Source organism: Cyanistes caeruleus, chromosome 6, assembly GCF_971803275.1.
Source record: "Cyanistes caeruleus chromosome 6, bCyaCae1.hap1.1, whole genome shotgun sequence".
NCBI lineage: Eukaryota > Metazoa > Chordata > Aves > Passeriformes > Paridae > Cyanistes > Cyanistes caeruleus.
Genome location: NC_141706.1, coordinates 61,013,022 through 61,157,200, shown reverse-complemented (window position 1 = coordinate 61,157,200; position 144,179 = coordinate 61,013,022). Strand labels below are relative to the sequence as shown.

At 42.1% G+C, this 144,179-nt stretch overlaps 1 protein-coding gene and 2 long non-coding RNA genes across 5 annotated transcripts; 1 reads left to right on the top strand and 2 right to left on the bottom strand.

Moving 5' to 3' along the window:
* Positions 1–44,614: 44,614 nt before the first annotated feature.
* LOC111929746 (uncharacterized) lies at positions 44,615–46,640 on the bottom strand. 2 transcript variants are annotated; one of them, XR_015288680.1, is made up of 3 exons: positions 46,552–46,640; positions 45,695–46,007; positions 44,615–45,591 (listed from the first exon to the last, which is right to left on the bottom strand). It is a non-coding gene; the product is annotated as an uncharacterized LOC111929746 (long non-coding RNA). The 2 variants fall into 2 exon arrangements; XR_015288679.1 differs by lacking the exon at positions 46,552–46,640 and adding an exon at positions 46,246–46,331.
* NUDT14 (nudix hydrolase 14) lies at positions 46,391–105,908 on the top strand. 2 transcript variants are annotated; one of them, XM_086895615.1, is made up of 6 exons: positions 46,391–46,557; positions 74,281–74,324; positions 76,455–76,556; positions 88,169–88,233; positions 93,165–93,402; positions 103,867–105,908. In XM_086895615.1, the coding sequence occupies exons 3-6, from the start codon at positions 76,486–76,488 to the stop codon at positions 104,105–104,107; spliced, it is 615 nt and encodes a 204-aa protein (XP_086751741.1). In that variant the 5' UTR covers positions 46,391–46,557; positions 74,281–74,324; positions 76,455–76,485; the 3' UTR covers positions 104,108–105,908. The 2 variants fall into 2 exon arrangements, with proteins under 2 accessions (XP_086751741.1, XP_086751740.1); XM_086895614.1 differs by lacking the exon at positions 76,455–76,556.
* Positions 105,909–121,439: 15,531 nt separating this feature from the next.
* On the bottom strand, positions 121,440–124,956 carry LOC147652740 (uncharacterized). The gene is made up of 2 exons (XR_015288678.1): positions 124,544–124,956; positions 121,440–121,569 (listed from the first exon to the last, which is right to left on the bottom strand). It is a non-coding gene; the product is annotated as an uncharacterized LOC147652740 (long non-coding RNA).
* Between the last annotated feature and the right edge of the window lie 19,223 nt (positions 124,957–144,179).

Sequence of the window (144,179 nt, the reverse complement as noted above, 5' to 3'; positions counted from 1 at the left end):
AGACATCAGACCCCAAACCTCAGTAGGACAGAATATCTGAGAGCATCACTGATCTAGTGAAGAGCAACCTCCCATGGCAGTCAGGTTGGGACTAGATGGTTTTCCAACTCAAACCATTCCATGACTGTGACAGGAGGAACACTGCGGGAGACAGGCACTAAATAAGAGAGGGTTGTGTTGGTCTAAGAGATGAGCTGGGAGCTCATCAAAGCTGGGAGCTCATCAAAGATGACACTTTGGGGGCCAGTGACAACAAGGAATTGGCAAGGGTGAACTGACTGTGAGAGCAAGCAAGATGAAAGAGAAGGTTCTGGTATTCCTGCTTGAGAGAAAACTCTGGGTTTTACCCGAAACACCAAATTAAATAAGCCGAGCTACGATATTTGCTTTCATAATGGATGGCTACAAATTTCCAGAAGGAGGGGCACACCAGAGGTGGGTCCAGTGGGCCCATACTGAGAGGGCTGAGAAACCTCTCTCTGCTTCCAGGATCCTTCCCCCTGCAGGCCTCCAGGCCTCCTTCTTCCCTCTCTCCACATCTCCACACACACAAAGGTCAGAAAGCGCAGCCACACACGGAGCGCCCTGAGTTCCTGACTCTGCCGTGGCAGCGCCTCCAACAAACATTCCCACGCTGCACCTCCGGCTGTGGATGCGAGGTGATGAAGGCATGTCTCTGTGCGCTCCCAAAAGCGCTCCCAAAGATACTGGGTGCTCCTTTTGCCATTCATTGCCCTATAGAGCAGCCTTTAGGCCGCTCTGAATGGTAACAGGTGCTTCTGGCCCCATTGTGCCGTCCCAGCTGTCAGGGATTTCTGGGGACCAGTGAGATTGTGTAGGAGTTGCTTTAGTGGCTCTTTGCCATTCAGGAATTCTTTTGCGCCAAGGGAATCCTCCAACAGCTGTTTGGGCTGGCTTGGTGACAGCTTTGTGCTGCCGGAGCTGGGCAAAGCGGCCCCAGCTGGGCCAAGTATCTGGCTCCCTGCGTGTAACTTGCTTATTTAGGCCTGTCGCCCTGTTTTGTAGGTAATCACTGCTACTGGTGCTGAATGCAGCAAGCTGCTGAAGCCGGTGGCCTTTGCCAAGGAGCAAAATACCGACTGATGTAATTGGAATGTGAGATCTGCAACGCTTGAAAATTCTGCCAGAAAGTAGTTAAATGGAGATGGCATCTCATTAAAGGGAAGAATGGGCTCTCTGTGCATGTGTTCTGTCCTTAGACTGGGCAATGGATCCCCAGCAAGTTTCCTCTGCAGAAGATAAGCATTTGAAAGAGAGGATGGGGAAGAGCTGGATCTGTGGGTGCAATGGGTAGGTGCAGAGTTGCTTTATTCAAGGATGTGACATCCAGGTGCAGCAAATGAAGGCCTGCATGAAGGCTTTGCAAACAAAGATGAGCTTTGCCATGCCATGGTTTTGGTTGTGCATGTGACCTGAATGTCTGCCCTCATCCCTTTGTGCTATTGCCTATTCAGGAGCCACGAGGGGCAAATCATAAGGCCAGCTAGAGACTGTCTCCATATCTACTGAGTCACGATTGGCAACGCACGCCCCGAGGATCAGCTGTTTGATTATCCAGAGAGCATGTGGCTTTACTCAGCTGCTCCAGGCAAAAAAAGCCAAGAAGGACAACTGACTGATTGTCGGGAAGTGTGGACAATGAGGCAGGAGCGGGAATCCATGTGACTGGTTTCTGAGTGCAGTCCTTCAGCACCCAGTCAAAACAGAATGGGCCTGAGCTGGCTGATGACCTGCATATGTAAAAATATTTGTCCTTATTCAAAAGGGAGTGGGACAACATATACTGTGAAAGGAACAATGCATGCAAGCATTTGGAAATCCAAGATGTGCCTTGCAGCTAAATCATATGAAATGACATTATCTCCCCCAGTGTATTGTTGGTTGGGTAATCAGGTTCCAACAAAGCTGCTAAGAAAATAAAAGTGGCACAAAACAAACTCTTGCTAATGAGCAAGCCCATTATTTGTCTGCTGCTAAATATGTAAATACTGAAGCAGATTAAGCAACAGTAGCTTAAAGATAGGTATTTTTCTGTTCATTTATCTGTATTTTGTAGCCTAATGGATTAAAGTGTAAAGCTGACAGGCTGCTTTCAAGAGATGTTCCTTGGGGGACGTTAAAAAGTCTTTATGCATGACACTAGACAAAACACCCACAGCTCTGTCTTTGCTCTGAGTGAAAAATCAGCTTTTTTTTTGGTCTGCTTTTTATAACCAGCTACTAAAGAATACTCTTTATTTTGCTAACTACACAAAGGAAGAATGTGCAGTAGAGTTAGACATCACCTAGAAATTACAGTATTTGCCAGTATTTGAAATACATTTCCCTCAGGACCGTTCACTTCCTTCACCTCTGCTGCAAACACAGTTATGGAATTATTTGGCCTGGGTTGATCCAAAACAATGTCTTGAAGGGACCTTCCCAAGGGAGGAGCAGTAAATGTGATCCCATGCTGCTCAGCTCTTTCCTTCTGGACCTTGGTGAAGGCACTGCCTGCAGCTGGTGCTCCTGAGGGATTTCAGGCTGGATGGGACGAATGGGTCTGACCCCAGACAGCCTTCCAAAGCTTATCTAGGGAAGTCTGGAGCCCCAGCACATCTCCATGCCTGCTGGGGAGCAGAAGGAGGCGTGTGGTGTCCAGCCTGTGTGGACTGCTCTGTCCAGCTTCCCACAGGAGGGGAGAGAGGCTGGCTGGGTTTGGAGTCAGGGTTTGCAGCTATTCCAACACAAGGGTAAACTTCATTTGCACCCAGAGCCAGCATGTGGGGGGGTTGGAAGGAGGGAGGATGGGCTTTCCCTGAGGTGATATCCTTCCTGCAAGGGACTCTCCAGGCTTTTTAAGCGTAGGCTGCATAAATCTTTTTGATTCGTAGATACATGTTGCTCTTCCTTAAAAGAAAACAATTGCCTTTTTTTTTTTTTTTTCCTCCCTTTCTGGGCTGCTTTAAAACCTTCTTCTCCCATGAAGACTTTATCTAAAGATAAAAGATTCCTCATTTGATTAAAAAGAGCCCTTCTGGGTAAGAGCCATTGCACCAAATTAAAAATAAACCTGGAAAATATTGGCAATAATAATAATAATAATAATAATAATAAGCCTGTATGGTGTGAGAAAACATTCTGTGAGCATATTAAAATAAGAAAGCAAGAGAGAGCTTTCCTGAAGTGCATCCACAAGAATCTCTTAGGCCAAAGCCTGAGCATTGCTGGCCCAGCTCCTGCCCCTCCACTCCTACTCCCATGCTGTAGAGTCCTCCCACATCTCCTGGCTCTTCCCCATCATGCAGGGACTCCTTTGCCACATGAACTGGTGTGCCAGATCTGTCCCATTGCCCTCACACCAGGAAATGTGGTGGTTCTGTGCATAAATCTTCTTGTGGATTTGCCCTACTCCAAAGTTAGAGCATAGCATGGATCAGGAAGAACAGCTCCACACTCCTCTGAAAGACTGTGTCATCACAAGCTGCTACTGAAGGGAGAGGGCCAGCAATTTATTAACTTTTTTGCAATGCTTTTTGTCAGCTTTAACATAAGTAATGTCACTGATATTTCTCATGCTTTAATAAAATGCATCCAACATTTTGGGAACAGCGTGCATCTACATTTTTTCCCTGCAGTCTCAACCACCCTAAAAAGCAGCAGTACCAAATGCTAGGCAGTTACCACGACCGACCTACAGTCACTGGTGATGATGGACCAGATAGGATAGAGAGAATGCTGTTTTCTCAACACCACTTTTATCTCACACTTTAAACCCCCATCAAAGAATTTCATACATATTTCTCTACGTATTGCAACTTGTTGTAGGGGCTGGACTTGGATTGCCTTTTTAGTTAATTGCTACTTCACTTTATATTTCATTTAAAATACACCAGTTCTAAGAAGTTCTAATAGGAGGTGATTGTCTCAGGTACTGCATAAATGTCAGCTATGTTTTCATTCATATGCTCCTTTATTTCCTTCTTTTTTTTTTTTATTTAAGTTAGGATTTTCCTCCAGGCCATGCCTTCTTGAGGTTCAGAGTCCTCAAACCTCTGTTCCAGTGTCTTTACTTTCCAGCTCAGGATCCTACTATCATTCATGGTGTAGTTCCAAAATGCACACATTCCTCACAGCTGAGATAAGGATCGCTGGGGTTTTTTCTTTGAGGAGCTGGTCTACCTTTGGCCTCACATGAAAATGTTGCCCTTCACAGGAAATAAATTTGCACTGCTTTGATTCACAAATTCATCTCTCCTGTCCTTGTGGATCTAATCCTGTAATTGGATCCAGACACAGAACCTACGTGTACAGTGGTAAATTAAACATGGGCAGCAGCGCTCCCGGGCACTGCAGCCAGTTGGAAAAGGCAGTGCCTGTGCTAGTGAGCTGCCTGGTTAAAGCTGTTCACATGGCAACCACTTACTGCAAATGGACCCTGGACTGGTCTAGTGCTGTGCCTGAGAACACAGTTAGAATGGGCAAATGCCCTGAGAAGCTGGGGATGCCCCATCCCTGGGAGTGTTCAAGGCCAGGCTGGATGGAGTTTTGAGCAACCTGATCTGGTGGAAAGTGCTCCTGCTCATGGCAAGGGGGTTGGAATGAGAAGATCTTTAAGGTCCCTTCCAACCCAACCCACTCTAGGGTTCTAGGATTCCATGAAATTCATGCCAGGATGAATTTCTAGCACAGCACCTGGGGATGGTACTGCCATACCTAAATTTACAAGTGCTGCTGCCTGAGTCTCTTGCTACCAAGCCCATGCCGTGGGAGCAGCCCATGAGGACCAGCTCACTTTGTCTGAGTATTGTGGTGCAAAGCACATCTGCTGGGTCTTACAGCACACCACTGGTGTCTCAACTTCATGTGAAGGTGTATTTGTCTCAGGTGCTGTAAGATACACCAGGAAGCTTAAGCCACTGCTAAGTGATCATGACACATGATCTGGGTGCATAGGTAGGTGTGTATGTAGATAGCTAGATAGATTGATAGATTAGGATTCCTCATCCTCTGGCTCTTCTCCTAAATCCAGTTAGAGAAGATGATGTGGAAGGGACTTCAAAGGGATCTCAGTCCTCACTGCAGAGCACTGACATAAAACACCCAAGGCCATCCCTGAGTCCAGGTGCCCCAGGACCTTCTCTCTGACAATGACCTGCAGCAGGTCTGTAGAGCCCAAAGCAGGGCACGATGCAGCAATCCTCCTGTGGGCATGCCCTCCTCACAACTTCTGGCAATCAACAGCTCCCTCTGCTTCTGCATTAGTACACTCTAAAGGAATTTTTCATCATGAATGTTTCTGTTCCTTTTCTGAAACCAGTTATAGTCTTGGCCTCCGTAACACCCTGGGCAAGGAGTTCCACCAACCCATTAGATGTGGTATGAAGCAGTATTTCTTCTTATTTGAGTTTGCTGCTTGATCATTTCTTTGCATGTGTCTCAGTTCTTCTATTGTAAGAACAGCTGTCTTTATTTACTTTTTCTGTGCCACTTGGGATGGAAAACATTTTTTTCTCAGATGTTGCCTTTCATCATCACTTCCCATAAGGTAGATTCCTTTCTACTTGTTCAGTCTTTGCATCGAAGTTATTTCTCCATAAATATCACACCATATTCTGTCACAGTTACAGATGTAATATAGTTCTGTTCTGTGCTTTTGAAATGGGGGGACCAGACAATTTGAATGTACCTGGATTGTAGTAATGGCTTAATAATATATTTTATTTTTCTTCCTGTATTCTCTTTCCTGCGAATACCAACATTCCATTTGCCTTACTGAGCACTCAGTGGTGGTCTGATAATCTCATAGGACTGTCCCCAGTGACCTCAGTTTCCCTTTCCTGATTGGCAATTAGTATATTAGAAGCCCTCATTACCTATGTAATATTCAGATGGTTTTTCTCTGCAGTGCATTACTTTGCACTTTCCAACACTGAATTCCATTTCTGTTTTATCATCCAGCTACTCAGTAAAGCCAAACTCTTCTGCAATTCTTTGCTGTCAGCAGTAGTTTTGATAGGCAGGACCTACCATATTTGGTAGAAACAATCAAAGTTGACTCTTTATGACACCTTTAATTGTTCTTTTTTTAAAAAAAAATCAGTTCACAGAGGAGCCCACCCATTCCTTTGCAGACTCTCTCCTACCTACATGCTACTGCTGCTGTCCAAACAGAAGTCTTGACGTGGACTTGCCATTCTTCTCCAGCTGAGGTTGAATGAATGAATTAAATCTCTTAGCAGGTTGCTGGGAATGGGACTGGACTTCTCCTACTCCATAAGTGACACACTGTGCTGCATCTGCCCCCTGCAGCAGTTTTCCTCTCCACACATCAAAGTACTTGCAAAGATGGGGGAGTATCAATGTCTCCAGGTGACAGCCAGGGAAACTGATACCCCTTTTAGCAGTAACAGTATGCAGTGTTCTAGAGTGGCCTGAATGCTATTTGTTGAATAAATTAGTTAATGAGTAACAGCAATAGTTGCTAATTAACATACTCAATGAATATTTATGCTGGCACCTTGCCAGTTGCACATCTTACACAATGTGTCTTTCACTCTCACTTTCCCCTTATTTATTTCATACCGTGAGCTCCCATCGGAAACGACCTATCCTGGCTGTGCCTCCCCAGCATCTGTCACAAGGACAGCCAGCTTCTTCCCACCCTGCAACAGCCAATTAGGATCAAATGTAAGCCTCAAAAATCATCCCCAGCCTCACTCTTTCCCAAGGCAGCAGTCGCTCAATGTCCCCAGCTCCCCTAGGATTTACAGAGCCAAATTCTATAGAGGAAAGAAAACCCCAGCTCATGGAATGGACAGAGCCAACAAGTGACCTGAGGGATTCAAGCCACACATTTTTTGCCAGTGTCAAAGACCAGATTCAGAAGAGTCATGCCTTTGAAACGTAAGTGTCCTGGGATATTTAAAGCTTCGTAAAGACAATCAATAACTTAATTTCAAAGTGGAATCTAATCTGCTGCCTGCATAGCTCTGGGAACATCACTGTACCCCACAGCCTGGATTAACTCCAGTGCCTGGAATAGCCCCAAAGCATCTGCATTACACCCAGCTCACTAATCAGGCATTTCAACTCTGTATTCCCTGGAGCAGGGTGAGGCAAGAACTGGTGTCTGTAATTCAAGAAATAAGGTGTTGGTGTCATCTCTACTTCTGAGATGTCCAACACATCTTTGGTCCTGTGTAGAGCATCCTACAGGCACAAACCCCAAAGCCTGGTGGTTTTATCCAGTACTTCCCTTAAGGATGAGACCCTAATTATTACCCCTGCATTAATCTTGCCCAGTTGCTAAAAAGTGAAGGCTGACTTTGAACAGTCAAACAGCTAATGCTGGTTGTGAAGAGTCACAGAAAATCCCCCTCCACCAGTGACTGTGATCTGACATTAGCAAAAGATGAAATAGCAAATAAAAATTTCATGATAATAAATGCAAACTGACTCTTAAAGGGCAAAAAACACACTCTAATAATGTCAATACAGTAATGGACATTATATTAGTTACTTCCTCTCAGGAAAGACTCTGCAATCAGTGTGGATAGTGCTTGTAAGTACATAATTCAGAGTCTAGCAGCAGTCAGAAAGGAAAACTGAGCATCAGAAACTATTAGGAAAGAAACAGGGGAAAAAAAAAGATACCTGTTCTCATCCCTGTGTTGCTGTGTACATTGATGGTGTGTACCCCTGCAGGCAGGGCTGCTCTCTGTGCCCAGGAAAAACAGCAGGGCCAGAAATGTTCACAGGAGATCAACAGGGATGATCAAAGCCATGGAAAGTCTTCAAAATAAAGAAGCATCATCTGGGTTGGGACTGCTCAGCTGGAGAAGAGACCACTGGGGCAGAAGATGAGAGAGGTGTGTGAAATCAGGAATGGCCTGGAGAATGTGATAAAAATGTGTTTTCCATAGTGTGAGGACTGGGGAGACTTTACATGATTAGGTGCCAGCTTTAAAGCAAACACACCCAACACATAAGCATTTTGTGACACCCAGTGCCACAGGATGGAGGCCAAAGAGTATAAAGGAGTCATGGAGGCCAAAGATATAGATGGGTTCCAAACACAATTAGAAAGTTCTTGAAAGAAAAATCCATCAAAGGCCCCTAGACTGCAGAGATGAAGACACAGCTCTGGATCAGGAAGTCCCTAAACTCCAGACTGCCAGAAGCTGGAAGGATGAAGTGGAGGAAATATCTCTGTACTTGTCCTGCTCCTGTGCTCTTTTGCTGAGCATTCACTACAGGCTGGTCAGAGACAGGATGCAGTCTAGGTGACCCCTCAGCCTGACTCAGCACTGCCCTTCCTGCAGCCTGGCTCCTTTCCAGCTGGGCTAATTCACATGATGGCTGCTCAGAGGCTGCATTTCTTCGTGTCCTTCTGTCTTGTGTGATTCAGGTTATCCAGAACACAGGATTTTCTCTTCCACCCTCACTGGGATCAAGGCAAAGGGACACAGGTTTTCAGACACAACAATCAGAGCTGAGAAATTTGGTGCTATGAGGTCAAGGGTCCTGATGGAGCTGCAAAAGAAAAGCAGTGACAAAGAGCTAAAACAGGCCTGCCATTGCCTGACCAGCACTCTGGCATGACCCATCAGGGTGTAGGGGAAACCACACTCAGACTCATTTCTTCTGAGACAGTCCCCATCACAAACCAGTGCCATATGGAGTGGGAATATGGACGTGTAAGGAATTTTGGATCCATGCCATGCCCAGCACTTAAACAGTTTCTGCTGACTTTGTGTTCCATCAGGGTATAACAGCTCTGGGTTTTGCGCTGGAGTTCCTCACTAAACAAAAGAGGGGGCGAGCTTTGCTCCAGGCTCACACCAGGCTCTCCGAGACTTCCCAGCCTTCCCATAGCAGATGCACAGAGCTGCAGGAGGTTCAGATAAGGCCTCACTCCAAAATTTAAAAAAAAAAAAAAAAAAAGCCAAAAAATCAAAACACAAAAACCCACCAAAAAACCAAACCACTTGAGCACCCAGGTAATGAGCAGCACCTGTGCACCTCAAGGCACACGGCGCTTCCCAGCTGAGCTCACAGAGCTGCTCCACGTGCTGGAGATGGAGGTGATGCTGCACTTCAGCATTTTGCACTATTGGGGTGTAAAATAGTGCAGAAAATCCCTCCTTTGCCTCACTTTGCAAAGCTACAGCGTTTGTGAACACCATGCTGCAGATAAGTAGTTTAAGTGCATTGTAGCAGGACGCCTGTTTTTGAATTACTAAAAATCTCAGCACACAAGCTTTGTCTGTGATAAGCCTAATCTTCTCATCATTATCATGCTAGAAATCATGCTGGAGGCCTCTATAATCTGACTTCATTTTGCATTAACCATAATTGTGAGAACTCACTTTCTGCATGCGTGTTTGGGCAAAGATTGTTTGCCAGTGACTATCTACAATTATTTTACTCCCAGAAGTATGCCAGAATTATTTTTTTTCCCTTGATTTAAAAAAATAAAAGAAAGAGAGGAAAAAAAAAAAAAAAGAAAGAATTATCCCAGAGGAAAAAAATAAAATGAGAAGAGAATGAAGTCCTTGTTATACAGCACCACCTTGAAGCGTACTGCAGTGGCACAAATTTCAAAGTTAGAGATACTGAATAACCAGGCTTCACCAGTCAGCTTGGTGTGCACTGCTTCAGTGCACATTGCTGTGACAGGTGAGGTCCCCACACACCAGCTCTCAGCAGGGGACATATGCAGTGACTTAATCTTTGTTACTCTCTAATCAATACCGATACAATGCTGGGTTTGGACATCCTTTTCATTTTATTCCACTTCTACCAAAATCCACACTTTTCACTCATAACCTTTTCCTCTGTGGACTGTCAGGAGTTTACCTTACCTCTAGGGACTGATCCTATTCTTTTCAAGCCAGCACGAGACCTTGCAGGAGGGGTGGGCCAGGGCCAGGGGCTGGGCTGGGAGCTGCAGGGAAGCTCTGTGGAGTCAGTCAGAAGATAGAGGGATCAAAGAGCAGAGCCAGTATTTGCAGCTGCAAAGCAGACCTGATGCTGATCCCAACCCTTTTAGATCCCAGCCTGATATGAGAAAAGAAATTTTCATAGTCTTTCCATTAAACACCTTATCAACAATGTTAAAGCATCTGGGCTGACAGGGAGCTAAGGAGGAGACACTCATCAGGAGGGGTTTATAAAGAGGAACACCTAAGAACATGAAACCAAAGGTAATATTATGGCTAATGAAACAAAGGCATTTGATTAATTACTGACATCGCAGAAGTACATTTTTTAAAGTGATTACTATAACTAGAGATGTCGAATGTGATAAGATGCACTAAACAACATACAATAGGGCAGGAGGAGATTTATGAGATTCCCCTGCACCTTGGCTGAAAAAAAGTTCATCAAATCCTAGAAGTTCACAGCAAGAGACCTGAAGAGGTGTGAGTCTTCTGCAAGCTCCTGAAGAGCCACATTGACTAGCCAGGACTGTCAGTGATCCAGATAAAACTCTGGGAGTCAGCTAGGAGGGGTAGAAGGCAGCAGTGCTGCTGGGCTGGTGGTGTGTTCCCAGTACAGGGGGTGTGGTGGTTTGGCCCTGACCAGAATGTTCAGGGAATTGTCTAACAGGGGGCACATGAAGAAATTGTGGTGCTCAGGCACTACTTCTTCCTGGCAGCCCTCAAGGAGCAGTTTGGAGGTGGCAGGGTGTGCTGCCATGGAGGGGTAAAAGTGAGTTTTCCTGAAGGGCTTCACCATGAGAAGAATTTCAGCGGACATGAACTTAGTTGTCTGCTGGTGCTTACAACCATTCTGGCCATGCTGGAGTCATAAAGCTTCCCTCTCCTTTTACTCTGCCTTCCAGCACTTGTCCCTGGGCAGTTTCCTCAGGGAACACAATTATTCACGAGCCTCTCTCTCTGCACAGGAGGGAATATGTCCTTCCATTTGCCACTGCATCCCCAAGGAGATGGGGACAAACTGGCCCAGGGAGGAGAAGTCCTCTGAAGACAGACTCTTGTAGCCTCCTGCCTCTAGATCAGGATGTCTCCAAGAGCTGGAGCTACTTGCATTATAGAGACAGATGATGGGAAATGGGTAATTTTTCATCAACACCTTATACATTACCAGTTGCAGCACCTGGCTCAGATTAGTCACTGGTGGCTGGTGGAGCAGGCTGGGGACTATCTGCTCTGTGCTGCCCTGCTGTTATCCTCTTCCTCAGCCACCCGCCCCTGGCTGCTCTCTGAGAGCCCCAGCACACAGCCAAAACTCAGGTTACACATTGCATGTTAATTTGTAAGCTGATTTTGCTCTCTTGGCTGTGTTCGTGCTCTGGCTCCCAGCACTGCTCACAGTCAGAAGTAGCCGTGCATATTTAGACAGTGACGGTCAGGAGGGCAGAGCTCGGGACAGGCAGCCGGGACTTGAGCATTTCCACCAGCACTGAGTGGAGAATATCACCTAGAAACACTGCCCCTCTCTGCATTCTGCATGGAAATATGACTTTATTCATCACAGGGGTGCAAACACAGTGTGCCTGAACTGGCAAACAAATGGTGTTCACAGAAAGAAAAATAAGTTACATAAAAAAGAAAAAAAAAAAGGGAAAAGAAAAAAGTCAGCCATTAGAAGGCAAGTTGCAACAGTGAACACTGGGGACTTGTTCAGGGGCCAAGAACTAACCCAGTGTTCATAGGTGCTCTTGGATAGCTGTAATGTAAAGATTTGGAGCCAGATTCTCTGTCAGGGTAAGAAAGCAAGGAAGTAAATTGCACTAATGTGATTTACAGCAACAGAGACTCTGCCACTAAAAGCACAGATCCCTCCAGAAGAGCAAGGGGCATCCTTGATGAGTCGCTGCATGACAGCAACTCCTTACACACTGGAAAAGTATCTCAGTGATTTCACTGGCAGACACATGCCCGAAGGGAAGTTTCAAAAGGTGAAAAAAATAACAATATCCTTAAGCTACCTATAACAATTGCTAATTTCCAGCTACTTTCTCTTTTAATCATCGAGACTGGTGTATGTTGACACTCCTCTATCATTGCTGTTAATCAGATTTGACTATCTCTGTTTAACTACCACCTTCATACGCCCCATGGCATTTTTTTGCCTTTGTATGACAGCTCCATCACCTCAGCCGTGTTGGCCCGCACTGACACGGAGGGTAATTGAACACCTCCAGATGAAGGTGCTAATAAAAAATCCCGTTTGCAGAGTGGGAGGGAGAGCCCGGCTCCTGCCCTTGCCAGCAGAGGTCACTGCAGAATGGGAGTGTGAACACTCACCCGGGACCCATTTCAAGACAAATGCCTAAAAATGAGTTTCTCTATCCCCAGGCATGCACGTGATAACCCACAAGCATTAGGTATTTTTAAAAAAATAAAATTTAGTCTTGTGGAGATCTGAATCCAAACACTGCCAAAGCCTCCAGGTAGCTCAGTGGATCTCCCCAAGCTCAAGTGACCAGACACAACATTTTTCCAACACTCACTTCTCCTAGTTCCTCTCCTAGCTGGCCAGATCACTGGTTTTAGGTGAGGTTTAGGTTTTAGGTTTTGAGACACTGCACTCAAAAACGGTACATTTTCTGAACACAGCAATGCATTTCAATATCATTGCTAGCAGATTGGTTACTGTTGATAGCAGATCTATTGTGTGAAAGAAAAGGGGCCTGGTTTTTTTTTCACTTGTTCTTTATCTCAGTTTTGGAGACGCTGACATTGAATGCTGTAATCTCAGTGAGATTTAATCCTGATTATCCAGAATGGAAACATTTCTCCCATTCATCTTTCTGGGGTATATAAACACACTGTGACTATGAACCCTATGGATTTCCCAGTGCACCCAAGGTCACACAAGAGTTGTGGGAGTAAGGACTAAACACACTTGGCATGGAAGGTCAACTCTGCTGTACAATCAGTTTTGCCATGGGAGCTTTCATGGTGGTCATCTGAACTGCTGTATAACCCTGACAAAATCATCTCCCATGAGCTCTTCTCCATCTTCAGATGTTGCAGAAGAGATTTCAGGAAGTCATCCAGTCTAGATTTAAAAGAGAAACTGAGAGTCCAACTTTACTCTAGTAAGTAGTGGCTAATTACCTTCAATTTTTAACTTGCCTTCTGTTCTGGATGTATCTAGCATCAACAACCAACCACTAGATTTTATTATGGGTTTATTTTCTGCTTGGAACATCTGTTGCATTTTCCCCATGCTCATACTTGTAGACAACAAGCAAGTCACCCATCAGCCTTCCTTCAAACAGAAGAATTCCACTGAGTTCTCAGTCTCCTACCATAAAGTTTTCCAGACCTCAGGCTGCTCATGTACCTTTCCCTGATGCCTTTCCAACCTGTCAACATCTCTTTTGAAGTGTGGACTTGAAAATGGGACAGAGCATTCCCATGGTTGCCCCATGCTGTTGTGCACAGAAATAAATCCAGGTCGTGGCTCCTCCTGTGAATGTTCAGGACATTCTGCACAGCAGCATCACATGAGGAGATGACATTCACCTGGTTGCTCACTGTCACCCCTACATCTCTCCAGCTCCCCTGTGGTGCAAGGGATGGAGTCTCTTCCCAAAGGATCTTTGACCTCTCAGCACTGTAATGAAAGGCCAGAACTGAGCTCAGGGAAGAAAATGGCTCCCCTGATCCTTGGACCATTTGGCTTAGGACCAAGCCCAGGTTTAAGTTAGAGCCTCAAGGGAGACTCCCCAGCTGCAGCAGCACAAAAAGGATGGAGCTGGGAGCAAGGGTGGAGCCTGCATTCCTCAGTCTAAAAGGAGACTTTTAGTCTATTCCTCATCTCCCTTTCTTTGAAATGTCTCTCAAGAGATGGTTAGAGAACAAAGGCAAAGAATGAATAAAACACACATTATCAGTACTTTGCATGAGTCCTTCAGGGAAAGGTGGCAAGCTCCCTCCCCTTCTCCTCCCTTTCTTGTTCCTCCCTTGCCACAGTGACTCTCCCAGCTCTGGCTTGGAGTGACTATCTGGCTTGGCATCCTCCTTGCCATTCCTTGCAGATCTCTCCTTGGAGACACCCGAGGTGCTGGCTCCCTCCTCAAAGGGCCTCAGTGCTTTGCTGCTGCTTATTGACATCCCATTTTAAAATTGCCTCCATTGGAATGACACAAATGGCAGTGGCAGAGGAAAGAAAACATACAAGAATGGGGACAAAATACTGAACAATGATAAATGAAAAGCCATAACTGTTGTTAAGGGGAGGTGCACACCACTGACTCACTGGGGAGCAAAGCAGAGCCCTATCACTCACTGCCATCAGGAAAACCTGGAAGGACTAACTTTATACCTTTGAACAATGACATTTTTAAAATTAATATATTCTTTTTTTTCTGTCTCTTGCAGCATATTTTTGAGAACTACATTGTCCAGTGCTGCACCATAATCCTTTTATTTCTTCATGAGATTTTAATGGAAATTACTTCCTTTCCAACCCATAGAGCTTTATGCACAGTTTCTCCAAGTATTATACCATTACTGCCATGGGATGGAAAACCAAGCCCTACAGATTGTACAAACTGTTCTGTTGTTTGTATAGGCCACAAAATCTTTTGAAAGCATTCTTTTATTAGCTATTAGGGGGTTTGTGCCTTTTCCAAGCAAGCTCTGCAGAAGATGAACATTTGCTAGTCTGCAATACGTCAGCACAACTTCACGTATGATGTAAAGCCAAATCTTAATAATGCCATTGCTGTTAATTTGCATGGCTGCTTAACATCATCACAGAAAAGTTGGATAGAGATGGACTGTCAATTGTTTTTTGCTGTGCATGAACTGGCTTCCAAACAAGAAGCGTGTTCCAAACAAGAAGTTGTAGTTTTGCATTCAATAGATTGCTTGCTGAAGGATGTTGTGGATGATAAAAGTTTGTGAGGGTCCAACCAGTGACTGGACAAGTTCACAGCAGAGAAATGCACTGAGGTTACTAAGCAGACAAACTATACCCTGCTCAGGGAGTCCCTGACCTGAGAACAGCTGATGCTGGAAAGGGAATGTATCTTACAGGTTTTCTACTGTCTTCCTCTTCCCAAGACATCTGTTCATGATTTCAGTCCAAAGCTGGATGCCAGTCAAGATGGACCTGGACGTGACCTGGTCCAGCTGCTCTCCTGGTTTTATGTTTGTGGTGATTATCACAGACACTGGTGATAAGGAAGCTGTAGCTCATGAAATCAGAGAATGGTCTTGGGCTGGAAAGGACCTTAAGGATCATCTTGTTCCAACCACCCTGCCATGTGCAGGGACACCTCCCACTAGACCAGGTTGCTCAAACACATTTACTGAGGTGTTTAGTTTTTAAGAGAAAAATTACTTGGATATTTGTATTTACTTCTACCATTACAGTATGCTTTGGGTTATGCATGGCTTTCAAGAATTAATGTTGGTTAATGGCACTATTACTTGTATTTTCTGTGGGTAAGTTTTGTCTTCTTTATTCACATTCTCACAAGAAAATCAGGACAGTTAAAAAAAAAAAAAAGACAAATTAAAAACAAAGAAATCAAGTACACGTGTTATTTTGACCCAAAACAAGTCCATGACAGCTTAGTACACACAGACATTTCAACAGGCATGTTGGCTTTATAATCCCTTTTTTTTGGCGTCAGCATAAGTGATGAAAGGTAGCCATGTGTCCAGATAACTCCATATGAGTGATTAGAAAACCTGGTCATTTTTCCCATGGCACAGGCCCCTACCTGCCTTTTTAAAGACTGCTTTCATCCCAGATGCTTGATGAATGCCAGCTTGGTGCAGTATTAGCAGTAATGTCATATACCTGGGAATGTGCAGCCCAGCCCTGCAAGAAGCAAGTGCCAGGGAAGAGGATGAAAAGCAGACCCTAAAAGCCTGAATACTCCAGATGGGCAGGCTGTCCCCAGGGAATAGCTCTCCTCTTGTTTCTATCAGCAAGCAGAGGGAAACAGTTAAAAGAAACAGGCCTTGTTTGCATTAATATTTAGCGTGTTTTGCCCAAAATGTAGCTAAATAATGAATTTGAAGGTACTAAACACTGTTGTGTGAAGCTGCAGCTCAGACGAAACAGAGGAAGAGAGGTGGAGGGAAGGCAACTTGGCGAAGCAGACACTTTGCTCGGCCCTGTGTGCCATCAAGATCTTTCTGGAAGATTCTGCAGAGATCAGACTGTGAGACCATGACAAACCTGACAGCAAGCTCAGGTGGAAACACTGATGCCAAATTAATGGCCATTGGAGAGCTTCCAGTGGAGCAGGTAAGGGCTGCAGCTCAGCTGACAAAATCCAGCAAGGACTTGTCTATCCAGAATCATTTGCTGAACCAACCACTGAAAGCAGGAAAGGCATCACTTCCCTGAAGAGATGGACATCACCTGTGCTTCCCTAATGCTGGTGAACAGAACAGTGGAGGAATGGGCTCTAAATTAAAACCACTCTATGGGATGTTCAAACTGCAGGTGGAGAACTGAGCTCCAGAACTACTGACAAGATGCTTCTGGGGGTGGGAAGCAGCAAATCTCACTTAGCAGCCACAGATTAGATCTAGATGCAGACACAGATATTGTTGGTTTATTAATACGCCTGCTCTCAAACTGGGTGGCAAGTCCCCCGAGGGGCTGGAGTGCAGAGGGTTGAATAGTTTACTCTGAGAGGGAAAAAGCAAATCTGAGGCAAATCCTCCACACTGCATCGCTGTGTGTTACTGCTTGGATCATCCAGAGTGGCTCTCCCAGGACACCAAGCCCCACAGGCCGCATCCAATGGCCACGTGCAGGCCCTGGCCCTGCACTGCCTGTCCTTCCCCAGCCAGGGGCCTGCTCCCGCCATGGACATGGAACTGGCCTTGCTACATTCCCAACCCTGCTCCAAACAATCCACAGCTATTCCTCCTGCTCTCCCAAATTAGGATATTTTCCCTGTCTGCTGTCTGACTGTCAGTTTTTCCAAGCTGAGGCTATGCCAGCTCTGCATTTCCTCTTCTTTCCTCATACACTAGCTCAAGCTTTGTCTGTGGGAAGCTTTCTCTCCTAAAAGGCCCTGGTGAATATCCAAGTTTTCCAGGCCTCAGGCTTGTGGTAGCCCTTATACCTGATGAAATCACTGGGCATGCCAGTGTCAGCCAACACGGGTTGCAATATCAGGGTATACAATAACAATTTGTAAAAATGAATAATGTATAAAGACTGACAAAAGATTGAAGCCCCTTGTCCAATGCAGAGGTGTTCCCACTGCAGAGAAAGGTGATCTGCACCCATCAGCAGTCCTGATGCTCCCAGTTCTCTGTCACCTGTTTAATTTCTGTTCATACATGTATTTGAAAGAGGGTGGCTTTGGCTCTCGCTCAGGAGGATGTGCTGCCACAGCAGTGTCCTTGTCTGTGCCCCAGGCAGGGGCAGAGAGCCATTCTCCTTGCCACCTGGACACTTCTGGATGAGGAGCATGGACACCCATTTGTCAGTGGTGTCCCAATCCTCCTTCAGTGTCTGGGTCATCTGGGAGAGTATCAGTGCAGAAGAGGTGTGAGAGGGGGTCAAAATAAAGGGTTTTTTTTTTGGTTTTCAGTGACTGGATGATGGCTGAGGTCCTGCCAGAGCCCATGGGTCTTCTATCACAGCCAAATCGTTGGGCAGGAGGTTCCATTGGGATGATCTGATGGGAAACTGAGGCTGGAGGTGGGTTCAGTGACCAACAAACAGACCAATTCACCAGGAGCACAGCACTGGAAGTGCATAAGTCTCATTACAAGAATGATCACCCAATCATGGGGTGAAAGGAGGAAGATATTCTGCTTTAGCCTCTCCTGAAGATCACCACAAGTTTGAATCCTGAGTGTAGGTTGGAAGAGGGCTCTTAATTTTGCAATGAGAAATGCAGAGATTGGATTTGATGCTGGAGAACTCACCACTGGAGAGCTGGTGACTTTCCATAAACAACCCCAATCAGCAGAGCCTGACAGCTTCACAAAGAACTGAATCTCATTCTAAGCAGATATATTTGTTTTGGAAAGGTGTCTGTAAAGCTGAATGTGGTGTAAGTATGCTGCTGGCGGTGAATTTTCTGGCACAGTCCCTCTTGGCATGCAGCAAAGTTACCAGTCCAGCCCTGCCATTCATGTTGGGCCTGAATCACCAGCGTGTTGCTGCAGCTTTGTGCTGGTACCATTCCAGAAAAATGAGTGAGAGGCTCCAGAGAGTTCCTGAGCCATGCCATGTCCTGCCTGCATGGCAAAGTCTGTGACAAAGCTGCCTGCCACCGGCTGGCTCTTTGCAGGAATGTTGATCCAGCCATGTCAGCATCCTCTCAGTGTCATTTGCCATCTGCCTGCCTGTGCCTTGTTTCCTATCCTGGTCCAACACCAGGCTGGGTGGGCAGGGAGGAGACAGTGAAAGGGATTAGTGGCTGCTGTGCCTCCTCCAAAAAGCAAGAACTGTGTCCCAGATGTGCTGCAGAGTGGTGATGATGGGGAGGCCACAGTGGAAATTGAGGAGAGCCACAGAACCCTGGTAAGGCTGGCATCTGACCGTGCTCTAGGTTAGCAGAGTCCTGCCTTGCTGGAGGAAAGAGTCAGGAGGCTTCAAGTCAAAGGTGTGCCTTGTACATACAGGCAAAAAATCATTTTGAAGCTCAAACCCTTAGCAAAGGCTTGTAATAATGGGATTTAGTTCTCACCCCTGTCACAACTCCCACATGTCACCCAACAAGGTTATTTCTCCGTGTTTCAGTTCCTTCCCCATGGAATGGGGAAATCTGTCTCCAGCCCTTTGCTGCTCCTGCCTATTTAACCTGCAAGTTGTTCAGGCCAAGGCTCATTTCTCACAAGGTGTACACACAACAACATATTCCAGTGCATATTCCATACATCTAGGAATAAAAAGGAAAACTTAGGATTCCTGTGAAACTGACAAGTTGGATAAGGGACATGCTCACCCTGCAGGCTGTGTCTACCAAGTGGCTGCATATGTGGCCAGCGCTTTGAGAGACATTAATGTGATGTTTCCTTATGCCCTCAGTCTCTTGGACTCCATGTGCTGCCAGACATCCATGGCTACAGCAAATCTCCCTAATCACTGGCTGCTGGCAAATACACAATCAGTCACCAGCCACTTTTGAAGTGTGCCAGACACATCGTGGAATATGTGCTCCTCTCAACCCATCTGCACAACAGGCTACAGATGCCAGCTGCTTTTCTTGGAGTGGCATGGATGGGAGAGAAAGAAGGGAAAAGGAGAATTCTCCACAATTCTTTTAACCCATTTCCCTCTTGCCTGCATACTGCTTGAAAATTGTTGCCCCAATTTTTCTCTCCTTTTCATTTTTCCATTAATTAGGCTGTCATTGAGTCAACGAGGTTTTAATCATACAACAATAAAATAGAAGATGTTCCTAAAGTGACACTGAAGGGTTTTTTTTGAATATTCCAAATTTAAAAATGGGTAAGATAGAAAAGAGCACTGGGGATAACAAACTAAACCTTCTTGTCCCTTACACTTTCCCAACACTGCTCTGGCTTCAGGGACCATGATGACACTACTATGGTGCTGCAACACTATTAACAGGGTGATGATTTCACCAGGATCTCTGTGCATCATACATATTCTGTGCCAAAGTTTTAGGAAGGAAATCTGTAGAAAATTTTTATCCCCCTGGTGCAAGTCTACGTGCAAATCCTCTTTTAAAAGAAACGTAGCTGGGTATGATTCTGCACATGAAGGCACATGAGCATGGCTGAATGAATCTCACTTCAATGGGATTGAACTAAAAATGCTACACAAAGTGCATTGGAACGCTTGAATATAGGAAAAAAGAGGAAAGAGATCTCACTGTGTGCAACTTTTCTTATTGAGAACAAAATGAATGAAAGCAAGCAAAGGTTAATTATTCCGTGTGCCTTCAGATGAAAGGTGCTTCATGAGCACAAGAAGTCATCCTGGGAATTCTGTATTTTTTAGAGCATAACTTCTTGTGAAATTCTCAATCAATTCTCATCTCCCACATCAAGCTCCCCAGCTTATCTGGGGGCCCTGCAGACCCTCCCCTCACGTGTAATGAATAAATCAGGATTGTGAACAGCAGAAGCCACGTTTCTTCTGAGTAAGGTCTGTCTGCACAGACACACCATATGAATGGAACCATTTTCAATTCACAACTCTTAATAATTTGGTGACAGAGGGGCAGAACACAAGACTGCTGGGTACAATGAGCTAATTGGATAAAAGGCATGTGAAAACACCATACCTATAATGTACCTTGTTAGCATATGCAAATGACATAATTATACTGGCTGATAGCAGTTAGGCACAGTAATACATCGTCCATGTGAACTGTCCACAAATACTTTTGAGATCAAGAAATAAAAGTAAATTCTTTAAACATCCTAATTGGTTGCCAAAAGGAAATTCATTCCAACCAGAACTTAATTCAGTGTAAAGTAACGTAATTCATTTGATCTCAATGAAGATCAAAAAAACACAACCATATCCAGACAATCTTGGATTACAACACATTGTTTGTATATATTTACTGCATAAAGTTATTATGCAAAAAACAATCTTAGTGAGATGAAGGCTCTGTGAAATCACTCAGTGCTATTTCTTATGTGTTATTTGTGAGTCAAACATTGTCCTGTTCGTGCAAGAAGACACCAGGTCTTCCTATAGTCTGGGTTTGCATGCAGGATTTCTGCAAGCCAAATGGATAGTCAGATGTTTCTCATTCCCTCAATTGCACTCAGTGATTTTGCACTTCAAATTTAGGCCAGCCTCTCACCTCTCAAACTATTAATGTACCTCAGAGACATTTTCTAGGGAATTATTCAGGTCGACACCATTTTTTCTACTTGATTTGCTATGAAATGACAAGCACTGTTAAACCAAAGGTTAATCATTGATTGAGTTTAATGACACTAAAAGAAACAGGTCATGTGAGAAAGCAATTGCACTTTCATTTTTGCTGTCACAGGTCATTTATAGCTTTTGATTCAAATTCCACCCCACGCAAAGAGTTGCTAACAACATCCTACTTCAAATTCTAATGTACTACAACTGCAGAGCAAGCATGTGAGCTGGCAGTAATCAGGTCATTTGTAAAGCATACACAGATTCTTTCATTCATCCTGGCCATTAAACTGTTTGAAAAGATTATTTTATTGTTCTGCATTAAGAGGCAGTGCTTTTGACAACTTGTTTTACACAGAAGTTCCCCTTTTTATTTGTGTTCAAGGCTGTTCTGCCATTTTCGTGCATTTAAGAACCTCACACTCATCATCACCTGCAGTTCTTCCCAGTTTGGTATGGACAGAAAACAAAACAAAACAAAGCAACAACAAAAAACAAACCAACAACAAAAAGGGAAAATAGCTTGAAAATAGATAATTTATTTTCTCTGTGACCAACAGCTCTTGTGCCCCAAAATACACAAGGACCTGAAAAGTCAAGTGTAAGAGTTTATTATTCTTTCAAGGATGGCTACATCGGTAGGGAGCTGCCCAGACAGTAATAGAAATTCCTTCTGATCTCATCCTCCTTTGTACCCTTCCATATCCATTTGGTTCCAGGTCATGACTCTTCCTTTACACCACCACCAAGTAGATCACTTCCACCTGCTGAGGAAGAGTTAGTGGGCATTGTTAATCCAATATTCATCTAGGCTTTGGCTCACTAGACAAAATAATTAGCCCTCTAATGAAGAAAGGATCCTTTAAAAACTTAGATATGGGCAGAAAATAAGCAATAGAAGTAGATCATGAGGCCTTATAAATCCGCTGTGACCTTTCTTTTCTTCCTTTTCATCCATGTAATAACACAAAGAAGGGCCTAGTCCTCTAAACTTTTGGTCACTTACATCAGAACCCACATAATTGGTGCACATATGTACAAGAATTTTCAAAACTAACCTTGTTTGAAAGACAAAAAACACAAAGACAGTGATATAAGCTTGACTTAAAAAGCCAGGATTTTTGTTACAAAAAGCACTTATAGGCAAAGGGGAACTGTACTATTAAAAAACTAATGGCGGGACAAAAGACACGAGATTGCCTTTATTTGTAGATGGTACATGAATTCAGGGGTGAGGCTGGCTCTTTGGATCTAGGCTGTTGCCAGGTGCAAAGCTGCAGAGCACAGTTTGTCTCTCAGGCGTAGCACTGATTCTTCCTGCAATGGGCAGGTGTGACTTGATGAAAATGGGCTGTTGGTAGAGATCAACTCCAGAGTATCACCAGAGCTCATATCAAAAAATTGGCTTTAAAATGGTAGTAGAAGTGATACAACAAAAGGAATGCCTTGAAGCATTGAAGTATTTTTCTTTTCAAAGAATGCAGTGAGGATTGTTCAAATCTATAAAACAGGAGGAAAGTGCTTGTTCTGCAATAGTGACATGATTTTTTTCCCTTTAAATCTGGTTCAGGAATGACCATAAAAAGTCTGCATTAAAACTTCTCATTTTCAGTGTGGCAGAGCTGGATCATTGCCATGGACTTTTTGAAGAGTCACTTCACATCCACCTCTACTTTCACCCTTTCAACCCAATTCTACATTGTTGGAGTGGTGGAACTGCCTTTGAAAACATACAAAGCAGGTGATTTTCAATTGTGTAAAACCATGTTTGACTTTAGGCATTTGAATTCATGGGAATAGCCTTTCAAAGTGCCTAGTCCAAAGCATAGTGAAGTCAGTGGAAAATCTCCAGGTGACTTAACTGGACCTTGGATCTGGTCCAAACTGTGGAGCCTCAAAGTCTGGAAGTCTCAGCTGGGCTTGATGTTAACCCTGATTGTTCAAAAAGGGAATAAGAATTTTGCTAGGGTCAACCTCCTCCACACATGCTGTGCCCTATTTTGCAATGGCTTGAGAGTCCTCTTGAAGGCTGCAGGCATTCAGCACCTTACAAAATGATTCCCCATCTTAGGATAAACCACACAGAAGCCACTGCAGTGGATATGCAGTGGTTTCATTACGTTGTCTTAATCCATCTCTGCCAAAATTCATCCAGCTGGGCAGCCTAGTCACCTTTAGCCTCAAGTTGTGGTTGCAACTCATCTGCTAAATTTAGCAAGCCGCATGGAATTTCACTTCTAGGAGACTATTCCCTCCAGGCATTGGTTATGAAAAATAAAGGAATAAACACAGAAATATAAAAATTTAAATTAAAAATGTGATCTGATTTCCAAAAAAATTCTTTATCCATAAAGTTCCCACCCAAGGAACCAGTTACATGTTTCAAGGGACTATATTGTTTAAAGAAACTGTAAATGCCACACAGTTAAAAGAGAGAGATGCAGCTAGATTTAGTTAAACAATTGACTAATAACTCAGTCAACATTATTCTTACCCTAGGTAGTAGTTATCAGCTTAGACAGCTGTTACAGTCTTTCACTGTAATACTTAAAAGGCAAACCACCAAATTCAATACCATATTGTTTGTGTAGTAGTGTTTGTTTAAAGGTAAATCACTCATAAAAGTGTAATTTCCTGCTGATACATAATGGTGGATAGTGGCAGGAAGCCGGTCAGAGCAGACAGACCCTGAGATATGCAGTGCTAAATGGCCAGCAGTAGCTACCCCAGCTCTGAAATGACTGTGTTTTTACATCCAGTCACACTTAAATCAGCGTCAGCATATTAGGCCTTCTTGCAGACGCCTCTTTTCTCTTTGTGCAACAGCACATGATAAGAAAAATTGCTACAATCGACACAATAAAGTCATGTTTCTCCAAATAAAGGTTCCCTTCCTGCTGGGGAGACCCCGCTGGGCAAAATTCCCACCCCATTCTGTTTTACTTACTGATTTTCTACATAATCATGCTTACATTTTGGGAATCCTTCTGCTTGCCTTCAGCTGATGCACTACCTCATAGGATTCCATCGTTTCTGGAACTGCTGATTGAAGCTCCCAAATTCACAGCATTTTGCTCTCTGGTTTCCAAGTGTCAGTGGGACAGAGAGCAGCTGCTGTTGGCTTTGGGAGAGCTGCTCTAGATTCATGCCAAAGATCCATGCCAGTATAACCAAAACCCCAATTAACTTGCCAGCTTGTGCTGGTCCTTCACCCACTGGCCCCTCAGCCTGCATAGGGCCTGGCAGTAAGAAAGCCATGGGGATGCTCCCAGGGATTAAGCCTGACACACTGACACGTTTATCAATCATGGGGTGAAACATGCCCTGAGAGAAATAACTTTTTGTTTCCATCTTGGTCCATGGAGCTGAATGCTTTTTGTTCAGTTTCATCTGCCTAAATCTCAGGTTGCTGAGTCCAAGCCAGCTCACTGCATGATTGAATTATAATCAATGAAAAGAAAGGCAGAAAGCAATTCATGCTGGGCATTCCATCTACTTTTTTTTGGGTTTTTTTTTGGCAGAATGAATCAGCATCCGTCTCTCAGATAGTCCCTAGTGCCCAGGGTGGGTGGATATGCATTTTACTCTCCTCCATTTCTCTAAAGAGATTTCCTGGGATGCCATCAGTATGCCTTGATGGCCTGCTGCCAGAGCACTCCCCAAGTGCCATAGGAATGCACTAGATAAAATTGTACAGCCTGCAGCTCAAGCCCACGCAGGGTGGGGAGGAAAGGACTCTCACTGCATCTCTCACCTCTTCTCTGCCAAAGCCTAATTGCTCAGAGAGATTAAGAGAATAGAAACAATGTGTGTCCTCTGCTCACTCTTACCCATCTACACCTGAGAAGCTGGACCCAGACAAACCTGGACCAAAGCCACAGTGTGCAGAGGAAGTTTTGACAGAATGAGGATGCTGAGCCTCATATGGTAGAGAGGGCAGTTGCTGTGGAATTTGTACTGAGACTCTCCTGTTCCTCCTTTGGACAGGAGAGGCTTCTGATATGTGTATACACAGATATTTTTACAGGATTCATTTTAACAGTCCATAGAAAGGAAATAGGAGTCCTGCAAAGATTACAGAAGAGTGAATTACTATGCTAAATTTAAATTCATAAAACATTAATAGAAGGCTAAATTGGAAATCAGTTCCATCTTCCTCCATCTGCCAAGCTCTACTTTCTCAGCAGCAAAGCACGTAGCTCAGGGAAATTCTCCCGTCTCCCTCCATTAGTGTTTGATGTTATCAGCATTTTCCTGTCATATACAAAAAAATTATCTTTAATTAGCTCAGCTTACAGCTACCCAGACTTGGAAACTTGTTTTGGGATATGAGGAACTAGTTGTCTTCTCAAGTGTCTTATGAATCATCATCAGCAGCAATAAATACATCAAAGTCCTGTAACTCAGGACTGCTGTCTGGCATAACCAAGGCCAATGCTTATCGCTGGAGCTCCAATGCCCTGCCATGCCCACAGTTCCTCACCCAATCCACTTCAGACATCCCTTCCCCTAGGCTATCAGCATTGAGAGGAACAAGAAAAAAAGTTACCTTGCCTTCCAGTGCCAGCAAGTGTATCCCAAATTATGACCAGGACAGAGGAATTGCTTGCCTAAAAATGCTGCTTTTGCCACCTACTTTTGATTTGGATTTATCTTTGCTTTGTTTTAAAACTCAAATGCATTTAGGAACATGAGTTTCCAGTGTAGTGTGAGCTGCACACATTCTCTGAAGTTCAAGCTGTTAGAAATGAGGGGGATTCATTTCCTGGTAAATTGGATAAAATCCTTTTGCAGGTTGCATTAGTTCACAACTAAATATAGCACTTGTCAATGGCTTCCTCACCCAAAAGAAGAGAAGATTGCCTATTGGTTTCCTCTTCGTTAAACAGAGGCTAAAATAAAATGTCTTTGTTTAATTGAATGCCTCTGCAGACCTACTCAGGCTCAACCCTTGTTTCTTCAAACAAAAAGATAACAAAGGAAATGGATCTGCCATATAACCTCTACATTTACTTGGAGGGGAGGGAGAGCTACATGCCAGTCACAGCTTTCCCTCAGTGCTTCAAGGACAGAAGGAGCAGCTGCCATTCTGGGGGCAGCACACACTCTAGAAAAGCAGAATAGCATTTGAAGAGAAACTGCAATCGCCAGAGGAATGGATTGGAAAAGGGTGTGAGTGGCACAATTTTGTCATGTCAGTTCTCTTTGCTGGACCATCAGGCTTCTGCTGTGATAGGTGCTTCATCACCCAAAAAAGTAACCTTGAAGCCAAGAGAGATTTTACAATGAGCCTGGTGTTTGCAAAGACACTGTAATTTGGCATCACTTGTGCAAAATGCACCTATTTGGGATAAGGATTGAGCTACTGACCTGAGCAAGTATTGGGCAAATGTTTGTCCTTTCAAAAATAAAAATTATTTCTTATAATAATGTTTATAATAATATTGCAGGTTTGTACTGCAACCCTGAGTGAGAACAAGACCTCTTCATACTTACAGAGGCAGACTCTGCCCCTCAGCACTTGCATTTGAAATCAGTGAGAGAGATGTTGTATGGCAAATAGAGCAGAAATGGAAAGGGAAGGATTAGGTTGTCATAAATCATACAAGAGGACAGTGTCCGTGTGTGAATGCTGATTTTAGGATGTTAATGATAGAAGGTAGGAGTATGGGAAAACAGTTACAGAAATCCCCCAGGAATTCATAGTTGATGATGAAATTCAGGGTTTCTGAATAATACTCTGTGTTATTCATAATAGCAGAATTCAGAATTACACACTGAACAATAAAATACATAGAGTCATGGTTTTGCAGTCTGTGCTCCAAAAAGCACAGGAATCTCAGACTTTTATTTTTTTAATTGATCATGAATTTGTTCTCCTTCAGTTATATTTGGGTTTACTTTGTGGGAAGCCACTGAGTTAAACCAGAATGGAACTCAGAAGAGAGCAGATCAACAGCAAGTCTCCTGCCATGCAACTGCAGTGAGACTGCCTGCTTTGCTGCTCTAAGATATTTGCCAGCCTGTAAACTATGGAAGCCTGAATCTCCTTGTCCCTTTCTCCCCACCTTGAATGGGACAGCACAGGCAAAGCCCCACGCTGATCTCGGGCTGTGGCAGCCCATGCACTCACAACTCATGATCTCATGATCATTCAGGCTGACCTTTGGAGTAACCCAAGGTGAAGAAATACTTGCAGAAGCTCCTGCTCAACCCTGTGGTCTCAATTTGTGGTTGCTGGTGGTTTAAAAAAAATATGGCTTGCTCCAGTCTCCTGATGATGGAGAATCACCACATCCCTGGTCAGGTATTACTGTGGTTTGCTACACTCAGTGAGTCAATTTAACACAAATCCTCTCAAGCCTCACAGGATTCCAGCCCACTTGCAAACCTGGAAATCAAGACAATTTGCAGATTCTGTTTCAGTACAGGACAAATTAAAATCTCATGTTGGGTCTGCTATTCAGCCTAAAGCATCCACCAGAATATGTGGATATTCTCTAAAAAGTGTTACTGAAGACAGGAAAACCTACTTTCTACCTCCATCACAAACTTACAATTTGATGTATTAGCCAACCCAGATTTGTTGTTTAAGCCAGTCTTGGCCTCAGAGAGACAGTCTAACTTTTCTAAGAGGCTCTTAAGGACATTGAAACTGAATTTCTTTTCCTATTTGAAAATTTCTCTTACTGAAACACTCTTTGAGGGAAATCACAAATGCAGGAAACAGCAGCTACAGTGCCGCATGTTTGTCTGTATAGAAGGAATGTGATGATATCATTTTGGAATGTGCTTTCTTTCTCAGGTTTTTGTTTTGGTGGTAGGAATGTCACTTTCTTAAAAAGTAAAGCACATTCTTGGCTGTTGTTTCCCTCCCCCTCCCTCCAAATTTTGCCTACAAATCAATATTCCCATCTTCTGCCATGTGTTTTTCCCAACCTGTCAGATACCGTTCTCATGTTAGTAGTACAACCATCTGATGTCAGGCATCCCAACAGCAATTATAAATAGTCGTTTACTATTAGTTTGGAAGGTTTATTTCCACAGATATAAGCTTCAAGATGTTCTTTGCTATTTTAACATGAAAGCGTTATTTATTTGCATTTTGCATAGAGGATGGGACCGTTTAAAATATGTCCATTTCCACCATGCTGTAGTCAAACCCCAAGACAAACCTTTGTTGTCTGGAATTATCTGTAAACACCTCATTCTTTCAATTTTCAGAGGAGCCCAAAGGTACATGATGTCCTGTTCCCTGCAAGTCTCACTGGGTGCTTCTCTTTGACAGCTCTGCCTAAGAGAGCCCATTTCCCAGTGGACATTTCCTTATAGCCAGAGTCAGTGCAGATGAAGTTGGCCCAACATGGAGATCCACTTTGCTATGATTTACTTATTTTTCCCATTTATACCTAATCTATGTGCTATGTACTGCTACAACATCCCCTATTACATCATGATTTTAAAATTCTGCTTCCAATTGTTGTTAAGACTAACCTAAGGATAAGCAAGATACTAAACCAGTTCCTCAATGCCCTCAAGGGACTGAGATTCTGGAGAACACACCTGCACTTCCAAGAGGCAAACCCTGCCTCATCATGCCAGGTTGTTGTCCTTCCATCTCACGGGGCAATGAAAATTCAAAATTAACCAGGAAACAAACCTTCAGACAGAAGAATCTGAGAGTTTAACACTATTTTTCTCACCTGAAGAGATATCTTGTTGTGGATTTCATTGTGCTTTGTGGATGATCAGGAAAGGAATGATCCTTTCAGCAAACAACACAGGAATTTCTACCTGGTTGGAAGGTTGCCTTGTCCACACAGGCATGATGAGAATGGCTTTCTGAAAAGACAATTCTTGTGCCTCAGGATTTTGTCCTGCAGGAGTCATGGACCTCTTCAAGTGGCAACTGGATTCTTGTTGCTTGGAAGAACAAAATTAACTTCTTGTCCACCCCAGCAGCCAGACACACAGTATTTAAATTTTGATATTGAGAAGGGCAATGCATATCAAACCAGTGAGATGAAAGAATCTTACTGATCCCAAAAACCAACATGTTTTCTGAAGTGTGTCCTTCAGCAATGAACATCTGGTAAAGAATACAGTAGAAGAACAGCAGGGCATTGCCAACACGGCACACAATTCAAAAGCAAAAATATTGCATCCTGTGTGAATGAAGCTGATTCCAGAAAGCTGTCTTGGAATCTTCTTGTCCTAGCATATCTCATATCTCAGAAATGACATGGTGTGATTTCTGGGTCGTTCTTCTCAGAGAACAGCAACATTAACCTCAGCCACACTCCAATTTCTGATCAGGATCATCATGTTAATAGGAATGAAGCAGTTTTAGTGAAACTCAACTCACTGATCTAATGTTCTGTCTGATCTCCAGGGTCATTTGCAATGAGTGCTATAGTGGTTTTTTATCACAGAAGTCCTTTTACTGAAGAATGTTTGACCAAATGCTAAGGGTCTGTAATTTGCCAGAGAATCAAAAGTATCTGTATAATCAAGGCCACTGCAAGATCAAATATTGGCTTTGCATAAGCAAAGCTATTGCTACAAAAGACTTAAGAAACCTGGCTGGGGAGATGTAATCATGAAAGCATCAGCCAATACATTTTTGTAAGTCTCTATACTGGCTACAAAATGCTTATGCAAAACCAGAGGCTTCCTACTGACTTAAATCAGGATTGTGTGTGGGTGTAAGGGTGTGCCTTTGCTGGAGCAGTTTAGATGTCAGAGGCCAGAAACCAAATTCTGTATTCTTTAACAATTAGCTAAACCAGTAATAAGTTCATAATTGCAATTCCACAAGGTAATTTCGTGTGCCTGGGAGATGACAGTATGCATACAATTAAAAGAAGAAGGCTTTTCATCCCTGCAAACTGTATTTCTGAATTCTGCAATCTTTTCTATTTGCAGCATGCAGGAGAAGGGGGGGCAGAGGTCACTCTGCACAGGGTGGAGGTACCAGGAGAGGAAAAGGGAATCCCCAAGGCTGTAAATTCATTGAGTTCAGTTCAACAGAAACTATAGAAATATAGGTCTCTCCTATGCTACCTCTTCTTAGCAATTTTCATCTTTTTGGTTGTACGCAAGAGGAAATGTCCTGGGATGAGGTTCTTAGATCTAGTATAACAAATAGGGTATGAAAAATCCCCTTTGCTCTGACCATCTTTGAAATAACAAAGCAGCTCAATTTCTGAATTATTATATTTAAGCTGTCTTTCAACTTTCCTTTTTCCCCCGACAGTTTTAAATCTCTCTGTGGGTGGAGGTCTAATGTCAGCACATGCAATTCTATACTTTAATCATTTTTTAACTACAAGATCAAAGCAAGTAGGTTTTTATTACTCCAGTGTCCGATACTTCAACTTAAGTATCGAATATCAGGCAACAGTTCTTCTCAATGCACCACATTAAAATAAATCTTTCCAGCTACACTTCCACCAATAAATGTATTAAACAAAAAAAAAAATTACCTTATTAATCATGTGAAAACAACAAACTTGTTTCTACATTTACTCTGGGGGTGTGCAGGCAGCATACTGCCTAAGAAGACACCCCATTGCAAACATTGTTAATATTCTCATTTTCATTTCTAACACTTTTCTTCACTTTCCCTGCTTCCACACAGGAACCCAGAGAAATTAATACCTGGCCCGTGGCCAGAGTGTCTGGGAGAGCCGTCCCTTGGGGTATTATCCCTCTGGCCATGGCAGTGCAGAGACAACCACACGAGAAGAATGAAGGCATCTTTCACTCCCCGGTGTCAACCCCTCCCTAACTCTGCCCAAATCCCATCTATGGTCTCTCCCCACTATCCTGTCTATGGGAATTATTCCCATCCATTTGCTGCTGTCTCACTGTCATGGCTGGGTTTCACAGGAATAGTTTTCTGAACTGACTGCACAATTGTTTGCCCTTTTGTTGACACCATTGGTTTTGTATTTGGGACAGTAACTTCAAGACAGGGCACAAGGTTGGTAATCCCTTCATACTTCTGGAAAAAAGGTGTCACAGTCACACATGACTTGTTAAAGTACTCCCTACTGCTCACAGGGAGTGACACACTCCTGCTTAGCCCAGAGGAATCTTAACAGTGTCTTACTGTGCTTACAGCATAAGCTCTGAGCCAACCTTTCTGCACATGAAGCACTCTGGGCACATGGGCAGTCTCACTGACCCTCACCATTCATCTCCTCTGCATGGACACGGATGTGCTGGGCAGCATTTCCATCAGAGCCGCGCACACACAACGTCTGCGCTTTGTTATCCTCACAAATACTTCTCTGTCACAAACTGTTCCAATTAAGAAGGCATGCAATAATATCCCTAATTATATTTTACTTTGATGAGAGATCTAGGCAAATTTTTTTTTTTTTTTTTGAAAATGCATGTTGTATGGGGTTAGGAGAATCTTCATTTCAATTCTTTGCATATTTTGGCACGAGCTGTGTCTCCGCCCTCGGCGGGCTCCAGGCCCTGCAGGGCACGTGCATCCCTTCTGCTCCTGCAGCCCAGGCTCTGGATGCCAGACACCAGCAGAGCAACATGGGGCTGGTTTTTGCTGACTAACCCCAACACTACATCTGTGAACTCTGACAGCTCCAACACAAGAATTAAAAAAGACCCTGAGCAGTGCAGGGGTCTGGAGGGAAGGGTCCTGCTGTAAAATGCTCCCTTGGAGCTGTCAGGCAAAAGCAGGCGCTTGCAAGGAGATTTATATTTTGTTGATTACAATGGTAATAAGCCACAAACACAAATTCAAAGAGTAAGAGTGAACCAAACCCATGTTCCCTTTGAGTGAGATAACATCTCTACCTTTTACACGCCTATCTATTGATGTGTTCCTGGATAAAATGTGTAATTTTAATTAACTGAAAGTACCTGCCTTTTATATTGGACTTGGTGCTAAAAACAAAGAAAATCACACAGCAAAAATGCCATGCTGGTTTGAGTGCATTTTTCCTTTGTGCTGAGGAATTGATGTGCTCACTGCCTGCCTCTCAATCAATACACATTAGTGTGTAATTGGTAACTATAAAAATATCCCCCCTCAAGGTGTTCAGTGTCAATTAGCATCCCTTGCTAATTCTCTTGCCAAACAGGTACAAGCATTTATGTGTTAAGCTTCTCTGATGCAGGCTCCATAGGTAAATTTCTTTCTATTAGTGAAGCAGCTACAGGGAATGTAATTACCCCTAAAATTAGGAAGGAAAAGAAGAAAACCTAAAGGCAAATGTGTCGATATAGAAGTAAAGTTAAGCACAAGGAAATTACAATTTTTACTGTAATTGTTTAATACTATTCTAGTATGAAATATTTCTCTCTATTATTTCAACTATTATTATAAAACCATGTCTATATAATTATTATTATAAAACCATGTCTATATAATTATTATTATAAAACCATGTCCATTTAACACACATATTTTTAAGTATGGATGGAGCTATATATATTATATTTATTTAAGAATACTTCAAGAGTACTGTGTTTTTGTTGGATCTCAGAACTATTTGGTCAGCTCAGATCCCTTGATCATACTAAAGAAGAATTTTAGGTCAAGAATTTATATTTACAGTGAACCAAGTATCTGAGCAAATGGGTGTTTCATTAGAGCTAACTTTTAATCTCCATCCAGGCCCAAGTTTCAAACACTCCTTCCTGGATATCCTCTCTCTGCCCAAGGGTTTTGCCATCTCACTCTCTCAACACCACCCTGTTGTTTGGCTAGTGAGACATGTTGTTTCTCTAACTTGACCAAGGATTTTGCCAAGTCCTGTTGCTTCCACTTCTGTAGCATATTTAGAATTCCTCCAGCCCTCTCTATCTCAAAATTCTTGGCCCTGCACAACAGTTTTATTTTGGCTGCTAGAAGCCCAAACTAACCTCACCAGATTTTGGCTGGCAACACAGATCTTTTTAACCATATCTGTTTTTCCCTGGGCACATCCTTGTTTACTGAGTCTGCTGGTGGTGGAACCAGTAGAGTAAAACTCCGCACACAAAAACACCAAGGAAAATCCATGCTGAATCTTTAAAACAAATAGAAGTGCCACAAAACATAGCTGAGGACATGGCTCAGCCTAAGTCTCAAATTTTCTTTGTTGGGGTTTTTATTTTTGAGGATAGGTATATATTTCTACTGACTACAGCTTCTTTATAATGTTTCCAAAATGTAAGCAGACAATGCACAGTTTTCATTTTTTCTGCCCAGTTTGCACACAGGTGAATGCCCATGAGCAACTCTGGATAAGGGCAAACATGATGGAGAGACTCTGTGATTCTCTCACTACATCTGACTGAACTGGGCTATTACAGCTAATAATGTCTGTTAATGTATTAGTGGACTGCTGGTTAATGTACACTGGTAGATAAATGCAGATGTTGGTATTGGTGATGGCAGTGATAAAAATATAACAGTACACAAACACAGTCTTCTGCTGCAAATCACTTTTGCCTTTATTACCTTTCCCAAGTAAAAATCAGCTTTGATTCTAGTAGCAAACTTTTAAGCAAAGCTCAGATAACATTTATCCCAGACCATTTTTATTACTGTTACCCTCCTTCTCTGGTAGGTTAGATAGAGCACCAATTTCAACAGTTTTCCTACATACAAAGTGCACAAGGTTGCCTTCGTTGAAGAGTTGCTTCAGTGGTTTACTAAAAGAACGAGTCCATCTTTCTTTTTTTTTTATTTTTTTTTTTTATTTTTTAGAGCTTTTTATAAAACCCATTTTCACTGCACTTGGAAAATGTGACTGTACAATGGGAAAGGGCAGGCCCTCCTTTTTTTTTTTCTTGTCTGAACACAATGGCAGGATAAGGGAGGCACCGCTCATTACAAGGAATATACTTTAATCAAGTTGCCCAGCACCAAGTGTTTGTCTTCCACCACTTTAGATGCCAATGTTTGTTTTCCCTCTGGGAGAAGAAACAGACAACACTTTTAATTTTAATAAAAATCTTTCAGAATGAAGCAAACAGATGACCTAATTTGGAGGATCTACTTCTTTGCTTGAGCTGCAAATAAAGGCAAAGATGACTGGCAGGCTCCCATACAGCATTGCTGGAGAAAATTTAACACTTTCCTGCTCAGTTTGCTGGCTCAGAAGTGTGAGCTGTTCGATTCCACTTTCTCTGCTCCAGCAACAGTGCCCTTACTATCACACACTGCTGGGCTTGAGTGGGAACTGCAAAATATGCTGCTGTGACTAAAGCTCCAGTTGGAAAGGTGGAAATCTGATTTTATTAGACACATGTGGATGCCTGTTAAAATTATTTCTGCAGCTAAAGCCAAGACTTCATCTTCAGTTTCACAACAGTCTCATTCTCTGGTATGAATCCATTGTTTCCAGGTTTAAGGATATCAAAGCAAATCTGAAGTGTTTCTTTAACCTACAGTACCGGGTGTCTAAACAGACAAAGACAAGAAATCATAATCATAAGAAAGAGCCATCTTTCACCTAAATAATTAATTTCAAGCCTCCACATTTGTGAAGAAAAACACAAAATCATTAAAGATTCCTAGTGCAAGGAAATGTAAATGCTTATTTATTGTGCATCCTCATGGCCAATTCTCAGGATTTAGAACTCGAGTGCTATATTTTTTATGCTGTTGGCTGACAGCAGATAACAATTGAGGGCTTCAAGCATCTTGTCCTGTCTGGACATACCATCCAGTAACAGCAGAAACTTATTCTCTGTGACCAGGTAGAAATAACTGGAGCCTGAAAACTCCTGTTCTGTTCTAAGATTCATCTCCTTCAAAGCCAGATCTCTCACCCTTTTCTCCCAGCAGCACTGAACTCCCTAATTCAAAGGAGGGAAGGACAAAAGGAAGGGTGAAGATGCAGAAACATGAAACCTAAGTCCACTTTCACTTACATCACCTTGAATACCAAGGGAGCAGCCCTGTTGTCACAGAGCTGCAGGCACAAAGGTGCCAGCCCTGCAGTTTGTCCCCTTGAGGCTTGCTGCTGGGAAGACAGGAGGGACACCAGGTGAGAAGAGACAGGAGATGGTGGAGGACAGGAACCAATGCATTTTCTGCCATGCACTTCTCACCAAACAAATCCCTATGTGCCTTGCTCACAGTCTGTAGCAGATGAAACTTGCTGTTATCTGTCAACTTGTCTATAAATTACCAAAAAACACCATACTAATTATCAGTCATGGGGTGGTTTCTTTTGGCATTTGTGCTCACCTAGTGAGTGATGCCCACTGTTGGAAACACACTTCTTAATTTTCATTTAAACTTGCCTTACTGCAGCTTCTTACTGTAAATGCTCGCTATTACAATGGCATAGAGCATTTCCCTGAAAGGGTGAATTGGGCAAAACTGAGGTACACCATTATACTGGTTTCTTTGTTTTTTTTAATTTTGTGAACAGATTCTGGGACCTGCTCTTCTGCCTGTCTGAACTAGAGCATATAGCAGGCATTACTAACAGCAAAGAGCTGCTTTGGAGCCCCAGGGTACTGTGCAATGCAGTAGATGTACAAAAATAAATGATCTGTTGTATGGATATTGCAGTGATATCTGGCTGAACAATTAACACCTCAAGAGGCACATTGACTGAGAACAAGCATGGGATTCAATCTTTGTCCCAGATCTATCCATGAATGGATCAGTCCTCATTTTCATAAAATCACTGTTTATTCTACTGGTCCACTAATTGCTACTATTAAAGCAAATGGTACCATGTATGGTCTTGCAGAGTATCAACAACCTCAAGTTGCCCAGCACTTAGGTGTATAGCAAGGTGCTGCATACAAACACCTCCACCCAGAGGATGGGCATTTCTTTGATTATTGCTCTGCTTTACCTTTGCCATCTCTTAGGGCAGTTTCCCCCATGGGCACTATCCATAGACACCAGCTGCCTTCCTGTTTTAGCCAGCAGCTGCTACCAGCTCTGTGCTATTCATTTGGCAGAGCTCTCACTCCTGAGTAGGTTGTTATGATTTATAGGCATTTTCTGTGTTGGAAGGACCAGGAATGAAGGTGCTTTCATGTGCTTTTGGCCCATATCACCTCTGTGTCACATGGAATATCCAGCTCCCTGAAATCACATCCCCTGTTCACGGCTGATATTGGGGAACCACTTGGATTCCAGGGCACAAGACGTGATTTGCTATGCACTTTTCCTCCCAGACACTGTAAACCACCTTGGGATTTATCATTTATTTTAGCCTTACCAGGAGGATGTTGGATTAGTATTTTCTCTACCAAAACCAGCAACACTGTCAACAGAGAGTTTTTCCCATTAACTGGATGGGAGCTGGATATGCAGGACTCCTTCACGAACATGGATTGTTCTGGAGAATAATCTGTAGAAATCCTGCTATATCTCACCCACAGAGAGGTGTCAGAGATCCCAAGCTAGGGCTAAGGAATAACTGCTGGCACCCAGGACAGATTCCTAAAGACTTTATTACACACAAAGCAGCCACTAGGCTAATCAACTCCAGCATTTGGATCAAAACAGTTCAAACCTAACATCTCACCATTTATCAGTTATGCTATTTTCTCTTTTTTTTGTGTGTTGTGAGAAAATGGGCAGAAAACAAGTGGAGAAATATAAATTTATTGTTCATAGATTGGAATTTATTTTTTTTCTGGTCAGCTCCATTCCTGAGTCAGCTATCTGTGTACAGTGCTAACAGAAGTAATGGAAGTTGTCAATACAAAAGAAAGGGACCACAAATCAACAGGAGAGAAAATTGGGTTTATCTTGAGCCACTGGCAAAAACAAAGCTATCAACCATGTGAAACAAGACAGGGCTCACTGCAGAACTGCAGAGCCCCTGTACTGTATTGATGATATCTAAATTGTGCGACTGCTTTGCAGCTCTTTTGCCTTTAATCCAAATAGTGTCAGCCTTCAGATTGCTTCTCAGCCTATGTCTGCCTGCAGACACCACCACATTGATTTCCATCTGGTGCATGTTTTAAAAGTTTTCTTCACAACCTTAAGGATTAACTGCCCTTTTTATTTTTTATTTTTTTTTTTTCTTTTACAGAACTTCAGATTCTGAAGCATGCTGAGGAAAACAATCCCAGCAAAGAAGCACCAAATCTCCTGCGAGGTCTCCCCTGATCAGTGGGCATACAAAGATCTACCAGCAGCTGTTAATGTTGCGTTATGGATGATTAGCAGGACTTCCTGTATCTAATGAACATGGCTCTTTCAGTGAGGAGACACAGTACAGTGCTGTCTGTCCCAGGAACATAAAAACGATGTAACATCCAGTCAGGAATGCATTTACTACACGGCCTGGAATGGTGAATTGATCTCATGCTTCTGTAACAAAGCTCTCATCTGTAGTCCCCATGCACTGCTGGCACTGGCACAGCTTCAGAATGAGCCCGCCGATCCTGCTCCTAAAAGGAACTGATTAGGAGGGATGTTCTAGGAGCTATTTGATACAGGCAGCACAATCCAGAATGTCATTTAAAGAGCAAAAATAAAATAATACAGCAATCTTTAAGTATTTTTATGTCTATGTATGCCAATGGCATCTTCTAACTGACAGTGAAAATAAGCTTTAAACACCCCTGTAACCATGGTGCTCCTGGATTTGAAGCAGGTAGAGTGGATGGGCAGATGTTTTGGTGTGAGCATGGTACATAAGAGAAAAAGATTCAGTTTGGGGTTTGCAGATTTCCTCTTGATTTTAACTGGAAATATAAAGGTAGGTCCATTTAAAATCCCTTTGCTCATATCTCTACATCTTCTTTCACACACCAAGGATCAAGGATATCCAGGGATATGTGAAATAAAATGTAAAATTGTGAGATGACATATATGGTGAAGGGAACAAGGATGATGTAAATAACACAGGCAGTTTGTAAGAAAGGCTTTCAGAATCTTTTGCCAAATATCCAACTTGTGGCAACACTGCAAGCAAGGGGGTGAAAATGTACTTGGAGTTTTGCTTTGTCAATATTATAAAATAAACCCAAGTTAAAATGGGTGTTCCCCAACCCAATTGTCAAACATCACTGCTGCAATACAAAGACAAATGTTTATTGGCTTAACTTTGAAACTGCAGTAAATGCTCTTCTATTCAATTAGATAAACAAATATAGGACAGAGTATATAATAGGGTCCTTTAAAGTAAATTATGCTTTCTAAGTCACGTGTAAAAGAAAAATGACTTTAATGTTTATATTTCTGTAAAATAAAAAACCATCAAGGCTCTCCTTCTGCTATATTCTAAATATATAAAAATAATAATGTTTAAATGATGTCCATTTTATGACAAAGACAGCAAAGCAAAGAAGCATAGCCAGGCTGACAATCCAGCTTTTCTTCTCACCATTACAAGACAGAAAAGGAAAAAAATTCTTTATTCTGTTCTCATTTACAGTAGCACAAATCCCCAGGAACTGCACTGACTTCAGTGTGTTATTTTGGATTTACAGCACACTAAAAGAGATTAGAATTCAGTCACACATGAATGGAGAACAGAACATCCACATTCATTCTAAACATATTTTCCTTTCTTGTGTACACAGAGCAGCAATGCTGTCCTTAGCAGTGACAGATTATGTGCTGCTGCTTTACCTGCTTGCCTAGAGGTATTTACACAGGTACCAGGGAGGATGCCTCGGTGAAGGAAGCACTTTGTTACTCTCCCCAGCAAATGCATCTTGAGTTATGTCCAGAGAGAACTGCCTCCTCTACAGCATCAGGACATCAGGCAAGGGGCTAAAACATACTCACAGCATTATGCATCCAGTGATGAAAACCACCTGTTTGTGAGCCTGTTCTATGGTCTCTGCCAAAGACTGGCTCTAAGTCCTGACAATTTCTCATGCAGATATATTAGCATACATTGACTGCATATCTTTAGAATATGAGCAGAAACCTGTAGTATTTGTTGGGGAGCACTTTGGTTAAAACAATACATAATTCCTCATCTTGATGGAGGAGGGCAGTTTCTTCCTACAGGTTGCTTTGTTATGAGAATCTCAAATCTAGTCTCAGCAGAAAGGCAACGTGGTGAGTAGATCCCCACCAGATGATGATATCCCCTGCACAGCACAAGCCAACTTCATACCCTAACACCCCATGCCTTGTCCATTGTGTTCAGCTGAGGTGCAAACTCCTCACACACGAGCAGGGAGCCAAACAAACAGTGCCTTTCCTTTGGTCTTGACACCTGTCAACAACATTAAACACATCTGTCTCTCCTGCTCCCCAGGCTTTCTAATGAAGTGGCTGCAGGCAAGGAAAAGGCATTAAGAGAGGGAGCACTGCAAAAGTAAAATGAAAATAGGCTGCTCTGGGAGATCAACAGAGATTAGGACTGGATATCCCTGGGCTCAGTTTTACTGTGAGCATACTAATGCCCACATCTCCAATTGAAATACTCTGGAAACCTCCTCTGCAGCCTCCAAGAACAAAATGTAAAATAATAATTCCATCAAGATAGATCACAAATAGGAAAGAGGAGTGAGGGTTGATTTTTGTGGTTATTATTATTTTTCTGAACTATAACTAAAGAATGGAAAAGTATGCAGAAAACTAAAAAAAAAAATTGTCAAGGTTTCAAAGTCAGGCACTTTCATAAGTTAGGAAATGTCAGTGCCAACAGTTTTGAGTGTTCCATATAAAATGCCTACGATTTTGTTTTTCAGAACCTGATTTTTATGGAGATCCAATCCCTTCCAGACCCAATCTTTTAAAGACCCAAATTCTGACTTTCCAGCTACCCCTCAACAACAAATCAGCTCAACTACCTGCAGGTTACTTGCTAAATCATTTCAACTCACTCAGTCCAACCCTTATATTGCTTCCTGACTTCAAGTCTCTGATAATGAAATCCTGCTGCTCCATGTCTCCAGCACACATCCCACGCTGCCACAGCACTCCCAGAATCACTGCCTGTGCTGTCCTTCAACCACGTGTTTTTCACAACTCCTTGAACTAAGTTGTGGGGCACTTACCCTGTCCTTCCTCTGAGCTCTTCTCCAGCTTGCTTCCAACCACAAGAATCTCACTAGAGATTCAGGCTGTTTTGTTCCGTGATTTGACACCGATGAGCACAATAAAGCTCTGGGCTCCTGAGCACTGGCAAAATAGAAATAAACAGGAAAATAATATAATATGCCTAATGAAGAGGAGGCAGGAAAATGGCCAGCTGTGTCTCTCTACCTTTCTATCACATAAAACACATATACATATATTTATATTTACATATGTTGAAATAGAAACCATGTACCTGCTCCCTACATCTGGCGAAAAAACTCTCTCTGACTATATTTTTATTTTGGAATGTCTCAATTTACCAAACAGAAACATTTCATCCAGACAAGTATTCAATTAAATTCCTTTGAAAAACAGGCAAGCTTCCACTGGAGCTATGCCAGCCCCAGCTCCTGAGCAGCCCAGCTGGTAGTCTCCTGAGGACCAGGGCTTCCAGCTCCCACAGTTTCAACAAATCTTGCTAGATAAATTGCCTGAAGATTAAGGGCCCTTGGGCTTATAAGGTCCCCAGTCCAGAGCAGAGTACCAGGCACAGCACAGCCATGGTGACTGGGGAGCTCAGAGATACCAGGGTCATGGCTACAGCCATGGCCAGAGCTCCAGTATCCAACAACTCCAGCTCCAGTCCTTTTTTACAGGCAATTTCAAACTCTTGGAACATCAAGGTTCCCTGAGAAAGCGAAATACTTTTCTCCTTCCAGCTCTATTGCATACATATGTGGCAAACAAAAGAAGATTCTTTGTGATCTTTTGCTCTCCTTCAGCTGTTCCTTATTACTGTACATTCATCTTTGTTCTTTTGTGCAAATTATTTTGCTGCTTTTTTGTGAAAGACACCATTTTTCTACCTGCATTTGAACATTTCCCAGCATAATGAGATCCAGATATTAGTTGTATGTTGTTCTGTAATACAAACAACACAGTGTTATCATTTTCTTTTTTCCCTCCTTAGAGAGAAGTTTATTGAAAAATCAAAGCCTTCCATCTAATCATTTTCACTCTGTTAGCTGTAGGCAACATTTGTTGGATAGTAATTAATATAATATAAAAGTATATAAATTTTGCATGCATATTGTTTCTTATTTTTTCACAGACTGTGTTCTTCCCCCAGCTGAAAAGCTAAAAATGAGAATTTACTTCCCATGTTCTCACCTCCCCTCCTCTACTTTATACCATATTGCAACTTGTCATATTATATTGTGAATAACTTAAGAACTATTTGACATATTAGTTACACATTTATGTTGCTGAGCCTTTTTCCTTCACTATTTTTAGAGACCAATTTTACATGTCATGATATTCGTATCTATATTTATACTGAATATGTTTAATTTTTTTTTCTTACCATATTTAGTTCAAGGCTTTTACTGATGATAGGCAGAAAACAAAGAGCTATTTATCAGACCTTCATTTTACAAGGCAGATGGATAAATTTTAGATCTTCTGGGAAATGATACTATTCTAACTAGACACAGGTGAGTTATTTAATTTTATATTTTATACCTCTAATTTTATATTTTGTAATTGAAAGTAAATAATTTATTAAAAGTAAAAGTCATCTCTCAGAAAAGTTACTACTAAAATCAAAACAAATTTCTCTGGGGCTCTATTTACAATGCCAAAAGAATTGCATAAGCATGATTCCTGACTTTCATGAATGTAACCAGGGTGGTTATGCCCCAGAACTGAATAATAATTAAAAGTTAGATATTGGCAGCTTCAGGCTTGTTTTTCCCCAGGAGCCCAAGGGGTAAGCTTTAGAAGGCAAACTTCACAACAGCCACTTCATTACAGAAAGAACATGCATCTGATCCCCAGAAAGGCACTCAAAACTAACATCTCTGTGGCGATGCAAGCATGGCCCACATGAAGAGAGGATACGGTTTCACGCTGCCAACCATAAGGATTCCCAACATGAGTTTACAAAATAGATTTCATTTGGGACACTTTCATCCATCTTTCTCGCTGTGCCTGTACAGCAAAGGTGTTCAACTCTCCAAATACCCCTATATGACCTTAACAAAAACTGCACTCGGCCCAGGGAGCTGAAGCAGAGGAGGAGGAAGTTCTGGGAGCAGTTTCTAGGCAGAAGACAAAAACTTTGATGGTATCCCAGCTAGATGGGGCTGATGTGGGCACACAGCTGGATCCAGTGCCTCTTGGCTTCAGCATCCTCTGCTGACATTCTTCTGCCCAGAGCTGGGGATTCGGGTTATCTGTCACCCCAACAGCAAAGCATTTCTATCAAACATGTGGCATCACCTCAGCTTAGCAGCTCACAAACCATTATGTTTGCCATCATTTACATTTCCATCATTTACATTTCCAGTCTTTTTCCCCTGCAACCATGAGGGTTAGAAATATTTTTTAAAAATGGAATGTGAGAACTACAAATCAATATGCCTCTAGTTGTTGAGGCTTTCATACTTGTATCTTAGTAGCTACTGTACTCACCAAGCATCAAAAGTAATGATACTCTGCAATGTATTAAGGAGTTCTCTGGAGATGAAAGGCTCAGGACCTGATGATTTTTGTTCATAAGCCATGGCATGTCAAAGAACAAAGTGAGCCTGGTAGGGATTTACAGAGATTAAAAGTACACGCAGACATGTACACACAAAAATCACTATGGAAAATGTGCTGCCTAACTCTGCATGAGTGAACCCAACAGCTCAGGCACCTTGCAAAGCTCCATTGGGAAGAGGGAAGTACTGCAAGGGACATTCCTGGGTGTCCACTCACTGTAAGCCTGGGCCGAGGTGAGAGGCTGTGCTTGGCTCCCGGAGCCACGGCGAGAAGAAGGGCAGCAGCACCGGGCTTGGCCGGAAACATTCCCGGTTTTGTCCCACAGCAAACAGCAATAAAACAAACTGCTAATGAGGATGCAACCTGACCCTCTGCAGAGTGCGTGCCCAAGGACTGCAGGGCTGTAGGGGAAGGGAAGGACTGTGTCCAGAGAAATTCCAAGCTCAAGGGGATTTTTTTAAAAGAGCAACCAAAAAAAAAAAAATGTCTGGGTACTTTGCTGGTAATAAAAGTTACTCATGAAGTAACAAAGAGCAAACAGTGCTTTGAAGGAAGAAGTCTGTTAAACAAAGAACTTAACTCTGCAGAAAGATCTCCTTTTTAACACTAATGTTAACATTTCATTTTTTGTAAGAAATCCCAGTGAATCTTCCCTTAAGTTCTTCACTCCAGACAGGACGCTTCTCTTCTTTTTCCTTCTCTGCCTGCCGATGTACTCTCCCTTCCAGGAAAGAAACACATTTTTATTCACACTTTCTGCTTTTCTTCATTAGGCTGCTTATCACACTGTTACACAAACCATTCTCAGAGCTATTACAGCCTAGGGACAAACATCTAGATTTTACTATTTTACAGCAGGAGATCAGCAGCTCCAGGAGACTGAAGAACCCATGAGCAAACACCTATGACAGCATTCACAGCCTTGTATCTGGTTTCATTTTGTTTTGTTTTTGTTTTAAATAACAAGGAAACAATCCAGAAGCCTCTGCTAAGGGAGAAAAAGGAAGGTATTCAATGTAGTGAAAGGCAACCTGTCATTCTGACACATTCTTGGTTTTCTGAAAGTCAAGTTAACAGTCATACTTGGCAAGGAAGATTTGATGGCATAAGGCACTTGGTTTGTGGAAGGATATCAGAGGTAGCTATTTTGATTAGAAGTGCAATGATAAACTTGGATAGCGCCCTGTAAAGAAACTGTGACAGCCAAGAGTAATCCAGGATTTCAAGAAGTTTGGGAACTGATGAACAAGGGAGAGGATCATAGAAATGTAAATGATCCTGGAATAATGCTAATCAAACCCAAAAGATTCTGCAAGCAGTTAAGCATGGGCTTAAATTTAAGTATTGGAAATATCTCATTGAAGGTAATAGGCATGAGCACAGTCCTTTAGCACCTTGGAATTCTGGATGTCTGTTTTCCCAAGTTTCTGGACACATACCACCACTAGTATTTCTGCTTTAAAAAGGAGCAAACACACAGGGATATCAAGGAACACACAATGGAGTAGTTGGGGAAGTTTACTGAGCAAACACGCCATGTCCTTTGGAACCGAGATGGGAACAGAGATCTTCTGACCTCTGAGCTGATGGACTGAGCAGCATCTCTGCATGGTATCATCTCCTAATCCTTGCTGTGTATTCAGTGCACTTAGAGCCTGGCTGGTGTGACTGTGCCACAAAAGCAGTGAAAGGGAACAGGAAAACAGGAGTGTGTCTCACCCGTACAAAAGTAAGTTGCTCCCCTTTGTTATTGTCCCTCTGAATAAAAGGTAGCTGAGAGAAATTTCCTTCTTGGGATTGTTCCTGGACTAGTATATGCAAAGCCACTGGCTGCAGTGGGTATTTAAGCCTTAATAAAGAACTGTAATGAAATTCAGGTCCAGGTGCTCAATGATAGTTCCACTATGCAGAACATATTTTTCCTATTTATTTTCTTGCTCAGATTTCACCTGTAAAACAGGAACACTAAGGCAGCTCCTCAGTCTCAGCCTGTTAAATCCTCAATTCAGCTCCATACTCACAAAGATTTTCCAACAAAGGAATCGACAGCTTTCCATTGCAATTGCAACACCAGAGCATCCCAAAATGCAATTTTCTGTGATGTTGTCCTCAACAGTTCCAGGTACATTAACGAGATGAGGTCTGTGACACATCACAACCCCAAAAGTTTCCCACCTAAGCCTAGGAATGGAATAAGCAATCCATCACACAGTGTGACACGTTCCCCAAAACACACACACACTCAAAACCTGAAAGTGGTGTCAGAATGTTTATTGAAGAGGGCAATCTGACTGGCTGAACCGACCTGGGTAGCCGGTAACTTTTAACATAAGCAAACAGAGATACTGTAAACCTGCTGTGCATGGAAACTGTGTTTATACTTAAATTGGACTTGGACGACTGAAATAACTTACTAGAAAAATATAGCTTAAGTTCCCAGGAGCTCTGACTGACCTTGAGATCATTCTGAAAAAAACAGAAATATGTAGACATATACAGTGATGCAAACGGAGTTACACAAATATTTTCGAAGTCAGCTAATAAAATACATATCCTTGCCTACTTTTTTATGATAGCTTTGCAAACATACTTTTAAAACCACACTTTTCAGCCCCACCAAGCATTTTTTTTGCCACTTGCGTTATCAGAACCGATCATAAGCATTCTGCAATGGAAGTGCTGCCTCATTTACTTCTTAGTGAGTTTTGTAATTGCTGGGTCTATTCCTTTTAGATAGACTGCTGAAATTCTTACTACCACATGACAAGACAATAAACTTTCTTAGTGATGCAGTGGAAGACAAAAAAATGAAAAGATACAAGAAACTTCAGATTTTTCTCAGTGTGGCCAAATACACTGACAAAATATTTTGATTTATGTGGCACCTAAATTGCTGTACACAGGCACATCTGCATGGAAAATGATCACAAATCAGAGAGATAACAACCACTGTAAGTTGTGAGCTCTGTTGCTCATGAACCTAATTATTAATAATTAATTATTAGGAATATTAGAGCACTCAGAGTAATGTAACCTAATGTTGCATGCATGTGATCAAACTTCTACAAAAACCAGGAAATTGCTAAATCTAATAGTGTTTTGCTTAAAAAATAATGACACAAAAGGAGAAGGGATAACTATTTCATAACTTGAAAACAGCCAGGGGATTTTAACTGATCTGCATTTATTCTTCTTATGTGGACTGGGTGCATGGCCAGTACTGGAAGCTGACCCTGAAAAGGAAAGTTGGAGATGCATCAAAGGAGGGATTGCAGGTTATCCATGAATCGGTATTTGCACCTGATTTTCCACACCACTCATCCAGTCTCCCCTTACCATGAAAGCACCATACATGCAGGCAGAAGGGACTGTGCTTTCCACAGCAAGGTGCTCATTCTGCAGCGCCTGATGATGCCCAGGAATGGGATAACCTGGGAGCTCGTACATCTCATCAAGGCTTTGGAGGAGGGGGGTGGGCTTCAGTTCAGTGCTGGCATACCCCACAAGTTTTGGTGTAAAGTGTGGGAATAACTGACCCTCTGACAAAGTCCGCCAAGCTCCTGAGAAAACAGGATTGCAAATAGGTGTTTCTGGAGAATTATTCTACTCCATGACGGAGGTGGGTGGGGGCCAGTCTCCTCTTCCCTTCCTGCAGGGAGAGGAAAAGAACAAATGGCCTTAAGATGAGAGAGGAGATTCAGAATAGATAGTAGAGACATTTTTTTCACTGTTATAATGGTCAGACATTGCAACGGGCTGCCATGGAGATGGAGATGGTGGAGTCACCAGGTCAAGAGCTGCCTGGATCTGGCACTGGGCGATGTGCTTTACCGGTTTAAGGGTTACAGGGACAGTGCTAGGTGGACGCCTGAACCGGATGATCTTACAGGTCTCTTCCAACGTTGGTGATTCTGTGGAAAAAGGCGGCGAGGCTCCTGTGTCCCGGTTTCGGGGGTGAAAGTCAGCTTTCGGTGAGAGGAAGGAGGGCAGAGGCCGGAGAGCGCCGCAGCCGCGTCCCGTCAGCTCCGGTGCCGCTCCCGGCCCGTCCGCCAGCGGCTGCGCGCGCCTCTCCCCTTCCTCCTCCTCCTCCTGCCGCGGCCGCTGCCCCCCCGGCAGGGATGGAGGCCATCGAGGAGCTGGCGGTCCAGCCCTGCACCTCCTCCCTCTACCTGCGGCCTTTCCGCCTCTCTTACCGGCAGGTGAGTGGCGCCGCCGGCCCGCCCGCCGTGCCCGTCCCCGCGGGGCCCCTCAGCCCCCGCCTGCGCCATTTTGGAGCAGCGCCGCTCCCACCTCATGGCGCCGCCCGCCCCGCTCCGCCCGCAGCACCCCGGGCCGGCCGCGCTGCCCCCCGCGCCCCCTCGGCCCGCCCTGAGGAGGGGCTCGGGGACGGCAGCACAGGTGGCCCGACAGACCGTGGGGTCGCTGCTTGGAGCTGCTGCCTGTCGCCATGGGTGTCCCCTGTGCCTGCCCCCGCTGGCGGGCCGGGGCTGTCACTTTCACTCCGTGCTGGTGTTTGGGTTCACCTCTCGATGCGGGCCTTGCTTTGGTGTGGATTGTTCACATCTCGAGCCCTTTGTTGACCAGACCTCGGCAGGCCGTCACTTTCACTCACGAATGTTTAGGGGTCTGGGACATCTCTCTCAGAGCAGGCCCTGGGAGCTGTACTGCTCAGTCTAGGGAAGATGAGACTGAGAGGAGCTCTCAGTAATGCATATAAACATCTCAAAGGTGGGTGCCAATAGGATGGTCCCAGACCCTTTTCAGTGATGCCTAGTGACAGGATGAGGAGCAGTGGCCATAAACAAAAGTTTCACTTTAACATAAGGAAGAACTTTACATTGAGAAGCAGGCTGCCCAGGGAGGTCATGGAGTCTCCCTCTCTGGAGACATTCCAGATCCATCTGGACTGATTGCTGTGTTACCTGCTCCAGGTGACCCTGCATTGAGAGGGGGTTTGGACTGGGTGATCTCCAGAGGTCGCTTCCCACCCTGACTATTCTGTGATTCTGTGAATAGCATCAATGCCTGCAGGTGGAAAGCAGGGAAGGAAATCCTGTCCTTTATCATGTTTATATCAACATGAGTCCCCTTAGACAAGATCACAGAGAACTGGTACCTCCAACACTGGAAGGAAGCTTGAAAGGAAAGTCACTTTTTCTCACAGCGCAAAGCCTTGCATGTTCCTTGGAAGCTTTCCGTGGTCCTGGTTGTTGGCTGGTCCAGGGTGAGCTTTTACCCAGGCAGAGTGGTGCAAGGGGAAATGGAGAGTCTGGACAGCCCCAGAAATGCATGGTTGAAAACACATCTCTCATTCCTTCTTTGCTTTGCTTCTAAACACATCAGTTGGAAAGGCAGAAGAGGAATGTATTAAGTCCAACAGTGAGATAAAGTACAGAAAATGAAAAGCAAGGGTTCAAATGGGTTTCATCAAAGCAGATGAGCTGATTTTTTAAGATTTTAACACATACATTTTATACATGATTTTCCTAAAAAAAGCTCTCTGCTCATTGGTTGGGATAAATAAACCATTTTGATTCATGAACAGCTGACAGCTTTACACTGAATTATGTCTTTTAGGTATCAGAGGTAAACCTGAAAAACATTCTTTCATGTTCTGAATTTTTGCTGGCTTCACTTACAAGTGATAGGTCTTACTACTTAATTTCATTTTCATTTCTGAGTCATGCTCTATTTACATGAAAAACGGGATTTAATTAAAATGTTTGAAACAGTATTGCAAAATTACATTTAATTGAATAGACGTGCCTTAGATGTGATGAGTATTGTAAAGAAGAAATAAGGATATGTTTGGTCATGTGCTGTGAATTGACAGAGACCAGCATTGCCACTAAATGAAGTAGACTTGCCCTTGCTACTTCCACTCCTTGCACAAGTGTCTGTGCAGCAACTGAGTGAGCTGGACCAGGGTCAAACCTAATCTAGCCAAAAAAAGAAGACAATTTTAAGCTAAACAAGATCAGTGATTGAGTTCATTATGCTCGCAGAGGGGAGGTGGTAATGTGGTAGTTAGGGATGAGTGTTTGGGGCCTGCTGAGGGCAGAGATTGTTTCTCTTGGCCGCAGCACTGTCTTAAAATGAACTTGAAAATGTAGTTTCTATGACATCTGTACAGAGGCTGGCTTAGGTCCAACCTACTGAGAGCATGAGCTGAGTGTGAGCACAACTGTGTACCTGATCTGAGAAACAGGCCCTATGTTTATTGAAACATATTTTTCATTTAAAAATTACTTACTAACCAGAGGAAATACTAAATGTTTTCAGTCATTTGACTAATTGTTTCAAAAGCATTTAGGTCTGCTGAAAACCCCATTAAACAGTCAAGTGTCTAAAATCCAAGAGAGTTACATGCCTATTCTGCTTAAGAATTTTTGAAAATTCACCACTCCTCTAAAACTGACAATTGTTTCCAAAATCCAGCCCTTGATCTTAATGCTTTTATGCTGAGTAGGTCTTCCCCTGTCCAACTATTTTAATTCACTAGCTGGAAAAAGAAAAGAAACTTTTATTTTTCCCAGTTCCTAGTTGCTGTGTCTTGCAGTAATATTCATTTCCCCCTTCCATGAATTCCCTGCACTTGCTTGCTGAACTTGACCCAAATCTAACAAAAAAGTCTTTCTGGATAACAGAATAATCTAATGGCAAAAACTTGAATAATGGCATTTGTTGCACGGTGGAAACCGAAATTAGTATGGATACTTAAATTATGCAATATGTGGCATTATGCTGTAGTTGGGAGGCTTGGGGTGGTCTTACAAGTGCATTTTATGAAGTTATGACACATCCCCTATAATTCATTGTAGTCTGAAGAAGATTTATTGATGCATTTTTTGGTGTTTATATAATATTAATGAAGGATAATTGGGGCCTTGAAGATTGAGAATTTGAAACCTATTTTCAAAGAGGTATATTCCTAAAATAGGCATTGATGTTTAACATATATCTTCTGTCAAAGGGCATTCAGAGAGTGAGAGGTTTTTTTATTAATTTGTTTTCTTTCACAACTACTGCTTTTCTGTACAAATAGGAAATTGAAAGAATTTTTACATACAGTGTAGGATTTTGATTATTTCTAAGCATTCATGAATGCTTAAGCAACAGCATTGATTTCTAGACATTTCATATCAAAATTATGCTACTTGTGTGGAGATAATTTGAATCCTACTACAATATCCAATACAGCAATTTATCTTAAACATAAACTTGATTATTTTAAAGATAAATTTCAATAGATGATTTACATTTTAGTGTACCCTGCTAGTCTGATTTTATCCATTCAACCTACATTCCACTGAGTTGTAAACTACTGTTGTTCTAGCAGCTGTCAGGCCACTCAAAATCTGTAAGACATCAGAAGAGGATGCATTTGGGGGCTGAAATCTAAACAAAATGCAGAGTAAATTAGCTCAGTTGGTCAAAGCAAGGTGCTAATAACACCAAGGTCACAGGCTCAGTCCCTGCATGGGCCATTCACTCGAGCTGGATCAGTGATCCTTGTGGGTCCCTTCCAACTCAGAATATTCTGTGATTCTGGAAATACTTTTGTAAACCCACACAGGTTACACATCTGAAGGAGGCTGCGGTCACACCTGATGAAGAGTAGAGCCACAGGCTGAGATCACTGTCCACCTGCTCTCAGAGGCATTTTACATATTTACAATTGCAGGCCCAAGGATTGCATTAATGTTTTGGCCAGCTGAGTATTTTCCTTGGACATACAGATGCTCAGATTGGGAGCTGTGGACAAACTCAAGGACAGAGTTGTGTGTACATAGAATCCAGTCAGGCAATTACTGTCACGTTAGAGAGAACCTCAGCAGTGTCTTTGTAGGTTTGTGCTTGAGTCCCAAGTTCCCCTGTGTTTTAAGAGCCTGAGTTATCCTTTAGACTGTATTTGGTTACATATAGAAATACTCTTCTGAAAGACCGTGAGAAAAATGTCTGTTTCTGGCTCTTTCACTGAAGTGAGGATTGTAAGAAATCATGGCAGTTCCTGAAGTTACAGCAATTTATGCCCGTGGTGGATTCTGTTCTTCCCATAGAGGGTCCTGAGAACTTTTCATATGAAGTGTTTCATCATCCTCTCCTTCTGCCCATCTGTATTGTAAATGAAAGCAATGAGCTCTGATTTTTTCCTGTAGAGCATAAAAGTAGATTTTCTTCTTCTGAAAGATTTCCAGGTTTCAAACCTTGCAGATTCAGGCACCTTGCAGCTTTGTGTTGGGCATCCAAGTTGTGGAAAATAGCCTGGCTTGCTGGACAGATCACTGTACTAGTCACTCATTTAAATGATTAGTTCTGTCTTTGTGTAGTGTAAAAGTAGAAATGGAAGGGCAGCCAAGGAGTTGTGGAATTCAGCAAACTGAGTCAGATTTTGGTGAGGGCCAGTATAGAGGGGTAAAGTACAGATTAAGATTATATTCTTCAAAATAGGTGTTTGACAGAACTTCAAAAGGGACCTCAGCTTCTCTTTGGGATTTTCAGCTGTCAGCCCTGCTCCAGTTGGGGCCCTTAGTCAAATCAACCATGTTTGAAGTGAGTTAGCCTGGGGTTGAGAGATGGACAAGGTATCTCACTCAGCCTGAGGAACATTCTCTTCATTTTTTCAGTAGGAACCTTGTGTTCCTGTATATTTTGGTTCTGCTTGGTACTGAGTGAAGAAAATTAATTTTTCTCACATAGAGGATAGCATCTGTCTAGCTTTAATGTGTACTTGCCCCCAAAAAGTGCAAATTGACTTGTTATCTAAATTGGCTTTTTTTAAAAACATACATCACCTCCTGAAGAATTGGCTTCTTTACCAGGAACTCCATGGTAAATCTCTTTTCACTTTTTCCTATTGAAGTTCTTCTGCTTTTCATAAATAATTTATTCAAGAGACCAGAGGGATGGCTAATGAGAGATTAACTCAATGCCCAAGGGCTAGGGCATTTCCCTGGGATGTGGTAGAGTCAGGCTGCAAGATCTCACTTCAATTAATATTGCTTCCCACATCACAGGAGAGTGTGCTCACTGCTGGGAAACACATTTGTGTGTAAATCTTCAGCTCTCTTTTGTGTATGCTAGGCAGGCACTAGCCTATATATTGGGAAAAAAAAAAAAAAAGCCAAGTTTAAGAACTCTGCTGAGACTCCAAGTCATGAAGTCGACTCTTGAGTAGCAGCAGTTAAGGAGAGTCGTTAGGATTTTGAGGAGCATTAAGTATCCAAATAGGATTTTGATATAATGAAGTCTTCTTAATCAGCACCTGAGCATGGAGGGATTTCAGTGGTTCTGCATGCTGGATTTGGACCCTTACACAGGCTTTTAACAGAGCTATGGTGGATCTTACACTAGCAATTTAAGAAGTTACTGCACACTTTTCCCGGTGCTAATGGTTCTTAACCCCTGGGAATCAGCAGAAGGTGGCTTTGCTCCAGCTCTTGCTCTGTTGTTCCAATTCAAACCCACTGTCATCAGCCCTTTAAGCCAAATCACTGAGATCTACACAGAAATAAGTGAATTGCCTTTGCATATTATTTTTGGTGACCTCTTGCTAGGGACAGCACCCTTCAAAGGGGAGGCAGAGCATCTATCAGCTGGGGGGAATCATCGAGCTGGGGGAATAATACCTTGAGCTGTTACAGAAACTTTTGTCCAGAGCTCACACATCAAAGCCTTTGTGGATCTCACCCAGACTCCTATACCTTTGTTTTTGAAAGTTGTTTTGGCAGGGGAGCTCTTGCCACTGTTTCCTTGCATTGTATAAGCATATACGTGCGTTCTGCCCAGGAACTTTTAGAAGTTTGCCACCAGACTAGAACCAACTGTCAGTAATTTTCCCAGAGTGTTTGTATGTGAGAGAGTTTGTGTTTTGAATCTGTGGAATGGTGAATGGGCATCTGTTTCAATGATGTGGGTGGGATAAACCTCAAAAACTGTATATCGACTGAACCATGCAGTCAGTAGTGGTAAATTGGAACTATTTGCTCTTTTCTGAGCTTCACATTCCTTCCACACTTCAGAATAGGTCAGTGCCTTAGCATCACATTTCCTCTATTGATTTAATACTTAGAATAATTCATTTCAAAGTTAAACATGAAAAATGCTCCCTTCAAGTTCATTTTAATGTATGATGTTTCTCATTCACTGTTAAGAGAATTAAATGATTATATCTTTGAGTTTTGCAGTTATTCTAAAGCAATTTTCAAGATTTTAACCCCTCATGAACTTTGTAGTGGGTAGAAAACGTGCTTCATGAGCAGGGCGCAGTTCATCAGTGAAGAAAGAATTTCTTCTGATCTGAGTTTGGTACTGCTTTCTTTTGTGGCCATGAGCAACCATTGTGCCTTACAATTTTAACATCAATTAACAATTTGACATCTTGGAGATGTCATCAAGATTAAAATATGTGTATACATGGAGAAAGAAGTGAGGCCTGTATCATTAATGCCATGAAAACTTTGAAGATTAAAAAGCAAATAGGGCAGTGTAACAATAATATTAACAATCTTATTTTGCATTTAGGAATTTTTGTATATGGTAATAGCAACATGAATGTGCCCAGCTGCCTGAAATATTCTCTGGAACTTCCGTCTGCTTTTTTATAAACATGAAACATTCTTTTCTGTTTTGACAGTTAAAAATTATGCTGTTGAGGGAGTAAACAGATTTTTAAGTTACCTGTTCAAACAAGTAAGTCTTCTGTTGAATCTTCAAAAGGTTCCAGTAGTAGGAAATATGTTACCAAGTAACACATGTATTTGCAGTTCATTTTTTTTAAAGCAGTAGTGCAGTGAAAGGAGATGCCATTTTTTCCCTGTGAAGTTTGTCTCATTTTCTTCAGCTTGTCAAGTCTGTTATGTCAGTGTTGAGTATTAATCTTAAATGGAAACATACTGCTTCCAGCTCGGGGAGTCCCTGAGCTGCAAATTGCAGGAGTCTGAGAGTGTTTTAACAATAGAGTCTTCCTTGGGCATCTTGGCTGCTGTCAGAGGTAGATCTGGATGAGATGGATTTTTGATCTGACTGCTGCTGTGTTAACAGTGAATGCAGTTGAGGTGCAGTATAATTCTTTCATATGGGTTAAAGAAAAGAAAGAAAAGTTTTTGCAAAGACAGCATTAGGGAGTTAAGTACTGAGGGAACATAATTTCCTTTGAGAGAAATGGTGTTCTCAGCAATTAGAACCCAGATTTAAGAAAAGGAGCTAAGGAATCTAGGCATCTCTCTTCTGGCTCTGCCATATGCTTTGAATTCAACTCTGAAAATTTGTACAAGTTATTTTTGTTTAAGACATTTATGAATTACTGAAGGGGGAAATGAGAAGCATTAGTTAATAAGAGCAGTATTTGAACACTAGTACTTGTTTTTGTTTCAGTGAAATTATCTCTTGTTAGTCTTAATTTTTTTATCCAGCATGCTTTGACAAGTGAATGTAAGCTTTGAAGTAAATGCATGAAAAGTAGTTGACAGTGACAAAACTTTGTATTTTTAGGTCAGTCATACTACGATTTAACACACTTGTGACAGAAAGTGTCACATAATGGAAAGAATAAGGCCTTGTTGAGCACCTTTGTAGCTGAAATGTGTCTGCACTTACATAAACGATCAGTAAAATCTCATTTAATGCCATCAGACTACTTGGGTTAGTGCGCAGTAACTGTGAAGTTGAGACCGAGTGTAGGAGGAGGTACAAAAGTTGTAGTGAGCTTAAACTGTGCTTCTCAAGTTCTGATACGCAGCTCGCTGAGGGCCCTTGGAATACTTGTAGGTCATCCATATGAGGCAACTAAGAAAAGCAGATCAATTATCAGCAGGCTAAATGTGCTACCTAGGCCTGCAGCTTCCCTGGAAGATGTTTCCAGGTCTGCAGATGAAGAAGTTGAAAACCATCAGCTCTGGCAATACCACTCCAGTAGCCTCATCTGCAAGGACTTGTCTGCACAGGACTTTCCTGAGTAACTCCATGTCTCATTCTACAACAAAGAGTCTGGTTCTGTTTACGTTAAACCATTTTCAAAGTACAATTGCACTTTGAATTCATACCCTACCTTAATCCATGTTAACTTTCCAGTGTGTGCCCTAAGGGAGTAGTAAACTAAACTGGATGACTGTGTCCACACAAGGGTTTAATGGAGTTTAAGTAGCAGAATTCAAGTTTATCAAGGTACTTATTTCAGATTCATTTTCTTGATGTCCTGGTATAGACAAGCCCTAAGAATAAAAGTGGTTTAGTTTTAAGTGAATGAACAATGTTATAGAAATCATCACTGAAGTTTTATTATACTTTTGTGTGTGAAATACAACTACTGTAGGGTATAAAGTAGGCTTTTTTTTTTCTTGTTTGGTACTATCTCTTTTGTAGGAATTGCAGTTAGATCTGAGAAACAAAATAGTGCTCATGTTCTTCCAACAACTAAATGCTGTATTTGTTTTTCAGTTTGGATCAAAATTCACATGTTTGTTTAAATAGCAGAAACTTTTCCTCATACAAAAAAATCTGTCATCTGAATCACAGTCTCAGCTATGACATTATGTGTATTTGATATGTTTTAAAGCAGATGAACACTGTACAATTTTAAGTGTTTATAGCAAATCTGAATATCATGGAAATTAGACATTTTCTGTAAATGGCACTATTCTTTCAAATGGCACAGTCTGATGTTTTATAGGGAATTAAACTATCCTACTCTATTCCTGAAAATAAGTGTATTTTAAATAATTTTATCTCAACTGCTGACATATTTAAAATACATTTGTATTTTCAGCTGTAACTCATAAAAGGTCAACTCCCATGCTTTGAAAACCCTATACAAGTTGAAACTGCATAAATGAGCATGTTTTACACAGCAGGCACAGAATGTTATCTGCCCCGCTGACTTGCACTCAGATTAATTATTCTTCATAATTTTTAACTAAAGTTAAAGAACTTAGCTTTTTGGTACTGTCCTTCAGACATTGATCAAAATCTTGTTAATACAGTAACACTAAAGTTTACTGAAGTTTAAACAAAGTAAAGCTCAGTTTTTCTTAGTGGTCAACTCATGTCACACTAAAGCCCTGATCACTGATCAAAACAGCATTAATTATTTGTTTCACGTTGAGGTTGCTGTGTCAAAATCCTTTAAATACCTCTTGGAGCAGAGAGGGAATCTTTTGGCCTGTGACAGAGCAGCTGGTGTGGACATGGGCTGATGCCCCAGTTGACAGGTTGTTGGATTAGAAAGAATATCAAAGGCAGTGAGTAAGATTAGGGATAAGTGAACATCTGACAGCAGTTTGCAGCAGGGGAGAACAGATGATAAACAATGGGAGCGGGGTGCGTGGGGGGGGTGAGAGGTGAGAAGGCCATGGGAAAAGTGTGGCGGCAATCACTAAAGCTCCAGGTTGCTGAGCCTCATGAATAGAACAGGAAATGGGATTTGCTGGGACAGATGTGCTGAGTGGTGATGAATACATTATAGGGAAATGAGGCTAAACTCCTGAGGGTGAGAGATGTTCTTTCTCTGAAAATAGAAAATATGGGAAAATAAATGTTTATGCCTCTGGAGAAGTAAACATTCTTGAAAATAAATATAGAAAGAAGTAATTCTAATGATAATTTTAATTAAAATATTATTCCAAAGGAACATTCATGATAAACTCTTAAGTCATGTATTTCCAGCTTAACAGTCTTAGAGTGCTGTTGCAAATATGGGCTTGAAAGTGTTTATTTTAGCCATAAGACTGCACAAATGGTGGAATAGTTTGAATGATGGAACAGCCTGGAATGGAGGCTCTGACTGGATAATGCTTAGAAGCATATTCTGTATCTGGCATGTATTACATAGCACTCACAGAACATATGTTTGATCCTGCCACTGTTAAGAGACTTGTACTGAGTGATCTTGTGAGGTCCTTCCAGCCCTAACATTTTTTCAATTCTGTAAAGTGATCGAATGCTTGTAGAAAATCACACATAACTGCTCCTGTTCCTTAGGGTATTGTTTTTTTACTTCTTGGACTTCTCAGTTTATATTCTTGAAGGATCCTTTTGCAATATTTATGGTATAGTTATGTCAGAAAGCCAACAGAAACTTTTTGCATGTTTGCTTATAGGGCTGTATGTCAGTTTCCTGACTTAGAATTTCTTATTAAATTATTTTTTCCAAATTTCCTTGAAGAAAAACTGGTTAAAAAGCATCTCACACTAACATTTTAATAATGTATTACTTTAGCTGAAGGGAGACAAGGAGAAAGTATAATTGTTAATGTCTTGAGAAAGTACCAATAAGATTCGTTCACAAGACATGTAGAAATTTATTCCACAATGTGTTCTCACAGTTGGAGTTACAAATACAAGCTTGGTAAAATAATGTAGAAACACAAACTTGTGAGAGTCACCAACTGGAAAATATAAAGCTCAATGTTTTAGGGACAAGAGGTGACTTAGCTGTAATGGGAATGCCCACCATCTGTCCTTCCTGACCTCAAATCCCTCATATGTGCTGCTCCTGTACTCAAATTGAGGAGACATGAGGCTGGCCTTCTTTACTCCCTGTTTGCTCCTAGCCATGTGTACTGTAACTGTAGCTTTCATTTGTAAAAGAACAAGGGATTGTAAATAGAATCTGGGATTAATATGTTCCTTAGCCCTGCTTCATGGAACTAGCTGTTCATGTTTGAGACATTCCATGTTCGGTATCTTGACCACAGGGACATTACTTGAATACAGCAACTGAAGAGTCGGTACAGCTTGGGAGTTACAGATGTTCCACAAAGTTAGTGATCAATGAAATTTGTCCTTCAGTCAGCCATAATCAAAGAAATAATACTGTGGTGAGCACAGCAAAACAGAGACAAAATATCCACTCTACTGATTCTAATTAGCATGAATACTGTCCAAATAGGTGTGTTTTCCAGAAAACTGTGATTTCTGCATTTGCATGAAACTATAACCAAGGAATTTACCATTTCTTATAGGCAATTCCCATTTTAAAGATAATTTACAGTTGGCTTACATAGTTCTTTATATCCCAGTATTGAAACTGTTACAAGGTCACTGTCACACAAGTTTCAGAAATACCACAGTAACACATAGAACTGTATATAAATCACTAATCAATTAATCACCAATTAATTCAATTTACTGAATGCCAATAGTATATGGTATTTAAGGAACAGGTACATTTCTCACTAGGAGTGCTCTCTATTAGAATGGATGACAGATTAGGAGGCGTTCACAAGTTACTTGAATATTTCTGTGTACTACTTTTTCCCATTGGGAAGATAATGACTGCCTCTGTGGAAATCAGATTTCAGTTGAGTCTATCAAAATTGAGAAGTAAAAGTAATTAAGAAAAGAATATAAGAATATAAGAAAAGAAATTAAGAGAAGAGCAGAATCTGGAGCTAGTTGCATCTGTCACTTTGAACTGATTTTTGGGAGGGGGTGGGGAGAAAGGAGAGGATGAAAAGCCCTGAGGATCTTTGTGAGAAGGGTTTGTGAGAAAGTCTTAGGAGAAAAATCTAAAGACTGTTCCTAAGCCTTGGCTTCTGTTAGCCCCCTGCTGCTGTTCTTCATCAAGTTGTTTTAATGGCTTTCAAAGCAAGTGAGTGGAAAATGGTTTCTCTGGAACTTTAAGAAGCCTGAACTGAAAACTGTCATTGCTTTATAAGTAAAACACATCAAAGATGGATGGAAGAATTGCTTGTTAAACACATTGTAGATTTAATTTAAAAAATGGACAATATCATAAAAGAGATATCAGATCATCATAACTACCTAAAGGTGAAAGTTTAATGGTTTGTCATCTGCTCTCTTTCATAGCTTTTGTGACCCTCTATATATCTGCAAAATGGTTTTTTTTCATAAGTGTTGCAGTTTTTTTCATAATGTATAGATGGAAAAGTACCAAAGCATAAAAATATGTAGGTGGTCGTTAGTGTGCTTCTTAATTTTCTGTCTGTCTTGAGGGATGCCTTTTTCTGGTATTTTTAATTAACTAGTGCTTCAAATTCTTATCTGTTTCTGAAATACTGTTTTTCTTTGTGTTGCAATGCATAATATTTGTTCTGTGTGTTCAGTGTGTGCAAAGTGCATTCGTGTATCATCTAGTAATTGCATGTTTCTTCGTGGAAAAAGAACATGCCCTCTCATTTTCCTCTCCTCTCCCCACTGTCAATTCCCTCCACAGTCCTCCCAATCAGTAAGTAGTGTTTTTTACTGATGTGTTGTAGATCTCATGCAAAAAAAGTGAATGAAAAAGTGTGCACTGAAAAAAGCATTTCCACTGAAACGATGAGCCTCATTTTTTACAACCAAATACTTTTTCTGATCACATGCTGCATATGATCAAGGTGCACATTTAGTAAGCAAATACAAGCAATTCTTTTTAAAGATTAGAAGAATTCCTCAGCAAGCTGAGAAAGCACAATATCCATCTTCAGATTTCAAAAATATTCAGTGTTGTAGTTCCAATTTTAATTCACCAGTTCTTTCTGGAGTAAAACAGCTACATCTATGCATGATTCTGACTGTAGATCTGATTCTATGAAATGTAGGCTCCCAAAAGCCTAATATGTGATGACTGCAATTACTGGATTTTCTGCAAATGATGAGGTTTTGAAATGTAAGTTTCATCAAAAAGCATGACATTGTTTGAGTGAAATCTCTAAATTTTCATGATATATGAGATCATTTAAATAGGGAGTAAGAATACTAACTATGCAAACAACTGCATAGAAATTGGTCACTTGATGTTATTGTTTTAAGGATTCTTTTCAATGATATTTGTCATTTTAGATGATGTTTTAATTAGCTGTAATGGTTATTTGTGAACTTAGAATGGATATAGCATTTTGTTGCTGCATAGAAAGATTCTAGACAGTTAGTGGGTCTGGCCAGATACTAAGATCCCTGGCATGAATTTTTATAACTTTGTGAAATTCCAACCTTGCTGAATAAAATTATATTTTAGCTCCTGTCATTGATGAGGCCAAGTCATCCATTACATTGTTTCTATTCAGTCTTAGTCTGAGCAAATTCAAAAGCAATTTGAAGAACTTTTTTTTTTCACACAGTAGGTAAGCTGATTGGAGTTCAGCCCTTTTTAACCAGAAATTATATATTCTGACAAACTGAGCTGGAAGTCAAGATGGGGAAAAAAATAGGGGAAAACAGTAAATTTGTATATTAATGATAACATTATAAATATTTTTTTTAACAAATTTAGGCTATGATGCTGTATAGGTCTTGTATATATTCTTATGCGGAACTACTGACGTAAACTATCACTGTTGATTTTGTTTGGTTTCATTTTGGCTTCAAGACCTGCCTTTTTATCATTATGCCACTTAAACTTGTTGAGCTTTTGAAGCAGCAGGATTGGAAGAAAAATTTGCTTTTTAAAATCAAACCTTTTGGCAAATGTGCCTTAGAATTTCATATGTGTGTCTGCACTTAGCACTCTGCTTTCAGCATTGTAACATTTCTGGCACCTGAAAATACTGGACACAGGCAATTTCTGGCTTTCTTTCAAAACTATGTTGCTCTTCAGAGTGACATTTCCATAGCACTGCAGTTTGTACAGCCTAAAATTTTATCTGTATGTAACTCATCTGATTTGTACTGTTCAGATAAATTAAAAAACAATATGAGATTATTTCATGTATTGATAGGACAAGGGAGAACAGCATTAAGCTGAAAGAAGATAGATTTACATTAGATGTTAACTCTTGGCTGTGAGAGTGGTGAGGCAATCTGAGCACAGATTGCCCAGGGAAATTGTGGGTGGATGTCCCATCCCTGGAAATGTTCAAGGCCAGTTTGGATGGTGCTTTTAGCAACCTGGTCTGGTGGAAGGTGTCCCGGCCTGTGCCAGAGGGTCTGGAAATTGATGATCTTGAAGGTGTCTTCCAGCCCAAATCATTCTGTTGAGTATTGGCCTCCTATTCAGTGAAACCAATCACGAATCATTAGTACAGAAATTAGTGCTATAGTATTTTGCAGGGTGGTTCCACCAAAATCTGAAACACAAATGTTTCCCTGATTGTTTCTGTAAACCTTCCTTATTTCTTGTCAAGGAGAGGTGGTTGACCTGTCAGTCTGGGGAATGCTGTTTCTTTTCATCTCATCACTTTGTCTTTGATCTGTCTAGGAGTTCAAACCTCTTGGCAGAAATCTGACAGGACTCACAGGAACATAGGAGCCTCCCTTGAGCATTATGGGACACTCTATTGAGAAAGATTAATTTGTTAAAATAATAATATAAATGTCAAGACTTAAGTGTAAGAATTACATTGGGGGGTGAGAGATTTAATCACACTCAGGGGCTAAAGAAAGTCAGGGAAACTATTTCACTACACAGAAGAATTGTCAGGATGTTTGGTTTTGAAGTATTTCTGAAAGAAACAAGATGAATGCCAGTTGGCATTGTATTTTCCCTCCTTTCTCTTTCTGCAGCCCATAGCATAGAGCAGTGTCAGGCCTTCCAGTCTTCCACTAAGTGGGATGATAAACCACACCCAACAGTTGTGCCTTGGGGAGAGGATGAAAGGGAGAAGAAACAACTTTCTGCAGTGCTATGTTATGTATACCATTTAGTGGGAAAGTGTGTCTTGCTCTTGCAAGGGAAGGTGTGTAATTGCCTGTAGTAGTTGTGAATGTTAAATTTTCATTCTCAGACCAGGCCTGCTGACCCTGTGGAGTGAACCTGTGACCTTCATTCTTTGTCTAAGATTTAGGCTCTTCTGTATATGCTGGGTTCATGCCATTGCATGCTCAGAATGAAGTCTTAGAGCTTAAAGTGTCTTGGTGTTCTACTGGAGGAGCCAACAGAAGCGGCCAAGAAATAGTTTTAACATGTTCACAGTATTCAGAAGTGCTGAGGAGATGTGCTCAAAATCCTGGGACCCTGTCTATGAACATACTTGGAGGAAGTGGTAGCCTTGAGTTCCTGTGAGATTTGATGTATAGGATGTGTCCTCCCCTGCTCCTGCTTCACCATGGAGATGTGGCAATGCTGCACCTGGCTTTGTTCCCAACTTTGTTGTGACTCAGGATGTCCCAAGTGCTGCTAACCTTGGTCAAGCTTGTTAATGCTGGATCTTTGTTGCCAGGTACCAGCCTGGTGTGTGAGGCAAGGTGTACAGTTCATTGAGATGTGTTTTCTGCATTTAATTTGAATGCTGCATCAGAAGAATTTTGTCCTTTGTAAATTATATATATATATATAAATGAATAGTTTTCTTAAATATATTTAAAAAAATATTTTAAAATCCTACTCGTGATTTGTGATATTGATTATCAGGTGCATTAGGAAAACCAGTAAAAAAAAGCAACTTAGCAGTTATTCATGATGGATTGTTTTCTGTCATGTTTGGGGTTTTTTAATTCAATTTTAATGATACAGCAGTCTATGGACAGAGTTTTTCTTATCAGCATTTTGCTTCAGGTGACACAGTCAGTAGTTGTTTTTTTTTTAATTAGAGCAACATTCATCAACTGCATAGTTTTCTGAATGCAGATTTATTATCTGTTTAAATGTAGAGTGGCCCAGTATTGTGGTAGAAGAGGGATAGTTTTATTTTCCCACTGGCTCGTTGTCAGCCAGAAAAGATTTTAATCAGATCCCATGTAAGTTGGAGTGGATTGTTAGAATGACTAAAGAGGTTATGAGAAATATTAGACAATTGATGGTGGTGATTAGCTTTTGGCTGAAGCACCAGTGGCAGCTTAAACTGTGGTTTTATGGTGTTGTCAGTGTTGTTTTCTTGAATGACATAGCAAAATTAATGATGAAAGGACAGTTTCTTTCCTTCCTCTCTTGGATGAGGGTCATGACCTAGGGTAGCAAAGAAGAAGAAATTATGCTTGTAGGCGTAGTGGTTGCCTTGGGACTGATGATTTTAAGATTCATTTACTCCTTCTACCTACTAGTGTTTGTTTCTCTCCCTGCTGTGCCTGCAGAAATGAGGTGAGAGCCCTAAATCCCAGCAAAGTCAGGGGGTGAATCTCTCTCTGAGTCAGAGATCCTACAGGAGGCTTTGCTGTACCACTAACTGGCCAGGGAATCAAGAGTTGTGGGAATGTGATGTGGACCACAGCAGTGTTTGTCCTGTGTGTAGTGTTTGGAGAATCCTCTTCCTAAGGGGTTGAAAGGTTATTTTGACTGATGAGTGCACAGGATGAGTACAAGAAGGAGCTCAAGAATATTCAGTGAGAATTCTCATCAACCATGGGGTCTCGAACTTGCAATGGGTACTTTATATTGAATTTCACTCTGTCTTGAAACAGCTACTACAGACAGACATAATTGATTTAGGTATGTTATGATGAGTGCAGAATTATTGCCCCTGCCTGTCATTAAATATCACTAGTCTGAAATTTCAGTCAGGCCCTTTATCTTGGTAACTCGTCAAAAGAAGCAGCTGCCAGTGGAGAAAAGAAGAAAACAAGTTTTCTGGAGATGTTTTAAATTCTTTTGGTCTCTCCAAAAAAAATTAAACAAAATTTAATTTTCTCATAGTTATGTGTGTCTCAGTAAAATTTAGAAGTTTGGAAAATGTTGTCTTTAGTAATTTAGAATTTAAGTGCCATATTCCAAAGGAATTTTCAGTGCTCATTTAATTTCACTAACGCACCATGAGGTAGTAGAGCAGAAATAATTTTGTAGTCCTAGAGAAATACTACTGTTTAAGTCCCACAACAGAAATTACATTATTCAATAAAGATGTTTAGATGCAACTGGAGGGTTCTGGCGTTTGGCTGAAATTGCAGTGGTCCAGAGTATAAAGTCTGAATTCAATTCTTCCATCTTTCTAGTGAAAGTCTTAAAGGTGAAGGTTATTAAATGCTAAAAAGTGCTTTTGTAAATCTCATCTTTTGGAGTTATTAATGAATTATTATAAATTGGGAGTGGGGCTGTGAACCCATGTCTGTGTTCCCCAGATTAATTTATTACTGAACTACAAAGGCCATGCTTGTTTGTTTGTTTCCAACTGCAACAATGTGCAACAATTTATACAAATAAGGAAAACTCCAGAAAAATTACCGAAGCACAGAACACCCAGGAGCTCTCAGCAGCCGTTGGTTGAGGTATTTCCCTGGCTTTTATTCTGAGCTGGAGCCAGCAGATCTGCCTCCTGGATCTGTGTTTTCTCAGCCTAAATTGTGTGGGATATTTTTCTTCAACAATAACAGAAAAATATTGGTTAAAGATTAGAGAAAAGGCCTTTGCTGGGGAGGTTTTCAGTAAGTATGGGTACAAGTGTGAGATGTGCAATACATCTGTTTGAATGTACAGCACTTATTTACAGTATTTTGCTGTCATATCAGCTGTATGCAGTTTCCAAATTATATTATCTCTGTTAAAACTTCTTTTGTTATTAGGAATATATAAAAAATATATTTTTTACCTGCATCCAGTGAAAGTTTCATGTTTTCCTATAGTGTTCTGGGAAAAATAGTGTAAGCAATTTTGTAAACATGGAAGGTGTATATTCCTTTTATCCCTGAAAAATAAGAAAATATTACAAACTTCAAAGGGAAAACACAGTTTAGTGAAAATGGTGAAATACATGCAGCAAAATTCAGTAATTTAAGAGGAATTTATGTAAAAGAATGGTTGAATATTCACTTTAAATTTTATCATTTCTGTACAATGACTAAGAAGTCTAAAGACTCTACCTGTTAGCAGTTGGATCCTTTGTACAGAATTGGATTTAACTTAATACTAGGAAATCCCCATCTGTATCTCATCTTAGAACCTTAAATTGTATGCTGACTTGGCAGTAGAATGATATGACAAAAGTCATAAATTTGACCTTTGTGCATATTGTGTTTCTTAATGTCCTTATTCTTTGTAGTATAGATTTCAGTGCACTGCTGTGAATTTGCTTTGGAATCAAGCTGTTTGATCTGTACATGCAATTGTTCCTGATAATTATGTATATTAAAAACAGAAAAACAAGGTGAGAAAGGAGATTTGATTTAATTTAATGTACTTATAGATGCTTAATTCTTGTGTTTTATAAATTTCATTCAAAGGTAAGCGATCTTAATGATAGCTGAATGCCAAGGTAAACTGAAACAACTCCATTGTTGAAAAGTACACACAAAAAACCAAACTGTGTCTTGAAAAGTAAACTTCCAGAGGATTATAGGAGAAAGTTTACTTACACATCAGTATCTTAGTTGTAATTGTTCTGGCAGTTGATGTACATAAAATGAACAAAGTGGCTTGGCCCAGTATTGCATTAACAGTTGAATAAATTAATGCATTCTCCATTGTTTATTTTACCTCCCAAAGTGTGAAAAAATTGCACCTTTGAATAGTAAACTCTATTGCTATAACCATCTGTTTGCAGTTTCATTACACACTCCTACCAGAATAACCTTCTCTTTGAAGAGAAAATTGATATGGGTTGTAAAAATTACGGTCTCTGACCTTAGGTTTTATGTCCCTTGAGGTATCCTTGGTGTGGTCTCCACTGGTGGATGTTAAGGTTTCTTCAAGAAGTATCTTTATGTCTCCCAGCTAATTTCAGATAAGAAGCCTGTGCATCAGAGTTGACTGTCACACAGAGCTGAGCACTCCAGTCTCTTGTTCAAGCCTTAAAATGAGCTGAATGAGACCCCAGCAACATCATCCTGCCCTGTCCAGAACTGCTGTGTCAGCTGGGGCTGGCATGGTGTTCTTTAATGTAAAGGTTGTTTTGTCTTCATGGACTTCACTAGCCCAGTCTTACTTCTGAAACTTTTAATATTGTCAATTAAAGCTAATTAGCAGCACTAGTATTTTGCATCAAGTAGAATGTTCACTTTTAATTCTGTTAAAATGTCATCAGTTTGTGCATTTTTGCATGCATACTCCACAAAGGCACTAAACTCAGTCGTTTCCAACTTAAATACTTGAATAGGGAAGTTAAAAACTGAAAAATGCCATTATTTGTAATCATAATGCTTTTAAAATAAACACTCTGGATAGTTTAGTAATGAAATACTACAAGCTTTGTTTAAAAAGCAAACACTCCCCCCCTTCCTCTTGAGCTTAAACAGTGGCTTGTTTAAAAAACCCAGTAAAATTCCATAACACTTCAACTCTTTTGAAGTAGTTTTTCAACATCAGCAAGTAATTCTGCAAATTGCTTTTGAAGATGAGGCTTCATTTACTCCAGCGTGTGCAGTCTGATGGAGTGGATTAGTGGGTGTGGACTGAAATGGTAATTTAGGCTTTTCTGTGTGCATGTGTCTCTCTGTAGAACACTCCCTGTCAGACACATCTCTGTCCTCCTGGGGTAGTTGTGAGTGGACCAAGGCTGTTCTGTTTAATAGTCATTGCTGAAGACTTGCAATCTGTATTGCATTCATGTTGATTAATAATTTTTCATTATTAATTTTTCATTTTCATTCTACTAAATATTTTTTATCAGTTTTTTTTTCCTAGAGAAAAAATATTTTTTATTAATTAAGTGAGTTCCCACTCACCAGCCCACACAAATATCAGTGGTGGGATAAGGTGCAGGTGGAATAGGGAAAGGAGCAGCCTGGTTTTTGTTTGACTTTACACTGTTTTGGGACTGCACCCAGGACAGAGTGACTTCAACTTTGCATTTGAATTAGTAATTATGTAGTAAGATAGCTCAGCATAACACAGTTCCCTAATACTGATGTGTACATTCACAAGGAAAAAAAAAAGGTCACTCAACTTATGCAAATTGAAATTATTTCATTGATTTTAATATTTTTAAACTGAGTTGCATGGTTTTATGCTAGCTGAAAGTACTTCCTTTCATTTTGAAAGATAATGTAGAACTTTCTATGAAGTCTGTAATTACATAAAAAGAAGACAGCATAGCTGCTTGCTACAAATCAAACCTTTCAAGTAGACAAAAAAATTATGATAAGTCATTATTTCAAACAGATTTCAGATGCAAAGTAGTCTATTCAAGACAGGGTTTTTCTTTTAGATGAAAAAGTTGAATATTAAATGTCCTTGAATTTTTGACTGTTCATTTGCACTGTTTTGTTGGGTTTTTTTTGTGGATGAAGATTTTTAGATACAGCATGGCAGTTCTTTAGCTTCTGTAAACAAAAATCCACCCCACTGACTCATTAATCCAATAAAAATATACATAAGGATTCTTTTAAAGTGTATTGAATAGGTATTGAATGGGTATTTTATTGTCATTTGGAAAACTTGAGGAGTCCAAGCTTGCTTTAGCTGTCTCAGTTTGATTTATGTTCTTCATACAGGTTTCACTGCATTGTGATGACTATCAATGCTTTATTTATTTAAAAAAAAATCAAACTTTGTATTTTGAGGGTGGGGTTTTTTTGTTGTTGTTTTTTGTTTTGTTTTTTATTCACATTAATTTTTGCATGTGGCATATGCTGAAAATACTATGAAAAATATTCAGACCATGCAAGGTAATTTGGTTACTAATTGTCTCTGGTAGTGAAATGAAAAGAATAAAGTGCTGGGTTTGTCCTGGAAGTGCAGTTTCTGTGGGCACATCACTGTGGGCACTGAAAATATTTTGTATTGATTCTATAGAACAGAGAGTTCAAGCATTAATAATTTAGCTGACAAGAAATGGTTTACATTAGGTTATCAATGCTCATATGTTGCCACTGAAAACCACTACAGATGTGACATCAGGTTCCATTAGGCCAAAAAAGGGAATATAACAAGGAAGCCTCAACTGATAGCAGCACTTCTTCAGCAGTGAATGGAGAAAGGAAGGGAAAGGTTCGTTTACAGAGGGATGAGGACATAACTTTTATGGCTTTACTGTAGGGGAAGTCCACTCTGTTTAACCCAGGATCTGGGACTCAAGAAGCAGCAGCTAACACACATCTTTCCTGTTGTAGGACCATATGTTTTATAAACCAAAAAGTTCTGAATTACTGAGTTGCTTTCATTGCAGATTTATCTCTTGGCAGCTTTTACTGGTCATAAAAAGGAGAATATAGCTGAAAAGCATTAAACTGAGACCACTTAAGGAAATAAAGGTAGCAGGAGCAGGCTGCCTTGGTGCAGATTTTTGTCTTCCTGAGTCAGTTACTTGACTCCCCAGGCGCACTGCTCATGTGGATTGACCTGACAAAAACCCATCTAATAAAATGACAAGTTCAGTGTTCTCTTGCTATGAAGGTCTGGGCAACAAGTAGACACCTCCACAGGAGAATGCACAGTGAATTTCCAGATAGAGGCATTGCTCTGCACATTGGTACTAAACTGTGTGAATACATTTGTGTAAGATTGGATGTGCAACAGAAAAACAAGTTTTACACTTTTTGAAAGAAAAGCATGACCCTCAAACCTTTAAAATAATTTTTTGAGAGCGGAAATTAAAGCAAAAAATTTATTATTCCTCTAGAGAGTTTTACTGCTTTGGTCCATGTAAATCATTAAACAGGGACCTCACTCTTGCTTGGCTTAGCTGACTCTGGTTTAAGCTGTTATTTGCCAATTAATTCTCTTATCTGTTTTTCTGTACTTATAGTATAATTATTTTATTACATAAAGAATGCTCATTATCCCTTTGCATTAATGACATTAACTGCTTTTGTGTCTTAGGAGTGTGGAAACAGGCTAAATGGAGCAATGAAGACTGAGTTATTTTTATGTTATAATTGCTTCAACTTCTCTAATTGGATTTTTTCACAAATATGGAACATTTACTTCTTGGGTGACTGCTTTAAACCCAATCCAGATGGTAGAGACTGGGGGATCATGACTGTTGTTTGTCATTTTAACCCTCATCACTAGTGCATGTAGCTTATCTAAATCATAATGTATTTGTAATTTTTCTTAACTGCCTCTGTTTGTTTACATCAACTTTTGTCTGGGCTCTAACTGAATTGTAAGATCATTGAACAGGAACTGTTCCCACTCTATGTGTTCAGTGCCTTTCACAATGGGTCGCCAAACCTCATGTTGTCTCTCCTGTAATGTAAACAGAAAGAAGTTAATCATTGTCATGGACAGATTTATTTTCTTTCTCTTTTAGTGCTATGTGTAATGTTAATTTGCTTATTTTGGACATATGTCTCCTGCATTGTAAGTGATCTACCTGCATGGCCTGTTACATTTCCCTTCAAAACTATGTAATACAAGGTCCAAAACCTTTTTGCTGAGGTCGTTTTGGTATAACTTTACAGTTCTTAGCCACTTAGACTTTCTCTGCCCAAGCAGAAGATTTCTGTGGGTGGACGTGGGAGATGACATAAGTGCCTTTAATTGGTCACTTTTTAAATTATTAAATACCTGTATAAGGCAGATAATATAGGAGAATTAAATAGATTTTGGATAAAGATCATTTCTCTTTCACTTGTGTGTTGTCTGTCCAGAGCCCATTTCAAGGAGGCATTAAATAAGTGACAATCCAATGTTAATTTTGTTTTGTTGAATAAAACTCCCAAGAGAGTAACTACAGGAAATCTGTTACTGTAAACCTGTGTGTGGAGGATTTATTTTATACACCCTCGTGTGATGTTGTGAAAAAATTATGACACGAAGTTAAAGGAAGCATTTAGAGTGGTTTTGTGAGTGTTCTTTCACTTGTTACACCAACATGTTTTCAGTTTCCTCTTCAAAATAAAACTTTTAATAAAATCTAAGAATAATAAGCCTTTAATTGCATGTGTTTAAAACATATATGTAATGTAGTTTGTCTGTAGCTGTTTAAGAAGCTGTCAGTTAATTCTTTTATACATAAGAGCAAGGCAAACCTCTCTGTGCAGCTGCAGGACTTGAGAGCTGGTTCATTGAGATGAGGCAGATCAGTGCCCAGAAACCTCAGCCTTTTTCCCAGGTATCCAGATATGACATAGCACTTCTAGATTATAAGAAATAGTGAATATTTTTTTTCACATTCACCATCTCTGTGTGATTCATGGTTTTACAGACTTTTGCAGTGTCTGCCCTTAGAGTAGCAGTGTACCAAGGTTACCATAAGCTGCGTGGCATGGACTACAGCATCCCTGTCCTTTCTCTTCCTCACCTTGAAACTCAGTAGCATCTTATAACTGGAGTACCACAGCTCTAATTCAATTAAATTATTTATCAAAAGGATGTCATTCTTTGGGGAGATTCTTGGAATGATCCTTGAGGAAAGGCCTCTCTAAAATTGTGTTTAAGAATTATTTCTTCTAGCTTTAAAAAGCTGCATCTGCAGAGAAGTTGTGAGTTTCAGGAGGGCTGTACACAGAGCCAGACTGAGGGGCTTGGTTTGTTTGGGTTGGGGTTTTTTTTTTTTAAAGGATGGTATCAATCTAACAGTGATGATTGGTACCTGTGCAGACACATTTCCTCATGTAAGAGCTGGTTCAAGAGCTTCTCATATGGCAGACTGAGAAGACTGGCATGGGCACTGCCCTCAGGGAAAAGGAGGTGGAAAGCATTGAAGCTGCCCCAAGTGAAGAGTGAAAACTCCCAGTGACCTGTGTCAGAGCATGTCCAGGGTCTGTCAGATATGGAGCATACCCAGTATGGCCCTACAGTCAGTGCCAGTGAATGTTTCTTTCTACATCATTAGCACAGAAAGTCCTTTTTCTCTTCTTTATCAGCCTGCCTGGGATAAGTCTTAGGTAAGTTCCTCTAGCAAGCAAGAGTTGTTCTTTAGACATTCTGGCAGTGATTTGACCTTGTTGTTCAGATATTTTATTGCCTCAAGTGGTAGAGGAAAGCAAAGGACAGCCATATCCCTGGCATAGGGATTCTTAAGGCATTTTAGCCAGAGGGCATGTGTCAAAAAGAATGATATTTTGATAGGCTGCAGGCAGGTCCAACTTGTCCTTTACAGACAATGTGAAGAGACTCCTGCCTGTAATTATGGCACTGAGCTGGTGCAGGAAGAGTCTTTGGAAAATTATTTCAAGGATGGTAGCAGGATAGAGAATGTGAAGATCAAGTATGGATATAAACAGATCTGTGCACGTAGGAGTCACATCTACTGAACTTAAAGCCACTGTCAACACCTGTCTAGCAGAGAGCACTTGGCAGTGCCTGGTTGTCCTGGAATCACTTGAACCAAAAGGCATTGAGTCTCCTTGTGCAGACTGTCAAGCTGGGAGTGAGCTGCTGTTAATTCTGATTAAGTTATCAATGCCATTACCGAGTCACTCTTACAGACAGTATGGTCTTGTGGCACACTTTGCACATTCAGGTAGTACAGAAATGGCTATCTGTGCTTTCTTTTTAGAGTTAGGACTGTGCTTGATTTGGGTGCCTTTTTGTCTTTTGCCACCCTTCAGTGCCTTTTGCCAGACTTGGAAGAGTGTTCTGGGGAAGCATTGCTGTGTGCTTTCTCTGTTCTTAAATTTTAGACAGGTTGCCAGGCAAGATGGACATCTCGTCTGACCTGGAATGGCTTTCTTATGCAACTAGTACTTATGTAAGTGATCCATCTTCTGTGTAATGTGAAACGAAATTGTCTCACATGCTGCCTCTCCTGGAATACAGCTTCATTAATTTACACATACTATATGCACTAGTTGAGTGTTGCAACATCACAGAACTTGATCACTGAGCACAGAACTAGAGTGTGATTACTTTGTGATTAAAGATTTACCAAATCGATTATGTGTTACACAAGATTTCCTGCAGTATCAGAACTGCTATTCTGAACTGATTAAAACTGGTGTAAAATAGTTCTGACATATTTGTCTTTATAAACATCACAGGACACATTTCCTGTTTGATGAATAAATTTTTAAATTTTTCTCAAATGTCATAAAATAATCCCTTCTCCTTCCTGTCATCAATGTTTAGATCTCCTAGCAATGTTATACTCAGTTCTCACTGCATTGAGAGATACTGTGATTGTTCTTTACTAGGCATTGGAGAATGGACTACTGCTAATAATGCAATTATTACACATGCTTATTAAAATGAAAAAATGTTAGGGGTTTGGAGAGCCTTCGTGTTTCACAAAGATACTTTTTTTTTTTCAGGAATGATGTTGACCACTGATACCTTTAATATTGCAGCTATCTGTAACTGTGGTGATGGCAGAGCTTTGTCAAAGACCGGGATATATAGAATGGAACAGTTTAACAAGTAATCATAGCCACTTGGCTTTTAAAAGCATGAATCTTGATCAGTTCAGCAAGTAATACTTTTGTCTCAAAGATAAGATAGAGATACTACATGCAGCTTGATATAGTTGGTTAGAAGCTGTCTGGAATTAATGTTCTGTAAAGTATGTAAAGCAGCATAAGAACCATTGGTAACTGTTTACATGCTATTAATAATTAGCAACCTTCCTACCAGTCTGTTAGGAAAGAACCATGCATTGACTACAATAGAAACTCAGCTCCATTCGGTTGAGTTCAAATTACATTTGACTTCAACAATAGAGTATGAATGAGGCTCATTTGAGTTTCTGCCACTGTAAACAAAAAGATGTTGGAATGTTTCATTTGTTTATTGATTTATTTATTTGGACAGGTGCAACTTGATCATATGAAATAACTTTTTAATTCAAATATAGGCAGAAAATATCTTAGTAAGCATTGTCCAGTCAGAGTATATGATACTAACCAATGTCTTGACTCAAATTAATCTAGCCCGTGGCTGGTTTTGAGTTTGAGTCTTAGACTAATCAAATCATGTCTAGAAAAAGTGCTTCATCTGGGCTTAGAAAATAGAAAACACAGATTTTATTTTCTGATTAATTTCTTTTTAGGTACTAAGTTGCTTCTTTTACTTTCTGCTAAAAATTATGTGCGTGTCTGCGAGGTAGGCTCTGTTAATGGTAATAGAGCTCATCCTTGCAAAGAGGTCATTCAGTTCTGATGGATCCCATCTGTATGAGGATGATTCTCTAGGGTGTAATTTTCCTCAGCTATTTGAAACCCTCTCATAAGTGCTCCAAAGCAATCAGGTTCTATAATTTGCTAAATGATGGCAAGAGGAAAGAGCCAGGAAGATTTTTGGTGGGATCATATGTTAGATTGCAGTATCACAGGAGTAGCAGCCTGAATTAATGCAAGAAGAAACTTGATTCAGGCTTTTTTTGACATCTCCAGTAGCTGGACACCCACACTTCTCCAAAGTGAACACTGCAAAGGGAGAATGGATGATGGTAACACCAACTTACAATTTGAGGGCAGGGGAAGGTTGAGACTAGAGAAACAGTGTGAAGTTACATGCAGAAGACATTACCCTTGGTACAAAGTTTTCCAATTCTTTCGTGTTAAATGGAAAATTGCTCAGCAATCTGCTAACAAATCCCACAAATACCTTGTTTACAGGTAGAAATAAACCTACAGAAAGATTGAGCTGACCTTACACATTTAATACCTTAAATTATCTTACCATACAACACAGCCCCTGTTGCAGCTGTATGTTATATCACAGTCCTATCAAAGTTGTTGCTCTATCTCTCACCAGGTGGAATGAATTGGATATACATTCAGATTTGGAAGCAATGGCTTTAATATTTCAGTTCCCACTGAGAATTTTCTGTCTTTATTTCCCTTTCAACATTATATTGCATCTGAACAATGACAGGGCTCCTCCTGTAATGCACACGTCCGATTCCTGTCAGTGCTAACAGAAGGTATGTGCAGACACCAATGGAAGCGCGGATTAGAGTTTCTCTTGAGGTGAACAACTGTTTATAATTAGAGTTGTGGGAATGAAGAAAAACCCAGCTAGCAAGCAAACAGTCCCTCTTCCAAAAAGCTTGGTAAACTCATAAAGCTCAGGGGCTTAATCTCTGAACCGGAGTGCTTGTTATCTAATCCCCACCAGCTGTTGTGTACTTGGTAGCCATGACATCTGTAATGGAGCTGAAGGGCCTGTCTATATCGGTTGGCACCTTTACCCACCAACTGAATTTGATTCTTCTCTCATTGCTCACATTTACCTGCTTTAAATCATTAACCAGTTGCTCAGGGTTTGATCATCCATTTAACCATACTTTATAATAGAAGTCAAGTGCTGCTTTTCACATTAAGCATATTTCAGGTAGGTAGGTCTTCAGCAGGTCTCGTTTTTGCATTGGTAATAAGAAAAAGGTATCAACCACGGGAATTTCCTCTGTTATCATACTGATTCCTAACACAGACTTAAAACTGACCTGGGAGTAGAATCTCTGGAGTTGTATTTGAGCTGAAAAACACCATCACACTTCCAGTAAACAGAGTAAAGAGTTACATGCATCTCCATTAACTGATGTGTATGAATTGCTATAGGTAACTATAGACGGTATAATATAAATATAGGCAAGGTATATGCACTCATTGTAACTGTGAAAGAACTCTTGTTTTCAGAGGTTACTGTCAGCTATGCTGTAGTGGATATTGTTCTTCTTAAGCTGGCAGAGGACAGGAATTGGCCCATCTTGAGAAAATCAGCCATTTTCCGTCTCGCAGTACTTGAGTGATTGCTGTGTTTTCAAGCCTGCTGTGAGACAGTGCCCTCAGCACCACCAGTAGCGCAGAGGAAGAGCTGCTGTGTGGAGTGGAGTGTGACCCCTTCATGTTAGGTGTGGATAAAACTCCTGTTTGGGTCCTCATAAGGGGTTAGGTGGAAGATGTCTTGTTCTTGGATTCCACATGGGTTTAGTTAGGAGGTAAGTGCTGAGCTGTTCTCAAGGTAAGAACATTTCTTTTTTTATTGTTTATAGCTTCCTGGTACTGTGAATGGTTAGACTGGGCAGCTGAAGTTGATGCTGTGGCCAAAACTGGGCCTGAAGGCTGCAATAAACGTATGCTAGCTGTCATCATAGTATTGTGGGTCTAAGATTTTGAGCTGTTCTAAGACAATTTTCAGTGTCTGTAATATTAACTGTCAAAATTCAGAATACTGGCCTCATAAATAAAACCAACTAAGTTTTCAAAGAAATGCCTCCTAAGTTTTGTTAAATTTCATTGCAGTAATTTTTCAGTTGGAGTTAATTTGACTGATTTTAATTTTTTTTTTCCCCCAGAATGGCACTAAGAAGTTCTGGGATTTTATGAGGACACATGACAGGTAACAATAACATCATGTTATTTCCCATTGTCTTCATGTTACATTTCATATGTATTCTCTTTTATTGGTCAAGTGTTGCTGATGTTCTCTTTCCTCCAATTTCCTATTCAATTCTCACTTTTTGTGTAATACTTGCAGGTGGTTCTCTACTGTTTAAGGTAGAATTAATAGAAAGTTAAAAATCTCCTTGTGGTTTATTATGTTTTCAGTAAGTTTTGTCTGTGCTTGACTATTCCAATATTGGAGTTTTACCACATAATTTATTGTACATTTTAATGACTACATAGAAGATGGAACTGAAAGTTTGGATTGTATGAAATCCTCTTTTTTGAGTGGGAATTTATTACCTGAAGGAAGGAGTTTCTTCTGTCTTTCCAAACTTATTTCTCTGATTGTGGAAGAAAAGCAATTAACTCCTGACTTTGTCAGTGTTATTAAATTCTCAGTGTTATTAAAAACTAATAAATTTATATGTCTTAAAAAAGGTATTAATATTTAATCTGTTCACTGAAAATTCAGTTACTAGAAGATAAAAATAAAAAGCAAGGTAACAACTTTTTCCAAGAAAAAGCTTTTCTAAATCTATGAAATGTAAAAAATGTAGCAAGACACTAATTTTAGTGTCATAATTGTGACATAACCAGAACCATGTCAAGAGATATGTTTTTCATGTGCATTAAATAACTAAAATTAGTTGAATTTTGGAAATTCTTCTCTGTTGGAAGCATCTAAGTCAGTCCTTACATGAGTCTTTTTATGACATGAGCTTTTACATGAGTGTGGGTGCCTGGGAGGGATATAAAATTCTAGCAACACTTTTTATCTATATAAAGATTATGAAGGTAAAATTTTCAGGAAGACTGGGAAAGTATTAGCTAGATTAAAAATGCCTGTACTGCTTGAGAATGAAGACAGAAAAGGGAGTGATATTTCAATACTGAACTTCACACTTGCTCTTGGAATTTGCCTGGAAGACAGTTCTGTCTTTGCACTTTGTCTGTCCATATGGGCATGTGCCTGAATTTATGATGGCAGATACAAAGGCTGAAATGATAATTGATTGCTGGAAATTTAATATATGCCCATTCAAGCAAGTGAATCCAGCCTCAAGTCACAGTGCTGAGAACATGACTTCCAGATGAATTTGTATGACTGTTTTATTTTTGTTTAAACTTTAGTTTATCACTGTGTGATAATGTGTGAATATATGCAACTAACTGAGTGGGGTAAGTATTAAAGGATCAGTTTTCCATGAACTTCTTGGGAACAGTATTTCTGAAGGACTTTTGTGGACATTTTTAAAATAGTTGAGAACATAACTTTATAAAAAGGCTACAGCCACATGTCATGCCAGTCATCTCTGGTCACATAACATTTGTTAGCTTCAGATGTACAACAGCTGCCACCCGAACTTATTAGTGACTACTGTTGAACTGCAGAGTGTCTAACACTCTTTTACAAGGAAATTCATTGCAGCTTCTGACACCAAAGGTAGTAATGTGAACTTTCTGCATAGGAAATCCATGGGTTTACATAATTATTTTTTTTTTTGTGAATAGGAAGGCAGTTATTATCCAATACATTAGTCAGATTCAAAATCCCTCATAATACTTTAAAGCCCTACATTTTGCTGTATTTTAATAGCTGTAATGCTTTTTATATGGAAAAGTTATGTTAACTAGTTCCTGAAGATTAGAGAACTTCATACTGAGAGCTCTTACAGGTTCATTACTGTTAATGAAGGATAAATATTGAAGAAGGGAGGTTTCTGGGACACATGTTCTGTTGGTCAGGATTTCCTAGTGTGTATGTCTGATTGAAAAAGATTGTAGATGTTTTCCAGAATTAAGATCCCTTTTCCTAATACTTTTTCATAAGTATTCATAGCTTACTACTTACAGAAGTGCTGTAGGACTGTTAAATCCTCCAAGTGCCTGTAATAGGGCTGTTTACCTGAACTGAGCATGTTGGAATGCCAGATGTGTAAAGAACACATGTATATATTATATATTTACAAAGAATTGATATGTATTATGAATTTAGTGATGATGAATTAAAAAAACAACTGTGTAATTATATAAAAGCAGACCTTATGCCTAACCCATGTCTTTATTTGTCATCCTCTTTCAGCAGCACAAGTAAAGACTGACTTCCTTGCTGCATGGTAGTGAACCAAAAGATTGTATGCTGGGTTCCTTTGGGACCCCAGTGTTCTGTCTCATTTCAAATTAGGTCAGTATAAGCCAATATTTAATAGATTTGTATCAAAAGATGCAGGAAAATATTTACCAGGAGAGATTAAGTTATTGTGGTATAAATGTATCCTTTCCAACTGTTCAGATGAACAGCTGATTAAATTATAGACAAAAACACAAGGACTGCAGTAGTCACTTCATTTGCCTTAGATGTGAGTCATCTTTTAAAATCTCACTATATGCTGCAGTAGGGCCAGATCATTTAACCATGTGCAGTCTGGTGGTGTGACTCTAGCACAAGTTAAAATAGCAGAATTGGTATGAGTTTTCCTTTTTTTCCTTTTATTTTTCTTTCTTTAGTTATTGCAGATCTGGGAATGAGTCTACAGTATGTGGTTCATGAGCTTTCCTAAGATCAAGATCATTCAGAACTAAACATCAGTCCCGAAGGCACTGCTGTAATTTACATTGAACAAATAATTGTTTATTCCCAGCCCCTCCCTGCCACTTAAAGACAGAAATAGTTCTGTACAATTTCTTGCCCATTACACAATAAACTGTGTTAAGGCAAACCTTCAGAACCTCTGCTGTCAAAAATCACCTGTGTGTCAGCACAGACAAAAGAAGCAGCATTTCTCATCATATTTAGGTTTAAATTCTAACAGAAGGAAGATCCATGACACACAGACACACCCATGGACAATAATTTTGTCCTGGAATGCTTTGCCCAGAGAAACTGAGGAATCTCCATTCTTAGAGAAATCCAAACCTTGACTGGACAAGGCTCTGTGAAATCAGGCCTAACTTAGAGTGACTTTTAACAGGAGATTGGATCAGATGATTTCTAAAAGCCACTTACATCCTGAAGGTTTCTACGACTTTGCAAGCATGTTAAATGGGTAATGAGTATTACAGTTCCCATCTGAAAACTGTCAAAAATTTGCAAACTTGTGAAGAAATCTGTCAATTTCCAAGCCATTTTTCTATTGGAAAATAATGAGCTGACTATTGTTCTTGTCCTGCGGAGTTAGATTTAAGTTAATCTTGCTTTGAAACATGCAGATGAACATTATCAGAGCTCCTTGGAAGGTTTAATTATGTCATTAGAAACAGCAGTGAAGTTTACTAAAAATGAATGAAGTAAAAATCCTTGATTACCTCTTCTCCACTGTAATTATTGAACAAGTTTATTGAAGTGTTGCTTGTAAAAGTTACATAATTTTGGCCTGTTGTGTTAGGCGCACAGCAAAAGATGCTTTCTGCAGTTATGCACTGCTTACTTTTCTAATTAAGTGTAATTTTCCCTTTAATACTCAAGATTATGTGTTTGGTCGTTATTAAACATATCCTGATGAAAATCAAGCAGAGTGCAAGCAATGAAAATTGAGATGCAAGGTGTATTTCAAGATTTTTTTTAGACTTGTATCTGTCTGAACTGGTTAGCAATTTGTGGGGGTGTGATTTGAGGGCAGAAGAGCTGTTAATTTTTTTAAGGACTTGGCTTTTAAAAATAAAAATCTTTATCAGGAGAACATTTTCCTTCTGCAAATTTGTGGTGATTTTCTGTTAGAAATGGAAACATCCTAAATGTAACAGAGTAATCATCAATACCTGTAACAAAAAATGATCCTCTAAAACCAGACTCAGGTTACAGTTATATTCTCCCTCATCCTAATTTTGCTATATTTAGTACAGAGCCTGAAATGTAATACTTAAGTTCTACATTCATCTACTTTATAAAGCAATAGACCACGTTAGTTTCAGGTTTCAGCAGCTCCCCTTAAACAGATTCAAGGCTTTTAAAAGGCATAATTTGGGAACAGATGAAGGTCAGTGTACAGTCATGTGCTCCCTTCTGTGCTTTGAGTAATAACGCTTGAGAACAGGGACACAACTGTACCTTTTCCTAGTTGACAAAACAAAATTATGTCTACCTCTCTATTTGAAAGTATGAAAAATTCACTGTAGAGTTCATTGCATTTAAAAGAGAACAAATTTGAGGAGACTGAATTGTGTGCAAAATAGTTGTGTGAGTTCCTCTCAACTCTGAAAATACCATGTGAAGAATAAAAGGAATTTGGACTAAAAGACTTGAAACTACATGTGCACTGTACCCCTTCAAAAACATGTGATAGTGACTCAGCAGCAGTTCCTGACTTAAAAAATTCTTAATGAATAAAACTGCAAGTTTATTCTTATATTCCTGCTTTATAAGATTTGCCTTTTTTTTTTTTCAGGTAAAGAGATTAATCTGTCTCACATTTTAAACAAATTAATTCCTAATCTAATTTGCTTCCTCAGAAGAAACAACTTTACACTTTTATCTATTACAGAGGCAACTGAAAAGTGTAGTTTTCCATCAGGAGTGAATTTACAGGGTGAAGGAAACCAAAGCAATCCCCACTTCGGCTTGTTCTTTGCTGCAGGTCCCAGTCCTGGGGGCAAGCAGGGTTCTCGAGGCAGGTTAAAAATGAGCAAACTCAGAAGGAGGAAGATGCCCAGGCTGTGTGCTGTGCAGTTACCTGGCCGAGTGGCTGCCCAGGGCAGTGAGGAATGGGGCCCAACAGCTGCACCAGGAGGCGGCTGCATCCCAGCTCTGGCCACGGGAGCCGGCCGGGGATGGGTCACCAGAGCCGGCCAGTGGCCTGCAGGAGCCACGGTTGCTATTCTGGCTCGGTGGCTGGAGCAGGCAGCTATGGAGACAGGGTGGAAGTCATGTGCCCTGACCACATTATAGGAGTGGATTAAATTCCTTCTCCTATTTCATATGCCAGATCATTTGGGCTTTATGGAAACTTAATCCTGTATGTATTTTTCTGGTTTATGTCTTAGTGTATTATAAGACACCATGAAATTTAACTCAGATGCTTTCTTCGTGCAAGAATTATCACAGTAGCTTTAAAATACAGCTTTTTAACATCCTTACAGGTAAAAAAAAAGTTTGTCTTGGGTGGTATATGCTTTTTACTTTAAATTATGTGCTCTTGTTCTGTAAACCTTGTTTGTCTTTGTAATGTCTCCTCCAGGGTGTCAATGATGTGGAATTTTCTTGATTATCTTCAAAGATACTGTGGAAGATAATGCACTCTTTAAAATCAACTGGAGGTAGTTCAACAAACAAAAGTGATGAAAAGTTTAGGGAAATAATAGCTGAGAGAAGGGAATGAGGGCTGGGCATGTTCATGCAAAGGATAGCACAACTGAGGAGAGAAATCACCACTTATCACAAAACGTAAAGGAACATTACAGAACAGGCCAGAATAATTTAATTATTAAAAAAATAGTGATCAATGACAGAATGAGAAATGAAGCATGGTGGGGAAAATATTTTTAAAGTTAAACACTAAGAAACTATTTTTATCAATAAGCAATAAGATAATCCGGGAAGGCATGTTTTATAATCACTGTCATTGAAAACACTCAGGTCTAGGCTTGATATCTGTCTATCAAGGATGTTATTAAGATAATGATAATTTTCCTGGTATTAGAAGGAAAAAATGCAGTAGCCTATTAGTTTTCTTCAACCCAGGTAATTACACGATTTGTTTGCATGTGATATTTGCAAATAAAATGCACTTAATGCTGTGTTTTTTGTTGTTCTTTTTTGGGGTTTTCTACAGTGAAGACTTGACAGATACTCTGCTTTTGTGCCAGGAATTCTGCAAGCATATTTACTGTCCTTTAAAATGAGTTACTATGTTGTTACCTTGGGATCCAGTCTAAATAAAAGCATAGGAATGAGAGAAACATGAAATGAGATGCTGTGAAGTTACCAGAGAGAAACATGAAATCATAAATTTTCAGATTCTCATTTCATCTTATTAGGCATGTGATATGAAAGCACCCTAGAGCTGTATGAATGAAACAGAGTAAAATGGCAAGAAAATCTTTATTGAAGGCATTGCTTCAATGGGAAGTTTAATATTTGCCTAATTTTAAGAATCAAATCCATGAAAATTCTTATAACTAAGCAGGTACACAAGAATTTTGGCTGGTTGGTCATAAATTTCTGCATACAGGCTTCTGGTATCCAGATGAGAAGCATCTTGGTTTTTTTACAAATTTAGGGATTTTTTCTAGTGTTTACTAGTGTCTAGGGAATTTTTTAGTGTTTCCAATAATATGCAAAATAAATCAATATGTTTATTCTCTTACAATGACTGAAATCAGAAAGAGTCTTCCCTCTGCTTTCAGGTGATTTTGAAATAAACCTGTTCTGTGTGAAGAGTGCCAAGAGTTTGTAGTTGGTCTAGAGACAGTAGCATGATCATGGCCTGCATTTGGGATTGGTAAAAAAAATCTTAAGAAAGCTAGGAAATGTTCTGTAATTGGAGTGCCTGTATTTTAGAATTGTAGCTGAAAATATCTCTTGGAAAAGAGGAAATTATTTAAATCTTATTCTAGAAATTAGAAAATTGAGGAAGACGTGAACAACTACCAGTTTGTCACTGATGGTACTGAGACTGTGCAGTTTTACCTGGGAAAAGGTATAACTAAAAGGTTGTGTTATGCACATCATACTTGGATTTTGGTAGGTAATAAACAGAGTCACTGGTTTCCCTTACCTCAGTGCAGAACACTTGAATTTTTTTGTTTTGTGAGCTGTCCTTGAAACCTGATGGTGTTTTAAATCTTTCACTTTTACCATTTCAGAATGGATTTGAGCCATACTTAGGCTTTTTAGGTGGATTATTTATTTGTCTTACTCTGTGATAGCATTTATAAATGGAAGTTTCACAAATAATTAGGAATTGGAAGAAAAGCCCATCAGGCTCTGACATCTGTTGCACATACTTCCCATAAAGCTGTATTTAATCAAATAAGTTAGCATAAAACCTGAATTTATTTATGAAAATATTTTGTTGAAAGAATCCCATTGAGATGTAATGTGTCATTTCTAAGGGTATCCTGGGATACTGGCCAAGATATGACACTTGAGGAATGTTATTGAGAGCAGCATGCTTTGATGTCTCATTTATTTTGCAGTTGAATTTTCTTTTTATTTTTTTTTGTTTGTTTGTATGAAAATAAGTTACTGATAGAATTGTTTATTCCAATGAAGTTGTCCTAATCATATTCTCTGGCTGGCAATAAGTAGATAAAACAAGGAGATAAAATTGTGTTTTAAAAGTGCATTTATATGGGTTTGTTACCGCTTCTTAGTTCATTTTTACGCTGGTCTGATGATTAACCAAACATATGCTTCCTGCTTTATGGTGTCATGAACAACTTCCCGCTGCAGTTCAGTTTACTGAAACCAATCTTGCTTTTGATTTTCTCCAAAGTAACGTTTATTTTCTTAAGCATACATGGCTCACCACTTTATTCTGGGCTTATTTAGTGTTAAATATTTATGTTGTGTCAGAGAAAGCATTCAAATTTCATCAGAATACAGAAGTCTTTTAGATGTCTCTAATTATCTATTGCCAAATCCACTTTATCTGTGATTAGTATGAAAGGATGAATTTTTTTGTCAAGAGCTTATAGCTTGACAAAATAGGCCACATTTTAAGCAGCCAATTGGATTTGTGTTGGCCTTTGAAAGATGCAAAATGCTTTGAAGGAAGACTTAAATGAACCAGTAAGGATTGTGCAAGCACACACATTCAATCTCAGGACTATCTGCATTATAGTGAAAGCTCTGGGAAGCTAAAGGAATTGCACTGGAGAGTAATCAAAGGCTACAGCTTTATTACATCTCTGTTCTGAAAACGAAGGGGCTGTTTCCTCTGGCTTAAGGTACTGGGTGCTGTGCTGATAAAAGGAAGAAGACAGTGCTTTAGACACCGTATTAGAGGTTTTCAGGATGTGTCCAGTTGTGAAATGGATGGTTAAGTTGCATACAGAAGTGGCACAGGGGCTACATACAATTTTTTCTTGTGGACATCAAAAATGATGTTGAAATAAGATGAAGCAGGCTGTGCTGAAAGTTGACTTCGCCCAAAGAATTGCTTTTGAGTGTTGGCTCTCCAACAAAGTCTAGGTGGTTTTTGATTATCACTTTCAAATTGAAAGCACAATCATTTTAGATTCAAACAAGGAGAGGACACGCTCACAAACGTGAATGTGGTTGTGTGGAGACCTCACAGCTCCTTGCAGGATTTGAAGGGGGCCCACAGAGAAGCCAGAGGGAGATTTTCCATCAGGAGCTGTAGTGACAGGACAAGGAGTAGTAGGTACAGATTCAAAGAGGGGAAATTTAGGTTACATATTAGGAAGAAATTTTTTACTGTGAGGGTAATGAGCCACTGGAACAGGTTTCCCCAGCCCTGGAAGTGTTTAAAGCCAGGTTGGACACCTTGAACAATCTGGTCTGGTGGGAGGGGTCCATGCCCATGGCAAAGAGGGTTGGGAGTAGAGGATCTTTAAGGTCCATTCAACCTCCTCAGCATTTTATGAACCTACTTTTTTTGTGATCTGGGATGTTTCTCAAACACAGTATATTAAAAAGACTAGATGGAATGATAGGCTTAACATGGAAAACTATGAATAATCAATTTGTCATCCTTCTATGACCAAAGAAAGCCAAATTCATAGAAGTTCAAGAAGAAAAACAAATTTATACTTTAAAGCTAAAACAATTATGGGACTTCTAAATTATTTATTTATTTCTTACTAACTTTTCATCTAGTATGATTTGTAAATCTTGACATTTTCTCCTTTATGAGCTATGTGGGCAAAAATATGAAATGTATGTTTTATATTCACATGCTCTCCAACAGAGATGAATGCATCTCTAAATACTTCTGTGGTTGCACACTACATTTGATTACTTTCTTCTGATTGTATCAAAGAGGATTTTAAAACCAAATATCTGTTGAGAGTCAAGGGGGCTGATTAAATCACTTACTTGCTTTTATTCCTGCATGTTGTTTTTGTGTCTCCTTTTGGAATCTGCCATTCCTTTTTCTTTGTCTTCTTTGAGAATGGTAACTGAAATACTGCAGGCACTGTATTAATAGTATTGGAAGGGTTTTGGTAGTTTGGTTTGGTTGGTTTGTTGTGGCTTTTGAGAAATCATACATCATTAGTTCGTAAAGTCTCCCCCATGGAGCTGAGATTGTTGTTTGTAGGCAGCACTTACAGGCTTTAAACTAATTTTGAGATACTTTTTAACCTTTAAAAGTAGGTGAAAGTGGCTGAGGTTAATAGCAGAGAAGTCCTGGCTTCCAATGTTAATGTCAGGGGTTTTTTAGGTGCTTTATCTTCCACTATTCATTTCTGATCACAATTTGTGTGTCTCATACACATACCCACACTTGACACACGCAGCTCCTGAGTTGCTCTTACAAAGGATTTAAGAAAGGTCAATTTCTTTGCCTGTGTTACCTCAACATTTACCTAATATATTAGTATTTTAGTTTTTAGTAGAAGATTGTCATTAAAAGTTCTCATCTCCAGCCTTGAGGGTCTTAGCTCACTGACAGAAGTACAGGAGTCTTGTCCTTGTCTTTGCTATTGCTATACTGTGGAGATTTTCTAAAATTATTTTTAATTTGTACAACTTTACAAATACACATTTGTAAAGTCAGCATTAAGGCCACATCTAAGAATAAAGAATGACTGCATCAATCTTTATTTATTAAAGGATTTTGAAAGGTTGTCTCATGAAAAGCAATTAGTAAGTGTCAGCAGTTGCATGAGGATTAATTATAGCCCTAGAAATACACGTTTAAGTGGTAAAGTTCATTTGCTGATCTCAACTGCTGGGATGTATTTCAAAAGAATTAGCTTTGCATGGTCCATATGTGTGTGTGCACATTTTAACAGGATGTCAGTTTTCATCTGTCCCCTACCTCAGAGCTGCTGTGGTCAAGTGCTGTGTCTTGCATTGCTCCATGAAACACCACCTTCCTTTCTCAGGTTTGAGAGTGTGAAGCTGTAGTATTTCTAGCTAAATGTCTGCTGAGCTGGAATATCACAAAGATCAGTTACTGTGATTTCAATAAGTACAGAGCTGTACTATGTTGGGGGAAGGAAAGATGTGGAAGTAGTTTTCTATGGCACACAATGGAGTAATTTTCTAAACTATTCTCAGAGGTGTTTTCAGCTGTAAAGGTTGTATTCAGGTGGGTGTTTCCTCTTTTCATAAAAGTCTTAAAGGTGGAGGAGGAATTAAGGTTCTGCACTCTTATGTTACAGTGTCCTTGGGTCAGCTGTCTGATTTCTGCACATTGACTTAGTTTAGGGAAATCAAATATCCTTCAGAGAATCCTAATACCTATTTCACTCAGGGTATTTTTTAAGTTTTAATGGTTAAATGCTTCATGAGAGCCTTATCTGAATAGCTGGAATCTCTTTCAGAAAACATCATGATAGGTGCCAAGACACTTTAACTGCAAACTTGAGTATAGTAACAGCTCAAATACAGGTTAAATGCTCTTTGTATGTGATATTTTAGGTACATATCCTTCTTAAAATATTTTAAAGCTACTCTAATTGCTCCCATATTTATAGAAAGATCAATGTCGTTCACAGTAAGCTGTTTACATGCATGCTTTCTTTGGGGAAAACTACTGTAATTAGAGTAGTGATTTATTTTATGTCTAAAGTGAGTGGGAGCTACTGCAGTGGGAAGTTGAGGACGAGGTTGGGCTGAGGGCTAAATAGGTCTGTGGTCTTCACCTGCCCTGGAAGACACTATATACACCCTGTAATGTCTTAGTAAGTTCTTTTTCTTGTTTGGTTGTAGCCCCTGATGCAGCCACTGACAGATGTGGTGTGGAGGAGCCAAGTCTCCTTCGCTGGTCAGTGGTGTTTGCATTCCTGACCTCTCCTTTTACACCACTGATTTCCCTCTGAGTCAGCTGCTGGAGGAACAGCCAGCACAGATCCACACCTCTGGAATATGATAAAAGTAATCTGCCACACAAAGTGTAAAGATTAGCAGGTCTAAGCTGAGACAGTGTTTCCTTAGTGCAAAGGTGTTACAGTTTATTTTAAGGCATGGATGGAAGCTTGGGATTTATTGTTATGCTTTTATATCTGGGTATTGTTTGCTTTTGTAAAATAAAATTGAAAAGTGGTCTTGTGCTCCTCTTAGACATCAAGCCTGTTGCTACATTAGAACCTTTGATATCCATTGTAGATTAAATTCTTGTATAGTTTTACTGCCTTCATGTAGGGAATATGGCTGGGCATTTATTCTTCTATTTATTTATTTATTTATTTATTACTCCTCACTTAAAAACTGTATATAATACCCTAAAATAGGTCTGGCTGTAATATTTTGAAGGGAATTTAATTGCCTTTATATATCAAACACCTCTGTAATACCCCACAGTATGAAAGATTTTGGGACCTACTAATGGATTTGTAGTAGTTCTTTTTGGTAGCCTGTATCATCTGTAAAAATAGCAATCTCAAATTAATTTTGTAGTGAATTCTTTGTATGATGGTTTAAAATTGCAGAATATAAATATTTTCCTTATAGGCCAGACCAATCATCTGAACCCATATTTTGGGTCTTTATATGGAAACCCGTTGAAAATGGAAGTGATGCTCCACCACTTAGCTCAGTTGAACTGTCTTCCTCTAACTTTGTATAATAATCAAATAACTGTCCTACATGCAGCCTTCAGTGGGTTTTCAGAAGTTACAGACCTAGTGACATTTGGAAATATTTCATGTTATGTTCTTTCTTATGAACAAAGAAACAGCAAATGGCATTCCCAGTGTTACCCCCCTCCTAAGAAGGTATCATTCAGAACTTTTCTTCCATGACTCTCCAACTCTGACAGGAAATATTAGAACTCATGTGTTGTGGTTTGTTAAAAAATGTAAATTTCTGTTCAAAATTGTTTGTCAGTCTCTCAGAAAATTAGAAGTAATTAAATAGAAAGTTCTACAGATTTGTGCCATTTCTGTACCCTCTCATCTCAAGATGGTGTGAGAAGCAGACAATTGTAATAACTTGCTGCTACTCCTTTCCAGCTAATTTGATCTTGTTCCTTAATTCTGACAGATTGTTTTTAATTTTCCCATCTGTTCCATAAAAATCTCAAGTGATTGACTCCTAGGAAAAAATAATGTCTAATAGCTGAGCCATTTTTAATGAGTTGGTATGAGTTATTTAATGAGACGTGCTGAAGAAGGCAAGCCAAAGGGAAGATTGGGCCTGGGGTGGTGGATGTAAAGAAAGGTAAAGGGCAACCATCTGCTTCAGGAAACTTCCACTCTTCATCAGCAGCTTTAGGCTGCTGCTCTCTCCAGTTTCAGGCAGTGCCCGTGGACAAAACAACAAAGGTTCAGTAGCAGTAATTCTCTTTCCCCTTTTATTTAGAGCAGTGTCTGCCCTCAGACAGTACTGCTTTGGGGAGAGGAACAGTCATGAAAAGAAAGAAAAATCAAAGAATAAAAGAATAATATTTAAGTAACCTTAAAAGTATTATGGTCTGTGGTTTAACTTCATTTCTTCCAGCAATTTACACAAACTCCCAGATATTCCAGAAAGAACCCTAGTGCCTGTAAACAGAGTGAATGTTCTCCTCTGGCCTCTCTGAAGGCTAAAACCTTTGCTTTAAAATTGCCTGGAAATGGCATCTCCCGGGGCAGGAAGCCATCAATATGCAAGTCTTTGAGAATAGCAAGCATGAATATAAATACTAACATCTGGACTTCTCCCTTCTGTTTTGGTTTTTATATATTATTATAATAAACATTAACATTATTTTTAATAATCATCAGATAGCATTTTCTTTGGCAGCTGAAGACTTCATTATTAAATCAAATAGTGAATATAAATATACAGCTCTTTTAAAAGGAAAATTGAAAATTTGACTCAACCCTGCAAATATGCCATTGTGAGTCTAATCTATTGTAGAATTCAGAGAATAATGAATTAACGTCTCGATTGCATACAGTGAGGCAGAACAAATGAGAGAATGCTGCCATGGTAATGAGCAAAATATACACTTGTTTTTTCAGGTGGCAATCAGCTACCAACTAAGGAGAAAAACTTTTGTCTGCATTTTCTTAAACTAGTAAAACCTGAGAGTGCACTAGGCAAGCAGAGAGCATCAGTACTCTACAGATCCAGAGCATGTCCAAATACTCAGCCTGTCAGGTGTGCCCATGACACGTATTGCAAGCAGCCAAAGAACCACTGAATGCAGCAGTTGAAACTACTGGTTTAAATTAGTACAAAATTGCACTTGGATGGTGTCTGTTTTGAAACCTGAGCTCAGCAGGTAGCTACAGATAGGAGATGCTCTGTTCTTACACAGAAGTCACTGGCTCTGAATGAGACTAGACTGTGCCTGCAGTTTAGACTATCCTAATTTGAGACTGATATAAGGGGGAAAAATATTTTTATTTGTAAGGATTTTTTGCTTTCTAGTGCCAGTGTTCTTAGACTGGAAGAGAGAGTGGTGGTGGTGTTCCTGTTGGGAAGAAGGAATGGGTTGGTGCTTATTTTGCATGCTAGGAGACAAAATGGACCTAATTTTGAGGAAAAAAGGCTTTGGGAACGTGACCTATTATCTATCCCTCTAGATGGATTTTGGACAAAGACCTTGTGTTGCAGCTTTAGTAATAAATCTTACTTGTATTTATGTAGTTGAAATTAAATTCACAAGATGTAAGTTTAATAGTTCTGCATTAATTCTTCATAAAGCATTGATCTTTTGGTTTTTTTATCTTCCTCCTCAGTGTGTCAATCCTGATCTTTAATACTTCTCGGCAGTGCTTTGTTGTGGTGAAGCAGTTCCGCCCAGGTAATCCTCTTTTTTAGATTTACTTTTGCTCTCTAGTGAAGCAAGCTTTTAAGGGTTTAGCAGTTAAAAGTTGGTGCATCTGTGGTGATAAAATCTTTGTTCTATATTCTGTTTCTTTGTATGATAGCCCATCCTTTTCAGTCAGTCAGAATTTCTAACCAGGGAAATTTCCATTACAGATGAAATGAATTATCACGGTAGTCTTAGATTCTGCTTTTGGGCTGGTTATTGTCCTCCTTTGGGTGAAATTACAAACAGCTCTACAGTGATAGTGCAAGAAATTGCTTTAATTGGAAGTTCCTTCTTGACCTACTTGTACAGAAGCACAGTATTTTCCTTTTTATTTTGTCTTAAATATTCTTTCTATTTGTACTGTCTTATTGTGCATTGTATAGTTGGAATTTAAAATGAGGGAGATTCAGAACTGTATGCTTTTTTATCAGTATGTGGACAGCTTAATTTTACCAGTTATTATGAATTTAGGTTAATATACATTTTTTTTCTGAGTTCTTTTATCAGTTATTTTAACTCAAAGCAATATTTACTTTCTGGAAGTTAAAAACAAAATGTGTATTTGCTGCATGTTAATTGAAAGAAATGATAAGGTATTTCACTGACTGTTGCTAAGAGACCGTTTCAAGACTGCTCATGGTAGACTTTATAGAAAACTTTCTAGGTTAGTGTCACACTGCCCTTTCTTCCTGATAGTGATCACAGCCTCTCCAGTGCTGTGCAGCAGTGTTACACTGACAGTGCATCCTTCTCAACAAGTGCTAATTGACTTGTATAAAGTGTTTGATTATTTGTTCATCACTAATCCACTGTGTTTTATTTGCCAGTGAATAAATGGCTCCTATAGCTTTTGCTCTCTTTGAAGCAATCTTAGGGAGAAGCCTTCATATGTGTGCATGCATATATATATATATATATATATATATGTGTATGTGTATGTGTATGTGTATATGTATATGTATATGTATGTGTATATGTATATGTATATGTATATGTATATGTATATGTATATGTATATGTATATGTATATGTATATATATATGTGCTGAGAAGCAACACATTCATTGCATTATCTCCATGAAAGTGTCAAATCAGCCTCAAATGACTGGAGTTAAACCATTCCAGAGGCTGGAGCTGCTCAGACACCTGGCTCTAGGCACAGTAGTCAGTCAGTCAGACACCCCAGAGCAGTTCAGTGATCACAACCATGCCCTGCCATTATTCACATCCCTATATTTGTAATTATATCTCTATTCCATGATTATTGTCTGCCCTGGTGCCTGTTCAAAGCAAAGACAAAGGCTGAGGCTTTTCTCATTGCCAGATCCTTCCAGGGTCCCACCAGGAAGGCGATCACTTGTTGCTGTGAGTGAACAGCTGCCGCTCGCTCTGCAGGCACGTCCCCTGTGCTGGTGCCACGTGTGCTCGCCTTTCCTTGGGCTGTGCTGGCAGGAGCAGCCTTTCCCAGTGATGTCTGTGCTGCTTGTAAAGGCACTCATCCCTCCCTGCCCTACATTCCCACCCCATTCTGTTTGGCAGCAGCAGCCCTTATGCAGCCACAGCAGAATGGCTGCAGCCAGGAGGTTTTGAGGATCAGGGAGCTGAAGAGTTCATGGTGACTTGAGAGTGGCAGAAGCACACAACCAGTGATGCAAACAGTGTGCTCTGGGCTTAGGTCATCTTGAATGGTCATGAAATCACACGTTTGGGAGGAGCAGAGAGCAGAAAGATAAACACGTATCTCCGCATATGTTCCTCACCCATGACTAATTTGCAAAGGTATTGGTCAATGCTTATTTTGGTAGGCAATTGACCACACATTTTCAAATATAATAAAATTATAGGTTGCTAGGGTTGGGACCTATGAACATGTACTCTAGTTTATTCACTCCAGGTATAATGACCTTTCAGTGGATTGTGATGTTTGTTTTTCTACTGACTTAAAATAAACATTATCAACTATTTGAATCATAAGCCATGTTCCGTTTCAGGAAGTACAAAACACAAGTGCAGTCAGAAGTTTAGAGAGGAGCCAGCACCTTCCCAGACAGCCAAACCCCACTGGCTCCTTAGTCCCTACTGTTGTTTTCTTCTGTTTTGGGATAGCAAACAAGTCCCTATGTGTGTCACCTACAAAGGCTGCTTTTAATAACAGCAGTGATCTTATTTGATCCATTTGATAGAACAATCTATCCTTTGTTCCATGTTACAGAAAGGAAGGTGAGAACATCAATTCTACTGGAGTTTCCACTCTGAGTGAAAACTTTCTTACAGCTGAGTGGCTCCAGGGTAATTAGTCCAGATGTGGATTCCATCACTTCCTTGGGAAGCCTTTTTCAAAGCCTGACAGCCCTTTTGTTGTCATTCTTCCTGATGTGCAACCAGAAGCTCCCCTGGCACAGGTTGATTCTCACTGTGCTGCTGCTCATGGCCGTGTCCATCTGGTGATGGAGGAGGCTGCCCAGCAATGATGCAGTGGCAGTTCCTGGCCAAGGAAGCATCAGAAGCCAAGGGAACAATGGGCATGGGACAAGTGGGTGGGTGACTGTGGGTGACTGTGCTGAGGCTTCTGGTTTCTGCTTTCCAAACTCTTTGTGGATTTGCAATAAGATGACAACCTGTGGTGAGGAAGAGGAGGGACATGTTTCCCTCTGAATCAGAGTGTGCCTGATGGGTATATAAAAGCAGTGTGTCACCTGTGATAGGTGACACACTGCTTTTCCATCCAGTCCTTTATCACCCAGTGCATCACTCTTGTGCAGTCAGTTTTGCACCTTCAAGAGAGTTATGAAAGATTCTCTTTTCCTTGATATTAGCAGGCAGCTTGGCTTTCTAGGCTTTGCATATCTGTGAGAGATAAATTTAGTTTGAACCTTTGCAATCCAGGTGATATTCATAATCAGACTCCTTGGTGAATGCTTTAATATTTGGGTTCTTACAGAAGTGGCTGGTATTCCTTCCTTATCTACAGAGAAAAACTTTTTCCTGGGCTTGAAGTGTGGGCATATCACAGGACTCTGTTCTGAAGAGGACTGCTGGATTAGGTCCTTCTGGGAATGTAGGTTTTGATCTACATGGAGCCCAGTTGTGCTGAGGAAGAAGGAGAATGGCAGGTGCCTGATGGAATGACAGGATAGGTTTCAGGGACAGAAGACTTTTAACACTCTTAAGTCACAGTTTCATATTTCTGTACCCCACACTCTTACCTGCATCCTGTTTTAGTGCCCAAAGCCTTTAATGGGATGCATATGTTGTTCCTTTTTAAATTATCTGATATGGGTATGTTAGTACTAAAAACGAAATAAAACTTTCAGAGGATTTGGCTTGTCTCAGAGAAATCTTGGATGTGGTTGTCATTTATGATAATTTCCCTAGCTTTTAGAAGTTTTTGGAATAATGACAATAGACACCCTTCAAGGAGCTGTCCCTTAGAGCTGGCAGGGAATATTTTTTTTTCTGGCTTCATGCTGTGCTTTAAAAAGAAAACTGAGCTCTAAGTCATGTCTCTCAAGTAAGAAATGGAAACTCTGATCCGTATCTGTTTGAATCTCAAAGACCTGGATATACCTAAAACTAGCAGCTTTGAAAGTTTTAACTTCCGGAGAAAGATTAGATTTTGGATGTTGGACTGATCTGGACATCTCCCTTTCAAGTGCAGATCTTGCTACTCTACACTTCTGAGGTGTAAAAATGAGCATTGCAGAAAGAGCTCAGGCACAAATTTCTGGGGTGTAGACTCTGCCTCAGAGACCAAGTGCTTAAGAAGCCACTGTGGTATTTCACTGTAAAGCAACAACATTTCTCTAGAGACATTTTTTTAAGAAATACCAAGCTACAGTACCTGGAAGGACAAAAAGCTGTCTATTAAACCTGAATTTTTATGTATCAATTCTGCAAGATTTAGAATGGGAAATAAAAGAGAAACTAATTTGAAAACTGTGTTATGTGTATGTGAAATATGCATGTAAAATATTTTAATGGAATAAAAAATTGGTTCGAAGTTTAAAATATTTTTATTCATGGTGGTTTATAACACTCTTTTGGAAACCTTTCATGAAAAGCAAAGGGATAGACATAAGGAAATTTCTAGGAAAAAACAAGTGGAATTGTGCCTGTGTATTAAAGTTACAGTGATCTGGAGTTGGCTGTCAGTAGGGATTCTTTGTGTGTTGACATCCAGTCCTGCAAAATTTGCCTGAGTCCTTCTCACTCAGGCAAAATTTCTGTTGACATCAGTGAGAGAGTTTGCTTAAATAAGGACTAAAATCTGACATTTGCACTTTCTTTAGGAGCACATTACAGTGGCAGCTGTTTGTAGACTAGTTCAAGAAGTCTTTTTCAGACTCCACACAGGAATCTGTGCAAGGAACTGTATGTTCAAAAGAGGATTTTTTTTTTTTTTCAAACAAACATACATGCTTTTCATACCCTTTCTAAATAACAGCTGAGTTGACAGGCTGAAAGACTCATCATTGTGCACATGGTACTTTATGTGCAACCCAACTTTCCTGCAAGATAACTGCATAGTTTAAATTAAATCCCAATATCCACATTGCCCAACAAATGGAAGCTGTATGGTACTTCTGGCACTTAGATTTCTTGATGAACTAGCTTTCTTTTCCAATTTTTATTTATTTTAAGGTGCACAAGAATTCATTTCAGATGATGTAAGTACAAATAAGGGTTTAAAGAATAATTTCATGGACATGGCAAGAGAACCTTTGTTCTTTAAAATTCCAGTTTTGAGTGTGATTATTATAACAGATAACACAGCTGAATTCCTTGTTGCTCCCAAGTACTCTCATGGTTGTTAATTTCCAGGCAAAATTTGTCTACTACCCTTTTTTATATTTAATATGAGGAGACTAACATACTCTCCCTTGTTTCTTTTGCTTTTGTCGTTTGGGGTTTTTTTTAAGCTGTTTACATGTGTGAAGTAGAAAGGCATCATCCTGAAGTCTTCCAGAATCAGAACAAGGAGAGCTTCCCTTCCCTGGAGAATCCCTTACCTGCTGTGGTTGGAGTGACCTATGAGCTCTGTGCTGGCATTGTGGACAAGCCAGGCCTTTCTTTAGAAGAAATTGCTTGTGAGGAAATCTTGGAAGAGTGTGGCTATCGTGTTTCCACTGCAGACCTCAGGAGGATCACTTCTTACAGGTAAATAGCACTGAGCTACAGCACTTTGCATTTCATTGTTTCACAGATTGCTGAAGTGGCCTGGTTGTTCCCTCTTGCCTTGTTTCAGCAGTGTGTTGGAGGAACGTGGGCATCTGAAGGTACAAGAAAGGTGTAATTTTTAGCAAGTGAGAGGAGTATTTACAGAAATGTAAGGAATTAGAAATATGTAATCAATATGATAATTATGGGATTGAATTCCCAGGAAGAGTCATAGTATTGTGACTTATTCCAAAGACTATTAGAACAGAGAAAAGTTGCATTGGGCTCTTCAGAGCAGCTTGTAACAGCACTAGAAAACAGCCCATCTTTACTATACTGAGTGTTTTGCATCTCTGATTCTTATTATTCAGATTAACAATAGAAACTGCCCAGGATGCTCTGTGATTAACCTTTAACATGATTATGCCGAAGCATGAGAACTTGTGGCATTAGATCTCTTCATAATATTTGGTCTGTAATTAAAGCTTCTTTAAATTGGACAATAATGAATGTTATATACAAAGATTTTTCTGATTTGACTGTGAAAATTATTACATTGTATTTTTGCAGGGTTTCAAATAGTTATTGAGATAGTTTTTAGCATGTTTGAAAACATTTATTAGAAGTAAAGGGAAAAATTAATATGTAAGTGGAAAAATACAAAATGTGAGTTGTTGGTGAAAAGAAACCATCAAGAGAAACTTTGCATACAGCTTTAATCCTATTATATCTCCTTCCCAGCTTTTAGTATTGTTATCCAAAATGTATGTATGTTTGTATTTTACAGAGAAAGCAGCAGGTTTTTTACTTTCTTTATTTTACTTGACATCTCCATTGAACTAGGCACTATCATTGGTTTTTAATTTGGGAATTGAATACAAATCCACAGCTGTCAATCCTGGCAAATGTTATTTCCTGCTGGATTAACAGGCAGTGTTTCTGTTGAGGGGAGGGGGTGAATCACAGGAGCTGTCTTTTACAACTCATTGAAACCAGATTAAGGGTTTGTTCTACTGAAAGAAAAAGTGTCTTCCAGATTTATGAGCAAGAGCTGTCTATAGAATTTCATAGGTTGGGTGACACTGACAGGCTGCTGCATGCAGATATATACATATGTATATGTATGGATGTATGTCCATACAAATGCAAAAGAGGAAAAGTAGAATACAATTCCAGTAGAAGGCTGTAGATTTAGTGTAGTAGTTTGACTCAGTATTAATGGTTTATATCTGCCTAAAACTCTCTGTGTTTTGGTGTTGATAAATGTCTTTGTATGTTACAGGTGGTTGTTCATTCAGTTGCTTTTTAATTTTTTTAATTACACTGACTTGTGAAGAGTTTATACAATTGGGGTTTTCTTTGTTGAGACCCTTGCAAAGAGCTCATAATCCTCCGTTGTCCATGTGGACACAGCTCTCTGCCCGTGGAGATCCATGCTGAAGTCAGAAGGGCCTGTATAATTTTCACATTTTTAAATTAATGTGAAAGGTTGAAGCCTGAAAGATGATATTTTACAGGGTTTTTTTGTTTGATGTCCCTTGATCTATTGTTAGGATTTTATTTTAAATGTTTTGGTATTCCTATTAGGAGTGTCCTGTTTTCCTCCAGCCAAGGATTGTCATATCTTTCTGATCCTTGACGATTTGATGCAAAGACAGGAAGTAATCAGTTCGTTTATGGTCTCTTGTAAGACAGAGCATTTTTCTGTAATGCCTGTACTACATATAAGAATTCCTGGGCTTTTTCCAAGTGTAGCAGGTTTTTCCAAGTGGTTTATGCTGCTGGTTCACGCTGAGACTGTCAATACAAAGCACAGGCATAAAGCATTGCATTAATGCATATGCATGCCATTACAATTGTAATGCATCCTACACTTGTACTCTTACCTCCCATTCCAGCAATCTGTGTAATAGTTGTTATGCATCATTTATTGATCCAGTGCCTCAGATCAGAGTTTTGGGGGGCTCTCTCTAGATGGCTCCTCCTCAAAGATCAGCCTCAGCTGGACTGGCAGTAGTTGTGATAGATGCATGTCTGTACTTTCTCTTAAACCTGATCATTCCATGGCCTCTCCTGGAGGGTTTTGGTATTCTGTGTGAAGTATCTTATCTGTCTCTACCACAAGCAACTTTTCCCTCATGTCTTGCCTAAATTTCCCTTTGTTTACTTCAAGACTGACACTTACTGCTCTGTCCCCAGTGGATATGAAGTATTTCTGCACCTTCCAGCTATTTGTTAAAACATGTTCTCTTTATTTTATTTTTGCCTGTGAAAAACTATTTTAGTTGATTTAGTCTTTCTCTTCAGATCATGTTTTCTAGATATCTGATCATTCCTTCTGCTGTCCTCTGCCTTCTCTCCATCTGGTCTGCATATTTCTTATGCATTTAGTGTCCAAAGTGAAGCACAGTACTTTAGTGGGGGCTTTCCTGGACAGAGTGGAAGCATTATCTCCCCTAATCTCACAGATCATTCTTTATACACTGAAGCTCATTGTTTGCCTTTTTGGCAGAGGCATTACATTATTGATATAATTTATCTTCCACAATGCCTCTCCTATCTCAAAACCAAGAGCTGAACCTGATGATACTTGTGGGTCCCTTCCAAGTCAGAATATTCCATGATTCTGCATTCTCATTCACCTCCTGTCTGTATTCTGTGCCATCACAGCCTTTGATCTGAAAGCAGGGGGTTGTATTCCTAATGACACCCCTTTCTGGAAGCATGGTCATGAGAAGGAAATTGCATGCCTGGAATAAAAGCAGGAGTTGAGTTAGACCTGACAGAAGGGTGTGAAAAGCCAAAGACACATCAAATGTAAAGGGAGAAATGGTTTTGGCTAGGGAGGTCAACACAGTTCTATGCCTAATGGATTAAGAAAGATGGAGCATGGACAATCCATAGGGAGAAATTAGACTGTAGAGAAAAATTGAATATGAAAACCTTGAGTGAAAAAAAGAGGAAGAAGAGATGAAGGAACAATGCAGAGAAAAATCATATGCTGAGAACTGAATGGACCTGGGGAAAGTACATTCATTGTGGTGAAGAATTCTCTGTAAGGAAATGAGGAAAGTACTTAGACTGTATTCAACTTTGCTCTGTTATCAAGCATTGGGAACTGCATAGGTTGGAGGTAATCTGAAGATAGCAGGGATTTTCCTAATTTGTTATCACGCCTGTAGCAGTGGTTTTGGGGGATTTTTTTTTTTTTTTTTTTAGTGCTTCTTAGCTAACCTGGAAAGTGTGACCCCAGTACTGCCACAGGTACTTCATACACATACAGGTAACCCACTAGGCCCCCTTATGAAGCTCTGTCAAAGCTCCAGTGACTTAATACTCAGCACATAGAAGTCAGAATTAGGCAGATCTCAGGCATTAATTACCTTGAATGATCCACAGAGGAGCTGTGGAGTCAATGAGGAATCAGGAAAGAAGCCAGGAGTTGGGGAATTTACACCATTTGAGTAAGAGTCTTGAACAAATTGTTCCAGCAGCAGGAGGACAGTATGGTGTGGGTGAGTGAAGGAGGCTGGGTTGGGGGCAGATAATGAGAAACACAAACATATTTAGAGGAACTTGACTGGAGGAGGACAGAGGAATCACACTTCAAAAATCAGAAATATCTGTTCCTATTATAGAAAAATGCCAGACAGGAGGTGAACTGAAATGCAGATGGTTCATGTTGCTGTGTAGACAGAGGAGGAATCATTCTGAAAAGAATCTGTATTGTTTGCAGCCTGTGTGGTGAGTTTAGTATCATCGCTGCACAAATTTCTGCTTTTGTGCTTGGCTGAACTTTACTGAACTTTTGTTCAGTAACTTCATTTTGGTCTTGCAGAAAGGTTGGTTTAAATTATGGCAGCAGCTAATTCATTTTCAGAGACTTTCAGGAAGTTTTGGCGGCTGCTGGTGTCTTGAGTTCTTGTCAGTTGCATGTTTGACACCAGTCAAAAATCACATCGGTGGTTGATGTGAAGGGTGTAAAGGAATTACCTGGTTCAATAATAAAATAACAAAATTAAGCTAATCTTGTGGTCATATAATTATAAACTGAAGATTAATGAAGGTTGAAGGTTGCAGTTAAATTTAATTTTTAAAAGCTCTAAAAGAAATCTATGAGCTTCCCTTAATGTTTGGGGTTTTTTTTCACAAATGCAGAAGTTTGTAAGTGAACGTCTTACCATGGACTTACTCGTAAACCACATATAACAATTTTTCTATCTGTCATGGTATCCCAGCAGTTTTCTGATTGAACCCCATGTGCTGAAATTCAGCTGTGAGTCAGTTTCCTAGGTTGAAGTACTTCCAGCTATCTGCCTTGAGACTTGTTTCCTTACAAGACAGGGGCAGGGAAATAAGTTGTTGTAGTTTTGTTTTGTCACCGATGTTATTGTTGCTATTGCAAAGTATTCTGGTTCTTGAAAATGTTGGTTGTCTCGAAGAATATTTATAAAATTAATTGGACTTCAATAACACCTCAGAACATCAGGGTAGAGTTGAATCAGAGCTTCTGGTTCAACTTCCTTTTCCCTTCATTACATGTTTATTTTCTCCCAGAGGCTGTGAAAAACTCCTGGCTCTGACCTGAGTACAATAGGAGCTGTAGGTTCTCAGCCCCACTGCAAAGAAATCAGATGGATTAGTTTAAAGGACTGACTATATTAAAATAGGTACTTACTTTAATCTTCCTACATTTGATTTTTTTCCCAAAGCATACAAGAAGAGCATTCAGAGAATTAATATTGGATGTTCTAATTACTGTGCCATGGCTTTTAGCCTCTGTGCAATGAGGTAAAAATGGTTTGTATTCACAGGTTTTTATGTAGAAGGAATAATAGCCCTGAAAATGTTGGAGTGCATTATAATTAGAAAGATCACCTGCTAGTACACCTGTTGGGTGATGGCATAATGTAATATAATTTTATGTTAATTACTTCTGTGCTTTTTTCCCTGCACCTGCTGCTTATAATGTCAGAATTGTACAAAGGTCCTAAGAAGTGACAATAGGAGCTGCATGTCACTGATCATCAGTTTACATGTTGCATGCCTAAATGGATTTTGATTTAAACATAAGTAACAGAGATTTGTGTAACATTTGTTTGTAAACATGAGTTATGTATTCACTCTATAACCAAATTCTGCATCCAGATGGCTTATGACTTTTAAAAGAATATATTGCTTTCAGGAATTTGCACATTAACTATGTAAGATTAAAATTAAAAAAAAGAAAAGATATATTTCTGTGTTGATAAGAATGTTGATTTTTTATAGATTTTGGTTTTTTTTTAATATTAACACATTACAAGAAATTTATCTTTTAATTGCTGTCTATCAGAAATCTGATCTAAAGTAACAAGTCTTCACAAGGATAAGTCAATTTATTTGTTCCTCATGTTGCAGCAGAGGAGTAGAGTATAAAATACTGTTTATATTATCATACATGCTTTTTTCTTCAGATTAAAAATATAATATTTACAAACATGATAATTATGAATGAGATAATTAGTTGGCATAGGCAAGCACCCAGACATGAGAAAAAGGCAAAGCTAATCTGAAACAGAAGCTTTGAATTTTGCTCTGATTACCAACGTAATGTGTGGACATGCACACGTGTGTGCATGCTCATTGTGAAGAAAAAACTCACTGACTGTTGGCAAACTCAATCTCACTTGTGGCTTCAGACACTACTAAACCTTTTTTTTAAGCCATAAGATACTGTTTCCATTTCTGATAAAAAATGTATGTACTGTATCTTTATGCTCATGAGTTTAGAAGAAGTGAAAACTCCCCTTTTGTGAGCTGGGTTTCATGTGCTGTGTATTTCCTCATGCATTTGATAAAAGGGAAGAGTTAAAACAAAAGCTTTTGGTAGCTGCTATTGCAGTGTTTCAAAGCCAGGTTGGAGTGACAATCTGCCTCCTGTGTTTCCCCTGGTCTGAGGAGGAAGTAAATGGAAATCCTGTAATTACAGCCACCTGGGCAGGAGGTGAGAAGAGCTTCACAGTCATTCTGCAGAAGCTCCTTCTCTGGTGTGGCGTTGCCTAAAAGTGTGTTGCCCAGGGCTTTAAAAGCCATGGCATGATTTAATCTCACTCCTTGAGTGTTTTATTCAAACTGAAATATGGGAAGGCAGCACACAATCTTGTTTTGATGTGTTAAACATATAGAAGTTACTATTTTGATGAAAACCATACGACTTTGGTATCCTTATTTTGACATGCTTACATTCCTAGACTTGCTGTTGTCAAAGGTAATGGAGGTTTCTAACTGTCTGAAACAATGCAGAAAGATTAGTGCTAATAGAGTTTTGGGGTTTAAAATCTCTCTGTTGAAATTACAGGGCTTGTGAGCCTAAGTCCTAATGACTTGAGAAGAAGTATTTGTCAGCCATGTAGCTGTTAATTGGGACAACCATAAACTCCTTGAAGGAAACCGATCCTCACGATAAAAAGGCAAGGAAAACCGAGCTGTGTTTTGTGTAGACCATTTGCCTTTGTCCCACAGTTGCAAATAATTCAAGCCCTGTGCAGACACATCGGAATACAGCCAGAACAGTCAGCTAGGTCAAGCCAGGCTTAGTAGGTCTGGGTCAGTGTGAGCCATGACATGCCAGGTTTGGGCAGCACAGTGCTAAACCCTGGAGTGACACCAAAACCTGAAGTCTCAGCATGGACTGGTGCTGAGTTCAGACCTGCTCACCCTCCCCCCAGCCAAGCCTCTCTTGTCCCAGGAAGGCACCTTTATCAGGAAGGTGGCTTTCCCAGGCTGAAACTCATCACTTGCAGTTCGGGTGTGCTGACCCCTGTGATTTCCACAGATGCAAAGCTAATGAATATAGCTGTAATCTGTTAATAGGTGACTCATTTCACACCATGGCAAAAGTGTTTTATTTGTAGTGGGAAATACTGGGATAAGGAAAAGCATATGTCACAGATGTGGGTTAGAAGAAGACAGTAGCGGAAAGAGGAGTATAAAGATGATTAAAAGCACATCAAAATTCCTTCAACAGCATACTCAGAAAGTGCAAGTAATTGTGCAAAAGCAGAGGAAATCCCTAGTGACAGGTAAACCTGATAGCACACTGCAAACATAGAGTTTTCTGTAGTCTATTCACCAGTCAGACACACCTTCTCTTTCTCTGCTCTCTTCCTCCTCTGCTGCAGTGCCCAAAATCACTGTAATGTATGTATGAAATATGAAATGTAAATGTTTTGCAAGGTTATATGGAAAAGCACCTTATTACTTCAATCAGAAAAGCTTCAAAGCAACAAACCTAACTTCTGATTTCTATAAAAGCCGAAGGTACTAAGACAGACAAAATGTGAATAGCATTGATTTTGGTGCAATTTTCTAAGGACAAGCAGGATACATTAGCAGTCTGGAAATGTCGTGAGAGACAGCAGTAAGCAATACTGGAGAATATTTAATTTAGTAAAGGGCAGTCCATATGGATCTATGCAAAAATGATCAATTGGTAGTTGTGCAAGCCACTGCATTTAGAGAATGAAATACCCATTGGAAAAAGGTACAATATTTGCCTCCTTTAAGAACTAAAGTATATTTCTATATCTTTCAACTTCTTACTGAAACCATTGAAATGGTCTTTTAGAATCAGAGATTAATGGAATATACTGAGTTGGAAGGGACCCAGAAGGATCACCGAGTACAACTCCTGACCCTGCACAGGACACTCCAAGGGTCACACCCTGTGCCTGAGAGCGTTGTCCAAAGGCTTCCTGAGTTCTGTCAGGCTTGGGCCTGTGACCACTGTCCTGGGGAGCTGTTCCAGTGCCCAAACACCCCCTCTGGGCAAGGAACCTTTTTTCTAATATCCATCTAAACTTCTCCTGACACAGCTTCATGCTGTTTCCCTGGGTCCTGTTGCTGGCCACAGGAGTGAAGAGATGACTGTCCCTCTGCTGCACCTTGTGAGGATGGATGTTGAAGACAGAATCCGGCACTCGCCCTTGTTAAACTCCATATGGTTGCTGATTGCCCATCTCTTAATTCGTTGAGGTCTCTCTGCAGGGCCTCTCCACCCTTGAAGGAGTCAACAACTCCTCCCAGATTAGTATCATCAAACTGGGAGGGACTGCCACCTCCCTTGAGGATGATCAGACAACAAATTAAAGCAGTGAATGTGTTTATAAATAACAGTGAAGGGATTCTAGGTAGGCTTAGAAATGTCAGTTTTGCTGGTTTGGTGAGGAAAGAGTAGAATAAAATGTAATGAGTATTAATTATTTATACCAGCATTCTTTAATTTTATTTCTAGCTCATTTGGAGGTTTTTATTGCTTTGTAACTAATATCTTATGGCAAAGTTGCACCAGAGTCAGTTAGATAATCAAGTAAGAGAGAATGATCATGTGAGTATGTCCTCTTTTGAATATCTATTACTACAGATTTTTGTTCATTTCTGTGGTTAATTATATGCCAGTAGATGTGAAGAAATACCATAACTTTGGGCATCATAACAAAGGAAAGACCTTGATGTCCAGGACTTTCATCTTTCCAAGTATATTAAGTGTAGTAGCTACTCTTGATATATTTAGTTCATAACAAGACAGTAACATATGAATAAGTACAAAGAAATTACACCATATGGAAATCACCCCCTGCTATTGAGCTGTGGTGGCAGAACCCGAGTCTTACAGTGTAGCACCTTGGAAATTGGTTTTCTTTACTTTATAGAAAAGATGTGTGGAAAGGGAATTATTTCCACAGCTGTAACTGTTTCATAAGGAAATGGTCACAGGTGCTACAGAAGGAGATTATGCTGTAAATAATCAAGCCAGAATGTTCTTATAGAAGTACTTCTTAAATAAATTTGCTGGTTTTGTATATAACCTTTATGTAATATCAAGTGGACATGGAAATGCTCAGGTTAGGATCATTTTCATTCTCCAGGTGGGGCACCCTAGAGGAAGGTGTCAGGCTTGACAGGACATTAAATATATTGTACACAGTCCTGTGTTTTTTGTGGAACCTGTGGTGACCAGCAAACTGCATTCTTTGGCTTGCAGATTTTACAGTTGGTTAAAACGTGGATCAAAATCCCCAGTCCTAACACTGGAATAAAGTGATGAGCACAGAATGAAAGAGGTCCAATATCAACTTTCAGAGTTTCCGAAAATGCCAAAGATGGTTAAGTTTCTTTTCATAGATGTACAGGAATGATCCTGAAGAGGTGACACATCTTGCCCAAAGTCACAGAATGCATCAGAAGCAATTTTAGGAAAAGAATTCACTGGTCCACTCCCTATTCAGTATTTTTAAAAAGTGTATATTGATGTAAGGAAACAAATTCAATAGCCACAATTAGAAATCAACTTCAATAGTCACTATTAATTCCCCAAACAAAATAATTGCCAGTGTTCTCAGAAAACTGAGAGACAAATGATTAATTCCTGCTATGGGGTGTGATGTGTGCTGGATTAACTGAAAGATTTAGTTGACTAATGGTTGGGTAAATCTGGATATACACTCTAAGATCATAACACTACTACAAATCTGAGAATCCTCTGTATGGGTAATAATATGGAAGCTAATTTTTCATCTTGCCCTAATGCCTCATTCATAGTTTCAGTGAACTTTGAATCCAGATTTAATGTGAAAAGTCTCTTGTAATCATGTGAAATGAAGAAATTGTGATTACAATGTGAATATTTTCTTGGAAGGACTAAATGAGTGGATTATGTACTTATCCCTCATTTAATAATACCTAAATTAAATAGTCCTAAGGAAATAGAGGATTAACAAATAAGAAGTATAATACACAGCAAGCGGTCTAGCTGAAGAAAGACTACATAATCTAAAATATCCTCAACTAAATCCACTGAAGCAAATTTAGCAGGGAGACTGAATTACTTTGGACATGTGCGTGCTTACAGTGGTCCATTTGGGTCAAGGCTAAAGTTCAGGAAGGATAGAGAGCGAGTCTCAGACTGCCTTTCCCTTCTTTACCTATCCAGTCCATGAGTGGAGGACTCCAGCTGTGAATGGACATAATCCTCTTAAGAGTAAAAAATCTAAATATTTGTGTAAAAACAAGCAAACAAATGTAGCACGACAGCACACAGATACACTGTGAGCTTCTTCCTCTTGTTTGTGCATCTCTGTGAGTCATCCTGCAGTTCAGCTCTCCCTGAGGTCAGCTGGAAGGACTTCTATTGACATCAGTTTGTGTAGAACAACAGTTCACCAATATAAAATCTTTTTTCTTTTTTCATTTTCTCCCAAATTCACATTTTCCCCCAGAATATATTTGAAGATGGATCTATTTTATATGGCACTGCATTCAAAACTGTTGGTATTTCTGTGTGAAAGTTGGAATTGATTTCTGTCTCAGTAATTCTGTCTCAATCAATTTCTGTCTCACACTCTAAGGACCCAGGTTTCCATTCCTAGCTCCTTGCTGCTTTCCTTCTGTGTAAAACAGAGTTTCCTCTCTGCTTTTTTCCAGGTCTGGAGTTGGTGTGACGGGTTCTAGGCAGACATTGTTTTATGCAGAAGTAAACGACCAGATGAGAAGCAGTGGAGGAGGTGGCCAGCCTGAAGAAGGAGAGCTGATTGAAGTTGTGGAAATACCTTTAGGAGAATCCATGAAGTTTGCTTATGATGAGACTTTCCCGAAGACAATGGGCGTCATCTTCAGCTTCATGTGGTTCCACAACAACATAGCACCTAAACTACCCAAAAAGTAAAGCAGCATGATTTTAAGGAAAGCTTTTCTGCTGGTGCTGTGCATGCAGAAAGCTGAAAATCTGCCTGCCTCAATCAACTAAACTTCTCACAAGACAAATCTTTCTTTAAATAAATTTGGAAGTAAAATCCAAATTAAAATCTAAACAAAATTTCCATTATTAGTAAAATACTTACTGGCATCGCTGGGGCCAGGATTTGACTTGGAGAGACAAATGTGGATTTTTGTGCAAAGTTTATGTGTCCAGTTCTCCTTTTTCACAGCACTGTTTTGAAGAGCTGTCCAAGCTCTCAGCACAGCTGCCTCAGGAGCCTCTCACCATGTCTGTACATACTGGTTAATTGTATTCATTGTTGGTTTTGATATTTTTGATGAAGAAAGCAGCAAACCTTAATAGTCACAGGTACCTTAACAATGTTCCTGAGTTCAGCACAGTGTTCAGGGAGCAGCTTTCTCTGCGGTGTGTGACTCCTGTGCAGAGGAGACGTTTGCATTTCTGAGCCTGCAAACCTTTATTTCATAAGCAAACAGGTCTGTAAATCCTTCTGCTAACGTGTCACTCTGACAATGGAGCAGCTGTAAGATTATGTGCTCCTGTTTGTTCCCATCACAATGCTGGGCAGCAGTGATGGTGATGGAGGGGTGAAGGATGGGGGCTTCTGCTGGAACACATGCTTCTTTGTTTGCTTTATGGGCAATACTTGATAAATTAGATCAAACTTTGTCCTCTAGAGCAGGACCAGAGAGGCCAAATTATTTTAATTTGACTATGAGGTAACTAACACAAGTAATTTCTCTGAGGTTTTCTGTGGTCTCAATTTCCTTGTGACCCAAATGGGAGGAATGGGACTTACCTCTCAGATAACACTTCTTGGAATCTAATGATGGGAAGTGCTTTATTGTGATTTTATCATGATTTGTGTAGTTTACATGGAAGCCTGTGCAACCTGCACAGATGTACTGAGGAACACAATTTGATTTAATAAAGTGGTCTAATTAGAACATATAGCACTTGTTCTATCAGTGGAGTTTGGATGTGAACTGTTTGTCATGTGAAACTGTTAAGAGCATGAATGAAAGAGAATCAAGTCTGGCAATTTAATTATGCACTGGGTTATGTTATTCACTGACTTAATCAACATGCCTCCAGGAGTACTGAGGTGCTAAGTGTGTTTAGAAGAGGACTGCAAATATGCAAACTTAACAGCTGAAATAAATGCAGCAGAGGTGTCTAATGGGGTCCAGTGGCTGATTTTGAATCACTACATATCTCAATAGGTGTATAAATAAAAAAGCTTTTTTTAAAAAAAACTTTTAGAATTGCTGCTTGCTGGTTCTTCTCCTGATAGGGAGGAAAGGTCCTTGGAAAGCCACTGAAGAAGGAACAGCCTCTCTCAGTGGAGTCAGACTTTTTGTGAAAGTTTCAGACACAGCTGTGTTGAGCTGGGCCTGGTCCATAGTGAGTCAAGGGGTGAGTTATTGTGAGAAGCAAATAAATTCTGTCTGTCTGATGTATTTACATTGGAAGGTGTTTCAAGGTGGGGTCTCTGCTGCTCTGTCTAGCACAGTGTGTCCTGATAGCTGCTGAGGCCTTTATGAACTACTACAGTCCATAGAATAAATAATGTCTTTTATTCCAGGCTGTAGTTACCAAAGTTTCTATTTGATTCAGAATTACTGGTCACAGAGCAGCTTATTATCTGGTTAGTGTAAAACTAATAAATGTGTATGCATACATGTCAAAAGCCTTTTTTCTGTATAAAGTAGAAATTGGGAAAAATAAAATCTTTTGCCCCCTCCAAGGCACTGTGACTCTTAGCATACCAAACCTCCCCAGGGGCAGTGGCAGGCTTGCCAAACCTGACCCCAGCTCCTGCTGCTGGTCAGCAGGAGGCTGTTCCCCATCACCCACCAGCATGGGGGAACTTGCAGGAGGTGTCTGCTGGGGCCATGAAGGGTGACACCGAGGAGCCACCACCACCAGAGCAGCAGCAGAGGCTTCCCAGGGGTGGGGTGAGAGCTGGAGGTCACAGCGTGGAAGAGAGGGACATGTGACAGCGTGGAGGAGGTGTGGGGACGGAAACCACAGGGGTGGCAGGGTGGCATCAGTGCTCTGCTTGCTCCGAGGTGACCTCATCAACACAGCCTAGAGGCTTCAGAGTGTTTTTTGGCAGATGACTCTCATGGATAGTGGTGCTGGAGGGCAGTGCCATGAGCTGGGCATTCCCTCAGCGCTTCTCAGGCAGCCAGACAAGAAGCATTGTCCCCACCTCCCAGTCTGCTCCTCCCCAGGGGTACACTGGACACACACATACAAACTCCTGGGGACTGCAGTGGCTCTGAAGCCTTTACACCCCAAGGGATGCTATACTCCATCCCTGTGCTCTGCCTCACCCTCCCTACAATGTGCAATTCTCAAACACACAAAACAGTCACAGGATTATTCTCATTTTCTTCCACAGTTTGGGAATTTTCCACTGAAACAGCAATATACTGAAAGCTGTGCATAAAGCAGCAGGAGTTCTGGAGTTTAAATCTGCAATATTTAATGTAAATGTGTCTTCAACCTCTTACTTTTTCCATGTTAATTTTGGTGGGAGATTTTATAAGCAATTATGAAGGTTTGAAAATGTGAAAATGTGGGATAAAGGGCTTGACCTTGTTGGTTTGGGTTTTTTTTTCAACACAGTAAATGATTCATATTTATAAAAATAAAACCAGAACAATTCAGATGTTACTTCACTCATCAAGGCTCATTTCAAAGATCCTAATTAGAACAAATCCAATATACATTGGCCAAGCCAGGCAGGGTGAAAGTTCTTCTAACAGAATCTCGCAGTCACATCTGCATTTTAGATGCATCCTTTGGACATGCCACCACACATACATCCATGGAGAGTGGACAGTGAGCATAAAGCTGGGTCCCCGTTTGCTGCTAATGAACACTGGCTGCAGCCTGCAGAACTGAGCTGATCTCATCCCACCATCCCCATGAGATCAGCATCTTTTATTGGGTACAATTGATCAGTCCACATTTGTAACACAAGTCTTAGAATCTCCTCTGTCTTTACGATGTGACTTTGAGATGTAGAAATAACCTAATGGACCTGAAGTTGTGATTCAGACCTCTAAGGAAGCCTGGAATGATAAAATCTTCGATGCAGTGTCGCTGTCGGGCTCGCTATTGGGCGGCAGAAGAGAAGGCGAGTCCAGGGAGCTCGCGTGTTATTGCTCTTCGTGACCGTATTTGTAAAGTGTCCGCAAGCCCTGAGCTCCTCCAGCTCTCAGCAGCAGAGATATGACAAAAACGCCTTTCCCAAAAGGCTGTCACTGTAAACAAGCGAGCTGAATTGCCGGGTGGGGTCGGCGCGGTGCGGGATTCCCTGGGCGCGGGGATGCGCTCCCCGGCAGGCACCGCTTGCCTTTCCCCCTCTCGTTATCCATCATTACCATCTCTCCATCCCGCCAGCCATGAAAGCTGGCTCCCCGCAGGGCCAGGGCCGGGGCCAGGCCAAGGGCAAGCGAGATAATTGCTCCTGAAATACACGTGCCGGCCGCGCAGGGCGGCCCGCTGGACAAATCGCATTTTTGCTAAATTAGGACAATTGCCGGGCACGCTCCATCCCCTCGCCGGGGCTCTATACATAGATGAAAGGCACACCCAGTTGTGCAATCTGTTGCAATGGCACACCTGGTGCTGTCTGCAAGTCTATTCACAACCGCCAGCAGGTGCGACGTGGCCTTTGTGGCCATAAAAGTCTGTCTGGGCCGCCCCTGCTGCGCCCCCCGCGCTCTGCCAGGGGAGGCTGTCACAGATTAATGCGCTTGTTTGAAGCTGCTGGGAGCCACCGCCTGAAGCTTGTAGAGGCTTCAGGGGGATCAGAGCCAGGCCTGTGCACACAGGATGGATTTGCAGCTTCTGTCTCGGTGGCTGTGCCGGGGTGGAGGTAACAGGCAGGGCAGTGCTGCTGCCTGAGCACGGACAGGGGACAAGGTGAGAGGTGTCCCTTCCCACGGCAGGGGTGTTGGAATCAGATGATCTTTAAGGTCTCTTCCAACACAGTGATCCCATGAGACAGCAGGTTTCCTGTGTCTGTGGCCCCCATGGCTCTAACATCAGGTACCAACGATTTGCAATCGAGCCCCTGTTTGGGCTCAGCCTCTCCCAAAAGGGTTTTGCTTGCCTTGCTTTGGGATGCTGCATCTCACACAGCACAGCATTGAAGTGGAGCTCCGAGACCTCAGCCCCAATCCAGACTTCACTTTCATTTAAGGAAGGATGCCACAGACTTTGAAGCAAGTTTTCAGCAGGAGTTTTCATTTCCATGGGCTCATGCAGGATTTTGCTTGATGAGACCAAAACAAAAGGATGCTCAAATCCACCCTGCTGCAAAAGATACTTCTCAATTTGTCCAATCCTTCAGAGCCACTCACATTTTAATTGGCAATGCATTTTTACAAGGACTTAAATGCTCTCGAGATGAATCATGAGGGAAGAGAGGAAGAATTCATAGCAGCTAAATGGCCCAGATTTGTGGTGCTTGGAGCTCTCTGGCCTGCTTCAGGACTGGCTTCAGTGCATTTCTCGTAATTGGAAATACAATCAGATACATATTAAACCCTGCCAACCAGGCAATGTATTGCTCTGCTGCTGAAATGCTCAATATCCTGTACTGGCTTCAGTCTCTAATAAAACATTCAAAAGCAGTGACGCTCACTGAAACCCCCTTTTGGACCCTTGGTTATGAGGAAAATGGGCTGGGAATGGGAAATGTGGGAATGTCTGTCAACCATCGTCTTTAACAATGGCCCTCATGCCCCAGCCTCGTTAACAGAAAAATCCCTGGGCTCCTCCTGTGCCCACCTGTGCGTCAGTTCTCCGGGTATGGGTTGATGGGGAGAGCATTCAACAGTAAGAAAAGCGTGATTTGATCCTTTTATGACAGCAAATTGTTGCTGTGTGTGGGAAGCCTCTGGGGCTGAAAGCCACACGTGAGAGACTGACCCCTCCAAATGATGCCATCCAAGTGCATGTCCATCACACTGTGGACACAGCCTGGTTTTAACCCCCTGGGACTTGTGGAGAGGGGCTTGGGTGGGGGGGGGGGGGAAAAATAAATCAGTTTGTTAATTCCCTGACAATAAGGCCCAAAGGACATCTCACCTGGCCCTGGGTGCCATAGAAACGTGTCTGATGAGCCTTGCCCCAGCGCTTTGGGGTGTCTGGCACAGCCCTGGCCCCATCCCCAGCCCTTCGCAGAGTCCTGCGCTCTGTGGCACAGCCCGGCCGCCTCCTCCCCGGGGGCTGCGGGCAGGGCCGGGGGCATCGCTGTGCTCCGGCCTGCTGGGCCCGTCCGGAGCCGCAGCTGCTGCCGTGGGCCTGGGGATGGGGACAGGCTCTGGGAGCAGGGTCTCTGTTCGGGTTTCTGACCCGTCTGGCCGGGGAGGCGGATGGTGGATTAAAAAGCGCCTCCATCCCCTGCCCGGCGTGTGGGTCCCTCCGAGCCCTGCCCTGTTTCGTGGGGAGGGGGTGTTGGGGTAACCCCTGCTCGTGCAGCAATGGCTAAAGCAGCTGCTGAAGGCGCAGTGGAGCTCTTGAGAGCGCTAGAAACAATTTAAGCAATGTTCTGTGCAAACAGCTCCCCGGCCTTTGTGCGAGGGGCCCGCCCGGCCCCGCAGGAATGCGCTCGCACCGATAACCCACAGCTCCTTTTGTAACCTTCCTTTGGCCCTTCAGGCTGCCCCCCGCTCCCAGCCTGGCGTTTGGAGGTCCTCCTTTTACAATAAAACCAGGAAAACAAAACCAGAGTTATCACCAGTCCATGCCGCGCTTTCTCCAGCCCCCCTTTTCTAGTCATTATGAAAGCGAGGCACTTTAGGAGGACTTCAGCTCTCCCCGTGGGTCTCCCCAGAGGCAGAACTTGGGTTTTGCTGCACAGATTCCCAGTTCCAGCAGGCTCTGGGTGAAGCTGGCTTTGTGCTGCCGACCCGGAGCTGGCGCTGCAGCAGGGATGCGAAGGTTTGAGTTCCAGCCATCCATCAGCTGCTCATCCACTTGCCAGCCCCACTGCTCTCCTGCCATCGATCATGTGGGAGCCCCAGGGAGGCTTTGCAGCCCTCTTGCTCCTACCATGGCAGCTTGGCAGGGTGTCAGCAGCACGGGGAGCCCCGAGCCCGCGGGGCCTGAGCTCAGCCACAGAGCTGGGACCTTCCACCTTGTCCACAACACGTCTCCTTGGCCCTTGGGACTGGCATCAGCATCTGTCCTGTCTCTTCCTGTCGTGGCATCAGGGCGAGATCGAATTCAAGGTTTGTGCTTATTCATGGAAGTGCTTCAGAAAACCCCATAGGTGGGGAGAAGGGTTTGCAACAGGCTGCCAGGGAAAAAAAAGGGAACAGGATTAGGCTGGTGCAGGGTGTGTATGAAAATTGCACAGCCTCAGGCTGGCCTCCAAAGCAGCCACAACCCTTTACATCCTCAGTCATCTGATTTTGTAAGGGTGGAGACTGTCCCTTCTGCAGCAGCATCAGCATCATGCTCAGCAGCTTTTGGGCTGCCCAGACCTGGAGCAGGACATGGCCAAGCCAGGTACCACCTTTGTACCCAATGTTCCCAACTGCTGCATCTTCCCAGTCATGCTGCCAGCTTCATTTTTCCAAATGGCTTTGTTTTACCTCTAATGTCTTTGTTCAGGGCAATTTTTTTACTACCATTTTTTCTTTGTTTTATTGCTCTTCCACACAACCAGCCTCTCAGACAAGCACAGTCAAAATCCCACCAATACATCACCATAATCAGATCTGATTGCAGGGGTGCTCTGGGAGCCAAGGCACTGAGCGAAGGCTAACAGGCTTATTGATCACAGCAGAGCGACAGCTCTCTCTAGCACAGGATTTAGCTCCTGGGCAGACTCTAATATGTGCATTTGTTTTTTCTCACTGACAAAAGCAATGTGTAAATATTCTGCTGTTAATGATACAGGTCTGCTCCTGGTTAATAAATGGGGAAACAGAAAGATTGAAGTGAATGTCTTGCCTTCTGAAGCCTCATGACTGATCCTAATGCCCTGTCCTTTTTCTATCAATCAAGGCTGATTGGCAAAGCTTTTTAATTCAAGTCTCTAAGCAGGATGATCAGCATTTACTTAACTAGTGTTGATTTTCACTTGACCAGGCTGCTCTGGAGAAAGGTATCACCTTATGGTGCAAACCCTCTTACAAGGGATAAAGAAACAGAGACCACCTCCATCCCCCTCATTAACGATCCTCCCGAGCAGCTCTTGGTGTGGGTCAGGGGATGGGGGTCCCACAGGAGCTGGGCAGGCTCCCAGTGAGGACTGTGGCTCCCAGGGCAGAGCACAGGGCACCTCCTGTGGCCCCAGCCCTGCTGTGGCTCTGGCTCGTGGCAGCCCAGCCCTGGCCCCAAGCCCCCCCAGCCCTGGTTCCAGGCACGGTGCGTGGCCTGGGACCGAGTCCCAGAGCTGCTGCAATATAAAACAAACCTGGCAGCGGGAGCCTGCAGCCCGTGGCACATCCCCCCTGGCTATTTTTAGCTGCTTTTCCAGAGAAACAAGGCTTATGCAACCTGCCTGCAAGTGCAGGGGCTCTGGCTACAGCTCACCACCACGGCACCTCCACTTCTTGCATGGGATAGTTGTTTCAGGATGAGCTGAACAGTGCTGCTGGAGAGGGCAAGGCGTGGAGTTGCACCACAAGCATCCCACAGAGCTGGACCATGAGCTCTGCCACTCACAGGGTGATGAATTTCTCCCAGTGTTTCTTCTGTCACCTGTACCTGAGGACCCACCCTGGGCTGCCTGGCAAGCAGAGAGGGGAGATGGAAACACAAAATGCAGCTAGGCTAACATTTAACAAACTGACTCATATTTCTGGAGTGAAGTTTTTTGCTTACAAAACATGTTGTTTTGTAAGGTCCTGTTTCTGGACAAGGTGGGAGAGGGTCAGAGCTGAGAGTGGTGGTTTGGCATTGCAGGGCTGGTGCTCCCAGGACTGGTTTTGCCTCGCTGACTTCATAAAGCACATCAGGACGTGCATAGAGCGCTGCAGAATCTGCACAGAGCATTTACACTTGATACAAAAAAAAAAAAGCAATTTTATTTCCCTCAGGTACTATACTTAGATCTTTTATGTGGAATAAAAATTTGGTTGTCTTTTCAAGAAGAAACTGCTGAGCCCCTGGGAGCAGGGGTGTCTGGAGCTAGGCAGGACCACTCTAAATGTTTCAGGGGGCTCAGAACCCATCTCCAGCCAAGACTTCCATGACATGAGGAAGCCTTCAGTGCCTGGGAAAAGCCCACAAGTCTGTTGGGGCAGTGGTTTGATGACTTTTGACATGCCCTACTGCTACAGCCATGCTCCAGCTGCAAATATCCATCCTGTTTGTAGCTCAAAACAAAAGCAAAGCTCATGTGTGCAGGACAGCAATCAAAGGCAGCTTGGGTCATTTCAGAGCCCTTCTTGTTTTGCCAGCAAACAGCACACGCTGCCATGAAACTCCAGACTGAGCCTTAGGGGTGACACAGGGCAGTTAACAGGACCCATCTGAGCGGTTTAGGAGCTGTTCCCTTCTCCTTAAGCAGTTTTGGGCCAACTGGGTCATTCTGAGGTGCAAGGAAGAGGGTCTGCCTCTGTGCCACCTGGAGATGTCAGACCCCATGCAGCAGCACCCAATACAGAGCAGCTCAACATCATTCCAGGTTATTATGCAGTGCTCAGCCCTCCCACCTGTATGCAGATCATGGGTGCTCTAGATCAAATAAATTCTTCTAAAATTTCAGAAAAATAATTTCCAAACAATAAAAATATTAGACAATTGTTCTAAGCCTGTATGTACACTAATATTCCTGATGGGATACAAAACACATTATTAAGCAGAGAAAGAGTATTGCACTAATGCTGTAAAAGCTATAAAACCAGCCCGAGTTTGAATACTCAGAAAGCTGCTTATCTGCTCCTTTGGACTAAGAAGACTCAATGCCTTTCAGTTATTAAAAGGGCTGAATTATGTCTCTGTCTAAACTTGGAAGTCAGAGAAGGCACAGACCTCTCCAAGACCTCTGAAGGAAGTAAAGCCCTTTAAACCCCAGTTCAGCTTTTCAGAAAGAGCACTTGACTCCAGGAGGGATCCCTCATTTATTTGTTTGCTTGTTTGTCTCCAACCAAGTTTTTTCTCAAGCAATTTGCATTGACACCCTTTATGGGCTCAGGCTTTTCCAGAGCTTTAAGGAAGGTCCCATTCCAAAGGATTGTGCCATTCCTGGTGAGAACAGATAGATGTGCAGGGAGGAACTCAGCACCAACCCCATGCTTGCATCCATTTGACTCCCTCCCATCATCAAGCCACCAACAGCCTTTTACAAAGGACATTGTTTTCACCAGAAAATTTGGAGACTGAGAGGCTCAATCTCCAAACTAATGACCACAACCTAATGCAGCCCCGTAATCTTAGAGGTCCCTGCATCAAAGACAGTCCTTCCACTGGTGAGCTGCAAAGGCTTTGTAAATCAAGTGTGTGGAATACAAGCCCTGGGTAACAGCCAAGGTCCTGAAGGTTAAGGGATGATATAGAAATACAGCAGGTGTATGGATACTCACTCAAGGATACTGGATATATTTTCTATTTGCAGATTTATGTGCCTGTCCTGGCACGTGTTTTTTGTCATGCATACAGCATGAGCCCTGTATTTGACACTTTAGATCGAGGAACAAAGGACTGTAACTGTAGAGAGGGCTAAATTGAATTGAATTAATTTGTTTATCCTGCAAATCAACATCTGCTCAGACCTATTTCTTTCAACTCTGAAGTTGTCATAACGGAATATTTTGCCTTCTGCTCAGTCTAATTATAGATGCACAAGCCAAAAGCTCTTAATTTTTCTCACAGCCATCAGTGGGAGCTTTTCTGCCACACAGCTAAGCAAAGGTTCTTTCTCAGGGAGGTGTTTTCCCCAGTGAGTTGTGTGTTGGTACCCATCTGAGGGGATGTTTTTACACTGAATTCATTGAAAAGCTTCTTTTCAGCACTGATGAAAACTATTAGAGAAGAAAACACAGCATCCCAAGGGGCTCAAGCAGAGATGGGAGGTGAGTTCTCAGAGGCACACAGCTCTGTCACCAGCACTCAGGAGTGCCCAGGAGAGGGACTTGTGCCACAGCACAAACAGAGCATTCCCCACCCCTGAGGGCCCCAGAAAGGATCATAACTCCATAAGTATCCAGCACAAAAACCTTTCCTCCATCCTCATATCATCAAGGAATCCTAGAATGGTTTGTCTTGGAAGGGACCTTGTAGATCAACCAGTTCCAATCCCCCAGCCATGGGCAGGGACACCTTCCACTACATCAAGTTGCTTCCAGCCCTTTCCAACATGGCCTGGAACACTTACAGGGATGTGGCATCCACAGGTTTCTTGGCAACCTGTGCCAATGCCTCACCACTCTCACAGTGAAGAATATGCCAGGGTGGCTCCTGCCAGATGGAGGTGCCCAGGCTGGGGCACCCATGGGGCTGGTGAATCCCCATGGCACAGACATGGCCACAGTGGCATCAGCTGAGGAGCTTGAGTCAGGTGCAGACTTGTCCCCACACCTTTGATGCAGCAAGTGTGTGACTTCACCAACCACATTTGCATTTCTGATCACCTCAAACTATACATAATCTTTTTCTGCCACCTCCTAAAGAAGCCCAGGTGTCCCATGCTATAACGATAGAGAACTGTAATTTAATCTTTCAGGTTTCATCAATTTTCTAAGAAATATGAGGCATCCCCACTTCAAAAGGTCTCTGAAAGCAGAGGGGAATTTTCAGCTGCTTGCTGATGGAAATTACATGCTTTTATTTGCCAAATCAGGGCCAAACCAGGTTGGATGCAAATAAATATATCCCTGTTGTTTCCAGAGAAGGGTCTCTGTTGACTTACTCTGCACAGAAAGATAGAATTACTTTTCTTTGTCTTGATTGTTTTGGCACAGCTCTGGGTGCAACAACTTACTAAGAACCATGAACACCAAAATCCAGATCTGCTATTGAGTAAAATGAGCACTTGCTGTATTTCCAGGTCTTCTCACCACAGACCCTACCAGAAAAAGGACATAGGGATAGAAATGTAAAGAGAAACCATCTTCCCTCCCTCCAGAGCCATACCTGTCTCTGAGCTCCCTACAGGATCTTTTTCTGGTCAGGAAAAGGTCTCCAGCATCTGTCAGTGGCTGCTCCCAGTGCAGTCCTGCCCTGAGGCTCCTCAAGATGTTGTCTGCCTGCCCACTGCTGCTGCTGCTTATCAGCAGCCCTGGCTTGAGGCTACCCCAGCAGAGCATGGCCATTATTTCCTCTGTAGAGTTGCAGAGTTGGGTAAAACAAGAAGCTTTTTCCAGCATTTGATATTCACAGCTGGGGATTGCAAAGTAATTAGCTCTCCTATCTGAAGTCATCTTCAGCACACCAACTGGGGCTTCTTTAAGGCTCATTTAAAAAGAGCATCATTACCAGCACTGGCCCTCACAAGATTTAGAGTTTTTTCAGGGAGGCTTGAGGAGGTGAAGAGTTTTTTTGTCCTTAAGTCACAGTTTTTTCTCCTTTAGAAATACAGCCGGGAAAACAGAGCTGCTGAAAGCAGTTTCAGTGCAGGGTCTGTACTGGCTTCCACAGAGGAGGGGTCAGGACGGATGTTTAACTTCTTTCCATGTGCCTACAGCACCTTCCTTACCTGCTGCCTCTGGATCTTCTGTCAGAGTGCTTGCCTCAGGTGTGTAATCCTTGGATATAATATATTGCACCAGAACTTATGACAAAAGTTAGATACTGCCATTTAAATATAAAGACAATATTAAAAAAACCAAACAGACAAAACGCTGAAAACCAAACCCCTTGATACCCAGTCAGTAACTCAATTGCAGGCTCATCCTCCAGAATCCTTGGAAAGGCACAAGACCCTGACTAAGAGCAAATGCAGGAGTGGCCCAGATCCTGTAAAATGTGGAATAAGCAGCTGGAGGGCAGTTAGTGCTGTAGTTAACAATACAGCAGATTCTGCCTGGTAAATGGGTATAAGAGACCCAGGACATAGCAAACCCCCTTGTTCCTCCAGACACTGGAAAATGCATTTCTCTGACCAGTGCCTGGGTGGTCTGTTCAGTTGGATTTTAAGTTCTAATGAGCACAGATAAAAGGTTTGAAGTTGAGCAGGAATGTTCATGGTGAAACCCTGACCTATGCCAGAAAATCCACAAGTTTTTGTAGGGCCAGGATTTGACACTCTGCCAGCTGGCCTGTGTCTGTACTCCTGCATTAGGAGAGTGGCAGTGGCTGGATGTAACTGCTGTGCCCCAAATATCTGCAGAACCTTCTCTGCAAGTGGCACAGGCTTTCTCCAAGATGAAAGCCTGAGGAAACAAGGGTAGCACTGAATCAGTATCCTCTCCTAGAGACTGAGCAGGAATTTGGAGCACTTGAATAGTCCATCCCCAAAGAATCTTTTCCAGGTCTGACTCTGATCCTGGTGCATGCTCAGACAGGACTATGTGAATTGGTAATCAGTGCTGCAGACATGATTTAAGGCCCTATAATATGTATCTCACTATCACATCACAATGCTTTGAATTGAGAAGCTTCAAGTATTGTGTTTTCATGCATATAGCCTGCATCTCAGATAACTCACACCACTGTAAAAGAACTGTCCTTTCAAACAAGTCCTTAGCTAATCTGCATCCTCAGATAACCCAGGGATCATCTCAGAGTATCAGTTATGTGTGTAGAACCATGGGGACAGGGTGGCAAGTATCCAGTCCCCTCCTTCCTCAAAGCCTCCTCCATCCCTTCCTGCTCCCACCTCCTTCCCACAAAATTCCAAGTTTTCTGCAGTTCCCATTTCCCTTCCCATGAGAAGCAGATATGAGATGGGACAACAGAGCCAACAGCATCTCAAGCTGCTCACAGCTACCTTCTGGTCCAGTTTTGTTTCAACATGTAACTGGTGCTGAGCATGGACCCTGTGTGTGGTGGCAGCCTGCAACTGCCAGCAGCTTCTATAGGGAGGGTAAAAGATGGGAGAAGTCACAAGCTGGGCCCTAAAACTGTGCTGAAAAACAAAATAACTAATTATTTCTCTATTGCTTGTGTTGTCCTGTCAGAGATAACTCTGTCCAGATGATCTTCCTATTTTCTTCTCATTTCCATTTAGAGTGCAGACCGTAAAGCCTTCCTGATGCAAGTTTCCACTCCAGCCTACAGAAGCTTGGCAGAGAAACTGAGCGTTTACAGGGATGATTGTTGCAGCCAGGAGCCTAAAATTAGACTTCTAATGCCACTGCCAGCACCTGAGAGGTGACCTGGTTTTCAGAAGTGGGGGGAAACGTCAAAGCCTGCTCCATGTATGGCCCAATGCTCCATGAGAGCAGCTGAGTGTGCAGCTGCTCCAGATCAGCTGCTGAAAGCCTGGTCTGTGGCAGTCAGACAGGGCTGCAGCACAGAAAACCCAACTGCTCTTTCCTTAGGGGACCTACCTGCAGAGCTGAGGCATATTTATTCACCCACTTTGCCTCCTCCAAGCCCTTCTCACTCACAAAAAGATCCTATCATCCCTTTTAAGTTCCGCTGTTGAACAATATGGCACATGGGTTTATTCTGCTGACGAGGTAATGGCATCATGTATTTGCAAACATCAGCTCATGGGCATTTCCCAGGCTATAGGGTCTATTTAAAACCATAAAATGTATTTCAGGACTTCCAAATGAGCCAAAGGAATAGCTCCCTGCCCAGCAGCACTGATGCTGCTGGGTGTACACAAGGCCAGCCAGCTTTGGCAAGACAGTGACACATAAAACCTCTTTTATAACAAAACTTGTGAGTGTATCAACCCCCTTGCACATGCTGCACCTTGGGGCCTGTGTTTGTTTTTGACCAAGGTCATCAGATGAAATATATCCTCATTGCAGGGTTTGTTAGAAAACTCTTTGAAAGCAGATGGGATTGTGAAACACTCCTTTACTACACCTAATGCATTGCAAATAGCAGTGAAAAAACTGACAGCAGGCTGGAATGCTGAGAAAATTGCTTTGCTAAACTAAAGTGTTTAAAATAAACTTTAATGTTATTGATTTTAACCCATGTTGGGAAGCTGAAGCGAGAAACATTCTTTCTAGTGTAAATGAGTTCAGCTTTGAGTTTCTGTAAAATTGAAAAAAGCTACAACACAGGGAGTATGAATTAATCTGTGAAAAACTGGGGATGTGTGAGCACGTCAGGAGAAAATAAACACAGGCTGGGCATCCCTTAACACTTGCTCTGGTTTTATTTTCTTTCACCAAAAAATATGAGCATCCTAGCTAATGCTATGTGCTCCAGCTGGATGAGGGATGAAGCCAAACCCACTATCCCTGTCCTTTGGGCAGAGGGAGTTCATGTAAAGCTTGTGCCAGGCAGAACCAAAGAGCCATTGCCTGTCCTGGAACTGAGCCAGGACCCTTCCAGAAAACATGTTTTAGGAGACATCCCATTTGCTTTCCATTACAAAGCCACCTCCATGTCTTTGGAAGCTTCTGTAAGTGCCACAGGGTGGTGGTGTCCCATGGTTCAGCCACTGAATCTCAGCTGGCACAAGCACATTCATCACCAGGGAAGGGCAGTGAGGAAGGGGGGATGCTGAGATCACATGAAATATTCTATTTGCACTGTGAAATGAGAAATCATCACTTTCTGGGGCAATGGCTGCAGACAGCTGCTGAGCCTCTCTGGCCTTCATCTTCTCCCAGCTCATCCCCAAGTCGCTGGGGATGTGGGCGTTGTCTTTGCACAGCTGCAGAGAGGGAGGAACAGCAGTGACAGTCTCAGTTGGTGGCTGAGGCAGGTGTGGGGGTGAGGGTTACACTGAGCTGTACCAGGGGATCCCCAGCCCAGGGACAGCCCCGGGCCCGGCAGGTCCAGTAGTGAACCAGGTGAGGAGGGGACGGCACCGGGAGCACCCGAGGGAGGTTCACACAGCCCCGGAGAGCAGTGGACAAACAAACGGGAAAAACTGGGCAAAAAATGGCCAAAGGGCTAATGGACAAACAGCCAAGAAATGAAATAATTGGCAAACAGGTAAGAAATGGACTAATGGGACAATGGGTGTGGTGCATGGGCCAGCAGCTCGCCTTGCCGTTGGTCCAGCAGTTTGTAGGACAGTTTGCAGGGCAGATTGCAGGACAAGTTGTAGGGCACTTTGAAGGACATTCGCCTGGCAGTTTGAGAAGGGCTCCTCTCTGACCCTCCCAGAGCAGCCAAGAGAGGCAGCAGACTCCTGGTCTGGAAGGATGAGCACGCAGAGCTCCTTTCAGCCCACCCCGTTAGCATCCCCAGTGTAAGCTAGCACAGGGTAGCTGCCCCATGGAGGCATGGCTGATGGCTGTGCCACACTGCCATGAGAAATGTGCCTGCTGGGTCAGGCCCACTGAACACCAGTCTTGCCAAGCAGAGTGGAGGGGCAGCCAGAGCCATCCCTGGGCACTGGATGTGGCCTGTGCTAGCTCTCTGTGTCCTCTGGATCATCCCTCCTCCCTCAGAGGCTGGCACGGGTGGAAGCTGCCAGGGCTTCTCCAGCTGTGGCTGTTTCTTTTATAAGCAGCTAGTCACTCACCTTTAGGGGTAAGAGTGGAGCATATTACACTCTTCCAGGAGCTTTTCTACTTTCCAACCTTGCTCTGATCCCATATCCCCTTCCTGGCTGGGCAAGTTCCATTTCTGCTCAGGGCTTATGTTGTGCCCATCCACCTCCATTCGATGGTGACCCAAGGTAAACACACAATGTTTAAAGAGCCAAAGAAATTCTATCAAAATGAGAGCTGGGAAATGCAGCCTCCCTCCCAGGCCATGTCACAGAGCTGGGCTGGGAGTGAGGTCTTTGAGCTGACCTCGCATTTGAGGCTTTAATGCCCCATCCTCCCTCACATCCCAGTCTCCTTGCAGGGGCCCTGAACCAAGAAGAGGGTCAGATTTGAAAAGGCTGCTTGCTTGCTTCTTTTTCCTGGAAATTTCCCAGCCAGCTGCTGCTGCGGCCTTGTCTTGTTTGTCTCACAAGGTCTGATAGGATCAGAATCCAGATAGGCCAAAATGACTGGTGTCACCTGCTCCCTGCTTGTAGGAACAAGCTCACTAAGACCTGATGGCAACAGGTCTGTGAGGTCCCTCTTTGGGGTCCCTGTGGCTGTGACACCCTTCTCTGCAGAGAGGATGTTGCCAACACATCTTCTAAGTCCCTCCTTTCAAAAGAGCAGAGAATAACCCTGCATTCATCTCCAGGCTTTAATAGACATTGTAATGCAAAGCAGCTGCTCAGCCCCTGAGGGATCTGTGCTCTCCTTTTGGCTCCATCTCAGGATTTGAAAGCAAGATAAAACTAAAATCTCCTGATGAAACATCCCTGCTGGACTGAGGAACTGGGGTCCCATGATGGGAGAGCAGGACACCCAGCCCCAGCCCCATTGAGTTGGGCAGCACAGTGGTGTCATCCCCTATTGTGACTTGATCTCTCTCTGCCATAACTCTACTCCACTTTCCTGCAGCAGCTGAGGCTTTGGTGCTTTGATTTTTGCACATACCAGTACAACCATGCTGGGTATTAGATCCTACCTCAGGTCTGAGTTTTTAAAAATATGTATCAGTGTGCATAATTTCTGAGAGCCTATTTGCATCAGCAAAGGCCCTGGTGCTGGATTGTGGGGATATTTGAGTGGTAAATAATAATAATAATAATAATAATAATAATAATAATAATAATAATAATAATAATAATAATAATAACAACAACTTTTTTAGGATAATGACTAGTCTGTGGGTGGTCACTGCAGTCAGGGCCCCATGTGACAACATCCCCCCATCCTGTCCTATTCCAGAGTGTGCTTGTGGCTGTGGAACTACCTCCATTTGGAATCAAAGTGCCAATTGTGGGCCAAAAATGGCAGAGCACAGCATAAAAAAGAGGGTGTGATTTGGCCCTGGAGATGTATTTTTAGACTTTCTATTTTGGACTACTCATCTCTAGCACAACATCTGTTGGATCATTTTATAGCTGTGATTGTTTACTGGTGACCGGCTGCCACTGACACTGCAGGGATTTGATAATAGTAGTTTTTCTGTGGATACACATTACTGGAAGGCAGTAGGGAGGGGTGAATGAGCTGTATTTAAACACCACAGCAAAGGGAATAAATTTTTAAATCAATCATTTTCTTGCTACTTGTAGGATTGCCTTGTCTGCAAAAGACAAAAGGGATCTCTACGCTTATGATCTCTATGTTTGCTGTTCAGAGATTACCTTGAATTTGACCCTTCTGCTCAGTTTATTTTGTTGAAGCTGCTGAAATAGTCATGTCCTAATGTCACAGAGCCAATTAATCCCAACTTCACAGTTGCAGCTCTGGCCAGGGACTCCATGGTTTCTGCACTGTTGGTTCCTGTGAAAGCCTTATCTGCAGGGCACATCAGAGAAAGGAGAGTGAGGGGGTTTTAAATTATAAAATTGTGATTTATTACAACAAAAAGGAGAGGTAGAGACGGAGAAAGGAAGAGAGGACGGGCAGTTTCCACGAGAGGAGAATCAATCCGGGCAGAATTTCCATCAAGGCACATTTAGAGTCAGTGTGTAATTGAGATTACATTGATTTTCCTCCATTTACTGTAAGGTAACTGCAAGTGAAACTGTAACAGGAAACTTAGAAATGCTCTTCACAGAAGCTATATTTAGGCAGACACACTGACATGATACCACTGAATAAAATAAACATGCAGGAGACAACCAGTCCTGAGAGACTTTCAGCTCCATCCGCCTGACGTGAGCAAGGGGAATAATGCATTATTCCCAAGCCATCTATGTGACCTTTACAGTAGGAACCTATAGAAGCCAGCAGGCTGCTGGGCACCTTGGGTAAACTGGGAGGCATCTCCTTTAAACACAAGGGTTTTGCCCTTCCCTGCTAAAACAAAATGCCTGCTAGCTGGTTGAGCACAGCTCCCCTGGCTGCTGCTCCCTTTTATAATGGGATAATTTATGGCTTGTTGTCAACAGAAAGAGCAACAATTTGTTTGCTGCAGAGGCTGGAAGAGATGAGTTTTCTCAGAAGTCTGGGTGATTTTTAGAATTAGGGGGCAGCTGCTACTTTAAAATCTCTGGCATGGTCTCCTGTGTGAAATTAAGCTGTGCAAGAGGTGCAGCCGCCTGGTCTCACTGATGCTATCACAGCACACACAAGGGCCTGATTTTTTTGATGGGGCATCCAAAGCTTTATCCAATTGCCCATGCCAAATTCCCTGTTTTTCCTTTACCCCTGGCAAGGGACACCATTTCCCAAAAGCATGGCTTCCAAAGTCCCAGGGAGAGAGAGCAACACTGTGCCCCAGGAGCTCTGATGGATTTCAGGTCCAGATCAAGCATGGAAAAATCACTTAACTGTCCTGTAAGAGAGAGGGATGATACTTTCCCTCCTCCCCATCTACACGTGACACACACTATGTAAATATTTAGTATTTGAGCATACTAACACTTGCTGGAGCAACACAAGTGAATATCAGATCTGCAAACATTAAATCCTGGAATGCAGCTAAGAGCACTGTTTATTTTTATCAGCTAAGTGCACACCTTCTCCCCTTGGCTGCAAAGACTGCTCTGTGATGTGAAAAAACGTCAAGTTATTTCTCCTTGCACAGTGTCCACACTGAAGATACCTTCCACAGGGTTCTCAGCCAAATCAGCTCTGAATCAATAGTCTACTTCTACATCTGGAGGAAAGATGCAGGAGCAAATCCCACTGCTGATACAGCAGCCCAGTCTCTGTATCTAGCATCCCACTTAGGTGGCACCAGACTCCTAGCGAGGCTGTAGGGTGACTGATGCAATAAAGGTAGAGAAAAATTAAACCCTCATGAGTTGTAGGTCATCATGTGAGATAAGATGGGCAGGGTGCAAATAGGCTGAATTTCTGATTAGAACCAATTCAGCACAATAGGACTGGTGGACTACAATAAGAACTTGCACAATCCAGCTTCTGGAACACTTTTATTGAGAAAACAGGAGAGCAGGGATAAATACACAAACTCTCCCTACTGAGCATATGTCCACTAACTACATAATAACTACTTATCAATTGGTGGGGGATAAGCACACTATCTACATATTAACTACTCAAACTTGAACTGCTCCTAATGTATACCAAGTCCCTCAACAGGTGTGAGCCCCCACAAGCTCAGCTCTGTGTGTTGGGACTCCTCTCCAGGACTCTCTTTACCACAGCGTTGTTTCCTTTATCTTTTGTGGTCTCATCCACATTGCTGGAGTACTTCCCCAGGCCACTGCTCTCTGGCCCACAGCTCCTTATCTGGAGGAGAAAGCACAGAACCAAGAGCAGGACTGGACAGCAGCAGCAGCCCAGAATGGCCATAGCTGCAAGGCGTGATTCCCCAGGAGCTGCCACTCTGCTCCAGCTCCCGCAGCAGCTGGATCCTCTGCCATTCCTGGTGCTTGGCATGCACTTCCATCTGCAGACAGGTCTCCTTCTCCAGCCCATCCCTGACCAACTGGATAAAGCTGTGCACAAGCCAGACCAGGAAGATGATGGCTGCCATGGCCTACAGGACAAGGGACACAAGGGATGAGGGAGGCCCTGAGGGATATAAGAGGAGGGGAAGTGGGGATAAGAGCCTCAGGGAAGGGGGGGCAGGAAGGAGAGGGAGCCAGGCAGCTGGCAGGCGGCAGCAGCAGCAGCAGCAGCAGCAGCAGCAGCAGCAGCAGCAGCAGCAGCAGTAGCAGCAGCCATCCTGGGCTGTGCCTGAGAAGCTCCTGTGAGGGACTGAGCACTGGTGCAAGAGGGGAAGCACTCTCTCAGATGCCCGAGTCTGTGCTCCAGCTCTCGTCCAGCGCAGCCTCCGGCCTGTGTGTGCCCTCAGTGTTTGCCCAGGCTGGGCTGGGGCAGTGTTGCCTGCTACTGCTATTATTAGGTGCCTCTCATTTTGGTAACCCTTGTGATGGCAATGGTACAAGGGACATCACAGGCAGCCCTGCCTTTGTCCCACCCCGGCTCAGCCCCTCACAAGGGCCTGGAGCAACCACAGCCCTGTCAGCCACAAAATGAACACCTGCTGCTCCCAGATTGGGTACCCAGGGCTTTCCTTTTAAAACAGGGTGAAGTCCCCACAAAACCTTGTCAAATATAAAACTTTATCATGTGACCCAGGGATGCATTGCTCCTTAATATCCCCTGCGATGAGATGGGATTGTTTCCCTTGCTGCTGACACCTGTGCTTGTGAGGGAGCTCTTGGGCCTTTGATACAGGGCCTGAAGTTTGGTGCAAAGCCTCAGGTTTGATACAAGGGCCCCAAGTTTGATAGAAGGCTCCAAGTTTGATACAAGGGCCCCAAGTTTGATGCAGGACCCCAGGTTTCATACAAACCTCAGGAGGCCATTGGCAAAGGCAGAGACATCTTTCCCACCTCTTTGGGAAAGCGGTGCTCTCTGCACAGCACCAGCAGTTTGATGCAAGTGGAACCCACAGGTTAGGAGCTCACAGACACTGCTGGAACCTGGATATCTTTAAACAGGGGAAATTCTCCTGTGGTAGAACTGCCAGGAGATGATGTGATGGGGCAGGATGCTGCGGGAGGGAACTGGAGCCTGCAGAAGGGCGAGACAGGCGTAAGGAGTTGCGGACACCACACAAGCCGTCGAGTGCCATCTGCTGCTGTCTGGAGATGATGTGAGCTCTGCGAAGGGCACAACACTTAGGGGTCTACCTAATATGGAAGAAAAAGCAGGAATGAGCTCAGTGGTGCTGCATCTGCTCTCCCAAGTTAAGGACGAGGAAGGAAGGGGTCTGGCAATTGTATAGATCCACCAGCTGGCTCAGCACAGTCTCAGTGCAGACATCAACCCTGCCCCAGCTCTGCATAGGAACACCTTTCCCAGTGGTATTTTTCTTGCCATCAGAGCTTAATAATGTTTTGTGAGGTTTTTAGGGACAGGTGTCTGCTGCCCTTTCTCTCCTCACTGCAGATGTGTGTGGTGACATTTCTTGCAGATTGTCTTTGCCTTCCCTGACACCCTGCATGGCCTTTAGCAGTGCAGAGAGCACAGCATGGCTGGCAAACGGCTTGCAGGAGCAAAGAGGGATCTATAGCTCCAAAAATAAGTGGATTGTGCCATTTTGGTTCCCGTGGACCAAACCCAGATCCATACAGAGTGATTCTGAAGCCATTTCAACAGCATTCACTGCTTGCCCAATCCTTCTCTGCCTCCTCTGGATAGATGGAGCTGCTGCACCTGGATGTGACTTATGGACCACCAAGGAAACCTCAATGGAAAAGGGATGTTCAACACACAGGTGCCTTCTTTCCTCCAGCAGCCCACAACTCCCCAAATCATGCCTTGAATCATGGCAGGGTTTTGCCAGAATACAGAGGAGACCTTTGGTAGCATCCAAGCAGTGAAAATCTTCTCACCCATGCCTGACTCAAGGAAATGCAACTCCTTACCTTGGCTTCCTTCCTGCTTGACCTTCTCATAAATGCAAAGTGAGGTCCAGCTCTGGTGTCCATGCCTCAACTAGAAGCACAGTGAGCTTTACCAACAGGGCTAAGGCTGCTGGATTACTTTATTCTCAGGCAATGCTTGAGCTGCAATTTTTGAGCAAGTGCTCCGGTGACTTTTTTCATTCCAGCATTATGTGAGATGGCCCCTCCTGTCATTCCCTTAAGGAAGACTGACTCAGGAGAAGAGCAGGTTCATTTGTCAGTGGTGTAACAGCTGCAGTTAAACACAGTTCTCATTCCCACTGTGCAGCTGACCAGCTTGTTCACAGGCCTGCCCTATCACCCAGCCACAAGGCTATTGTCCGGTCTGTGCAGTACTTAGCACTGGAAACAGTGATTTCTGAAATGTGGATGCATCACAGGAATGATGAGACAGTTCCTAAATGGAAAATGCTTTGATTTTTTATGCCAGAACCCACCTTGTGCTCTACAAACCTTTTTCTTCCTCGTTGACAGGGAAAGCAAACAGGAAAATTGCTTTTTTTTTCCCTGCCTAGATGGGTCTTTGGATGTTGTGAGCTACATCATGGTGTAATTTCCCTGACCCCAGCAGCAGCAGGAGAGGTCTGGGCAGAATCCATCCCCAGTGCTGGGGATGGGGGATACCAGAGGAGCAGTGCTGGGGATGGGGGATACCAGAGGAGCAGTGCTGGGGCTCGGTACAGGGGCAGGGGTGGAGGGACTGGCACGTGCCAGCAGCACCTGCTCACGTGTGAGCCAACTGCAGGGTGGGAGGCCCTTGAGAGAACACAAGAACAAAAACAGATATTTAAGAAATTAGTCACAAACATAATGGCTTAATCAAGAGCCTGTTGGAGGCATTTGTGTTCCATTTCACCAGAGGTTGCTCCCCCTGCTCCTGGGCCAAGATGTGGGGATGAGGGGTCTTGTTCAAGAGCGTGGCTGGTTCTTGACATTCCTGCATCTCTCCACACCTCATCCTGCGCCAGCCCCGGGGAAAATCCCTCCACATACCTGCCCATACAGCGTGTCTCTGAGCCAGCCTAGGAAACTGATCCAGCTGGAAAATAACACAGGGAAAGAGAAAAAAACCCCACATTTTCCCCACAACCAACTCTGATCTCTGGCACTGTCCTCATGGGACCCTTCCCATGGCCAAGAAGATGGAGCACATTGCTGGGAGGGACGAGTGGGAAGGGATTTTTTTGGCTGAGACTCAGCATAGTCTCAGAGTTAATGAGCTCAGAGAGGCAGGTTATCACACCACCTTGTACCTGGGACACCATGCTCATCCATGTGGGCATCACCTTGAGGCCTCCAAAAGCTCCAAAAGAGACAACACAGGGGTGGCCTCCCCTCCCTTGCACTGCCTGATGCTCCTTTAGCTGTTGCTGTTTGTCATAACAGCAGGTCATATTTGTATTTATAATGACAGCCTGGGTATCTTTACAAACAAAGGGAGCAAAAGGATGAGATGCTGAAAAGCATTTGATGTTCATACTGTCCACATTTGGCAGCATCAGTGCAAAATGAACACTGAAGGCAAACCAAGTGCCTGTACTGAACAGGGAAGGAAGGATTATTGCATGAACAAAGGAAATTCAGAGGGAATCATGCTAGCATAAGAATTCAGAAGCTGAAAAGAGTTGTATTAATAGCTGTCTACTTTATTTCAAGTTCTGTCTGGAATATATTCTAGTAATAGATAGGAATAGAGGCACACTGCTATTAGTCAATTTAGTTGAAACATTTCTGCTGAGACATTTTTCCTATAAGAAACTGGAAATTTTACTATAAAACGTGTTTCTATATTCTAGACGAGAAACTTGGTTTTCCTGTGGAAAGTAAAAATGCTTCACTGCAGCTAAAACTTCATTTTGTCAAAAAATATCTCAGTGGGAAAAGGGCAGGAAGAGATAAGAAGATTTTCTTAGTCTGCTCTAGCCATTAACCACTTTGTGGCTTGATATCTTGATTTCATGACCTCTAATAAAAAGTTAAGCTACAGGACGAGTCCCTGCATGGTGAAATTATTTTTTCTGTCTCTACAAAATGTTTCAGATGATGTTTGGCACAATGCAAGAAGTTCTGATAAAAGATACTGTCAATAAATTCCCAGCTGCATTAGGATGTAAATGTAAAAGACAAGTATTACCAAAAAAAAAAAAAAAGGAAAAATTTATGTTATATTTAGAGCATTCAGAATAAAAAAAAAAGTAGCTGGTGTAAACAGAGCTAGAGGTTTGAATCAGATCTCTAGTTTGTTTAGTCCTACTTTGATCTGGCTCAGGAACTGAAGGCAGAATCTGGCCTTTTCAGTGTACACCTACCATTTGATTATCAGGTCTATAAAAATGTGCTATCAAACTTAAATTGTTATTTCTCATCTCTTGTCTGAATGCAAACCCTTTGCACAAAGAAGTGAGACTATGTGGCTACATTTTCCTTACAGTAAAACAAACGGGAACAAGGAGGGGATAAAAGCCACCAGCAAAACCCACTCCTTCTGTTTAAAATTATAGATGTAAGCAAAGAGCCCAGGGAGCAGCCCATATTAGGCAAAGTGCACTCTTTTCTTGTAAAAAGTTTGAAGAATTGAAGGTCTGCTCTCCCCACTTACGACCATCAGCACGCTTGTGTACTGGGAATGAAAACAAGGGGAGATGTGAGGATACAGGAGCGAAAGGAGGGGCTGTCAGCTCCTGGCTGTGGGACTGAGGGGAGGATGGGGTGATGAGACAGAAGGAGATCACGGGGTCACCTGGGCTCCAGCGTGGTTCCCCTGGCCAAGCTGGGGTCAGCAGCACTGCTGCACCCGCTCTGCAACCAAGGGGAGCCTTCTGGCCAGGGCAGCTGCAGGGAGAGCCCCATGCCAGGGGCTTGTCCAGGTTGCCCACTGTGCTGCTGGTGTCAGCGATGGGCCACGCTCAGCCCCACGCCTGGTGATGCTCGGCTTGGCAGCACCATCAGAGAGACTGCACTCACACAGCACCATCAGAGAGACTGCACTCACACAGCACCATCAGAGAGACTGCACTCACACAGCACCATCAGACAGACCCAAGACAGAGCGTTCTGCCTGTGATGACAAAATCAAAGCTTGTTTTAGCTCTGAGAGCCTCACTGTACAGAACAGCACTGGGTAACCTAGTGAGGACATGGTGAGTAATCCAACCTGTCCAAAGGCTGTGTAACAATACACCTGGGTCAGGATCCCAGGTATGGTTTCTGCCAGCTCTGCAGCTGAAAATGTGCTTTCTGGTATCTGGTCTCTATCACGCTTCAGGGATCAGATTGGTTTATGAACCTGCTTATATTAAGAGCAAACAATTTATCACTGTGGATTTTCCGTGGAGTTGCCTTACTGTTCCTCTGGTTCCACAGCTACCTGCCCCCGAGAGATCAAACCTCAACCCAGGGCTTCTGGGAGCTGTGCAGCATGTGGTGACCCTGTCAGGACCTCTCCCTCCTTCTGCCCTCAAGGCACAACTCAGACCTGGTATTTTCAACCTTACTTTTTGATTTTTCTCTCATGCAAGGTGCTTTTGATCACAAACATCACAAAAAGGGTTCTGGTGTATAATATGAGTGAGAATGGTGCACTCTCTATGCTTTACACAATTTCCTTCTTTACCTGCCTTGGCTTTTGGGTTGGTTACACCATGATCAATAAGGTGTGTTTTTTTCCAGATAGACTCCACATACCATACTGTATGTTTAAAATTGCTGCATCAACAAATCAAAGTAAACAACCTTCTCTCTCTTGTGAGATGATGAAAAACATAAATTATGTAGTCTTTAAACAAATGGTAAAGAGTTTCCTTATTAGGCTTCGGGGTCCTGTGTGTGTATATGCCCATTGTAAAATCCTTGTCATTCCTGGGTCTGTAGGTCTGTATAATGTTCTTCACAGGTTCAATTGAGTGGTCAGCATACCAGGCTTGGACTGGGGGATTTGACATTGACACACACACACATCCAGACATATATATATATATACTACAGTGAAAAAGTTGAAATCTCTGCTATTTCTTCTGAAAAAAAATTCTTGATGGTGAAAACTTGCCTTGTTTCTTGGAGATTTTTTCCTTCCATTTTCCCTTCTGTAGCATTTTCTCCATTTCTTGTCTTGCATAGAATTATCTCTTATATTTAACATTTTGCTTTACCAGGTAAGAAAAACACATCACCCCTGGCTGGGGACACAGTGTTGTCCTTCCCATCCCTGTGAGATCTAGTCCACACCTCCGTGTCCCTCAGACAATGGACCCAGACACAACCTCACCCACTGCCCTTCCCAGCCTGCCATCTTCTCCTGGCCACAGCCACCAAAGCACCTGGAAAGCAGGAAGGACCTTGGCTGAAAACTGAAAAAGGACACTGAAAACACTGATTAAAATTGTATCAGCAGCTTTGGTCAGTCTCACATGGCCAGCTGGGCTGTGGCAGACATCTGGGTGAGCTTCCCAGGGACAGTGGATGGGAAGAGCCCTGAGGTGTGAGCTCGCTGCCCCAGGCTGGCCGTGGCTGTGACCCTCACCTGTCTGAGAACAGAGAGTGTGAGAGTTGCAGCACCAGCCATTCCCTTCATAAATAATTTTGCTTAAACAAATAGCTCCAAGTTCATTGTACTTGTTATGGGAATTATCTTGAATAAGGCAAATACTGAGGTTATCAGAGAGATATGTCTTATCTAAGGCAAATGGCAATTTATAGGGGGGTCATCACTGTTGACTGATTAAACATGTTCCTGATGGGATGTCTGGCATGTACTTATCCATAGAAATGCCTCACTTTTTCTGGGTAGCCTTTGAGAACCAAAGCACATCCTGGTCTCTTGCCCAGCTTCTATTTCCCATGCAATTACCTGTTATCTCAAAGCAAACGTGCAACAGAGGAAGAGAACCAACAAGAACTCTCCAGACTGAGGTGCTGGACCACAGCTGGGCCTCCAAGTACTACAGTAACACAGATAAGAAGAGTGTCTAGCCAAATGGGCTTGATATCTCACCATCCTGGCCATTCTCCATCTCCTTTCTACAGAAGCTTTCAGCCCACCATTCTGCCGTGTCTCATTTGAGATGTAACTGACATTAAAGATAGAAAATCTTTCAAATTACTTTAACTGAGTCAATTAGGATCAAGCCATGAAACTGCAATCTTTTGGACTGATGATCTTTTCCTTTCCTTCTTATTTCTCATGGACTGATAAGGAACAGTTTATATATTTGAAACTATAAACAGGACTGTAAAACCAAGTACTGCACAGGTAAATCAGCAGCATTAAGGATATCTTCAACTACATCAACACCTCAATTTTCATGACTCATTCAGACCAATTACTCTTTGCAGCCGCTGAGCAGGTTCCCAGCATTGAGGAGCCCACCTGCATGACTCCCTGAGAGACCTGGCGACATTATCTCTTTTGGAAAGCTGAAAAAAATGAGAAACTAGGACATGAAGGTCAAAATTGCTACTTTACCAATTACTAAGAGTGCTCAGCTTGAGATTTTTCTGAATGTTCCATGTTTCTAAGCACCAAGCTGACTTTGTGGTTTGAACATAAAGACTTTGCACTGCCTGTGAGCACTCAGACACCAGGAAATCTGAAGTATTAATGCAGTTTGTGCCCTTACATCCCTGCTGCAGCACAGCCAATGGATATCTCCCACCTCTCCCCTCTTTCCCACCTGAGGTACACCTGTACACACCTGTTCAGCAGACCCATGAAGGGACAGGAGAGACAAGAGAGCAAAAAGTAAATGATCATTGATGTCCAGGGACTTCACTTTGGTACTCAGGTTCTATAAAGTGTGGTGGCAACGTATCACAGTAAAATAAATGAGTGTCTCATACTGTGCACAGAAAAAAGTGAGGAATACACCAAAAAGCTGCCTACTGTGAGTAGTTTGCCACATACTTTGTGCAGCTTGCATGAGGGAGGTGAAGGGAAGAGATGATTTCTCCAGCCTGGTGTAGGAACACCCTCCTCAGACCATCTGTTCTCCCTCTTCTAAGCCACCACCTGCTTTCTTCAGCAGTCACTGAAAGAGCCCCCCAGAGCCCTGTGTGCTTCCAGTGAACCCCAGCCCCTCCTGGAGTGCAAAGACTGAGAGCTGGAGGGAATTGGCACGCAGCACATGAGGAGTGCCCCACCTTCTCTTACAGCTAGATTCAACTTGTGTCCAGGAGTAAAACAGAAGAAAATCACCTCTGTCAGTGCCACAGAGCAGGGTTTTCCACTTGCACCCTGTTTGGCTGTCCATCCCCAAGCTGTGGGAGAAACTAGGGAGTGCATGGTACATGGGTACCAAGTTGCTCAGCATGCCACAGGAATACTGGCCATGTGGGAGACATCCCAGCTGCTGAATACAGCCTTGGCCAGATGGAATATGGGCTTGATGAAAACAAGCTTTTGGGTTTAATTAAGGAGATTGTTTTCAATTAAATGTACGTTTTCTAAGGTGATGAGTAATTTGAAGGTGATTTTTGGCTTTGATGTCTCAGCACATATTGCAGTTGACTTCTTTAACTCCCTGCTCTTTAAGCCCATCAAGGTAAGACTATCCAGAGTTTCTTCCCTGATTTTGGCATTACCAGTCTTTCCTGGTGACACATTATTTTTATCTGATTACTCCTAATCAGATGTCCCTGCCCATGGCAGGGGGTGGAACAGGATGAACTTTAAGGTCCCTTCCAACCTAAACAGTTCTGTTATTCTGTGATTCTAATTTTACCTGTCCCCTGGAGTATCAGCCCCCACATCCTCACCCTTGGCTTTGAAGCAGAAAGGTTAATTATCTGGAAAAGTGAGAAAAACTTATTTACTGTGAAAAAACAAAGAAACAAAGCAGCTCATGTAAGGAAATATAGAAATAAACATTTAAAAATCCTAAATACCTGACATTTTACCGGAGTTGAGATTTTTCTGCCTCGGCTAATTCAGTGCAGTTTAACATAACATTAGGGACCTTACTCCTGTTCCATTTCTCTCACTGAAATAAAAAAAAAAAGAATAAATCCATTCTATTCTGAGGAACAAAACCATTTTTAAAAGGGCTGGAGGTCACCAGTAGGCGTATCAAATCTAGGCAAATTTACATGGTGTAGGAGTCCCCAGCTTTTGAGCCACAGTGTAGCTATTAAGTGAAGGATCAGGGGTTCATTATATTAATCTGGCACTCGGTACAAGGTAGCAGGTGACTGGGGAACACGTTTCAAGCAATCACTGTGAGTCAGATTTAACTCACGCTTTCTTCGAGGGCTGCTCACCATTATCTCCCACAGAGACCTTTTCAGCATCAGGGTCGGGGGAACATGCACCAAAACACTTCCCTGCCCATAGATGGAGGGACGGAGAGTGAGATGGAGCTGGAGGGTGATGCCTTCACACCCACATCCAGCAGGATCAGGCTGAGCTCTGCAGGAAGCAGCCCCTCCATGGACCAGTATGGTCCTCAAAGCCTCATTTCAGCATCTCCAACCCAGGGTGGGAACTGCTGCCCATCCCTGTCCTCCCAGGACTGCTCATGCTGGAACAGGACCAAGAAATAGATGCTGTTTATGTCTCTACTTCCTCACTCTAAATCTCAGGAGGGTTATGGGGTATATTTTGCTTTCATGTGCTGTGTTCCTGAGGTGCGGTGCATCCTACATTTCCTGCTCTTGATTTTGCCTGTGCATGCATTGGCTGTGTGGATACTGCCTTAGCTTTATCCCAGCTAAGCTTTTTTATCTGGACTCTATTGTTTATTGCTTAATACATTCCCATATAGTCATTTGGATGCTAAACACAAGCCTTGTGAAAGGAATAAAAGAAGTGGAAGGGCACTTAAAGTAGATTTAAATACTTATTACAGTAACCAGCAGTTCGTGCCAGATACTATATAGACAAAGCACTGAAAAGGATTTCAAAACCTACCATAACCCAGAGATTTCAGGTTGTCTATTCACCATTATTAGCTCAAAATAGCACTTTTCAGTGTATATGCATGCAGCAGTGCTACTTTTGCACATGGGTTAGAGGAAAGACCCTGAGCACAAGTTCACAGATCTCCAGTGGAGATGTGAATTTGCAGGTCTGTGCTTCCAAGCAGGTCCCTGGCAGTGCTGGTGGCTGGAGAAAATGCTCTCCTGGGCTCTCAGGGAGGAGGAGCAGCACCCATGACCCAGCAGTATGCCGCAGAGAAGATCTGCTAATGGCATTTCTTATCTCTTGGCAAAAGCTGCTGCTGATTATAATTTCCATTTCCACCCATTCCCACCTTCTATTAGGCCATTTTGTTTCCTGCAGCAAAGCAGAATTACATGTTTGTGATGCTGAAACACATCCACCTCAGGGGCCAGCCAAACAAGCCCTGCAGTGCAACTTACTTAGAAAGTTATTGCCATGATTTTGAGATGTTCTGGTATTTTCTTTGCTTCTTCCTCACTCATCCTTCATCCCTCTGTTTTTTGCCACCAGGACTGCTGTCATAATTTCTGGTTTCTACCACAGCCAGAGGCACCTGTAGTGACTAGCTCTATCCTGTGTGGCTCAGCCTGAGCTGACACCAGCACAGCTTTTGGTGAAGCAACCTGCTCTAGCAGGTCACAGTGCTTCCCCCACTGTCACTGGAGAACCTGGACATAGTGTAACTATTGCTGTGTCCAGTATTCAGATCAGGACTTACAGTCCCAAATCAGGCACAGTATCTCTCCAAAGTGCTTTCCAAACCAACCCAGCCTCTTGGTCCCCAGAGGGAAGCCAAGGGTTTGCATTGTGTGTGCTACAGATCCATGTCCATGTTGTCCAGTGGTTAAGTCAGGTGTGCCAGCTCAATGGATGAATGGAATGGTGAGAACATTAGGGAGAAGCCTTTGGGGTAATGGTGACTCTGCAGAGCCAGGCTTGGAGCTCCTCAGAGGGCACTGGAGTTTAGATATGTGTTCCTTCAGCCTGCAGTGAAGGCAGAGCCTATTTGCAAATCTGGATTTCAGCAGGGCTCAAAAAGTCAACAGTAAAAGCATCCTGTGGTTTAAATAGGGCATATCTGACTTAAATGTGCTCTCAGAAAAGAGTTTAGCTTTCCATCCTTCCACCACAAGCCAGAAAGCAAGAATCAGCCCCCTCCCTTTTGCCTCTATTGTACAGCCCCCTCTGAAAGATCATCAGACCCTCAGGGATGTTTAGATACACTGGTGACAGGCACATCTTGAACTCCTCACAAAAATAAATTTGCTATGACTATTACAAGTTAGTTGGGGATTTATTTTCTTTACAGCCCTAAGCCCCACGTCTTTGGTGTCTGTGTTGGTTTGAGTATGACTGGGAGGCCCAGTGTCAAACCCAGGCTTTGAATGGGATCCCACAAAGCATTTGCTTCCTTCAGACCCCGAATGTGATGGCGAGTGCCCAACAAGTGAGTCAGTGAGGTTCTCTGAATCTGTTTATCAGACAGCAACAATCATTTGTGGAAATGTCTTTGGTAGCAACAGAAGAGTCTATTTGATGGTAGCACTGACTAATGTAAATGAGGATTAATTAATGTTTTCCTGCAGTGATGTTGGCACTGATAGTGCCTTATTCATGTAATTTAATTTCTATTGACAGGCTGCTAATGGAAATGGATAGCAATGGTTGTCTCTTCCATCAGGCACGCTCTGCCACAAAAATAATTCTCCAAACTGGCAGTTGGGCTCATTCATTGCTGAAAACATGAGGCAGTAAAAGAGGATGAGTCAGAAATGGGAAACAAAGCAACTTATTGTCTAATTCAAAGCAGTAGTCTCCCAGGTATTTGAACCAGGGTAAATTTGGAGGTTCAGGTCTGATTTGGGCTTAGCTGCCCCTGAATCCCAGCTTCATTTTAGCCCCAAAACATGCCCATGCAGCTTCACAGCAGGAAGGAGCATGTGCCAAGTGCCCACCATCCCACAGCACAGGGCACAGGAGGGGAGAAGCTCAGCTCCTGATGTCTGGTAGCACAGGACCAGGAAGGAAGGGTCTAGCAGGGTTAACATACACCAAGCTGGGTCATTCCCTCTGCCTGGAGAAATCCAAAGCAGTCCCTACTGTGAACAGGGCTCCAGGAAAGCCATTGGTGTTATTCTAAAGCAGTACCAGAACCAATTGCTGGTGTTCAGGGATGGTTTGAGTTCAGCAAAAGACTCAGATTGGGACACCCCTGTGGATTGAGAAAAACAGTCATCTGGCTTTCTCCCAGTGTTCAATTCCACAATGTCCTCAATTGCTCCCCTCGGTGTTTGGAAGTGCAGTTGAAGAATTGCTGCTCATGAGAAATCAAAGATGTTGGAAAGCAGAAGGAAATACTCCAGTGGAAAAATATCTTCCCTCTTAGCTAAGTAAGTAATGTACAAAATCTAATTTCCTGGGTTAAAACATTATATATATTTTTCCCCCAGTTTTATGTAATTAATTTTGCATATTGCTTTTTTGTTGAACAAATATATAATTTCCAAGTCTCCTTTTGCCCATGGGATGAATTTCTAAGGGACCACAATATTCCCCTGTATTAAGGAAGCTCCACACAAGGATAACTGAAAGGTCCCCTGGGAAACTGGGAAATTACTATTCTGTCAGAGCCTGACACATGCCATCACCCCTCTCCTTGCAGAACTGAATGGCAGGGAACCATCTTTCAACACCTCTGTATCTTCAAGCCCCACCAAATGTCTGACACTGAAGAAATTTTAGCTGTTGAAGGTCTTCTTATGATCACCCTGAAATATTCATGACCACATTTTGTCATACACTTGCTTATATCACAGTCAGTAGAGAAATACTTTGAAATGTGAAATGTGCCTGTTCATAATAAGTGGTAGGGCTGGAACAAGAGCAACACAGCAACCTGCCATGAGCAGCCTGGAAATGAGGCACAGCAGCCCCAGGAAGAGCCCATGGGCAGCAGCTGCCCCACAGTTCTGCCTGTCCCCACATGCAAGGGCCTGCAGCCCTCCCTCTAATCTGATCACCCATTTACCTGCTCGCCATTAGCATTTGCTTAATCCTCATGCCTTCAGTGCACTCCATCCTTGTCCTTTCAAAGCAGAGCCATAACCTCTCCCCTCTGGGCATGCTGCTGCTGCTATCCCCATTTTCTGTCCAAGCTGGAGGCTTTAGTTTGATGTTTCTGCTGTGGTCTCATTGCAGCAGGAGTGAGGAGAGTCTGGCACCTCGGAAAATGAGATCTATGCCAGCTAAAGTTGATCATCAGAAGCAGGGAATGATGAAGCTGTGAGGGGCTGTGATTCCCAAGTGAATCGCAGTGGTAGCCCCTACACCAAAGTCTGGGTCAGATCAGCAGGGCTCAGAGCTGTGCCCTGGCTGGTGGCAGCAAAGCTGTGGTGGCCCAGCCTGCACAAACCTCCCCGGTGCCCTGGTAGCTGAACCCATTGCTGCAGTGTAATTCATTCCCCATTGCCTTCTGGGGTCTCTCCTGGCTGCTTTGGACAGGGAGGAGCGAGCTGTGGGGATCAGACTCCCTGGCTGCCACCGTGGCACACTGAGATGAGGAGCCAAACTCACTGAGAGTCCCCAGGAGACCATCCACACAGGGCTGGGGTGCACTGGTGCTCCCCATTTCTTCTCCCACTGATGCCAAATGTGCCAGGAGGTAGGAAGAGGAAACAACTCCCCAGCCCAGCTCCCCAGCTCGAGGCACCCCTAAGGAAAGCCCTCTGCATTTAAAATTGTACAGATGTGGAAAGATTTTGGGGAACAGGGACAAGAGCACAGGGCTTTCTTCTCCCAGCCATTAAGCAAGGCCAGCGTTGTATGGAAGCATAGTGACTCATCAGACAAATTCACATGGTTAGAGAAAATAGGCAAGTTTAGAGCTCTAAAATCCCTTCTTTGGGTTTCAAAAAGAAGTTCCAGTCTAGGTATATCTGAGCACAACTTATGGAGTTTAATTTTATTAATTACTCAAGGTAAATGAAAAGAAGGGTTAGCACCTGCACAGAAGGAAGGACTGTTAACAAGGTGATAAGGTTAGGGGAAAAAAGGCAAAAATTACCGCCTAAGGAAGGGAGAAAGGTTAGTTGAAGGTAAGACCTGAGGAAAAGTGTTAATAACAGCATGCAGAATCCTCTGCCTTTTGCAGTCAGCAGAGCTATGGAGGCTGGCTCCCAGGCTCACCTTTGTCTCGGAGGTATTTCTCCCCTTTGCCCTCCCCTCCTACAAGCCCCTGCCTGCACAAAGCTGAGCGTGCCAGCTGTGACCAGACACCTATTGTGCTCCCTAAGGGGCAGAGGGGATGGTGTTTGGACCTGTTCCTCTTCAGAAATGCTCTAATTAGGTGACTACAGAAAGTGACTTCAGTCCACCTCCTGCCCCCTCCCTGCCTGGGGCAGGGACCCAAGCAGCAGTCCTGGCCACTTTTAAAGGGAATGCCAAATGAGGGGTGTGCACTAGGACTTCTCTTTCCTCTTGCAGCATCTTACAGCCACGAGATTGTCCCTGTCAGCAGGCAGGGACAAGCAGGAATTCTATCCAGATTGGAGGCATGGAAGGGGTGTGTGCAAGAGTGGCCAACGCATTCATGTGCTGGACAGAAGCTCCAGCTGTGTGCCAGGGGATGCCTCATGCTCAGTGCTCCCAGTCCATGCCCTGGCCATCCCTGCATGTGCTCCTTCTCCGCGGATTTGGCTGTGCTGAGAACGCATTAGTTGATGTTACAGGGCTGCATGAAGGTTTTGTGAGAGGATGCAGCACCCACAGGACACCACAGCTTGGAGATCTTGTGCTGAGGCTGAGCATCAGCCTGCTCCTGCCTGAGCAGTGGTGGGTGCCCAGCAGCACCCCTGTGAAGGTGTTGAAAGCCATCACCCCAACAGACACTGCTGTGGAGGCTGGGCAGCTCTGTGGTGGGATGAAGACATTCAGCTGTGATGCTTCCTTGTCTTTTCATCCCCAGTACCCCTTGCTAAAGAGCTGACAGCAGCTCTGCAGCAGGTGCTGTCCCACTGGAAGCACAGATTTGCCCAGAGGCTGGCAGATGCCACACTCCTGGAACTGAAATGGTTGCACAGATGATGGGATATGTTTTCTGAAAGTCACTTTTGCACTGTTAGGTGGGTCTACATTTTGGGCACTGACAACCACCTTAAAAACCACTCCCACACAATTGATCCCTGAGACACTGAGCCTGTATCTTCAAGCTTCGGCATTTTCTGCTGGGTACCAATAATTTATTCCCTCACCCTGTGCATTTGCTGCTTGATAAATCCACGTCTTGACCTCTGTGAACACGGTCATTAGATCATGTGTCAGGGGGCTGTGACTCAGGACTCACTTTTTGCTGGATCCATCGAGAGCACGTAGCAGCGTCTGACAAGCACGCTTGCTGATCTTCTGATAATAATACCATGTCACCCTACTTCTTCAACACTCCCATCCCACACAGGCTTTCCGTATCTGTTTCACTTGCAGAACACAGTAATTATGTGTGTTTCACACATGAAGTTAGGATGGCAGCCCAGCATTGTTCAGCTGGCGGTGTTTCAGCTCTGGTTGTAGTCTACTCTCGCCGCCCGAGAGGTAAACAAACAGCCTATTTAATGAGTACCAAATTCTGTCAATGCTGGTAGTTGCTATGGTGAGAATTCCCAGCGTGACGCTGCAGCCCTTGGTCACTCCAGGCAGAAAAACGTGGGCGTTTCGGATCACAACACTCTGTTTATCAAGGTAGGTCTGTAAGTCATAGGAGAGCAGGGGTGGAGGCTGCTGGAACGGGGAGCCTGCTAAGGAAACTGCCAGAAACAAACATTCATGGATGGGAAGATTTAGGAATAATCAGAAAACCAGCTCAGGTCAGCAGCACCGGATTCAGCGCTGGCTCAGAGCTGCTCAGTTGCTGTTGCACTGGTATTTTTCAGGGCAACCCAGAGCATTGTAGGGATCCAGAGCACAAAATCCCTGGGCACAGCAGTCAGCGAAGGCACCAACCAGCAGCTGCAGATGGAGAAATATCTGTGCTTTCAGCCCTCGGGGAAGGCTGTGCAGAAGAGATGAGAGAGCTGATAGCACTTCTCTTGATCTGCCTGCTGCATCCTCAGTGCTCCAGGAAGATTGCAGGCTCCGGGGCTGTCAAGCCGTCAACTTTCACTTGGTTTGACAACAAACTCACTTCACATACATGGTTACACTTAAAGAAAATAAGAGGAAGAAAAAAAGAAAGCTGTAGGAGCAAGCAATGCCCACAGATGCTTCCTAGAAGTAGAGCATTATTTTGTGATCTGGCACCAACATTTTAGCAGCCTATAAAAGGTAAAGTTGGTACTACAGCCAGCCATTTGTACTGTACAAATAAGAGCTGTGAATATATTCTGGAAGTAATGTCAAAGAGGACCAGATGGGAAATGAGCAGCATTCATTCTAATTTAACAAAGACAGCTAACCCAGAATATGCATTAACATGTAGCATTTTTCATCTGCCTCCATTCAGAACAGATTCCCAGTATCATTTCCAAGGAAAGGAAATTGAAGGAATACTACTTACTCCTTGGTGAATTACTGTTCTCTCATAATTGGAGAAGTTTGGCATCTGAAGCTAGGTGTAATATGTTTTCCCTGGAAATGTATGCGAGGACACAATACACCCACAACCCCCTGTGTTCGGGCGCGCAGCCAGCGCTGTGTGTTTTGGTCCACGCTGGATGGATCCAGGGTTTCAGAGGCCTTGGGCACATTGCTGCCCTGCAGAGAGAGGTTTCACAAGGCAGGGCAGTGAGGGGAGGCTGTGCCAGGCGTACAGAGGGTCTGATGCCACAGCTGGAAGGTCTCTCTCCAGCCCCAGGTCAGTTTGCATGTTTCAGCGACAGCAGGTCTGATTCCTTGTTTCTTTGCAGAAGGACAACAAGGCTTGTGTGTGACATATGCTTTAGACACATGCTTTGAGGGCTGAACCCAAGTTCGAAGGCTAACAAATCCTAGATGTTGATTTTAAAAATGCAAGCTCAGTTTTGACTCTTCCAGGATGCATTGAGTAGAGTGAACATGTTTGAGGGGAGGGATCCCAGGGTACAATATGTTGAAGCATTCCTTCATGTGTTCAGTAGAACCTCTGATCCTATTTTTAAACAAAGCACTATTTCCATTCCCTCTTTTTTTCTTCCTTAAATATTTAGAAGGGATTAACCACAGAAAACAAGCCACATCCTGAACTTCTTTTTTCCAGCATAAATTCAATCTTTTTATTCAAAATTGTTCATTACTGGAACCTCTCTCAACTTTCAAGCTCCTTTGTGTAACATTTCTCTTTTTGAAGTCCAGAATTGCTGCGGTTCCCCCAAGCCCCCCATCCTGACACATCACAAAACCAAAGTTGTAGGCCATTCCACTCAGTGGAGCTCTGCATTTAAAACATGCCATTCATTTACAATGAACAAACAGGTATCAGCTCTGTTCCACAGCACTCTTCCCTTGTCTGGGAGAAATGCACAGACACAACCCATGCTGGTCCCTGGAGCTTTTTGCTGCTCAGGAGTGTTTTCTCAATATTTTAGGCAACCTCTTGGCCACATTCTGCCCTATGAGCAGCCTGTCCTGATCCAGTCTTGGGAAGCCCTGCTGCAGAGCCTCTCTTTTAATAACAGCAAGCAGAATGAAAGCCTGAAAACCAGTTGAGGTCAGACCAGATCACCACCAAGTTCCTGTCTGACCTTGAAAACCTGATAAAAAATGCACAGCTCTGGCTGCAAGTTGACACTGTACACAAAATGCTTTTTGTATGGCTGTAGTACCTGGTTTAATGGATCCCTTCAGTCCCTCAGCTTTCTCTATGCAGAATCCCATTTGCAGAGACCACATTTAACTCCTGGCCAGCGATCTGCATCTGCACAAATCCTCTTCCTGTCTCTCTCAGTAATTCTTATACCATGCCCATTTGGTTTGCAAAGAAGCCACTTTCAGAAGCAGAATAGAATCTCCAACTTCCCGGGCTAAGTTTCTGCCCCAGGGACAGTTGTGCTGGCTTTGCTTGGTAGCAGACTGTTCACCAGACAGACCAAATCTAGCAGCAGTCTCTGGCTAAGGTGTGCAGCCAGCACCACAGAATCAGCCCAGTCTCTGTCCCTGCAGCCCCTGGTACGGGGTCACCGTGTGTGTGCTGTGCAGTTTGCCCTGAACAGCGCAGCAGAGGCTGCTGGAAGTGCTGGCAGCCTGCTTCACACCCTGCTTCATCACTGCTTTGTGTGCTGAGCAGGTGCAAACCTGGCCATGGGCAGGGGAAGCGAGGCACAGGCTTTGAGGCTCACTTATTCATGGCTCTGAGAGTTTATAAAGCAGCCCTGAACAATATGAGACTGCTGCCATGTGAGTATTTGTGAATATTGTAGGGATTGTCACCACCAGGAGCAAACACTCCTGGAAACAAAATCTTAACCTGTAATTACACACAGTACAGTACACCAAATACTCTGCAGCCCACAACCTTTTTTCCCTATGCTTTCAGTCTCTAGAAAGCTCAGGTGCAGATTGTCCCCTGTTCATTAGGGCTGGAGTAATGACTCATAATGGCTCCTGAAATCCCTGGCTAGGGCAAGGGAAGCAGCAGGAATTTTATAGGCAAGAAAGACTAATAATCTTTCTCCCTTCCTCTAAAATCCTCTCTCCCCTCCTCTCCCGGAACAAACACTCTTTTTAAAAGGCTTTTAAATAATCTCGTGTTCCTTAACAAAATTACAGCAGCAGTTTCCTTCTTTAATAGCACTCTTCTTCTTAGTAATCTTGTTTTAGCTACAGTTTTTGATGGAGAGTGCTGGTAGATGAATCATCTCTCACCCCTCTTGGTTATTTTGCCTGGCTTCAGGAAGAAGGAATTCTGTTTTGAAGCAGCTTCCTGTTCAGAAGAGGAAGCTCCATTTATGTTTGCTTTTAACTAGGAGCAATAAAAAAAATTTTATTTGAATGGTTAATTGGGGCATAAATAGATGAATTGTGAATGTCAGTCTGGTCCATCCCAGTGGATGGCATGGTCCTGCCTCCCAGACACTCATCTCAAATTAATTGAGCTGTCTTCTGCAAGCTTGAGGTCTGCTCCTGCACATCACCTTCTTATGGAAAGTGCTGGAAGGCACTGGCTGAAGGGAACAGAGACTGACTGAGATCCCAGTGTTAATGGAGACAGGGGCACAAGAATTTTAGTTTAGGAGCTATGATATGGACAATCACTTCTCTGACAATCTCAGCCATAGAAAAGCCAAAAAAGAAAACTTTTATGAAGTTTATTTTGCAAAACAGAAATGGCTGGAGGTCTCAGTGAGAGAAAAAGAGGATTGCATAAATGTGTATTCAGATCAAATTGCACATTGAAGAGCAATTTAAATAAATTCATTAGTAACTGGAAAAAAAACTATAAGTTAAAAAAAAAACTATAAGTTTTTAAAAACCTGTAAGTTTTTTTAAGAAAGTTGTAGTTATGGTCCCTTTTCTCTCCCTTTTTAAAATGAGTGTCACTGTGGAAGTGCACTGACAGATCTTTGCACTGGAAGAACCTCTCTTGTGCCTCTCTGCTGCTGAGGCTGGACTGGCAGGATGCTCACACTGGGACATCCCCAGGTGATGTTCAGCAGTGCCAGGTACAGATCTGCACTTCCTTATAGGTCTGACTGCTTTACCACAAATTGTCTTACAGCTGTCTCTACAGCTAACAAAAGAGCTGACAGAGGATGCTAACAAAAAGTAATTCCTCCTCCAGTGCTAGGTAGGTTTTCCAGGTCATCAGAAATAATGAACATTATCAGCTGCTGTGAAAGAGCCTAATATCAGTGAGGAGTGCATGAACCCTGCTCTACTGACAGTGAGTAGGATGCTCTCAAAAAAGATGGAATCATAATTTGAAATAACTCATATTTTTTATTCCCTCATCTACCATACTCTCTATCTTACTCACATTTAAGGTTAGCAAGGTGTGAGCTGGTCAAACCCAGCCACATGGCTAATGTGGAAAAAGGAATGCCTTTGTATAAACAGAAAATTACCCTTATATCTATGTAAATACACCACAATATGTTGCACTATAGCAATTTATTGCATAGAAAGATGTCTGCTTTCCTCCTTATTCACTGAGTATGTCCTCTCCACAGACACATTTTATTGCATTTTCCTGAATTCTGCCACCACCTCTTAGCAGGAAAATAGCACCTTCTGATCAGCAAGAGCTTCTGCTCTGACAAGTGGTCCAGACACAGGAGAGGGATGTCAGACCTCCCTGGTGTCACAGCAGATAAAGATGCCAGTGGCTTAGTCTAAATCTAGATTAGGTTTCAGTTAGATAAACTGCTACCTGCATCTTGGGTAGTTTCCTATGATTTTTCCATGGGAATCAGAGATCTGATGTGTTAGCAGCTGTCTAGACTCAGCATATCCAGAGTGATTTTCTTAGCATTGGTCAGGCTAATTCATGGATTAAAGGAGGAAGGGAAAATTCCTTCCATGAATAAAGCACTATCTATTTTGGTCACGAGTGGCATCATCTACTTATAACTCTGTTCCTGGAAATGAATGCATGGCTGTGCAGGTGGTTTGGGCTTGCTTGA

Bases quoted from the DNA above. Each gene is read 5' to 3' on its own strand.
- NUDT14 (XM_086895614.1), top strand. From the start codon at position 46,477: ATGGAGGCCATCGAGGAGCTGGCGGTCCAGCCCTGCACCTCCTCCCTC. The intron at 46,558-74,280 runs GTGAGTGGCGCC...TTTTTCCCCCAG, and splicing joins TCCGCCTCTCTTACCGGCAG to AATGGCACTAAGAAGTTCTG. The intron at 74,325-88,168 runs GTAACAATAACA...CTTCCTCCTCAG, and splicing joins TTTATGAGGACACATGACAG to TGTGTCAATCCTGATCTTTA.